At 35.3% G+C, this 144,179-nt stretch overlaps 2 protein-coding genes across 3 annotated transcripts; both read right to left on the bottom strand.

The window, feature by feature from the left end:
* Positions 1–33,755: 33,755 nt before the first annotated feature.
* Positions 33,756–105,555, bottom strand: LOC139893886 (uncharacterized). The gene is made up of 4 exons (XM_071877089.1): positions 105,194–105,555; positions 83,940–84,585; positions 43,084–43,618; positions 33,756–36,844 (listed from the first exon to the last, which is right to left on the bottom strand). The coding sequence occupies exons 1-4, from the start codon at positions 105,548–105,550 to the stop codon at positions 33,904–33,906; spliced, it is 4,479 nt and encodes a 1,492-aa protein (XP_071733190.1). The 5' UTR covers positions 105,551–105,555; the 3' UTR covers positions 33,756–33,903.
* A 1,171-nt stretch (positions 105,556–106,726) lies between these two features.
* LOC139867930 (protein NRT1/ PTR FAMILY 7.1-like) lies at positions 106,727–111,857 on the bottom strand. Of its 2 annotated transcripts, XM_071856272.1 has the most exons (6): positions 111,718–111,857; positions 111,260–111,319; positions 110,294–110,369; positions 109,948–110,165; positions 108,616–109,181; positions 106,727–107,690 (listed from the first exon to the last, which is right to left on the bottom strand). In XM_071856272.1, exons 2-6 carry the CDS (start codon positions 111,296–111,298, stop codon positions 106,856–106,858), a joined length of 1,734 nt encoding a protein of 577 aa, XP_071712373.1. In that variant the 5' UTR covers positions 111,299–111,319; positions 111,718–111,857; the 3' UTR covers positions 106,727–106,855. The 2 variants fall into 2 exon arrangements, with proteins under 2 accessions (XP_071712373.1, XP_071712377.1); XM_071856276.1 differs by lacking the exon at positions 111,718–111,857 and having other exon boundaries at positions 111,260–111,421.
* Between the last annotated feature and the right edge of the window lie 32,322 nt (positions 111,858–144,179).

Genomic DNA, 144,179 nt, shown 5'->3' with positions numbered 1-144,179 from the left:
ATGTGACCACAATGGTCGTTACAAGTCATAGTTCAAAAGTACGAATGTTTGAATGCAAAGTAAAGTAGTTCATGCGTGGACAACTCTAAGCAGCGGGTGTCTACAGCACAACAAGTAAGACAGCGGAAGCAACCTCAAACACCTGAGAAATACATGCTTAAAAACGTCAACACAAAGGTTGGTGAGCTATAGTTTAAGTATAACAGTATGTAAGGTAGGCCACGAGATTTCAGTGCTACAAAGAGCGTTTCAAAACAGTATGATAAAGTATATGTTAACCGTGGGCACTTGGTAACTAACTTAACGTTTATACCCCCTGAAAGTACATTTGGCAAGTGCGTATGTCTACGAAGTATTAAACACTCGTTAAATGCTAGCGCGACTAGCCCGAGTGGGGATGTCAAACCCTATGGATCCATATCTAAGATTCGCGTTCACGGTTCAAAAACCAATGATTAAACGTTACCGAACTAAAGGGAATGTTTATGCCGTTGTATAACCCACACATATATAAGTTTAAGTACTCGTGCCTAGTATGTAAAACATAAAATCCGCATGTATTCTCAGTTCCCAAAATAAGTTAAAGTAAAAAGGGAATGCTATAACTCACAATGATATGTAGCGGTAAAGTAGTAGTCGGGAAAGGTGTGCAAGTAAATGGTCTGAAGTCCTCAACCTAAGTCAAATAGTACTAAGTCAGTAAATCATCTTAATAGGTATAAAAGTATGTAATTAAGGTCTTAAGGGTCATCATCATTCATCATCAAACAAAAGGCGTAAAGTAAGTTTCGTTTATGAAAGTAGTTCTCAACAAAGTCTGACTTCAGTCAGTCACCACGGCCTCTACCCTTACTGAATTAAAGTGAGACCAGTGGCCATGGCTCCGTCTATGAGTCTCTTAAGTGTGGTAAAATGTTTAGAAGCAAACTCATCTTGGTTTGACCGTGGCGATGGTCTAAGTGCGAGTAGGTCAGAAATTTCTGCACAACGTTAAAGGACATAGTAACGATCGGAGGGCCATAAATCCTAAACCGTAACTCAGATTAAGACGAGTCCTATATGAAAAGTTATCTACTCGAAAAGTTCTATCTAAAAATCAAGGTTAGAACAGCCCAGGTCTACTGGTATGTTCCAGAAGCATCAGGTCAGTAGGTTTTGGACAGAAGCAGTGAGTTTAAAAGGGTTCCGGTGGTCTTGGTGCTTGATGTTCATCATGGTTCTCATCCTTGATGCATATAGCTTCAAGTGTACAACTCATTGATGTATCTACATCATCTTAGCTAAGTCTTGACCATCATAACCCTAGTGAAAGTCTAAGACATGAAGCACAACTCACTTAAGAGTTGCATGTAGTTTGATGAACCAAAGTTACATCAAAGTCTTAGATCTAACACATACATGAACTTTAGAAGAAATATTGAACTATAAACTTGAAAGTTAACTAACTAATCGAGATCATAAGTAGTAGAACATAGTTCTTAGTTTGATCTTGAACATCCAAGACTCAAAAGTCTAGATCCAAAGTTATATTTAAAGAAAACTTATTTGTGTGTTCTTGAACTTCCAAGGTTAACTTAATTTGTTCAAGAGATATGAGATCAAGACTAACTTGTAGTACTTGACCATATAAACTAACTACATGAAATTAAAGTGCATAAATTGAAGAAGTAAACTTAAATAAACAAGAAAAGGTTCATGGTTGTTCATACTTTAAAGATTCAAACCAAAGTTTGATCTTTAGAAAGTAAACTTTAAAGTTTACTTCATGAACTTCAAGTATGAATTTAATCAACACATGAACTTGCAATCTTTTAAGAAAGTATATGTAGAATCATAACTAGTAAGTTATGTTCTTGAGTGTTCTTGATAAATACAAGAAATAAGAAGAATCAAACTAGAAAGTTTATTCTTGTAACAAGTAAAGAACAACTAACAATTACATGTAACAAACTAACAACAACAAGTAACAAAAGATGATGATGATTATGTGATGTTTGAATTCAGTTTTGGTTAAAGAAAAAGAAGAGAAATTAAAGCTTGTTACTTACTACAACTTAGAGAGAAAAGAGAGAAAACTTGGAAGTATTCTTGTGTGTGTGTTTGAGAGTGTAACAAGTGAAGTAGTATTACATAAAATGAAACAAAAAAAGGCACTCCCAAGGCCTAAAATATTTGGCCAGCAGCAGCTCACAAGGGGGGGAGGGGAGGGCTTTGTTTGGTGGTCTCTAGCATGTAAAGCTTCAAAAGTTGGTTACTTGGTGTGTTTACATGGGAATGGCAAGTTAACTAGATTCCTAAACAAGTTAACTAACTAGTTACCAACAAATTTGATACTTACATGCAAGAGTGGGCTAACTAAGTCCACTTAAAAGGTAGGGTGGGCTTACAAGCCCAAAGTCATAAGTCCATTAGCTTTAAACAAGCCCAAGTCCAATAATTTACAAGTTAATCCAATTAAAGCCCAAGTAACTAACTAATAGTCTTAGTTAATTAAAATGATTAATAAATTTAATCATGAATGTAAATAATATCTAAAAATATTATTCGTGAAAGTTCCGGGTGTCACAAAGACGTTTCGGGCACTTAAAAGTCAAGTTCGGGCAATCATGGCAACATGTAAATGTAATAACGTACATTCGTTTAAACACGCGTATTAATAATAATAATTATTAATAAAATAACGTTGGAAATTCCAGGGTCGTTACATTACCCACCTGTTAAAGAAAATTTCGTCCCGAAATTTAAGCTGAGGTAGATGGAGGAGTCGGGAAAAGGTGAGGATACTTCCGCATCATTTGGTCCTCTCGCTCCCAAGTAAACTTAGGTCCTCGTTTGGCATTCCATCGTACTCGGACGATCGAAATCTTGTTGTGTTTCAAAGTTTTGATCTCACGATCCATAATTTCAATAGGTTCCTCCACAAAGTGGAGTTTGTCATCAATCGTAAGTTCCTCAAGTGGTATGATAAGTTCCGGTGCAGCAAGACACCTCTTCAAGTTCGACACGTGGAAGGTAGGATGAACTGAGCTCAATTGTGCTGGTAGATCCAAACGGTATGCAACGGGTACAACACGTTCCAAGATTTCGAAAGGACCAATGTATCATGGGTTTAACTTTCCACGTTTTCCAAAACGGATCACACCTTTCCAAGGTGCAACCTTCAATATTACACGATCACCAACGTTGAATTCAAAGTCCTTACGTTTAAGATCGGCATAACTCTTTTGGCGATCACGGGCAGTCTTAAGTCTAGCTTGAATCTGAGCAATCTTCTCCGTCGTTTCATGGACTATCTCGGGTCCGGTGATTTGCTTTTCGCCTACTTCGGCCCAACAAATAGGAGATTGGCACTTACGGCCATACAATGCTTCAAAAGGTGCAGCATTAATGCTAGAGTGATAACTGTTGTTGTACGAGAATTCGGCGAGTGGCAAATGTCTTTCCCAGGCCTTTCCAAAATCAATGACACATGCACGCAACATGTCTTCCAAGGTCTGAATCGTTCGCTCACTTTGCCCGTCAGTCTGAGGATGATAAGCAGTGCTCATATTGAGACGAGTTCCCATGGCTTCTTGCAAAGAACGCCAAAATCTAGAAGCAAAACGGGGATCGCGATCTGAGATGATCGATAAAGGTACACCATGACGAGATACAACCTCTTTGATGTATAACTGAGCAAGTCTCTCCATTGTATCAGTTTCCTTCATCGCTAGAAAGTGTGCAGATTTGGTAAGGCGGTCAACAATAACCCAAATAGTATCGTATCCGTCCACCGTCTTCGGCAGCTTAGTAATGAAGTCCATTGTTATCCTTTCCCACTTCCATTGTGGAATTTCCGGTTGTTGAAGTAAACCAGAAGGTCTCTGATGCTCGGCTTTAACCTTCGAGCAAGTCAAACACTTACCAACATAAGTCGCAACGTCCTTCTTAAGATTCAGCCACCAATACTGTTCTTTAAGGTCGTGGTACATATTCCCCGCTCCAGGATGAATCGAATATCTCGACTTGTGTGCTTCAAGTATCAGGTTCCGTAGATCTCCATAAAGAGGTACCCAAATTCTTCCGGCATAACATCGGAGTCCAGACTCCCTAACCTCGAATCGAGAGACAAGTATGTTCAAATGTTCGTGAGATATGTTCTCCTCTTTGAGAGCCTCATCTTGGGCTACTCTGATCTGGCTGTTGAGGTTCGAATGGATGGTGATGTTCAGGGCCCTAACACAAAGAGGTTTCATCCTCTCCTTTCGGCTTAAAGCGTCAGCTACAACATTGGCCTTGCCAGGGTGATAACGGAGTTCACAATCGTAGTCGTTGAGCGTCTCGATCCATCAACGCTGTCTCATATTCAGTTGCTTCTGATCAAAGATGTGCTGGAGACTCTTGTGATCGGTGAAAATAGTGCTCTTAGTTCCATACAAATAATGTCTCCACAATTTAAGTGCAAAGACAACGGCTCCAAGCTCAAGATCATGTGTAGTGTAGTTCCGCTCGTGAATCTTCAATTGTCGGGAGGCATAGGCAATAACTTTTGATCGTTGCATCAGTACACAACCAAAACCACTCTTCGATGCATCACAATAAACAACAAAGTCGTCACTGCCTTCAGGAAGTGATAGGATAGGTGCGGTGGTCAACTTCTTCTTCAAGGTTTGGAATGCTGATTCGTGTGCGGGTTCCCAAGTGAACTTCTTGCCCTTGTGAGTCAGCGCGGTCAAAGGACGCGCAATCAGAGAAAATCCTTCGATGAATCTTCTGTAATAACCGGCGAGACCTAGGAATTGGCGAATATGCGTCGGAGTAGTGGGGGTCTCCCATTTGCTGATGGCTTCAATCTTGGCGGGATCAACTTTGATACCCTGGTCGCTTACAACATGACCCAAAAATTGTACTTCCTTCAACCAAAATTCACAATTGGAGAATTTGGCGTAAAGTTGCTCTTGTCTTAAGAGTTCAAGCACTAATCGAAGGTGTTGCTCATGTTCTTCTTTGCTCTTAGAGTAGATGAGGATATCATCTATGAAGACGATAACAAACTTGTCCAAGTAAGGCTTGCAGACACGATTCATGAGGCCCATGAACATGGCAGGTGCATTTGTCAAACCGAATGGCATTACGAGAAACTCATAATGGCCATAACGAGTTCTGAATGCAGTCTTCATCACGTCACTTTCCTTCACCCTCAACTGGTGATAGCCGAATCGCAAATCGATCTTTGAATAAACGCTCGATCCTTGTAGTTGATCAAAAAGATCGTCAATTCGTGGAAGAGGATACCAATTCTTGATTGTCAATTTGTTGAGTTCACCGTAGTCGATACACATATGGAAAGATCCATCCTTCTTCTTTACAAACAACATAGGTGCGCCCCAAGGCGAGAAGCTTGGTTGAATAAATCCTCGATCAAGTAGTTCTTGTAGTTGACTCTGTAATTCTTGCATCTCGGAAGGTGCGAGTCTATAAGGTGCGCGAGCTACAGGTGCAGCTCCTGGCACTAAGTCAATCTGAAACTCTATGGCTCTCTGCGGCGGCAATCTAGGCAATTCCTCTGGGAAGACATCAGAAAATTCGTGCATAATTCGAACGTCGTTTACGCTCTTCACCTCAGTTTCTACCACTTTCACATGTGCTAGGACAGCAAAATGCCCCTTCTTCATAATCTTTTGGGCTTTCACGCAACTAAAGAGGTTCAACTTTGAAAGGACCCGTTCATATACATTATAAACGATTCACAATAGTTGATTACATCGCGAGGTATTTGACCTCTATATGATACGTTTTACAAACATTGCATTCGTTTTTAAAAGACAAACTTTCTTTACATCAAAAATTGACGGCATGCATACCATTTCATATTACATCCAACTATAATTGACTTAATATTAATCTTGATGAACTCAACAACTCGAATGCAACGTCTTTCAAAGTATGTCTTGAATGACTCCAAGTAATATCCTTAAAATGAGCTAATGCACAGCGAAAGAATTCTTTAATACCTGAGAATAAACATGCTTTAAAGTGTCAACCAAAAGGTTGGTGAGTTCATTAGTTTATCATAATCCATCATTTCTGTAATAGTAATAGACCACAAGATTTCAGTTTCTATAAATATTCGTACACTCGCAAGTGTATAAAAGTATTCTATAAGTTGTAGGCACCCGGTAACAAGCTTTAACGTTCATGTTTTACCCTCTGAAGTACACCAGATCAGGTGTGTTTAAAATAACCTCGAAGTACTAAAGCATCTCATAGTCAGGATGGGGTTTGTCAGACCCAATAGATCTATCTTTAGGATTCGCGCCTACCGTACATAGACAAGTAGTTTAATGTTACCAAGCTAAGGGTATATTTCTGGTTTAAACCCACATAGAATTAGTTTTAGTACTTGTGCCTATTTTGTAAAACATTTATAAATCAGCGCATGTATTCTCAGCCCAAAAATATATATAAAAAGGGAGCAAATGAAACTCACAATACTGTATTTCGTAGCAATTATGTATATGACGGAACTGAACAAGTGCAGGGTTTGTCTCGGATTCACGAACCTATATTAAGTATATATATTTATATGTTGGTCAATATCTGTCTAACAATTTAGGTTAAGTCGTAGTGTATCACAATCCTAATGCTCGAGACCGACATGCAAAAGTCAACAAAAGTCAACTTGACCCAAAATGACTTCCAAAATCTATACATGTTTATTATATAACTTATATATAGTCGTTTTATATATTTAAATATATTTATCAGATCTTATTATACTAAATAATACAAGTCATTTATTAATAAATAAAAATTTATATTTAAATTCATATATGATAAAAATATACTTTTATATATCTCAAGTAATAAAATTTATAAAATTTACTTGATATCATAAAAATATAGTGGTATGTATTATTAATGTAATTATATTACGTGTGGTAAAAATATCTTTGTACGCATATTTATTTGATTAAATAATATTGATAATAATAATAATGATACAAATAATAAAATGATAGTTTCAATAAAAATATTAATTTTTAGTAATAAAGATAATTTTAGTAATAACATCAACTGATAACAATTATAATAATAGTTTTAATAATAATATTAAAATTAATAATAATTCAGTTGGCCATATCTTTTAATCCGTTCATCGAACCCACACGATTTCTAAATGAAAAGTTATTAATTTTTCTTTAGCTTTTTAACGACATGCATATCATATACCTTATCTCAGTAGCATATGTATCAAATTCGTGATTTATCATAAACTATTTAACGACGAAACTAAGCATACAAACATGCATAATCATATATACTCGAGCACTAGTCAGGGATACACTATGAATAAAAAAAATAAGATATGAATGCTCACGTATCAATATTGTGATTCAATATTGCAGGAAAGTATGTAGACGCAACGAAAATGATAAACGTTAGGTTGACCTCACGAGCAATACCCTCGAACAATACCCATAACCTCCTTAGCTATAACCCATAATTTCCTTAGCTCTATCCCGTTTGAAAACTTATTTTGAAATCGTCTGAATATAACTCCGTCGTAGTATTTTATGTATACTAATAATATCTTGAAATAATACTAAGTAAATATATATATGTAATTCGATTGAGAGAGTTTAGAGAGATATATTTTCAAGTTTCTATGAAATAATGAAACCTATTGAATTCTATTTATAATAGATTTTTGAATTATTAAAGTGAATTATTAAAGTATGAATTATTAAAGTGAATTATTAAAGTATGAATTATTAAAGTGAATTATTAAAGTATGAATTATTAAAGTGAATTATTAAAGTATGAATTATTAAAGTGAATTATTAAAGTATGAATTATTAAAGTTAAAGTAAAGTAAAAGTAAAGTAAAGGTAAAGTTAAAGTATAGTATAAGTATAAAACTATGTACGTATAATACGCATATAAAATATATATATATAATACTAATTTAAATCGTTATATATATATATATATATATATATATATATATATATATATATATATATATATATATATTTAATAAAATAAAATATAAATATCGTTATCTTTATCATACTGGTTAAGTAATGAGTTGTCAAAAAAAATAAATTTCTTAAATCACAGTGGACCTCATAACATAGGCCCGTAATCATATCATAATGTATCTGATAATTCAATCATTTGATATTATCTCTTAATTCTGTCGATAAATATATCGAAACAAATATGTTTATGTAAAGTATCATATATCTAATACTTTGTTAATGTTTTCAGTTAATATTATATATTATATATACATATCTATATACACATAATTGTTCGTGAATCGTCGAACACGGTCAAAGGGTAATTGATTACATGAATGTAGTTCCAAACTTTTTGAGATTCAACATTACAAATTCTGCTTATCGTGTCAGAAACATATAAAGGTTAAGTTTAAATTTCGTCGGAAATTTCCGGGTCGTCGCAGTACCTACCCGTTAAAGAAATTTCGTCCCGAAATTTGATCGAGGTCGTCATGGCTAACTATAAAAATGTTTTCATGACGAATATGAGTTGATAAATAGAGTTTTATCATCATCGAGTAATATAGATAAAACAATTTGATTACGCGAAGAGTATAAGTGAAGCTATCGCAAGAGAGTGAAATGAGTAAACGTATGTTCGTTTTAACCGATGACGTAGTTATGATTGATTTCCGGAATTCATGGGATTTAAAGAAAATCTTTGCAATAAGATTTGGTTCTTCGATGATTAAGGAAATCAGGATCTTCTTTGATTAAATGCGATAATTTGTCTCGATTTCTCTGTCTGATATTTTACTATAATTCCACCCCCTTCGTTTCTTTATTTCCACAGCTCACACCTTCTAGTCTTTCTCCCCAATTCATACTTTAAAGCATTCGTTAATATGCTTCATCCAGTATTGATTCTTGATATACTTTTAACTTTCATATCTGTCATTCTTCTTTTTCATCTACCACCGAAGGAAGTTATTTTCTTCTACCATTACCTTGGGGTTATTGTGTTTTTCATTCTCCTGTGTCTTTATATTGCTATACGCATTTATATACACGGTTTGTAATTTCGGGGTTGTTATCGGGCTTTATATTCTCCATTATATTTCGGAGCTTCATGCTTTCGTTTTCTCTTCCCGATCTTAAGTCAAGCGGATAATAGTCCAGAATTCGTAGATATGAATTTTTGGATGAACATAGTTAATGTTCCAAGAAGAAAATCGTAATGGCACGATCTTGATTTGGAAAATTACCAGAATATCCGAAAATATAGAGCTATCAAGATGATATGTTCTTAATATGTTTGAAAATTGGGTAGAATGTAAGAGTCGTGTAAACAGTACATGATGACGGTATGTTCTGTGAATCATCACGTTCCATTAGAAACTCAGCATGACTTACTGTAATATAATCACGTTAATCAAGTGTCATTATATTATACTAACTCATGCTTCAGTTCCCAACACTACTTCAAAAACATTCCTATTTTAAATTCATAATTTTTTTTTTTTAAATTTAGAAACTAACACAGTTTCTTTTTATGTTGTAACGCAGATATTGCGAAGAGATAAAAGATATCGGATAAGAATAGTTGTGAAAATATCTTCAGGAATATCGATGATATTATAATAAAAGATAAGATAATATGGATGATGAAGAAGATTTGTCTGTGAAGGTTTAGAATAAGAAGTAAGGTGTTTGCTAACGATTTCAGTAGACACTGAATCATTTGGATCCTTTGAAGGCAAGTTTAGTCTTTGTGATTTGTCCACAGCCTCCTTCATGGTCTGCTCAATCCGTTTTCCAGTTTCAAACCTTCTCTTTTTCTCAGCTTTACCACCATACTATTCTTTATCATCAAACTTTTGACTGTTAAAGTCGTTTACAGTTTTTGCTGCTTCATCAGCAATTTTCCAATTTCGGAGAACTAGTTCATAGTTTGGGATGTTTTTCAGAAAATTCAAATTCGAAGTATGTAAGTCTAGGAGATAGACGTTATATGTATAACTTTTGACGTAAAATTGTCGCGAAATTCAAAATACTGATTGCTAATTCCCAGTAGTTGGTGTGTCAATTATTGTTACAGGATGTAGGTGAGTACATGATGGGGTTTTAATGAATAAGTATAGTGGCTTTTCGGAGAGGCTTAAGTCGAAGGTTAATGAAGTTGTTGATAAGTTTACTGCTAATGTGGCGAGATATGAAAGGTTCCCCGGTAACAATGATGAAGGGGTAATTGTTATAATAAGGTTTATTTGTATAAACAAATGAAGGTGATTTGCTGGAGCTGTGACAAAACTGTCTATTTTGGAAAGAGATTGAAAAATTATATTTGGTAATAAATATCAAAGGACCTGACACGGATACGTGTTAAACTATAACTTTGGTTTCGAGAGCTTTTCAGATGCATGACAGTGGGTAATATGTGGTTGGATCATCATCTCGCATGTCTTTAGGAATTTCGAAGTGTTTGAACACATATTGTAATTGTTAATATACATATGATGTTCTAAGATTTTGAATGATACAAATATTTTTGTGAGTTCCATGAATAGAAATGAGGTTCTAGGACAGTTTTGAAGTCAAAGTATAGTTTTGAAAGATGTAGGAATCTAAGAGTGATGATTTCGGTTATATCTTGAATCGAATTCTGAGATTTCAAAATCAGAATATGTAATTAGATTTTGAATGAGTATGGTTGTTTTGATTTCTATAAAAGAATGTATATTGTTGTGAAAGTAGGGAGTATAATGGATGGTTTGCTAAATCAGATTCGAAGAATGTAACATATTAATTGTGAATTTATATATCTCTCGGGTATTACCTACCCGTTAAAAAAAATTTCACAATTAATATTTTGTACAAAAGAATTTTATTACAGTCTTTATGGAAATATATATGTGTATATTTCTTCAGATGTAATATTGATTTAATGAGTTAATATTAAATTAAACTCATTTGATTTATGGTTAAGGCTAGGATAGATAATTTCTAAACTTTAGAAATTACATAATCGCCGTAGAATGTTTCCCCAATGAAGTTATGAATCAATACTTCATCGTTGTGGTATTCCTTGGTATCTACATGGCGTATGACGTCGATGCTCGTGGGACAGATTGTGAAGTTGAGGTTTGTGATGCGGTTGTTGTTGGTGGTGGTAATGGTACTGTTGATGTTGTTGATGGTGGTACTAGTTATGCTGCTGGTGCTACTGCTGGTGTTTGTAACCTTTGCACCATATTCTCCAAAGCCACTACCCGAGCGCGAAGCTCGTTGACTTCTTCTATTACACCGGGGTGATTGTCAGTTCGGACGAGTGGATAAATAAGATCTAGAATTTGGTGTAGTATATAATCATGACGAGATACTCTAGAAATGAGAGAGAAAATGGTGTTTCGGACAGGTTCGCCGGTAAGTGCTTCAGGTTCATTGCCAAGAGGGCAATGTGGTGGATGAAAGGGATCGCCTTCTTCTTGTCTCCAATGGTTAAGTAGATTACGAACCCATCCCCAATTCATCCAGAATAGATGATGGCTAATTGGTTGATCCATTCCGGTCACGCTGCTTTCGGAGCTCATGTGGAAATCCATATCGGCATAGCTGTCGGAATTCGAGGAACTCAAACTGGTTGAGGGATCCATCTTGTATGATCAGGGAAAGAATTTTTTTGATATGAAATAGATTGTAGAATTTAGATTTGGTATTCTTCAATATATAATTTACATATGTATATATAATACCAAAATCCCATAAATTACGGAGGAATCTTTGAAAGACGTCAGTCAAAGTTCACAGTAATAGATATGCTAAGATAAGAATTCGTCTATACACTATTATGCAATAAATGTAGGAAAACGCGTCTAGACTTAAGAATGATAAGCAGGTAATTTCCTAAGGATGGTAAGTAGATGATTTCCGACTAAAAATGATAAGCAAAACTTTTGACATGCAGACACGGTCGAAGTCCAGACTCACTAATGCATCTTAACAACTATCAGTTAGACACACTAATGCAAGACCTGGTTCGCTAAAACCACCGCTCTGATACCAACTGAAAGGACCCGTTCATATACATTATAAACGATTCACAATAGTTGATTACATCGCGAGGTATTTGACCTCTATATGATACGTTTTACAAACATTGCATTCGTTTTTAAAAGACAAACTTTCTTTACATCAAAAATTGACGGCATGCATACCATTTCATATTACATCCAACTATAATTGACTTAATATTAATCTTGATGAACTCAACGACTCGAATGCAACGTCTTTCAAAGTATGTCTTGAATGACTCCAAGTAATGTCCTTAAAATGAGCTAATGCACAGCGGAAGAATTCTTTAATACCTGAGAATAAACATGCTTTAAAGTGTCAACCAAAAGGTTGGTGAGTTCATTAGTTTATCATAATCCATCATTTCTGTAATAGTAATAGACCACAAGATTTCAGTTTCTATAAATATTCGTACACTCGCAAGTGTATAAAAGTATTCTATAAGTTGTAGGCACCCGGTAACAAGCTTTAACGTTCATGTTTTACCCTCTGAAGTACACCAGATCAGGTGTGTTTAAAATAACCTCGAAGTACTAAAGCATCCCATAGTCAGGATGGGGTTTGTCAGACCCAATAGATCTATCTTTAGGATTCGCGCCTACCGTACATAGACAAGTAGTTTAATGTTACCAAGCTAAGGGTATATTTCTGGTTTAAACCCACATAGAATTAGTTTTAGTACTTGTGCCTATTTTGTAAAACATTTATAAATCAGCGCATGTATTCTCAGCCCAAAAATATATATAAAAAGGGAGCAAATGAAACTCACAATACTGTATTTCGTAGCAATTATGTATATGACGGAACTGAACAAGTGCAGGGTTTGTCTCGGATTCACGAACCTATATTAAGTATATATATTTATATGTTGGTCAATATCTGTCTAACAATTTAGGTCAAGTCGTAGTGTATCACAATCCTAATGCTCGAGATCGACATGCAAAAGTCAACAAAAGTCAACTTGACCCAAAATGACTTCCAAAATCTATACATGTTTATTATATAACTTATATATAGTCGTTTTATATATTTAAATATATTTATCAGATCTTATTATACTAAATAATACAAGTCATTTATTAATAAATAAAAATTTATATTTAAATTCATATATGATAAAAATATACTTTTATATATCTCAAGTAATAAAATTTATAAAATTTACTTGATATCATAAAAATATAGTGGTATGTATTATTAATGTAATTATATTACGTGTGGTAAAAATATCTTTGTACGCATATTTATTTGATTAAATAATATTGATAATAATAATAATGATACAAATATTAAAATGATAGTTTCAATAAAAATATTAATTTTTAGTAATAAAGATAATTTTAGTAATAACATCAACTGATAACAATTATAATAATAGTTTTAATAATAATATTAAAATTAATAATAATTCAGTTGGCCATATCTTTTAATCCGTTCATCGAACCCACACGATTTCTAAATGAAAAGTTATTAATTTTTCTTTAGCTTTTTAACGACATGCATATCATATACCTTATCTCAGTAGCATATGTATCAAATTCGTGATTTATCATAAACTATTTAACGACGAAACTAAGCATACAAACATGCATAATCATATATACTCGAGCACTAGTCAGGGATACACTATGAATAAAAAAAATAATATATGAATGCTCACGTATCAATATTGTGATTCAATATTGCAGGAAAGTATGTAGACGCAACGAAAATGATAAACGTTAGGTTGACCTCACGAGCAATACCCTCGAACAATACCCATAACCTCCTTAGCTATAACCCATAATTTCCTTAGCTCTATCCCGTTTGAAAACTTATTTTGAAATCGTCTGAATATAACTCCGTCGTAGTATTTTATGTATACTAATAATATCTTGAAATAATACTAAGTAAATATATATATGTAATTCGATTGAGAGAGTTTAGAGAAATATATTTTTAAGTTTCTATGAAATAATGAAACCTATTGAATTCTATTTATAATAGATTTTTGAATTATTAAAGTGAATTATTAAAGTATGAATTATTAAAGTGAATTATTAAAGTATGAATTATTAAAGTGAATTATTAAAGTATGAATTATTAAAGTGAATTATTAAAGTATGAATTATTAAAGTGAATTATTAAAGTATGAATTATTAAAGTGAATTATTAAAGTATGAATTATTAAAGTATGAATTATTAAAGTAAATTATTAAAGTATGAATTATTAAAGTTAAAGTAAAGTAAAAGTAAAGTAAAGGTAAAGTTAAAGTATAGTATAAGTATAAAACTATGTACGTATAATACGCGTATAATATATATATATATATAATATTAATTTAAATCGTTATATATATATATATATATATATATATAATAAAATAAAATATAAATATCGTTATCTTTATCATACTGGTTAAGTAATGAGTTGTCAAAAAAAATAAATTTCTTAAATCACAGTGGACCTCATAACATAGGCCCGTAATCATATCATAATGTATCTGATAATTCAATCATTTGATATTATCTCTTAATTCTGTCGATAAATATATCGAAACAAATATGTTTATGTAAAGTATCATATATCTAATACTTTGTTAATGTTTTCAGTTAATATTATATATTATATATACATATCTATATACACATAATTGTTCGTGAATCGTCGAACACGGTCAAAGGGTAATTGATTACATGAATGTAGTTCCAAACTTTTTGAGATTCAACATTACAAATTCTGCTTATCGTGTCAGAAACATATAAAGGTTAAGTTTAAATTTGGTCGGAAATTTCCGGGTCGTCACAAACTTTGAGGTACATCTCTCTCCATAGATAACCAGTGGTTCGTCATCTCCTTGTGGTATGCGAAGTGCTTTATCTCCACAGATAATATCGGCATTTATCTTGCTCAACCAATCCATACCAACGATCACGTCAAAGCTTCCCAGTTTGATAGGTATCAAATTAATTTCGAAATCTGCACCAACTATGTTGATAATAGCTCCACGACTAATATGGTCAACCTTTTCAAGTTTTCCATTGGCGACCTCGACAAGCATACTTTCTTTTAACGGGACTAATGACCAATTAATCTTATCGCAAAAATGTCTACATACATAACTTCTATCCGCACCAGTATCAAACAAGACAGAAGCTAAAATATTGTTGATTGTGAATATACCTGTCACCAAGTCGAGGTTATCGCGTGCATCCCTTGCATTAACATTAAAAGCTCTACCACGGGGTGGCCCGCCATCTTTTCGCTTGTTTGGGCACGCATTTCTGAAATGGCCCGTCTGCCCGCATTCATAACACTTCTTCGGCCCTGCGGGGTTCGGCTTCCCATTCAAAGTGGTGACCTTGCAGTCTTTTTCGATATGCCCAGCCCGTTGGCATTTCTCACAAACAACATTGCAATACCCAGTGTGGTGTTTGTAGCACCGTTTGCATTGTGGTAAGGTTCCTTTGTAGTTCGGGTTGGTGTTGTTGTTGGGATTAGGGTTTCCACCGTTGTTGTGCCTCTTGGCCAGGGTTTGATCGTAGTTTCTCTCCCTGTTGTTGTTGTTGTTGTTGTTGTTGTTGTTGTTGTTGTTGTTGTTGTTGTTGTTGTTGTTGTTGTTGTTGTGGTTGTTGTGGTTGTTGTCCCATTTCCTCTTTTCACTACTACAGGCTTCAAACTTAGCCTTCTCCGGCTCGTCAAGGATGATTTGATTCAGGAGACTATGCGCCATGCGCATTGCTTCGGGGACATTCGGTGGCTTGGATGAGGTGACATTACCCTTGATGGACTTAGGGAGTCCCGAGAAGTATTTCTTCATGCGCTTGAATTCGGGGGTGACCATGGTCGGACACATTAATGCTAACTCCAAAAACCTACGATTGTAACTGTTAAGATCGTTTCCCACGGCTTTCAACTGCATAAATTCGATCTCCATCTTCTGAATTTCGGTTCTCGGACAATACTCATCAATCATAGCCGCCTTGAATTCCTCCCATGGTGTAGCATACGCCTCATCGATACCTTTCGCTTGAGCTAACGTGTTCCACCACGTTAGCGCACCGTCAGATAGCGTGCAAGATGCAAACTTGGTCTTATTGTCCTCCGAACAGTTGCTAACTCAGAATACTGATTCAAGTTTCTCGAACCATCTGGTGAGACCAACTGGTCCCTCGGTGCCGCTGAAGTTATGCGATTTGCAGCTCTGGAATTCCTTGTATGTACACCCATTTCGAACGGGTGGAATAATCGGTGGTGGTGGCGGTGGAGCTTCGAGATTTCTTTCTGCTAGGGCTGCAGCGACCCGTTCGTTGATCATGTCCTCAATCTGGGCGGCGGTAGGTGTGGATCTTCCGTTAGCCATGGTATTATAAACAAAAATTTTGACCCAAGTCAAAATCCAGCATGCAAGTAGTAATAATACAGTATATAGTGACCAACATGGAATCAAAACATCACATGTTATTAAATAATGCATCTAGGTACAAATACCACAGAATCATCATACAGCAATGTAAATAGAACATCGTGCAAGAATTAAATAACGCAAAGTTCCATTCATTAATAATAATAAGTTTCATACATCTGAATAAGTTCGTACAATACATATGAAATACATGAAACTATATCTAGATTACATCATGAAATCTAAATACAAGGTCCTACGGTGAAGGCGGGTGAACTGCTCCTCGAGCCAACTGCTCTTCGAGCTCAGTGACTCGAGCTCGGAGAGTCTCAATCTCCCTCATCAGTTCCTCGTTAGAGGGAGCTGGTGGGGCAGGCGGTGCAGGTGGGGCGAGTGGTGCGGGTGGTGCCGGTGGTGCTGATGTAGATGGTCCGGCTCCGGATGTAGACGGTACGTCCCTAGATGTAAGTGGTCCGTATCTAAATCTAGGTGGTACGGTTCCCGAAATAGTCAATACGTAAAGGGGAACCTTACGTATCTGTGGGTCGGCAGGGTATGGCACAACTCGTTTACGAGCAGTAACCCTACGACGATGGCCAAATGCGTCAGTAAAAGCACGACCTCCATTCACCCCTGGAATGACGGTGCCGTCAAAACGGTACCGCTTCTTCGGCGGGGTGGAGGGTGCCTGAATAGGTCTATCAGCAGGATCCTCATCATCGCTGGAGTCGTCTGATGATGAAGAATCGGCGGATGATGAGTCATCCGAATCATGTGGTGGTGACACTGGTGACTGAGCTGGTAATCCGAAGCGTCCGAAGGCAGCCAACATCTGTCTGTGTCTGCTTGGTGGAATCACGACTAAACGTCCATCGGGAGTGCGTCGGAAAGGTGTGCGCATGTGATTACGAAACGGCCCTTCCCTGAACTCCGCGGGGATCTCAATACCACCAATGCGGGGCTGTGACCTCGAGGGTCCGGGAGCAGACACTGGGGCAGGTGCACTAGTACCATCTCCGGAAGTGGAAGCGCCGGGATCACTAGTGGGTGTCGGGGCCGGTGTATCGGCAGTAGCAGCAGCAGGTGTAGCAGTAGGTAGGGCGACGGGGTCTGAGTCTGTACTGCCTGAAATGCCAGCAGGTGGAACATCCGACATCTGAACAAGGAAAAATAAATTTTCCATGTCAGTATGTCATAAAGCAAGCAAATAATAGGCCAACAGTTTAAATCATGTATAACGGTAACTAGCATGGCAATAACAGTAATTCGTATGAAAGTAGCATGCAATCGAAAGCAAGTAGCATCATGCAGTAGTGAAATCATGTAGTAGCATACGGCATATAGCGGAAAAAGTAAGCAGCAGCATGCAGTAAGTTCAGCGGAAACAAGTAAACTAGCAAGTTGTAGATTAGTCCTATTAGTGAATCCTACTCGGGTCGGTCTTAGACTCACTAATGCAACCTAATTCCCTACAACCAATGCTCTGATACCAAATGTGATGCCCCGTACAAAACTATCGTGTACGAATCATCAACAACAGGATCATTACAAGGGTAAGTACTATATGCTGTAATTAAAGAAGTTGCATTCACGATAAAAAGGTGATGTCATAACCGACATCAAATGTTTTACATTTCAAAAGCATGCTTCACTAAGTAGAAGCAAATAATAAGTGTATGTGACCACAATGGTCGTTACAAGTCATAGTTCAAAAGTACGAATGTTTGAATGCAAAGTAAAGTAGTTCATGCGTGGACAACTCTAAGCAGCGGGTGTCTACAGCACAACAAGTAAGACAGCGGAAGCAACCTCAAGCACCTGAGAAATACATGCTTAAAAACGTCAACACAAAGGTTGGTGAGCTATAGTTTAAGTATAACATTATGTAAGGTAGGCCACGAGATTTCAGTGCTACAAAGAGCGTTTCAAAACAGTATGATAAAGTATATGTTAACCGTGGGCACTTGGTAACTAACTTAACGTTTATACCCCCTGAAAGTACACTTGGAAAGTGCGTATGTCTACGAAGTATTAAACACTCGTTAAATGCTAGCGCGACTAGCCCGAGTGGGGATGTCAAACCCTATGGATCCATATCTAAGATTCGCGTTCACGGTTCAAAAACCAATGATTAAACGTTACCGAGCTAAAGGGAATGTTTATGCCGATGTATAACCCACACATATATAAGTTTAAGTACTCATGCCTAGTATGTAAAACATAAATTCCGCATGTATTCTCAGTTCCCAAAATAAGTTAAAGTAAAAAGGGAATGCTATAACTCACAATGATATGTAGCGGTAAAGTAGTAGTCGGGAAAGGTGTGCAAGTAAATGGTCCGAAGTCCTCAACCTAAGTCAAATAGTACTAAGTCAGTAAATCATCTTAATAGGTTTAAAAGTATGTAATTAAGGTCTTAAGGGTCATCATCATTCATCATCAAACAAAAGGCGTAAAGTAAGTTTCGTTTATGAAAGTAGTTTTCAACAAAGTCTGACTTCAGTCAGTCACCACGGCCTCTACCCTTACTGAATTAAGGTGAGACCAGTGGCCACGGCTCCGTCTATGAGTCCCTTAAGTGTGGTAAAATTTACAGAAGCAAACTCGTCTTGGTTTGACCGTGGCGACGGTCTAAGTGCGAGTAGGTCAGAAATTTCTGCACAACGTTAAAGGACATAGTAACGATCAGAGGGCCATAAATCCTAAACCGTAACTCGGATTAAGACGAGTCCTATATGAAAAGTTATCTACTCGAAAAGTTCTATCTAAAAATCAAGTTTAGAATAGCCCAGGTCTACTGGTCTGTTCCAAAAGCATCAGGTCAGTAGGTTTTGGACAGAAGCAGTGAGTTTAAAAGGGTTCCGGTGGTCTTGGTGCTTGATGTTCATCATGGTTCTCATCCTTGATGCATATAGCTTCAAGTGTACAACTCATTGATGTATCTAAATCATCTTAGCTAAGTCTTGACCATCATAACCCTAGTGAAAGTCTAAGACATGAAGCACAACTCACTTAAGAGTTGCATGTAGTTTGATGAACCAAAGTTACATCAAAGTCTTAGATCTAACACATACATGAACTTTAGAAGAAATATTGAACTATAAACTTGAAAGTTAACTAACTAATCGAGATCATAAGTAGTAGAACATAGTTCTTAGTTTGATCTTGAACATCCAAGACTCAAAAGTCTAGATCCAAAGTTATATTTAAAGAAAACTTATTTGTGTGTTCTTGAACTTCCAAGGTTAACTTAATTTGTTCAAGAGATATGAGATCAAGACTAACTTGTAGTACTTGACCATATAAACTAACTACATGAAATTAAAGTGCATAAATTGAAGAAGTAAACTTAAATAAACAAGAAAAGGTTCATGGTTGTTCATACTTTAAAGATTCAAACCAAAGTTTGATCTTTAGAAAGTAAACTTTAAAGTTTACTTCATGAACTTCAAGTATGAATTTAATCAACACATGAACTTGCAATCTTTTAAGAAAGTATATGTAGAATCATAACTAGTAAGTTATGTTCTTGAGTGTTCTTGATAAATACAAGAAATAAGAAGAATCAAACTAGAAAGTTTATTCTTGTAACAAGTAAAGAACAACTAACAATTACATGTAACAAACTAACAACAACAAGTAACAAAAGATGATGATGATTATGTGATGTTTGAATTCAGTTTTGGTTAAAGAAAAAGAAGAGAAATTAAAGCTTGTTACTTACTACAACTTAGAGAGAAAAGAGAGAAAACTTGGAAGTATTCTTGTGTGTGTGTTTGAGAGTGTAACAAGTGAAGTAGTATTACATAAAATGAAACAAAAAAAGGCACTCCCAAGGCCTAAAACATTCGGCCAGCAGCAGCTCACAAGGGGGGGGGGGGAGGGCTTTGCTTGGTGGTCTCTAGCATGTAAAGCTTCAAAAGTTGGTTACTTGGTGTATTTACATGGGAATGGCAAGTTAACTAGATTCCTAAACAAGTTAACTAACTAGTTACCAACAAATTTGATACTTACATGCAAGAGTGGGCTAACTAAGTCCACTTAAAAGGTAGGGTGGGCTTACAAGCCCAAAGTCATAAGTCCATTAGCTTTAAACAAGCCCAAGTCCAATAATTCACAAGTTAATCCAATTAAAGCCCAAGTAACTAACTAATAGTCTTAGTTAATTAAAATGATTAATAAATTTAATCATGAATGTAAATAATATCTAAAAATATTATTCTTGAAAGTTTCGGGTGTCACAAAGACGTTTCGGGCACTTAAAAGTCAAGTTCGGGCAATCATGGCAACATGTAAATGTAATAACGTACATTCGTTTAAATACGTGTATTAATAATAATAATTATTAATAAAATAACGTTGGAAATTCCAGGGTCGTTACAAGTAAGTTGTAGATTAGTCCTATTAGTGAATCCTACTCGGGTCGGTCTTAGACTCACTAATGCAACCTAATTCCCTACAACCAATGCTCTGATACCAAATGTGATGCCCCGTACAAAACCATCGTGTACGAATCATCAACAACAGGATCATTACAAGGTCAAACACTATATGCTTTTCAAAATGCGTTTGCATTCATGGTAAAAGGTGACGTCATAACTAACGTCGAATATTTTACATCAAAAGTATGCTTCTATGAATGGAAGCAATTAATAATTGTACGTGACCCTAATGGTCGTTACAGATCATAGTTTCAAAAGTAATAATGTTATGAATGCAAGATAAACAGTTCATGCGGTGATAACTCTAGAGCAGCGAGTGTCTACAGCAAGACTAGTACACAGCGGAAGCAACCTTAAGTACCTGAGAAAAACATGCTTAAAAACGTCAACACAAAGGTTGGTGAGTTATAGTTTAAGTATAACAGTAATGTAAGGTAGGCCATGAGATTTTAGTGCTACAAAGAGCGTTTCAAAATAGTATGATAAAGTATATGTTTAACCGTGGGCACTTGGTAACTAACTTAACGTTTATACCCCCTGAAAGTACACTTGGCAAGTGCGTATGTATACGAAGTATTAAACACTCGTTAAATGCTAGCGCGACTAGCCCGAGTGGGGATGTCAAACCCTATGGATCCATATCTAAGATTCGCGTTCACCGGTTCAAAAACCAATGACTAAACGTTACCGAGCTAAAGGGAATGTTTATGCCATTGTATAACCCACACATATATAAAGTTTAAGTACTCGTGCCTAGTATGTAAAATGTAAAATGCGCATGTATTCTCAGTTCCCAAAATAGTTAAAGTAAAAAGGGATGCTATAACTCACAGTGTAAAGTAGTAGTAAAGTCGAGTCGGGAAATTAGCAAGTACGTAGGTTCGGAAAGTCCTCAACCTAAGTCAAATAGTACTAAGTCAGTAAATCGTCCGAATAGGTTTAAATGTATGTAAATTAGGTCTTAAGGGTCATCATCAATCATCATCAAACAAAAGGTGTAAAGTAAGTTTCATTCTAGAAAAGAGTTTAAAACAAAGGCTGAATTCGATCAGTCACCAAGGCCTATATACCTACTGAAATAAGGTGAGACCAGTGGCCATGGCTCCGTATATGAGTCCTTTAGTTGTGGTAAAAATTCCAGAAGGAAACTCATCTTCGTTTGACCGTGGCGACGGTCTAAGTGCGAGTAGGTCAGAATTTTCAGCACAACGTTAAAAGACATAGTGACACTCGGAGGGCCATAAATCCTAAACCGTAACTCGGATTAAGATGAGTCCTAATGAAAAGTTATCTAATCGAACAGAGCTATCTGAAAATCATCTTTACAGTAGCCAAGGTCGTACTGATCAGACCCAAAAACAGTAAAACAGTAGGTTCCGGTGGTTCTTGGTGCTCGATGCTTATCACGGTTCTCATCCTTGATGCATATAGCTTCAAGTGTACAACTCGTTGATGTGTTTGCATCATCTTAACCAAGTTTTGACCATCATAACACAAGTGCAAGTCTAAGATATGTAGCACAACTCAATTAAGTGTTGTATGTAGTTTGATGAACCAAAGTTACATCAAAGTCTTAGATTTAACACATACATGAACTATAAAAGTAATATTGAACTACAAACTTGAAAGTAAACTAACTAATCAAGATCTTAAGTTGTAGAACATAGTTCTTAGTTAGATCTTGAAAATCCAAGACCCAAAAGTCTAGATCTAAAGTTATTAAGTTAAATCTAACACGAGTGTATGAAGTTATAACTAAAAAGTTATACTTCCATGTTCTTGAACTTTTAAAGTTAACTTTAGTTCAAGAAAAATGAGATCAAAGTTAACTAGTAACACTTGACCAAGAACAACATAAAGTACATGAAATGAAGAAATAATCTAAATAAACAAGTAACTAGTTCATGGTTATTCATACTTTAAAGATTCAAGCCAAAGTCTTGATCTTTAAGAAAAGTAAACTTTAAGTTTACAACATGAATTACAAGTATGACTTACAACACATGAACTTACAATCTTTTAAAATATTAGATGTAGAACATAAACTAGAGAGTTTAGTTCTTGTGTGTTCTTGTAAATACAAGATAAAATGAAGAATCAAACTAAAGAGTTTGGTTCTTAATAACATGTAAGTAATTAACAACAACTAGCAAAGTAAGTGATTAAGTAACAACAAGTAATTAAATAAGTGAAAAGATGATGATGATATGAGATGTTTGGTTCGGTTTTTCAAAGAAAAGAAGAGAAGAAAAAAGCTTCAAGTTACTTACAAGAAAGGAGAGAAAATAAGAGAAAAGTGTGAAGTGAGATGAAGTGTGTGTAGAGTGAAAGAGTAAAATGAGGTTACTAGTAGATAAGTCACAAAAAAAAAGTTTGAACACCCCTTTGGCCAAGAGTTGCCGACGGTTTGCTCAAGGGGGAGGGGGGGAAGGAGTTTGTCCACAAGGTTATTGCATGTTAAAGGTTCAAAAGGTGGTTATTTGATGTATTTGCATGGTAAGAACAAGTAACTAGATTCCTTAAGTATTTAATCAATTTAGTTAAGTTTGAAGGTAATACTTGCATGTGTGTTGGGCTAATTAATCCATTTAGTTAAGTAGAGTGGGCTAACAAGTCCATAAAAGAAGTAGGATGGGCTCTCTAGTCCATTAATCACTAATAAAAGCCCAAGTTCCATTAATTAACAAATTAATCCAATAAGAGTCCAAGTAATTAACTAATAACCTAAGTTAATTAAAATGATTAATAAAACTTAATCATAAATGTAAATAATACTCTAAAAATATTATTCGTGTAATGTACGTATGTCACAAAGACGTGTCGGGCATTCAATGTTAATCGCGGTAACAATTAAATGTATATAAACAATACATTCATAAATCACAAGTATTAATTATAATTATTAATAAATAAACGTTGGAAAATCCAGGGTCGTTACAACTAACATACACCACTAAGAGATTAACCAAAATGCGACAAACAAAAATACTAAATTACAAACAAACTAAAGCAATAAACTAACGGAACAAAGGAAGGTCCGCCTTACGAAACAGACATCTTCAACTTCCCATCGATCGTCTCTCGATCAATTCTTTTCTAGACTCGATTGAGTATCTTGTATATCAAAATATTAGAGGATCTGTCACCAACCAAAATTGACTCGGATGGAGAAATTATATCACGATCCTCGAGATCTTGAATGAAACCTTTTTTAACAATTTCTGGACCAGCACCCGAAGAGCAACCTACGTTACCATCGACAAGACCTTCTAACCTTCTTTGAATAAATTTTGGATCGCTCCGCCTATAACCGAATCATCTTCTTTGTCAAATAAATTGTGTGATTTTGAGACGGCTTTCTTTTTCTCTCGTCTAAGTAAGCCTTGTGTTCGACACCAACATAAAAATCTTTATGTTTCCTAATCAAAAGAAACCAAGCTTTGCAAAAACTTTCGCGCTTAGGATATGTACAATCACAATATCTTCATCCATCTCGACCAAATTCAACCGGGGAAAACCTATCTTCATTCCGAAAAGATGAGACATTCTCCGACTTCGTACCCGGCCCAATATCAGGCCCAACTATAGCTGAAGGCCTGCCAGCGACAACAATAGTTTGAGCATCAGTTTCAGCAACAGTTTCTGGACTTAAGCATGGTTTGTAGTGACCCGAACTTTTCCATGTTTATGTATATTAATTGAGATTGATATTTACATGATTAAATGTTTCCAACATGTTAAGCAATCAAACTTGTTAAGACTTGATTAATTGAAATATGTTTCATATAGACAATTGACCACCCAAGTTGACCGGTGATTCACGAACGTTAACACTTGTAAAAACTATATGATGACATATATATGGATATATATATATATATATATATATATATATATATATATATATATATATATATATATATATATATATAGTTAACATGATACTATGATAAGTAAACAAATCATTAAGTATATTAACAATGAACTACATATATAAAAACAAGACTACTAACTTAGTGATTTTTAAACGAGACATATATGTAACGATTATCGTTGTAAAGACATTTAATGTATATATATCATATTAAGAGATATTCATACATGATAATATCATGATAATATAATAATTTAAAATCTCATTTGATATTATAAACATTGGGTTAACAACATTTAACAAGATCGTTAACCTAAAGGTTTCAAAACAACACTTACATGTAACGACTAACGATGACTTAACGACTCAGTTAAAATGTATATACATGTAGTGTTTTAATATGTATTTATACACTTTTGAAAGACTTAAATACACTTATCAAAATACTTCTACTTAACAAAAATGCTTACAATTACATCCTCGTTCAGTTTCATCAACAATTCTACTCGTATGCACCCGTATTCGTACTCGTACAATACACAGCTTTTAGATGTATGTACTATTGGTATATACACTTCAATGATCAGCTCTTAGCAGCCCATGTGAGTCACCTAACACATGTGGAAACCATCATTTGGCAACTAGCATGAAATATCTCATAAAATTACAAAAATATGAGTAATCATTCATGACTTATTTACATGAAAACAAAATTACATATCCTTTATATCTAATCCATACACCAACGACCAAAAACACCTACAAACACTTTCATTCTTCAATTTTCTTCATCTAATTGATCTCTCTCAAGTTCTATCTTCAAGTTCTAAGTGTTCTTCATAAATTCTACAAGTTCTAGTTACATAAAATCAAGAATACTTTCAAGTTTGCTAGCTCACTTCCAATCTTGTAAGGTGATCATCCAACCTCAAGAAATCTTTGTTTCTTACAGTAGGTTATCATTCTAATACAAGGTAATAATCATATTCAAACTTTGGTTCAATTTCTATAACTATAACAATCTTATTTCAAGTGATGATCTTACTTGAACTTGTTTTCGTGTCATGATTCTGCTTCAAGAACTTCGAGCCATCCAAGGATCTGTTGAAGCTAGATCCATTTTTCTATTTTCCAGTAGGTTTATCCAAGGAACTTAAGGTAGTAATGATGTTCATAACATCATTCGATTCATACATATAAAGCTATCTTATTCGAAGGTTTAAACTTGTAATCACTAGAACATAGTTTAGTTAATTCTAAACTTGTTCGCAAACAAAAGTTAATCCTTCTAACTTGACTTTTAAAATCAACTAAACACATTTTCTATATCTATATGATATTCTAACTTAATGATTTAAAACCTGGAAACACGAAGAACACTGTAAAACCGGACATACGCCGTCGTAGTAACACCGCGGGCTGTTTTGGGTTAGTTAATTAAAAACTATGATAAACTTTGATTTAAAAGTTGTTATTCTGAGAAAATGATTTTTATTATGAACATGAAACTATATCCAAAAATTATGGTTAAACTCAAAGTGGAAGTATGTTTTCTAAAATGGTCATCTAGACGTCGTTCTTTCGACTGAAATGACTACCTTTACAAAAATGACTTGTAACTTATTTTTCCGACTATAAACCTATAATTTTTCTGTTTAGATTCATAAAATAGAGTTCAATATGAAACCATATCAATTTGATTCACTCAAAACGGATTTAAAATGAAGAAGTTATGGGTAAAACAAGATTGGATAATTTTTCTCATTTTAGCTACGTGAAAATTGGTAACAAATCTATTCCAACCATAACTTAATCAACTTGTATTGTATATTATGTAATCTTGAGATACCATAGACACGTATACAATGTTTCGACCTATCATGTCGACACATCTATATATATTTCGGAACAACCATAGACACTCTATATGTGAATGTTGGAGTTAGCTATACAGGGTTGAGGTTGATTCCAAAATATATATAGTTTGAGTTGTGATCAATACTGAGATACGTATACACTGGGTCGTGGATTGATTCAAGATAATATTTATCGATTTATTTCTGTACATCTAACTGTGGACAACTAGTTGTAGGTTACTAACGAAGACAGCTGACTTAATAAACTTAAAACATCAAAATATATTAAAAGTGTTGTAAATATATTTTGAACATACTTTGATATATATGTATATATTGTTATAGGTTCGTGAATCAACCAGTGGCCAAGTCTTACTTCCCGACGAAGTAAAAATCTGTGAAAGTGAGTTATAGTCCCACTTTTAAAATCTAATATTTTTTTGGGATGAGAATACATGCAGGTTTTATAAATGATTTACAAAATAGACACAAGTACGTGAAACTACATTCTATGGTTGAATTATCGAAATCGAATATGCCCCTTTTTATTAAGTCTGGTAATCTAAGAATTAGGGAACAGACACCCTAATTGACGCGAATCCTAAAGATAGATCTATTGGGCCTAACAAACCCCATCCAAAGTACCGGATGCTTTAGTACTTCGAAATTTATATCATATCCGAAGGGTGTCCCGGAATGATGGGGATATTCTTATATATGCATCTTGTTAATGTCGGTTACCAGGTGTTCACCATATGAATGATTTTTATCTCTATGTATGGGATGTGTATTGAAATATGAAATCTTGTGGTCTATTGTTACGATTTGATATATATAGGTTAAACCTATAACTCACCAACATTTTTGTTGACGTTTAAAGCATGTTTATTCTCAGGTGAATATTAAGAGCTTCCGCTGTTGCATACTAAAATAAGGACAAGATTTGGAGTCCATGTTTGTATGATATTGTGTAAAAACTGCATTCAAGAAACTGATTTCGATGTAACATATTTGTATTGTAAACCATTATGTAATGGTCGTGTGTAAACAGGATATTTTAGATTATCATTATTTGATAATCTACGTAAAGCTTTTTAAACCTTTATTTATGAAATAAAGGTTATGGTTTGTTTTAAAAATGAATGCAGTCTTTGAAAAACGTCTCATATAGAGGTCAAAACCTCGCAACGAAATCAATTAATATGGAACGTTTTTAATCAATAAGAACGGGACATTTCATGGTTCTGGCCCAACATATGCATGCCTCAATGAGCATAGGGCTCCCAATATAAGAGGTCTGCCTCGATAACAAGCCCTACAAAAACACTACTCGGCCCGTTAACAAAAGGCGGTCCATAATCATTACCTAATTTCTCATCAATTGACCCAAACTTAATTCCAGATCCAGTCCTAACATCTGCATATGAACGTTTACTAGCAAATTTAAACAACTCTCAAGTAGCTGCAGAAAACGTATGTTTTTGAGGAGTAACCGTATGAATCGATGTTGAAACAACACCATCAATAGAATAGCTTTTGATTATGTTAATGGTGATTCTGTTAATGGTGTTGTTTCACCATAGGTTTATATGGTTACTCCTCAAAACATACGTTTTCTGCAGCTACTGGAGAGTTGTTTGAATTTGCTATTATTCATTCACTGGTAGCTACAAGTGAAATACGCGGCGTAGTGGAAATTTTGTAAACTTTTAACTTGTGATATCACTTGATCGTGTAAAAATTTTTGGTGACACCATTGGATAGTGTTAAATTTTTTGAGCTTTTAACTAGTAACACTCGTGGCTACGATTTCTATATCCTCTCTCTAACAGTAGACAGTAGCGGAGACAGGGATGAGACATAGGGGTGCTGAGCCTCCCATAATAGGTCCAATTCCAATGAAATATTAATAACCCATATTTGATTATTTTGAGTAAGCCTCCCTCAATTATTCATTTAACTCAATTGTTTGAGTTAACTATCTTGTAAACCTGTATACGGAATAATATTAACTAAAACATATTGTGCAAGTTTACCTATCAAGCATTTAGATGGGCCATGTTAGCAACGACGCATCGGCCATAATTAGAAAATGACGCGTCGGCCGACTTTTGCAACACTGCCCATTGTAGGCTTTTGTTCTTTTTCCAGATATGTTAGTTTTACCTTCAAAATATGGTACATTTTTACAACGTATTTTGCAAACCATTGACATATAATTCGTGTAAATTTTAAAATTTTGATTGAAAAGGTAGACGGCAGAATGAAAAATATGTACCGTCTGATTTCAATAATAGAGTATTGAACGTGGTTTTAAAAACTTTCTTGATTTTCTTCATGGAAAAAGGTCATATTCGATTTACTTCATACTTCATTTATACTACATTAATTAGTTTTATTTTATACATTCAATTACTATTATTTTTATAAACTTCATTAAATATTTTATACTGCATAGTGTTACTGTTTATATACCCTCTTAAGTAAATAACTATACACTTAATTCGTCTCAAAACATATGTTCTATTGGTGTAACTTTAATTAAGTACAAAAATTTCTCTTCTAAGAGGATAAGAGGTAATGTCATTTCTAGTATTATAAACTTTTAATTATAAATATATATATAAGAGTAAAAAAATAAAGTTGATTGTCTATTCTGGAAAAAAACAAAATTAGAAATACAAATGTATCTAGAGATGGATGAAGTAATACTATATACTACGGACTATTAATTTAGCAAATTTTTACATTATAGGAGTAAAAAGTTACGGTAGTTTTTTTGGTTCGAAACATCTTTATAAGATAAAATAGGGGCATTATTTGGCCGTTTTGCACCGAGCATCAAAATACTTACCGGCCCTGATAAACCTCCCCTATCGTCGAATCCCGGCTCCGCCTCTGTCCGCCTCTGACAGAAGACACCAAGTCCATTGAACATGAACTGAACCATTACCCTTCATTACATTCTCCACGTTACGGCTAGCAACCACCACATCCACAAAGGTTCACTTGAAACGATGAACCGATTAGTAGATTTAAGTAGCTGTTGATCGAAGGTTTAGAAAGAATTTGGTCAAAATTAGCATGATCCGATGATTTGGACACCCAAACTTCTGTTCTCGAGACTTTTTGTCCCCTAAATCCACAACGACCAAGTCATGGATATGCTTGACTTTACTTGACTTAACAAACACGAAAAACGAATTAATATTTTTCAAAGTCGAAGAAGAAGACCCAACATCGATAACGTCGCCAAACCATTCGGCCACTTCCATGATACTTTCTTTTATACCGGAATCTCCCTTATTTCTGAGCAAAGCAAACTCTCAATGAACCAATTAGTAGATTCAAGTAGTGTTTTGTTTTCTTCTTAATCGTTAGTTTTAATCCCATTTATTTATTTATTTATTTATTTATTTTCTAATCAGATTGGCATCGTCATTACATCACATTGCGTGATTATATTATGTCAGGTGTTCCGCAGGCCATATGCTGCTGGCCATTCTTTGAATACGCTGTAAAAAGGTCAGTAATAACACTATTTCTAACCGATAGTTGTATTAGATTGAGTTTTACATATGCTGGCAATTGTTAATAAGCAGTTACAGGGTTTTGATAACATAAGTGAATATTACCTGTTTGATAAAATGCCTCAATGGTTAATTTTGTTTTTTAACATTTATTTTACTTCCTTTTGGTTTGGTGCTAACCAGTAGTACTAGATGAACACTTACTTCTCTTCTCTTCTGGCTAATCTTGTATGAATTTAAGAATCCATCTTAATCTTAAAGTACAAGTCTTGTAGTTTTTCCCTCATCACTAGAACTCCATTAAGGTTATTACAACTCTGTTTAGAGTATGTTTGAAATAGAGAATCATGGTCTTGCAACACTTCCTACTAACAAGAATAAGTACTTATAACCAATGTTGTAAACGGCGTCCGTTGCGGCGTTTTGATGACTAGCCTGTCCCGACCCCGTCCCGTCTTCTTATAAGCCGGTCAACAGTCAAAAGTTGGGTCAAATGAAGGAAAGGTCGGATCAACGCCGGTCAAAAGTCAAAAATTCGGTTAAAGTGGGTCAAAATTCGGTCAAATAAATCAAAATTGACGTAGTTTACAGTTACTTTTTTGTATTATATTAATGATAATAGCGATTATCGGTACAAACTTGTCAACGAAGTTTTTTTGGCTTTAAAATATGTGTATATATATAAAAAACAATGTCAGTCAACGTCCGTCTCGACCCCGTCTCCACGTTTTAAGGTCCCGACCATCTCGACCCCGTCTTGCGTCTTTTTCAACCTTGCTTATAACATCAAAATATACTTAAAACTTCAACTGAATGAGAAAAACTATCCAAATTTTGTATAACCTGCCTCTAAAACTTTGAAAGTGAACATCCTCATCCTTACATAAATCTAATTTTTAAAGCTATTCGGAAAATGAAAAAAAAAAAAATGTCTCCCATGACTGTTGACTAATAAAAACCTCTACATACCATCCAAAGTCCAATTGCAAAACAAGTAGTACCGCCAATACAGAACGACCTCTGAAGTTCTAATTCATCTTGCTTATCCCCCTCACATTCCTGCTTTTTCTAGTGTAACTTGAAGGATTGAAGTTGAGTACTAGATGAAATTCTACTAGACAAGCTATTATAAGACACATCTTGATAACTTAATGAAGTCATGTTTGATGGTAACTCTGTTAAAAAAATGTTTCCTAGATGAATTCGATCATAGAAGCTTCTTCATTTTGCCTATGTTTTCTTGAATCTTCCCAACTAGCGTATTCTTTGACGAGTTATAAAGTGCAATCAATCCACAAAGATCGTAAGTTCATTATGAGATTTTCCGGTTAGATTGCTGTTCGATAGATGGATGCTCTTCAACTCTTCTAGATTACTCCTAAATTCATGTTTATTTCTTCGCCATATGATCATCACATAATCAAAAAAAATTAATGTGCGGAACATGCCGAACAATATTCGTATGTATGTTTTGTGTCAATAACAATCCTACTTGAACCATAATAGTTGCATTATTGACAGATTAGAGGATGGTTCCATGGAAATTGTTCACTAACAAGTCTAGGATATTAAGATTTTCACAAACTGGCATACTTGTAAGATTTTGTAAAGGAATGGGTTCGGATAAGTTATTTGATGTTATGCTAAGAACATACAATCCCAAATAGGCATGTTACCAGAATACTTGTTATTTCCTAAATCTAGAAAGGTTTACTTGCTTCAATTCCTTAATAACCAACGTTCTCCAGAGAAGTTTTTATATAAGACAACACCTCAAGTACACTAATTTATACATCAAAAAGCATGAATCCTTTTCCAAGGTTGGAGAACTAGGATCTCGGGGATATCTCATTTGAACAATTTTTGGGAGATCTCGGCATCTCGGGGGCTCGGATGTTGACGTGCGTTAAATTTTTAGCTTTTTTAATACACACACACACATTTTTTTACGAGAAAAGCCAAGAAATGAGCGAGAAATAACGAGATTTTGATGAGAAAATCCGAGAAATTACGAGATTCTACGAGATCCGAAAAATCGTGGCGTTGACCGAGATCTCCCCCGTTGATGGAGAAATAGTGGCGAGATGGACAAATAGTCTCGACTGCCTTCCAAAAAACGAGATCTCGGCGAGATAAGAACATGAAGATATTTGAATTCCTGCAAACAGTCAGGAATTTGTCCCGTTAATGAATTATATATGTCAATATGTGAGAGGTTAAGATATGCTAGAACCCCATTCACCAATGTAGCATAGAAAGGAGATTCCCCAATAAGTTTTGTTAATAGAAAGATTTGATAAATACAAACCGGAACCAAAAAACTGGGAACTGGACTATAAAAGATGTTGGAACTAAAATCTTTAACTGCATGACTATTGGTTTTTTCAAGAAAATATACTTTTCAAAGATATGCTCTCCGTACCTTTATTCCTTTTTGAACTTCATCGGTGTCTGTAACGGCTATGTTACTTTCAAAACTTTGGTGCAAATTCTTCCCTAAGCTTCGGTAACGAGTTATTTACAATATGCGATTCTTCTAATTGATGTTGTTCCTTTGGAGGATACAAAAGTATCTAGTTTTTTGATTTCGAGCAATGCTCACGTTTCTAAGATTTCCAAGTTTGGTCCATATGGTTGTATTTGCTTTTGTGCTGATTCCGTTAGTTTCAATAACGTCATCACAGCTAGCTCCAGCGTTTTTACTTTGATACCCCCCCGCTTGTGGATTTTGGCTCGGGTTTCTTTCAGTTTGTGTGGATCGAGAGAACGGGTATCCCAGTTAATTGTGCGTCGAAGGAGAGTGTAATGGGGGTGGCTGACTTATTCGGTGAGGTTATCAACGTAGCCTAGATGGTCCTCGGTGTTGTATAACGTTGGTTCGTTTTATGCCTTCATCAAAACGACTAGTGTTAAACATGTACACGATTTAGTATTGGTCGATGTGGATGACTCGCGGTGTTCTAGATGTGAAGTTTGGGTCTTCGAGATTTCCGACCCATCCATTGTGAGTCGTTTCATTTATAATTCGTTCGATCATAATTTGGTGGTTTCTACAAATCGTTTCGTGGTTTCTAGTAGTGAGGTTGCTTATTCGAATAGCAAGAAAAACAGGACGGTTTATGACTCTCATTTTGAGGAGGTGTGCAATGGTTTGGTTAAACCTTCTTCAAATTCGGGTATTATATTCGGTACTTTGGATGACGTAGTGCTGAATGTGGAGGAGAGGTTAATTTTGATGTTATTAAAATGAAAATGGTGGTTAGATCCTCTTTGGAGTGAAGACAAGAGACTGTTGCTTTTGTAGGTTTTGATGGAGCACCAACTCAGTTGATAATTGCAGCCGAGAACAAAGTTAAACCATGCTTGGTTTGGCTCCTAATTTTTCGGGTAAGACCATAGACGATGGTCCACTTACGTGTCCGTGCTGTAATACGATTTGCGAGAGGAGATGCCTCAAGGCTTGAAAGTCAGCCTGTTCTCTGCTATCTATCAAGTATCTGGGTTACTCAAGAATATTTTAATAATAAAGGCACTATCTTAAATCTAAGAAGAAAGATAGCTTATACAAAATTAAAAGTTTCTTCTTGAAAAATAAGATCCTCTCAGGATGTGTAATATGTGAAATGAAAATTTTATTTTATTATTGATGACTTACAAATCTAAATAGACGAGAAGCATCTCTTATAGTACATAAACAAATACACAATCTACTAAATGAGATGTCAGGAAGAAAAAGAAAAAATAGACATTTACGTGTTGATTACGAAACTTTGCTCACCTTTACATGAACCCAATCTTCCAATCTCTCAAGAAAGTGACAGAAAGTATGTCTACCACGTCGGTTAACTAGTAAAGCGCTACAAACAATCCAAAATCCGATAGCAAAACCGGTTGTTCCGCCAATATAGAACAATCTCCAAAGTTCAATATTATCTTTATGTTCACCCTCACTTTCACCAATTGGCGGTGTCGGTTGTAACTCTATATCTCCGGGACAATGATTTGTATTAGGAGGTCCACATAGTCCTAAATTTCCAACGTACCATGTAGGTTTGGAGGTTTGGAATTGAGTGCCAGATGGAATTCTTCCAGACAAGCTATTGTATGACACGTCTATGTAGTTTAAAAGATTCATCTCAGACATGATTAACGGTAACCCTCCTGAAAGATTGTTTCTAGATAAATCTAAAGTTAGAAGCTCTTTCATTTCATTGATTTTACGTGGAATCTCCCCAACAAGAGCATTTGTTGATAAGTTTAGTGCAACTAATCCATGAAGATCACATAGTTCATCTGGGATTTTTCCAGTTAAATTGTTGCTTGATAGATCGATGCTTTTCAAGAATCTCAAATTGCCGCTGAATTCACGTTTATATCCTAGCCACTGTATCATCGCATGGTCAACATAATTAATTGTTTCACTTATCGTACGGCTTTGATAAGAATAGTTATGCTCATATTGAGGTATGTCGTGTGTTGTCAACGATCTCGTTCGAACCATAGCACTAAGATTGTTGATACACGAGGGAATAGTTTCATTGAGATTATTCATTGACAAGTCTAGGATTTGAAGATTTACAAGTTGACATAATTGTGGAGGGGTTGGTCCGAAGAAGTCGTTTGAACTTAGGCTAAGAATATACAAACCTGATAATTTCCCGATCCAAGTAGGAACATAACCAGAAAAGTGGTTATTTCCTAAATCCAAAAAGGTTAACTTGGTGAAATTCCCTAATGACAAAGGCAACTCTCCAGAGAAATTATTGTTGTTAAAAAAAAACACCTCAAGTGCACTCAAAACACCTCCATTGGTAGAAAGAAGCCTTCCAGATAATTTGTTGTTCCTTAGATTTAAAACCTTAAGATTTTGAAAATTCCACAAACAATCCGGCAGTGGTCCAGAAAATGAGTTATTTGAAAGGTCGAGATGTGTTAGACTCAAATTGGAAATTTGACACAGAAAGGAAATTCCTCCATGGAATTTGTTACTAGAAAGATCTAACCATCCCAAAGCGGAAGCAACATTTGTAACTAGACCGTTAAAACTGTTGGAACTCAAATCCATTACTCGAAGAGTACTATATGAATTATTTGTAAATAAATCTGGAATACTCCCGGTAATGTTGTTAGAAGAAAGATTTAAGTGATCAAAGCTATAAAGCAACATTGTTGGAAGTGAGTTGTTTGAAGAATCCATATCCAACAATTTTTTTGACTTTTCGGATTTTGTATACAAAGCACCTCCAAGAGAATTAGAAGAAAGATCTAAGTTTGAAAGGCCGATTAGTTCCCATACCTTTTCACTTATATTTCCCGTTAACTGATTTTGATGAAGGTCCAAAGTTGTTAGGGATGAAAATAAATGGATTTCATCGGACAATGGCCCGGTAAATTGGCTACCATAAGCTTCTAGAGTACTTAAATACATTGGGGTGCATCCAGACAAGTTCTTAAGAAAATCTGAAAAGGGGACCATTGCAGAGTTTCCATTAATATATAAAGCATCAAGATTGCAAATGTTACCAAGGAATTTGGGTATCCCATCTAACACGTTGTTAGAAAGATCAAGTACAACAAGGCTATTGCTAATTAATGGGAACAACCAATGAGAAATGGATGAGTAATTGAGATTGTTGTCTCTGAGTATGAGGTAAATAATAGTAGATGATGAAGTAGAGTTATCAAAAGATGAAGAAGAAGAAGAATATGGATGCATGACTCGTGAAAGATTGCATCCCCCCAAATTTAAAGAGGTTAAATTATGGAGACTAGTAACTATATTCACCCAATAATTTGCTTTAGCTAGTGAAACTCCACTCATTTCCAAAATATCTAGATGTGTAAGATTAGACAACCAATCTAGGTTTTCTACTCTACATCTTCCCATTTCTCCAAGAGAAAGTTGTTCCAAACTTATGAGGTTTCCGAATTCTGAAGGAATGGTTCCGGTAAAAGAGTTATTTGAAAGGTCAAGGTACGCTAATTCGGTCAAAGCACCAATCGACGTTGGGATGGTTCCATGAAAATAATTAGAAGAAAGTTTAAGGTGACTTAATTGAGTCAAGAAACCAATGGACGTTGGAATTGTTCCATTAAAAGAATTATAAGAAAGGTCAACATAGCTTAATTCAATCAACGAACCAATGGAGGTCGGAATGGTTCCACTAAAAGAGTTATAAGAAAGGTCAACGAACCAAAGGACAAGATGCCTCAACGAACCAATAAACGTGGAAATGGTTCCATGAAATTGATTATAAGAAAGGTCGAGGTAACTCAATTCACTCAAAGAACCGATAGAAGATGGAATGGTTCCATGTAAAGAATTAGCACCAAGGTCAAGATGAGTCAAATAGGTTAAGTTAAATAAAGAAGGGCTAATCTCACCTTCAAGATCATAACCATTCAATTGAAGCTCTGTCACATGAAATGTTTGATTGTTACATGTGACTCCACTCCATTCACAACAATCATCATCTTCTTCTTTAGTTCCCCATGTAGAGAGAGCATCATAAGGGTCTTTAAGAATCAGAGCTTTGAAATCAAGTAGTGCATGTCTTTCTTTCTCAATACACTTCTTGTTCATCACAACTGCAGCTTCAACTTGGCTGCCAAGGGAAGCCACAATAGTATAATTAAGCCATACCCACAAAAGTGCCCAATGAATGCACAAAAGATTTTTAGTATTTGTCATTATATTGTATCACAATCACAAGCTAGTATGTTTATAGATTTTTTATTTGCTGTAAGAACTACATGTCCCAATGAAGGTTTATATACACTGAGTTTGAAGATACAAATTCTGAAGTAAACGGCCAGTCAACCCAATGTATTGCTTAGTCTAATTATATTCCTTTTTTTCAACTTTGTTAATTATGTAATAGATATCTGTGTGTATAATTTGGGTGCATTTACAAAACCAAATATCAATAATTGTAATAATGTGGTCCCACACTAGACCTTCGAAGACTTTTCAGTCTTTACAATTTGTATTTTATCTGAAGTACACCCACCCATACCTAAATGTTTATAACTAGAAAAAGTGACCGGCGGGACCTTTCGAGTTGAATATTCATATTTAATGTAGCGTTATGTATTTATAGAATTAAAAACGCGTTATTACGGATGTATTTGAATACACGTGGTTAGTACCTAGTGTGCATAATGGTCTGCGCATTTTTGACGACTGGAAGATTGCCTAAAAAAACGAAACGTCGATATGATGCAGTTGGTTTGGGTTGTTTATTATAAGTGTATGTATATTTATGAAAGGTATCTCGAAGTATTTAGCGTTTTTTAAAATACGTCTGTTTCGCGTATAGCTAGTTGCATTGTGTTCGTAAAATGATTTCGAGTTGAACGGTGATGTCGAAAAAATTTAACGTATGACGATCGAGAAGATAGGTCCCTTTGAAAATTTAGGTGAAGTTTATTTAAAATTTTTTATTTAAATTGTGAAGTTGTCATTTGGCCCCTGTTTGGGGGTTAGAAATGTAAGATGGTGTAAGTTTGAGGTTTTTTTGTTTGTTTTTTGATGTCGTTTTAACTTAACCAAACGACCAATAACGCGGTGGGTAATGTAAGATGGTGTAAGTTTGAGGTTTTTTTGTTTGTTTTTTGATGTCGTTTTAACTTAACCAAACGACCAATAACGCGGTGGGTTTTAATATGTAGTGTAAGTTTGAGGTTTTTTTGTTTGTTTTTTGATGTCGTTTTAACTTAACCAAACGACCAATAACGCGGTGGGTTTTAATATGTAGATAAAAAATTTGAGTGGAGCATATAAACTGAAAATAAATCATAATAATTGTGATAAAATGGCCACTAGACGTTTGAAGACTTTAAAGTTAGGGAAATTCTTAATCGACCCCCTCCCCTACTACTGACATCCATCGACTATTTACTTTTCTTTTTCTAATTATTGTCGTCTTCTTTTTCTTTTTAAGTATTTTTATTTAGCAAATAATAATATTAAGATTTTCATTAACCTTAGCCTTAAAGCTATTTTTAGTATTTTTCGAGATGTAATTTTAAATTGTACTATACTCATAAACATTCACTAACCACCTCATCCACTACTTTATTGTACGATTAATAACTAGTGAAGAAACCCGTAGAATCACGGGTTTATAAAAGAAATCTTATCTTATCTTATAAATATATGAAAATGCAGGAAAAAGTAATAAAAGAAAGATTAAATAACACATACAATATCAACATTATTATTTAAAAAGAAAGATTAGTGATATGTTATAGTTATGAAATAACATAATTCATCATGTTCGTCAAATATAGTAAACAACAATGTTTTAATGAAAACAACAACCATCAAAAACTTCTTACACGGAACATAATAAACAACAATGTTTTAATCAAAACAACAACATCAAAAACTTCTTACACAGAACAACAACCAACATACCACACAACAAACTTAGTCAACCCCATTGAAGATATGTTGTTGACTTACAAACATATAAAAAATAAACAACTTTCAATAATAACTTAAATTTTTTTGCAAACACATGGTGTGAATTAAACATAAAATCCTTCGAACAACTAATCATGGATGTCAGTTGTCTTAACCTATCATGGACTTACTTTTTACAGTTTAGAATCAATAATTCTATTAGCTTGTCATAACAGAACACTGAACATCAAATAATTATAATTAGCATTTTAAGGGTGAAAAGTGAACCTCTTCAGCATATAGTATATATTTTATGCAAACACGTGTTGAATCGTACTCTCATAGTAGTTCGGAAATCTAATTCAGTAACCTTGAGATGCTCTCATATTGCAGAAACAAATTTAACAATTTGAAGAACCATAATCAATTTCACTTATCAAAACCATATTTAAATAATGTAATCCCTAACCGCACCTGCTGGCCGAACATATCTAAACACTCAAAGACATTAAAAATAATATTTCATTTCATCGTAAATGGAGATTAATTCTAGTTCTCTAGTAACAAAGATTTACCCTTCATTTGTATTCTCTTGGTACTGTCATACCACTATGTGTTGGTTTATTTTGGCTAGTAGAAGATATGTTTATCCCACATTGGTGGGAGGAAGATGTGAGGGGTGAGTGACTTGGTTATATAAGAGGGGTTAAGTCTTCATTCCAAATTGCACCAATCAATACACTTTAAGTATTTGATTATTTCTTTCTTTCTTACCCTTGTTTGAGAGTTGTACTAGTTAAATATTTTGGAGAGTGTAGTTGGCTTAAGAGAGTCGTCTATATCATTATAACAATTTGTGATATAGTGTATTTCTCTCTTTGGGGGCCGGTGGTTTTTCTCCTGTTTTGGAGTTTCCACGTTAAATCTTGTGTTGTGTATTGTTCTTATTTCTTTACTATTATTGTTGGGCTGGGTGGTGGGAATTAGTGAGACCGTAATTTCTCAACAACTGGTATCAGAGCGTCAGGTTTGACGGGGGTCTCGGTTATAGGAGTCGGAGTATGCTCTGTGGTTGCCACGGGAGTGGATCGTCCACATCAGAAACGAGTTCTATTGATCGTATAGAGTATCTGGTTAGACAATATTTTTTCTGATTCGTAGTAATAGTTGGATTTGTTAGTGGCGAGTTGTGGATTTCCGATTTAAAGGGTCCTGGCTACCTGCTACATCTTTTGGCTATTCGAAACGTGAGCAAAATCAGAGAAAGTGTTGTTTATAGGATACGTATACGATGTCGAAGTTCAGTCCAATGAGGTTTGATGTAGAGAAATTTGATGGGAGGATCAATTTTGGCTTATGGCAGGTTCAAGTCAAGGATGTGTTGATTCAGTCCGGGTTACACAAGGCATTGAAAGGTAAACCCATCTTTGTTTCCGGCAGTGATTCTAGCAGTAAGTTCGATGAAGAAGAATGGGATGATATGGATTTGAGGGCAGCAAGTGCGATTCGTTTGTGTCTTGCAAAGAACGTGCTTGCAAATGTGCACGGGTTATCAACGGCAAAGGAGCTTTGGGTTAAACTAGAGCAGTTGTACCAGGGCAAGGGCATCTCAAATCGGTTGTGTCTTAAAGAACAATTTCATACTCTGCGTATGGATGGGGGTTCAAAGATTTCAGATCATCTAAGTATTCTTAACGGTATTGTTTCGGAACTGGAGGCTATTGGAGTTAAAACGGATGATGAAGATAAAGCTTTGAGGTTGATATTATCTTTATCATCGTCCTATGAGCACATGAAACCTATTCTAATGTACGGGAAAGAAACGTTGAAGTTTGAAGATGTTACTAGCAAGCTCCTATCCGAGGAGAAAAGATTGGAAGGTAACGGGGTCTCGTCATCAGAAGCTACGGTACTGTTGTGTTCGGATAGGCAGAAGAGAAACTCTAGAAAGAATCTGACATGCTGGAAGTGCGGGAAGACTGGGCATGTAAGGGTTAATTGTCCCGGTGGAGCTAATCCGGCAAATGGCTCCAAAGATGCTAACATTGTCTCCGTTGTTACGGAGAGTGACGAATTCCTCTGAAGTCACGTCATCCTCATGGTGTGTCCGCGCCACCGTGGAAAGGGATGTTCGTTAGCGGTTCCACAATTACACATGGGCATTGGTTTGGCGTTGATGCAGGTTGTGTGGTGGAAACTGATGTTGTAGCTGATGGGACTTTCGGGAAAGCCAAACAGGGAAGTTGCACCATAAAGTTTCAGCTGGTTGTTCAACAACATGTGCCGAGGTGAAATGCTTGGAATGCGATATTCTAAGTGATATACTCTTTATGGTGGAGTATGATAATTCTTGTTAAGAGTTATGATTGTCTGTGATGACAATGATTGTCGGTTTAGACAATGTTCGATGAAGATGCAAGTTTTGTCTCTTGGGAGATAATGTCAACGGCATGAAGATGAGGATCTTGAAGTTGTCGTCGAGGAAGCGTCTACATCGGTTATCCTTGCAATGTGGAAGCATGGTTATCTTCTTCTATCCAAAAGGTGGAGATTTGTTGGTTTATTTTGGCTAGTAGAAGATATGTTTATCCCACATTGGTGGGAGGAAGATGTGAGGGGTGAGTGACTTGGTTATATAAGAGGGGTTAAGTCTTCATTTCAAATTGCACCAATCAATACACTTTAAGTATTTGATTATTTCTTTCTTTCTTACCCTTGTTTGAGAGTTGTACTAGTTAAATATTTTGGAGAGTGTAGTTGGCTTAAGAGAGTCGTCTATATCATTGTAACAATTTGTGATATAGTGTATTTCTCTCTTTGGGGGCCGGTGGTTTTTCTCCTGTTTTGGAGTTTCCACGTTAAATCTTGTGTTGTGTATTGTTCTTATTTCTTTACTATTATTGTTGGGCTGGGTGGTGGGAATTAGTGAGACCGTAATTTCCCAACACTATGAAATTAGCAAAAAACCTAAATATGTTCTACATGACTTATAACAACATATAATTACAATCGGGTTGATACAACCAAACTACCATAAATGTAGTAACCTTGTTTTACCTTCAATGCAAGTACTCTGTGCTTTATGATTCAACATATATTAAAATCACAACAATTATAACCTTTTCACAAAATGCTGTGAAAATTACATTCTACTAAAAAGTTTTTATCGTAAACTTGTGTTATTAAACATTAATAAACACATACACAAGAAAGCTTATTATGTAAGCCCATAACCACCCCAAAACCCACTAACTTTCTGCAAAATCCATCAACATAATCATTCTTATTCTTACTATTGCAAGTTGTATCATTATACACCCACTACAAAGTAAAAAAGTACATATCTGAACCATGGTGAACTGAAATGTTTCTTCTTCCTCATGTTTAAACAAAAAATTATCAGCATAAATAACAATAAAAAATATATCAACATTATGACAGGCCTAATCTTCTTCTTGATACACCTACATTTTATCCAACACAAAAGAAATTAAATAGTATATGATGGAACTTAAATCCAAACTTGCAAAATTAGACATCTAAATTTAATCCACTTAATGAAAAATCAACTACTGAATTATTGCTATACGGTATAAAATTTAATATTGTAATATACTTACAATCCATCACATGAACAATCTTGTGTTGTTGAACATCTGGGCTGATCTGGAAATCATCATATCATTTATCATAATGAAACCCTTTCACGGGTTTATTTAAGAATTTTGTTAGTCTTAGTAAAATAATCTAAAATGGTTCAAGTCTTGTAGCAATTACTTGACATACGATTATCAACAAAAAAGATGCCTTTGACGAAACAATAAAATGAAGTTGATTGAACATGTTTTATGTTCAATAGATCCTAACTAATTCTTACAAATCCCAACATGACCCGCCCATTTTGTCATGTCTTGTAAAATCATCACTAAACCCAAAAAAACCCAACATTGTTTTTAACTCAAAGCCTAATTGCATACATCATTAAACAGAAACCAAGCTCTTAAGAATGAAAAGTGCAATAATCCACTGTACTTTGTAATTTGAGCTTAAATTTTGCTTAAATTCATAACTCTTTAATTAATTTGAGCTAAAATTAAGCTTAAATTCATAACTTTTAACACTTAAAACATTTGCACATTAATCTTCAATTCTACAATACTATTTTTTTATTTTATCTTTACCAACATTATATAAGAATATAAAACAATAATATAGATGAAAACAGAAAGTACCTGGTATATTTTACGGAGTAGTATGCAACAACTTTGAACAATCAAGTAGGAGTGTGGCAGCTGCAAACTCGTATAAATTGATAAATTATTATACCTATTTTACAAAAGTGTTCGTAATATGTTCCACAACTCAATTAGTATTGCATCTTGCTTCCCTTCTGCAACAGTCATAAAACAAAATTTCGTCAGCAAAAAAGTACAGGTACATCTATAAAAAAAAAGCACAATCGCGTGATACATATAGATATAAAAATTCCACAAATAATCCGTAGAAAGAAGGCTTCTAGATAAATTGTTGTACCTTAGATTTAAAACTTTAAGATCTTGAAAATTCCACAAACAATCCGTCAATGGTCCAGAAAATGAGTTATTTGAGAGGTCGAGATGTGTTAGACTCCAATTATAAATTTGGCATACAAAGGAAATTCCTCCATGAAATTTATTACTCGAAAGATCTAACCATCCCAAACTTGAAGAAACATTTGTAACTAGACCATTAAAACTATTGGAACTCAAATCCATTACTCGAAGACGACTATATGAATTTGTAAAAAAATCTGGAATACTCCCGGTAATGTTGTTGGAAGAGAGATTAAGGTGATCAAATCTAGAAAGCAACATTGTTGGAGGTGAGTTGTTTGCAGAATCTGTATACGAAATCTTTGACTTTTCGTAATTTGTATACAAAGCACCTCCAAGAGAATTGGAAGAAAGATCTAAGCTAGATAGGTTGATTAGTTCCCATAGTTTATCACTTATATTTCCCGTTAACTTGTTATGATGAAGGTCCAAAGTTGATAGGGATGAAAATAAATGGATTTCGTCGGTGTTAGTGCATATTTTGTAATCCCTAGTTCCATGAACTTTAACGTTTTATTCGATCATGTTGTAACCTGTAATATTGTTAAACGTTGATTGTCGATGTGTTATTTTATATTTGTAAACGTTTAAATATAATTCGTAATATTACTCGACAGTCGGCCGACTGACATGGTCAGTCGACCGACTGTCATCCACTGTCGACCGACATAGGAACTGAGGTATTTAAGCCTAATTAATCTTCATTAATTTGGTTAACAACTCTGCAGATTACACACACACGAAAACTGTTCTAGCTCGAGTCTCTCTCAATCTTCATGTCCAAATACCACAGAATGTCAGTCTAGGCTTCGTGTTTATCAAGATCTAATCTTGGTTTGACTTGTACGAACCCGAAAACCCATAGATATTCGTTTAAGCTCTTTCTAGTGTTATTCCGCCTCTAGATCGTGTTAGGTTGATTCTAAGATCCTCTCTCAGCGTCTACAAAGTGGTATCAGAGCCTTGGCTTGCTGAATCAATTGTTTTAAACGAGTTCTTGGCATATTTTTGGGTCAAAAATTGGTTTTGGATTGAATTTTGTATACTTTTACGTTAAACCTTTGGTTTTAATTGCTTTAGAGTGTTTACAGAAGTCATTCTTAGTTGCTTAAGGTGTTGGTCAGTAGTTTTAGTTCAAAAATTGAGCTTGAAATCGTTTAGAAGTCAAAAACCTGGTTTTTTTTTTTTGGATTCTAGCTCTGAAAGAAAGTACAGTCGACCGACTTACGAGACAATCGACCGATTTTCGTGTATTTCGACCGATTGTCATTAGTTCGACCGATTGTCTTTAAACCGACCGACATATGCTAAACCGACCGACTTAAGTTGTAAACCGACCGACTTAAGTACTAAACCGACCGATTGAAGGAACATCGACCGATTGAAAAAAGTACTACCATTTGCCTAAATGTAAACAGAACTTCGACCAATTAATCATTGACAGTCGACCGACTGTAGCTGTTCATCGACCGACAGTCACCAGCAGTCAACCGATTTAGGATCAGATTCAACCTTAATTAAATTTTAAAATGTCTGATCAGGCAATGGTAATTACTTCCGGCGTTCAAAACATTTTACTATCTGATAGTGAATCAGGCAGTGCCAATAGTGCTCCTAGACTTGATAATACAAATGATTACATTAGATGGAGGGCTAGGTTCATGAATTACATTAGAGGCCTTGATCCTAGAATGTGGGATTTGATACAACATGAATATAAAGAGCCTTTAGGTACTGATGGTAATAGTAAAAAGTATGAAGATTATAGCGTGACAGAAAAAGAAACATATGCCTTATAATGTAGATGTTATGCTCAATTGACCCAGGGTTTAGACGGTGATATTTATCATCAATATCAAATGCACTTAACTTCATATTCTCTTTGGAATGCTATTAAGATAGGTGTCGAAGGAAATAAGGCGTATCGTGAAAAGAAAGCTAAAGTAATCAAAAGTGAATGGAAAAGGTTTGCTGCTCTAAGTCATGAAACGTTAGAAGATACAATCATTCTTTATCGTCATCATGTCTCTGAATTGGGTAACTTAGGTGTAGAAGTTACAGAACAGAAAGCTATCAAACAATTAACAGATGGTTTACCACACAAGTGGGATGCGTTTATTGAACAGATAGAAGACAGAGCTTCGTCTGCTGGTGAATCACTGACCCTAGATAAATTCACATCAAAATTGATGGTAAAGGACTTGGATATGAAAACCAAGAAGAAACGTCTTGAGGGTCAGCAGAGTCCTATAATTTACAAAGCTGGTACTTCTGGATTGAGCAATGTTCATGCTCCCTTACAAACAACGTTTGTTTCTAATGATAGTGCTGTAAATAGATCACAACCTGCTCAAAATGTGATGTTTCCTGTAGTGACCCGAACTTTTCCATGTTTATATATATTAAAAGATTGATATTTACATGATTAAATGTTTCCAACATGTTAAGCAATCAAACTTGTTAAGACTTGATTAATTGAAATATGTTTCATATAGACAATTGACCACCCAAGTTGACCGGTGATTCACGAACGTTAAAACTTGTAAAAACTATACGATGACATATATATGGTTATATATATAGTTAACATGTTTTTATTATAAGTATGTATCTCATTAGGTATTTTAACAATGAGTTATATACATAAAAATGAGACTATTAATTTAAGAAACTCGAAAACGATATATATAACGATTATCGTTATAACAACGTCTTACTAGGTACATATGAATCATATTAAGATATTGATACACTTGGTTAATTATGTTAAATGATAAGTAAATATATTATTAAGCTTATTAACAATGAAATACATATGTAAAAATAAGACTACTAACTTAATGATTTCGAAACGAGACATATATGTAACGATTATCGTTGTAACGACATTTAACTGTATATACATCATACTAAGATATATTATATATCATAATATCATGATAATATAATAATTTAAAATCTCTTTTGATATTATAAACATTGGGTTAACAACATTTAACAAGATCGTTAACCTAAAGGTTTCAAAACAACATTTACATGTAACGACTAACGATGACTTAACGACTCAGTTAAAATGTATATACATGTAGTGTTTTAATATGTATTTATACACTTTTTGAAAGACTTCAATACACTTATCAAAATACTTCTACTTAACAAAAATGCTTACAATTACATCCTCGTTCAGTTTCATCAACAATTCTACTCGTATGCACCCGTATTCGTACTCGTACAATACACAGCTTTTAGATGTATGTACTATTGGTATATACACTCCAATGATCAGCTCTTTGCAGCCCATGTGAGTCACCTAACACATGTGGGAACCATCATTTGGAAACTAGCATGAAATATCTCATAAAATTACAAAAATATGAGTAATCATTCATGACTTATTTACATGAAAACAAAATTACATATCCTTTATATCTAATCCATACACCAACGACCAAAAACACCTACAAACACTTTCATTCTTCAATTTTCTTCATCTAATTGATCTCTCTCAAGTTCTATCTTCAAGTTCTAAGTGTTCTTCATAAATTCTACAAGTTCTAGTTACATAAAATCAAGAATACTTTCAAGTTTGCTAGCTCACTTCCAATCTTGTAAGGTGATCATCCAACCTCAAGAAATCTTTGTTTCTTACAGTAGGTTATCATTCTAATACAAGGTAATAATCATATTCAAACTTTGGTTCAATTTCTATAACTATAACAATCTTATTTCAAGTGATGATCTTACTTGAACTTGTTTTCGTGTCATGATTCTGCTTCAAGAACTTCGAGCCATCCAAGGATCCGTTGAAGCTAGATCCATTTTTCTCTTTTCCAGTAGGTTTATCCAAGGAACTTAAGGTAGTAATGATGTTCATAACATCATTCGATTCATACATATAAAGCTATCTTATTCGAAGGTTTAAACTTGTAATCACTAGAACATAGTTTAGTTAATTCTAAACTTGTTCGCAAACAAAAGTTAATCCTTCTAACTTGACTTTTAAAATCAGCTAAACACATGTTCTATATCTATATGATATGCTAACTTAATGATTTAAAACCTGGAGACACGAAAAACACCGTAAAACCGGATTTACGCCGTCGTAGTAACACCGCGGGCTGTTTTGGGTTAGTTAATTAAAAACTATGATAAACTTTGATTTAAAAGTTGTTATTCTGAGAAAATGATTTTTATTATGAACATGAAACTATATCCAAAAATTATAGTTAAACTCAAAGTGGAAGTATGTTTTTTCTAAAATGGTCATCTAGACGTCGTTCTTTCGACTGAAATGACTACCTTTACAAAAACGACTTGTAACTTATTTTTCTGACTATAAACCTATACTTTTTCTGTTTATATTCATAAAATAGAGTTCAATATGAAACCATAGCAATTTGATTCACTCAAAACGGATTTAAAATGAAGAAGTTATGGGTAAAACAAGATTGGATAATTTTTCTCATTTTAGCTACGTGAAAATTGGTAACAAATCTATTCCAACCATAACTTAATCAACTTGTATTGTATATTATGTAATCTTGAGATACCATAGACACGTATACAATGTTTCGACCTATCATGTCGACACATCTATATATATTTCGGAACAACCATAGACACTCTATATGTGAATGTTGGAGTTAGCTATACAGGGTTGAGGTTGATTCCAAAATATATATAGTTTGAGTTGTGATCAATACTGAGATACGTATACACTGAGTCGTGGATTGATTCAAGATAATATTTATCGATTTATTTCTGTACATCTAACTGTGGACAACTAGTTGTAGGTTATTAACGAGGACAGCTGACTCAATAAACTTAAAACATCAAAATATATTAAAAGTGTTGTAAATATATTTTGAACATACTTTGATATACATGTATATATTGTTATAGGTTCGTGAATCAACCAGTGGCCAAGTCTTACTTCCCGACGAAGTAAAAATCTGTGAAAGTGAGTTATAGTCCCACTTTTAAAATCTAATATTTTTGGGATGAGAATACATGCAGGTTTTATAAATGATTTACAAAATAGACACAAGTACGTGAAACTACATTCTATGGTTGAATTATCGAAATCGAATATGCCCCTTTTTATTAAGTCTGGTAATCTAAGAATTAGGGAACAGACACCCTAATTGACGCGAATCCTAAAGATAGATCTATCGGGCCCAACAAGCCCCATCCAAAGTACCGGATGCTTTAGTACTTCGAAATTTATATCATATCCGAAGGGTGTCCCGGAATGATGGGGATATTCTTATATATGCATCTTGTTAATGTCGGTTACCAGGTGTTCACCATATGAATGATTTTTATCTCTATGTATGGGATGTGTATTAAAATATGAAATCTTGTGGTCTATTATTATGATTTGATATATATAGGTTAAACCTATAACTCACCAACATTTTTGTTGACGTTTTAAGCATGTTTATTCTCAGGTGATTATTAAGAACTTCCGCTGTTGCATACTTAAATAAGGACGAGATTTGGAGTCCATGCTTGTATGATATTGTGTAAAAACTGCATTCAAGAAACTTATTTTGTTGTAACATATTTGTATTGTAAACCATTATGTAATGGTTGTGTGTAAACAGGATATTTTAGATTATCATTATTTGATAATCTACGTAAAGCTTTTTAAACCTTTATTGATGAAATAAAGGTTATGGTTTGTTTTAAAATGAATGCAGTCTTTGAAAAACGTCTCATATAGAGGTCAAAACCTCGCAACGAAATCAATTAATATGGAACGTTTTTAATCAATAAGAACGGGACATTTCAGTTGGTATCAGAGAGTTGGTCTTAGAGAACCAGAATTTTGCATTAGTGTGTCTTATCGAGTTTGTTAGGATGCATTAGTGAGTCTGGACTTCGACCGTGTTTACTTGAAAAATGATTGCTTAACAAATTTTGTTGAAAACTATATATTTTTAACATGTAAATATTATGTGATATATTAATCTCTTAACGCGTTTGATATTATGTGATAGATGTCTACCTCTAGAACAAGTCCCATTGACTCACTTAATAATAATGAAGAGTCAAATATAAATTGGAATAATTCGTGGACTGATTCACAAGTTCCCGAAGAGGAACCGGAAGAAGAGTCGGAACCGGAAGAAGAATCGGAACCGGAAGAAGAATCGGAACCGGATGAAGAAATAGAACCGGTGGGGGAAATAATAAAACGGTTAAGTAAAAGAAAATCCTCAACCAACCGACCAAGGTTAATTATGGTCAATGGTGTTTCCGCCAAGGAAGCAAAATATTGGGAGGATTACCAATTCTCCGATGAATCGGATTCCGACGAGAATTCCGATGATGTTATAGAAATTACCCCAACTGAATTTAAAAAGGCAAAAGAAAATAATAAGGGAAAGGGCATAAAAATAGAGAAATCTAATTCCAACCCCGATGAACTTTATATGTATCGTCAACCCCCGAAGTCCTTAAGTTGTAACAATGACCCGGGAACCTCTAAACCACCTGGTTTTTCTAAACCAATGTGGATAACGACGGCTCGTATTAGGGGAACATCATATATCCCTAGAAACTTGGCAAAACGAACCAAAACCGAAGAAGAAGAAACGAGCGAGTCGGAATAAGATAGTTGTATTCGTGTGGTGTAATATATGTAATATAGTGTGCTTATGCTTTATGATATATGTAAAAATTGCTTGTATTAATAAGTATTTTTTATGAATCTAACTCTTGTCTATTTTACAGTTTAAAAACACAAAATGGATAGACAACCCAATATTTTAAGAGACCTACCCGGAGACATGATTGATGAAATCTTGTCTAGAGTCGGTCAGAATTCCTCGGCACAACTATTTAAGGCGAGATCAGTTTGTAAGACATTCGAAGAATGTTCCAAGAATGTCTTGGTTTATAAGAGACTTTCGTTTGAAAGATGGGGGATATCACATTGGGAAACCCATAAGTTACGATGTGTTTACTTTGACGCATATATTGCGGGGAACCCAAATGCTATTTTACGCAACGGGTTAAGAAATTATTTTGACTCAATATATCCGAATATTGGACTTCGTGATTTAGAAAAAGCGGCTAACATGCAACATAAAGAAGCATGTTATGCTTACGGATTAGTAATGTTCGCTACTCACCAAAGTGAGAACAAGAACATCGGGCTACAACTATTAAACAAAACGTTTCCACAAGTGACGGAGTCGGTAATTGGGGTAAGAAATGAGGTTTTTAGATTGTTACGGGACTGTTGGACATTACGTAACCCTCGTCCCTTTGACGACGTTACAACACGCTGTCTTATCAACGGCCATAACGGTTATGTTCCACAAGACCAAGGATGGGAAGTAATCCTAGTAAAACCAGAATGCATGACTTGTTTCTGGACGTATGAATTACGTGTCTTTATTGCCTTTGCTGAACGACTTGTGTACTAGCTAGAATTATCTTCACAACCATCTTGTATCAAATTTATTGTGTGCTATATTTCATGCTATATGTAAAATAAGCGGTATTGTAAGTTTGTAAAATATTGTGTAAAAGTTTGAACGCGAAATATTATTATAATCAGTTTTTCATATAGAATTGTAGTAGTTGAATTGTATATTAGCTACTAAGTATGAACTTAACGGGTAGGTACTACCCGAATTTAAACTTATAAAACGCTAATATGAAGAAAAAGCTTTTATAAATGAGTTCATATTATGCTACGAAATACTATTAACTACTCTTAATATTCTGTATGATTAACTTGTTCCATTTAACTATTTTGAAGGAAATGGCACCGACTACTCGACACACCGTGAATATGAATGAAGAGGAATTCCGTACTTTTCTAGCTTCAAACATAGCCGCAGTACAGGCTGCGCTACATACCAACAATAACCTTGGATCTAGCAGTACAGGGAATCGTGTAGGATGCACCTACAAAGAATTCACTGCCTGCAAACCTTTGGAATTTGATGGAACCGAAGGACCGATCGGATTGAAACGGTGGACCGAGAAGGTCGAATCGGTGTTTGCCATAAGTAAGCGTACTGAAGAGGACAAAGTGAAGTACGCTACGCATACCTTCACAGGTTCTGCGTTAACATGGTGGAATACCTATCTAGAGCAAGTGGGACAAGACGATGCGTACACACTACCGTGGTCAGCATTCAAGCACTTGATGAACGAGAAGTACCGTCCCAGAACCGAGGTCAATAAGCTCAAGACAGAACTTAGAGGGTTACGAACCCAAGGATTTGATATTACCACGTACGAAAGACGATTCACAGAATTGTGCCTATTGTGTCCGGGAGCATTCGAAGATGAGGAAGAGAAGATCGACGCGTTTGTGAAAGGATTACCGGAAAGAATCCAAGAAGATATAAGTTCACACGAGCCTGCCTCCATACAACAGGCATGTAGAATGGCTCACAAACTAGTGAACCAGATTGAAGAAAGAATTAAAGAACAGACTGCTGAAGAGGCCAATGTGAAGCAAGTCAAAAGAAAGTGGGAGGAAAACGGTGATAAGAATCACCAATACAACAACAACAGCAATTACAACAATAATCGCAACAATTATCCCAACAATCGCAACATCAATCGCAACTACAACAAACGGCCCAACAACAACAACAACAACAACAATAGCAACTACAACAATCATCCCAACAACAATAATAACCGCAACAACAACAACAATCAGAAGCAGCTATGCCAAAGGTGTGAAAAGTATCACTCGGGGTTCTGCACTAAATTTTGCAACAAGTGTAAAAGAAATGGTCATAGCGTGGCGAAGTGTGAGGTCTACGGACCAGGGGTTAATAGAACGAAAGGAAAAAATGGTGTCGGAACGAGTAATGGCGGAGCAAGTAGTGTCGGAGCAAGTTATGCCAATGTAGTTTGTTATAAATGTGGAAAACCGGGCCACATTATTAGAAATTGCCCGAACCAGGAGAACACGAATTTACAAGGCCGCGGAAGAGTTTTCAATATTAATGCGGCAGAGGCACAGGAAGACCCGGAGCTTGTTACGGGTACGTTTCTTATTGACAATAAATCTGCTTACGTTTTATTTGATTCGGGTGCGGATAGAAGCTATATGAGTAGAGATTTTTGTGCTAAATTAAGTTGTCCATTGACGCCTTTGGATAGTAAATTTTTACTCGAATTAGCAAATGGTAAATTAATTTCAGCAGATAATATATGTCGGAATCGAGAAATTAAACTGGTTAGCGAAACATTTAAGATTGATTTGATACCAGTAGAGTTAGGGAGTTTTGATGTGATAATCGGTATGGACTGGTTGAAAGAAGTGAAAGCAGAGATCGTTTGTTACAAAAATGCAATTCGCATTATACGAGAAAAAGGAAAACCCTTAATGGTGTACGGAGAAAAGGGCAACACGAAGTTACATCTTATTAGTAATTTGAAGGCAAAAAAACTAATAAGAAAAGGTTGCTATGCTGTTTTAGCACACGTCGAGAAAGTACAAAATGAAGAAAAGAGCATCAATGATGTTCCCATTGCAAAAGAATTTCCCGATGTATTTCCGAAAGAATTACCGGGATTACCCCCACATCGATCCGTTGAATTTCAAATAGATCTTATACCAGGAGCTGCACCAATAGCTCGTGCTCCTTACAGACTCGCACCCAGCGAGATGAAAGAACTGCAAAGCCAATTAAAAGAACTTTTAGAGCGTGGTTTAATTCGACCAAGCACATCACCGTGGGGAGCTCCTGTTTTGTTTGTCAAGAAGAAAGATGGTACATTCAGGTTGTGTATCGACTACCGAGAGTTGAACAAACTTACCATCAAGAACCGCTACCCACTACCGAGAATCGACGACTTATTTGATCAACTACAAGGCTCGTCTGTTTATTCAAAGATTGACTTACGTTCCGGGTATCATCAAATGCGGGTGAAAGAAGATGATATTCCAAAGACTGCTTTCAGAACACGTTACGGTCATTACGAGTTTATGGTCATGCCGTTTGGTTTAACTAATGCACCAGCTGTGTTCATGGACCTTATGAACCGAGTGTGTGGACCATACCTTGACAAGTTTGTTATTGTTTTCATTGATGACATACTTATTTACTCAAAGAATGACCAAGAACACGGTGAACATTTGAGAAAGGTGTTAGAAGTATTGAGGAAGAAAAAATTGTACGCTAAGTTTTCAAAGTGTGCATTTTGGTTGGAAGAAGTTCAATTCCTCGGTCACATAGTGAACAAAGAAGGTATTAAGGTGTATCCGGCAAAGATAGAAACTGTTGAAAAGTGGGAAACCCCAAAAACTTCGAAACACATACGCCAGTTTTTAGGACTAGCTGGTTACTACAGAAGGTTCATCCAAGACTTTTCCAGAATAGCAAAACCCTTGACTGCATTAACGCATAAAGGGAAGAAATTTGAATGGAAGGATGAACAAGAGAAAGCGTTTCAGTTGTTGAAGAAAAAGCTAACTACGGCACCTATATTGTCATTGCCTGAAGGGAATGATGATTTTGTGATTTATTGTGACGCATCAAAGCAAGGTCTCGGTTGTGTATTAATGCAACGAACGAAGGTGATTGCTTATGCGTCTAGACAATTGAAGATTCACGAGCAAAATTATACGACGCATGATTTGGAATTAGGCGCGGTTGTTTTTGCATTAAAGACTTGGAGGCACTACTTATATGGGGTCAAAAGTATTATATATACCGACCACAAAAGTCTTCAACACATATTTAATCAGAAACAACTGAATATGAGGCAGCGTAGGTGGATTGAATTGTTGAATGATTACGACTTTGAGATTCGTTACCACCCGGGGAAGGCAAATGTGGTAGCCGATGCCTTGAGCAGGAAGGACAGAGAACCCATTCGAGTAAAATCTATGAATATAATGATTCATAATAACCTTACTACTCAAATAAAGGAGGCGCAACAAGGAGTTTTAAAAGAAGGAAATTTAAAGGATGAAATACCCAAAGGATCGGAGAAGCATCTTAATATTCGGGAAGACGGAACCCGGTATAGGGCTGAAAGGATTTGGGTACCAAAATTTGGAGATATGAGAGAAATGGTACTTAGAGAAGCTCATAAAACCATATACTCAATACATTCTGGAACGGGGAAGATGTACAAGGATCTCAAGAAACATTTTTGGTGGCCGGGTATGAAAGCCGATGTTGCTAAATACGTAGGAGAATGTTTGACATGTTCTAAGGTCAAAGCTGAGCATCAGAAACCATCAGGTCTACTTCAACAACCCGAAATCCCGGAATGGAAATGGGAAAACATTACCATGGATTTCATCACTAAATTGCCAAGGACTGCAAGTGGTTTTGATACTATTTGGGTAATAGTTGATCGTCTCACCAAATCAGCACACTTCCTGCCAATAAGAGAAGATGACAAAATGGAGAAGTTAGTGAAATGTCCCGTTCTTATTGATTAAAAACGTTCCATATTAATTGATTTCGTTGCGAGGTTTTGACCTCTATATGAGACGTTTTTCAAAGACTGCATTCATTTTTAAAACAAACCATAACCTTTATTTCATAAATAAAGGTTTAAAAAGCTTTACGTAGATTATCAAATAATGATAATCTAAAATATCCTGTTTACACACGACCATTACATAATGGTTTACAATACAAATATGTTACATCGAAATCAGTTTCTTGAATGCAGTTTTTACACAATATCATACAAACATGGACTCCAAATCTTGTCCTTATTTTAGTATGCAACAGCGGAAGCTCTTAATATTCACCTGAGAATAAACATGCTTTAAATGTCAACAAAAATGTTGGTGAGTTATAGGTTTAACCTATATATATCAAATCGTAACAATAGACCACAAGATTTCATATTTCAATACACATCCCATACATAGAGATAAAAATCATTCATATGGTGAACACCTGGTAACCGACAATAACAAGATGCATATATAAGAATATCCCCATCATTCCGGGACACCCTTCGGATATGATATAAATTTCGAAGTACTAAAGCATCCGGTACTTTGGATGGGGTTTGTTAGGCCCAATAGATCTATCTTTAGGATTCGCGTCAATTAGGGTGTCTGTTCCCTAATTCTTAGATTACCAGACTTAATAAAAAGGGGCATATTCAATTTCGATAATTCAACCATAGAATGTAGTTTCACGTACTTGTGTCTATTTTGTAAATCATTTATAAAACCTGCATGTATTCTCATCCCAAAAATATTAGATTTTAAAAGTGGGACTATAACTCACTTTCACAGATTTTTACTTCGTCGGGAAGTAAGACTTGGCCACTGTTGATTCACGAACCTATAACAATATATACATATATATTAAAGTATGTTCAAAATATATTTACAACACTTTTAATATATTTTGATGTTTTAAGTTTATTAAGTCAGCTGTCCTCGTTAGTAACCTATAACTAGTTGTCCACAGTTAGATGTACAAAAAATAAATCGATAAATATTATCTTGAATCAATCCACGACCCAGTGTATACGTATCTCAGTATTGATCACAACTCAAACTATATATATTTTGGAATCAACCTCAACCCTGTATAGCTAACTCCAACATTCACATATAGAGTGTCTATGGTTGTTCCGAAATATATATAGATGTGTCGATATGATAGGTCGAAACATTGTATACGTGTCTATGGTATCTCAAGATTACATAATATACAATACAAGTTGATTAAGTTATGGTTGGAATAGATTTGTTACCAATTTTCACGTAGCTAAAATGAGAAAAATTATCCAATCTTGTTTTACCCATAACTTCTTCATTTTAAATCCGTTTTGAGTGAATCAAATTGCTATGGTTTCATATTGAACTCTATTTTATGAATCTAAACAGAAAAAGTATAGGTTTATAGTCGGAAAAATAAGTTACAAGTCGTTTTTGTAAAGGTAGTCATTTCAGTCGAAAGAACGACGTCTAGATGACCATTTTAGAAAACATACTTCCACTTTGAGTTTAACCATAATTTTTGGATATAGTTTCATGTTCATAATAAAAATCATTTTCTCAGAATAACAACTTTTAAATCAAAGTTTATCATAGTTTTTAATTAACTAACCCAAAACAGCCCGCGGTGTTACTACGACGGCGTAAATCCGGTTTTACGGTGTTTTTCGTGTTTCCAGGTTTTAAATCATTAAGTTAGCATATCATATAGATATAGAACATGTGTTTAGTTGATTTTAAAAGTCAAGTTAGAAGGATTAACTTTTGTTTGCGAACAAGTTTAGAATTAACTAAACTATGTTCTAGTGATTACAAGTTTAAGCCTTCGAATAAGATAGCTTTATATGTATGAATTGAATGATGTTATGAACATCATTACTACCTTAATTTCCTTGGATAAACCTACTGGAAAAGAGAAAAATGGATCTAGCTTCAATGGATCCTTGGATGGCTCGAAGTTCTTGAAGCAGAATCATGACACGAAAACAAGTTCAAGTAAGATCATCACTTGAAATAAGATTGTTATAGTTATAGAAATTGAACCAAAGTTTGAATATGATTATTACCTTGTATTAGAATGATAACCTACTGTAAGAAACAAAGATTTCTTGAGGTTGGATGATCACCTTACAAGATTGGAAGTGAGCTAGCAAACTTGAAAGTATTCTTGATTTTATGAAACTAGAACTTTTGGAATTTATGAAGAACACTTAGAACTTGAAGATAGAACTTGAGAGAGATCAATTAGATGAAGAAAATTGAAGAATGAAAGTGTTTGTAGGTGTTTTTGGTCGTTGGTGTATGGATTAGATATAAAGGATATGTTATTTTGTTTTCATGTAAATAAGTCATGAATGATTACTCATATTTTTGTAATTATATGAGATATTTCATGCTAGTTGCCAAATGATGGTTCCCACATGTGTTAGGTGACTCACATGGGCTGCTAAGAGCTGATCATTGGAGTGTATATACCAATAGTACATACATCTAAAAGCTGTGTATTGTACGAGTACGAATACGGGTGCATACGAGTAGAATTGTTGATGAAACTGAACGAGGATGTAATTGTAAGTATTTTTGTTAAGTAGAAGTATTTTGATAAGTGTCTTGAAGTCTTTCAAAAGTGTATGAATACATATTAAAACACTACATGTATATACATTTTAACTGAGTCGTTAAGTCATCGTTAGTCGTTACATGTAAATGTTGTTTTGAAACCTTTAGGTTAACGATCTTGTTAAATGTTGTTAACCCAATGTTTATAATATCAAAATAGATTTTAAATTATTATATTATCATGATATTATGATGTACGAATATCTCTTAATATGATATATATACATTAAATGTCGTTACAACGATAATCGTTACATATATGTCTCGTTTCAAAATCATTAAGTTAGTAGTCTTGTTTTTACATATGTAGTTCATTGTTAATATACTTAATGATATGTTTACTTATCATAATATCATGTTAACTATATATATAACCATATATATGTCATCATATAGTTTTTACAAGTTTTAACGTTCGTGAATCACCGGTCAACTTGGGTGGTCAATTGTCTATATGAAACCTATTTCAATTAATCAAGTCTTAACAAGTTTGATTGCTTAACATGTTGGAAACATTTAATCATGTAAATATCAATCTCAATTAATATATATAAACATGGAAAAGTTCGGGTCACTACAGTACCTACCCGTTAAATAAATTTCGTCCCGAAATTTTAAGCTGTTGAAGGTGTTGACGAATCTTCTGGAAATAGATGCGGGTATTTCTTCTTCATCTGATCTTCACGCTCCCAGGTGAACTCGGGTCCTCTACGAGCATTCCATCGAACCTTAACAATTGGTATCTTGTTTTGCTTAAGTCTTTTAACCTCACGATCCATTATTTCGACGGGTTCTTCGATGAATTGAAGTTTTTCGTTGATTTGGATTTCATCTAACGGAATAGTGAGATCTTCTTTAGCAAAACATTTCTTTAAATTCGAGACGTGGAAAGTGTTATGTACAGCCGCGAGTTGTTGAGGTAACTCTAGTCGGTAAGCTACTGGTCCGACACGATCAATAATCTTGAATGGTCCAATATACCTTGGATTTAATTTCCCTCGTTTACCAAATCGAACAACGCCTTTCCAAGGTGCAACTTTAAGCATGACCATCTCTCCAATTTCAAATTCTATATCTTTTCTTTTAATGTCAGCGTAGCTCTTTTGTCGACTTTGGGCGGTTTTCAACCGTTGTTGAATTTGGATGATCTTCTCGGTAGTTTCTTGTATAATCTCTGGACCCGTAATCTGTCTATCCCCCACTTCACTCCAACAAATCGGAGACCTGCACTTTCTACCATAAAGTGCTTCAAACGGTGCCATCTCAATGCTTGAATGGTAGCTGTTGTTGTAGGAAAATTCTGCTAATGGTAGATGTCGATCCCAACTGTTTCCGAAATCAATAACACATGCTCGTAGCATGTCTTCAAGCGTTTGTATCGTCCTTTCGCTCTGCCCATCAGTTTGTGGATGATAGGCAGTACTCATGTCTAGACGAGTTCCTAATGCTTGCTGTAATGTCTGCCAGAATCTTGAAATAAATCTGCCATCCCTATCAGAGATAATAGAGATTGGTATTCCATGTCTGGAGACGACTTCCTTCAAATACAGTCGTGCTAACTTCTCCATCTTGTCATCTTCTCTTATTGGTAGGAAGTGTGCTGATTTGGTGAGACGATCAACTATTACCCAAATAGTATCAAAACCACTTGCAGTCCTTGGCAATTTAGTGATGAAATCCATTGTAATGTTTTCCCATTTCCATTCCGGGATTTCGGGTTGTTGAAGTAGACCTGATGGTTTCTGATGCTCAGCTTTGACCTTAGAACACGTCAAACATTCTCCTACGTATTTAGCAACATCGGCTTTCATACCCGGCCACCAAAAATGTTTCTTGAGATCCTTGTACATCTTCCCCGTTCCAGGATGTATTGAGTATCTGGTTTTATGAGCTTCTCTAAGTACCATTTCTCTCATATCTCCAAATTTTGGTACCCAAATCCTTTCAGCCCTATACCGGGTTCCGTCTTCCCGAATATTAAGATGCTTCTCCGATCCTTTGGGTATTTCATCCTTTAAATTTCCCTCTTTTAAAACTCCTTGTTGCGCCTCCTTTATTTGAGTAGTAAGGTTATTATGAATCATTATATTCATAGATTTTACTCGAATGGGTTCTCTGTCCTTCCTGCTCAAGGCATCGGCTACCACATTTGCCTTCCCCGGGTGGTAACGAATCTCAAAGTCGTAATCATTCAATAATTCAATCCACCTACGCTGCCTCATATTCAGTTGTTTCTGATTAAATATGTGTTGAAGACTTTTGTGGTCGGTATATATAATACTTTTGACCCCGTATAAGTAGTGCCTCCAAGTCTTTAATGCAAAAACAACCGCGCCTAATTCCAAATCATGCGTCGTATAATTTTGTTCGTGAATCTTCAATTGTCTAGACGCATAAGCAATCACCTTCGTTCGTTGCATTAATACACAACCGAGACCTTGCTTTGATGCGTCACAATAAATCACAAAATCATCATTCCCTTCAGGCAATGACAATATAGGTGCCGTAGTTAGCTTTTTCTTCAATAACTGAAACGCCTTCTCTTGTTCATCATTCCATTCAAATTTCTTCCCTTTATGCGTTAATGCAGTCAAGGGTTTTGCTATTCTGGAAAAGTCTTGGATGAACCTTCTGTAGTAACCAGCTAGTCCTAAAAACTGGCGTACGTGTTTCGGAGTTTTCGGGGTTTCCCACTTTTCAACAGTTTCTATCTTTGCTGGATCCACCTTAATACCTTCTTTGTTCACTATGTGACCGAGGAATTGAACTTCTTCCAACCAAAATGCACACTTTGAAAACTTAGCGTACAATTCTTCCTTCCTCAATACTTCTAACACCTTTCTCAAATGTTCACCGTGTTCTTGGTCATTCTTTGAGTAAATAAGTATGTCATCAATGAAAACAATGACAAACTTGTCAAGGTATGGTCCACACACTCGGTTCATAAGGTCCATGAACACAGCTGGTGCATTAGTTAAACCAAATGGCATGACCATAAACTCGTAATGACCGTAACGTGTTCTGAAAGCAGTCTTTGGAATATCATCTTCTTTCACCCGCATTTGATGATACCCGGAACGTAAGTCAATCTTTGAATAAACAGACGAGCCTTTTAGTTGATCAAATAAGTCGTCGATTCTCGGAAGTGGGTAGCGGTTCTTGATGGTAAGTTTGTTCAACTCTCGGTAGTCGATACACAACCTGAATGTACCATCTTTCTTCTTGACAAACAAAACAGGAGCTCCCCACGGTGATGTGCTTGGTCGAATGAAACCACGCTCTAAAAGTTCTTGTAATTGGCTTTGCAGTTCTTTCATCTCGCTGGGTGCAAGTCTGTAAGGAGCACGAGCTATTGGTGCAGCACCTGGTACAAGATCTATTTGAAATTCAACGGATCGATGTGGGGGTAATCCCGGTAATTCTTTCGGAAATACATCAGGAAATTCTTTTGCAATGGGAACATCATTGATGCTCTTTTCTTCAGTTTGTACTTTCTCGACGTGTGCTAGAACAGCATAGCAACCTTTTCTTATTAGTTTTTGTGCCTTCAAATTACTAATAAGATGTAGCTTCGTGTTGCCCTTTTCTCCGTACACCATTAAGGGTTTTCCTTTTTCTCGTATAATGCGAATTGCATTTTTGTAACAAACGATCTCCGCTTTCACTTCTTTCAACCAGTCCATACCGATTATCACATCAAAACTCCCTAACTCTACTGGTATCAAATCAATCTTAAATGTTTCGCTAACCAGTTTAATTTCTCGATTCCGACATATATTATCTGCTGAAATTAATTTACCATTTGCTAATTCGAGTAAAAATTTACTATCCAAAGGCGTCAATGGACAACTTAATTTAGCACAAAAATCTCTACTCATATAGCTTCTATCCGCACCCGAATCAAATAAAACGTAAGCAGATTTATTGTCAATAAGAAACGTACCCGTAACAAGCTCCGGGTCTTCCTGTGCCTCTACCGCATTAATATTGAAAACTCTTCCACGGCCTTGTCCATTCGTGTTCTCCTGGTTCGGGCAATTTCTAATAATGTGGCCTGGTTTTCCACATTTATAACAAACTACATTGGCATAACTTGCTCCGACACTACTTGCTCCGCCATTACTCGTTCCGACACCATTTGTTCCTTTCGTTCTATTAACCCCTGGTCCGTAGACCTCACACTTCGCCGCGCTATGACCATTTCTTTTACACTTGTTGCAAAATTTGGTGCAGAACCCCGAGTGATTCTTTTCACACCTTTGGCATAGCTACTTCTGATTGTTGTTGTTGTTGCAGTTATTATTGTTGTTGGGATGATTGTTGTAGTTGCTGTTGTTGTTGTTGTTGTTGTTGGGCCGTTTGTTGTAGTTGCGATTGATGTTGCGATTGTTGGGATAATTGTTGCGATTATTGTTGTAATTGCTGTTGTTGTTGTATTGGTGATTCTTATCACCGTTTTCCTCCCACTTTCTTTTGACTTGCTTCACATTGACCTCTTCAGCAGTCTGTTCTTTAATTCTTTCTTCAATCTGGTTCACTAGTTTGTGAGCCATTCTACATGCCTGTTGTATGGAGGCGGGCTCGTGTGAACTTATATCTTCTTGGATTCTTTCCGGTAATCCTTTCACAAACGCGTCGATCTTCTCTTCCTCATCTTCGAATGCTCCCGGACACAATAGGCACAATTCTGTGAATCGCCTTTCGTACGTGGTAATATCAAATCCTTGGGTTCGTAACCCTCTAAGTTCTGTCTTGAGCTTATTGACCTCGGTTCTGGGATGGTACTTCTCGTTCATCAAGTGCTTGAATGCTGACCACGGTAGTGCGTACGCATCATCTTGTCCCACTTGCTCTAGATAGGTATTCCACCATGTTAACGCAGAACCTGTGAAGGTATGCGTAGCGTACTTCACTTTGTCCTCTTCAGTACACTTACTTATGGCAAACACCGATTCAACCTTCTCGGTCCACCGTTTCAATCCGATCGATCCTTAGGTTCCATCAAATTCCAAAGGTTTGCAGGCAGTGAATTCTTTGTAGGTGCATCCTACACGATTTCCTGTACTGCTAGATCCAAGGTTATTGTTGGTATGTAGCGCAACCTGTACTGCGGCTATGTTTGAAGCTAGAAAAGTACGGAATTCCTCTTCATTCATATTCACGGTGTGTCGAGTAGTCGGTGCCATTTCCTTCAAAATAGTTAAATGGAACAAGTTAATCATACAGAATATTAAGAGTAGTTAATAGTATTTCGTAGCATAATATGAACTTATTTATAAAAGCTTTTTCTTCATATTAGCGTTTTATAAGTTTAAATTCGGGTAGTACCTACCCGTTAAGTTCATACTTAGTAGCTAATATACAATTCAACTACTACAATTCTATATGAAAAACTGATTATAATAATATTTCGCGTCCAAACTTTTATACAATATTTTACAAACTTACAATACCGCTTATTTTACATAAAGCATGAAATATAGCACACAATAACTTTGATACAATATAGTTGTGAAGACAATTCTAGCTAGTACACAAGTCGTTCAGCAAAGGCAATAAAGACACGTAATTCATACGTCCAGAAACAAGTCATGCATTCTGGTTTTACTAGGACTACTTCCCATCCTTGGTCTTGTGCAACATAACCGTTATGGCCGTTGATAAGACAGCGTGTTGTAACGTCATCAAAGGGACGAGGGTTACGTAATGTCCAACAGTCCCGTAATAATCTAAAAACCTCATTTCTTACCCCAATTACCGACTCCGTCACTTGTGGAAACGTTTTGTTTAATAGTTGTAGCCCGATGTTCTTGTTCTCACTTTGGTGAGAAGCGAACATTACTAATCCGTAAGCATAACATGCTTCTTTATGTTGCATGTTAGCCGCTTTTTCTAAATCACGAAGTCCAATATTCGGATATATTGAGTCAAAATAATTTCTTAACCCGTTGCGTAAAATAGCATTTGGGTTCCCCGCAATATATGCGTCAAAGTAAACACATCGTAACTTATGGGTTTCCCAATGTGATATCCCCCATCTTTCAAACGAAAGTCTCTTATAAACCAAGACATTCTTGGAACGTTCTTCGAATGTCTTACAAACTGATCTCGCCTTAAATAGTTGTGCCGAAGAATTCTGGCCGACTCTAGACAAGATTTCATCAATCATGTCTCCGGGTAGGTCTCTTAAAATATTGGGTTGTCTATCCATTTTGTGTTTTTAAACTGTAAAATAGACAAGAGTTAGATTCATAAAAAAAAATACTTATTAATACAAGCAATTTTTACATATATCATAAAGCATAAGAACACTATATTACATATATTACACCACACGAATACAACTATCTTATTCCGACTCGCTCGTTTCTTCTTCTTCGGTTTTGGTTCGTTTTGCCAAGTTTCTAGGGATATATGATGTTCCCCTAATACGAGCCGTCGTTGTCCACATTGGTTTAGAAAAACCTGGTGGTTTAGAGGTTCCCGGGTCATTGTTACAACTTAAGGACTTCGGGGGTTGACGATACATATAAAGTTCATCGGGGTTGGAATTAGATTTCTCTATTTTTATGCCCTTTCCCTTATTATTTTCTTTTGCCTTTTTAAATTCAGTTGGGGTAATTTCTATAACATCATCGGAATTCTCGTCGGAATCCGATTCATCGGAGAATTGGTAATCCTCCCAATATTTTGCTTCCTTGGCGGAAACACCATTGACCATAATTAACTTTGGTCGGTTGGTTGAGGATTTTCTTTTACTTAACCGTTTTATTATTTCCCCCACCGGTTCTATTTCTTCATCCGGTTCCGATTCTTCTTCCGGTTCCGATTCTTCTTCCGGTTCCGACTCTTCTTCCGGTTCCTCTTCGGGAACTTGTGAATCAGTCCACAAATCATTCCAATTTACATTTGACTCTTCATTATTATTAGGTGAGTCAATGGGACTTGTTCTAGAGGTAGACATCTATCACATAATATCAAACACGTTAAGAGATTAATATATCACATAATATTCATATGTTAAAAATATATAGTTTCCAACAAAAATGTTAAGCAATCATTTTTAAAGAAAACACGGTCGAAGTCCAGACTCACTAATGCATCCTAACAAACTCGATAAGACACACTAATGCAAATTTTCTGGTTCTCTAAGACCAACGCTCTGATACCAACTGAAATGTCCCGTTCTTATTGATTAAAAACGTTCCATATTAATTGATTTCGTTGCGAGGTTTTGACCTCTATATGAGACTTTTTTCAAAGACTGCATTCATTTTTAAAACAAACCATAACCTTTATTTCATAAATAAAGGTTTAAAAAGCTTTACGTAGATTATCAAATAATGATAATCTAAAATATCCTGTTTACACACGACCATTACATAATGGTTTACAATACAAATATGTTACATCGAAATCAGTTTCTTGAATGCAGTTTTTACACAATATCATACAAACATGGACTCCAAATCTTGTCCTTATTTTAGTATGCAACAGCGGAAGCTCTTAATATTCACCTGAGAATAAACATGCTTTAAATGTCAACAAAAATGTTGGTGAGTTATAGGTTTAACCTATATATATCAAATCGTAACAATAGACCACAAGATTTCATATTTCAATACACATCCCATACATAGAGATAAAAATCATTCATATGGTGAACACCTGGTAACCGACAATAACAAGATGCATATATAAGAATATCCCCATCATTCCGGGACACCCTTCGGATATGATATAAATTTCGAAGTACTAAAGCATCCGGTACTTTGGATGGGGTTTGTTAGGCCCAATAGATCTATCTTTAGGATTCGCGTCAATTAGGGTGTCTGTTCCCTAATTCTTAGATTACCAGACTTAATAAAAAGGGGCATATTCGATTTCGATAATTCAACCATAGAATGTAGTTTCACGTACTTGTGTCTATTTTGTAAATCATTTATAAAACCTGCATGTATTCTCATCCCAAAAATATTAGATTTTAAAAGTGGGACTATAACTCACTTTCACAGATTTTTACTTCGTCGGGAAGTAAGACTTGGCCACTGTTGATTCACGAACCTATAACAATATATACATATATATTAAAGTATGTTCAAAATATATTTACAACACTTTTAATATATTTTGATGTTTTAAGTTTATTAAGTCAGCTGTCCTCGTTAGTAACCTATAACTAGTTGTCCACAGTTAGATGTACAAAAAATAAATCGATAAATATTATCTTGAATCAATCCACGACCCAGTGTATACGTATCTCAGTATTGATCACAACTCAAACTATATATATTTTGGAATCAACCTCAACCCTGTATAGCTAACTCCAACATTCACATATAGAGTGTCTATGGTTGTTCCGAAATATATATAGATGTGTCGATATGATAGGTCGAAACATTGTATACGTGTCTATGGTATCTCAAGATTACATAATATACAATACAAGTTGATTAAGTTATGGTTGGAATAGATTTGTTACCAATTTTCACGTAGCTAAAATGAGAAAAATTATCCAATCTTGTTTTACCCATAACTTCTTCATTTTAAATCCGTTTTGAGTGAATCAAATTGCTATGGTTTCATATTGAACTCTATTTTATGAATCTAAACAGAAAAAGTATAGGTTTATAGTCGGAAAAATAAGTTACAAGTCGTTTTTGTAAAGGTAGTCATTTCAGTCGAAAGAACGACGTCTAGATGACCATTTTAGAAAACATACTTCCACTTTGAGTTTAACCATAATTTTTGGATATAGTTTCATGTTCATAATAAAAATCATTTTCTCAGAATAACAACTTTTAAATCAAATTTTATCATAGTTTTTAATTAACTAACCCAAAACAGCCCGCGGTGTTACTACGACGGCGTAAATCCGGTTTTACGGTGTTTTTCGTGTTTCCAGGTTTTAAATCATTAAGTTAGCATATCATATAGATATAGAACATGTGTTTAGTTGATTTTAAAAGTCAAGTTAGAAGGATTAACTTTTGTTTGCGAACAAGTTTAGAATTAACTAAACTATGTTCTAGTGATTACAAGTTTAAGCCTTCGAATAAGATAGCTTTATATGTATGAATTGAATGATGTTATGAACATCATTACTACCTTAATTTCCTTGGATAAACCTACTGGAAAAGAGAAAAATGGATCTAGCTTCAATGGATCCTTGGATGGCTCGAAGTTCTTGAAGCAGAATCATGACACGAAAACAAGTTCAAGTAAGATCATCACTTGAAATAAGATTGTTATAGTTATAGAAATTGAACCAAAGTTTGAATATGATTATTACCTTGTATTAGAATGATAACCTACTGTAAGAAACAAAGATTTCTTGAGGTTGGATGATCACCTTACAAGATTGGAAGTGAGCTAGCAAACTTGAAAGTATTCTTGATTTTATGAAACTAGAACTTTTGGAATTTATGAAGAACACTTAGAACTTGAAGATAGAACTTGAGAGAGATCAATTAGATGAAGAAAATTGAAGAATGAAAGTGTTTGTAGGTGTTTTTGGTCGTTGGTGTATGGATTAGATATAAAGGATATGTTATTTTGTTTTCATGTAAATAAGTCATGAATGATTACTCATATTTTTGTAATTTTATGAGATATTTCATGCTAGTTGCCAAATGATGGTTCCCACATGTGTTAGGTGACTCACATGGGCTGCTAAGAGCTGATCATTGGAGTGTATATACCAATAGTACATACATCTAAAAGCTGTGTATTGTACGAGTACGAATACGGGTGCATACGAGTAGAATTGTTGATGAAACTGAACGAGGATGTAATTGTAAGTATTTTTGTTAAGTAGAAGTATTTTGATAAGTGTCTTGAAGTCTTTCAAAAGTGTATGAATACATATTAAAACACTACATGTATATACATTTTAACTGAGTCGTTAAGTCATCGTTAGTCGTTACATGTAAATGTTGTTTTGAAACCTTTAGGTTAACGATCTTGTTAAATGTTGTTAACCCAATGTTTATAATATCAAAATAGATTTTAAATTATTATATTATCATGATATTATGATGTACGAATATCTCTTAATATAATATATATACATTAAATGTCGTTACAACGATAATCGTTACATATATGTCTCGTTTCAAAATCATTAAGTTAGTAGTCTTGTTTTTACATATGTAGTTCATTGTTAATATACTTAATGATATGTTTACTTATCATAAAATCATGTTAACTATATATATAACCATATATATGTCATCATATAGTTTTTACAAGTTTTAACGTTCGTGAATCACCGGTCAACTTGGGTGGTCAATTGTCTATATGAAACCTATTTCAATTAATCAAGTCTTAACAAGTTTGATTGCTTAACATGTTGGAAACATTTAATCATGTAAATATCAATCTCAATTAATATATATAAACATGGAAAAGTTCGGGTCACTACAGTTAGCACGACTGTATTTGAAGGAAGTCGTCTCCAGACATGGAATACCAATCTCTATTATCTCTGATAGGGATGGCAGATTTATTTCAAGATTCTGGCAGACATTATAGCAAGCATTAGGAACTCGTCTAGACATAAATACTGCCTATCATCCACAAACTGATGGGCAGAGCGAAAGGACGATACAAACGCTTGAAGACATGCTACGAGCATGTGTTATTGATTTCGGAAACAGTTGGGATCGACATCTACCGTTAGCAGAATTTTCCTACAACAATAGCTACCATTCAAGCATTGAGATGGCGCCGTTTGAAGCACTTTATGGTAGAAAGTGCAGGTCTCCGATTTGTTGGAGTGAAGTGGGGGATAGACAGATTACGGGTCCGGAGATTATACAAGAAACTACCGAGAAGATCATCCAAATTCAACAACGGTTGAAAACCGCCCAAAGTCGACAAAAAAGCTACGCTGACATTAAAAGAAAAGATATAGAATTTGAAATTGGAGAGATGGTCATGCTTAAAGTTGCACCTTGGAAAGGCGTTGTTCGATTTGGTAAACGAGGGAAATTAAATCCAAGGTATATTGGACCATTCAAGATTATTGATCGTGTCGGACCAGTAGCTTACCGACTTGAGTTACCTCAACAACTCGCGGCTGTACATAACACTTTCCACGTCTTGAATTTGAAGAAATGTTTTGCTAAAGAAGATCTCACTATTCCGTTAGATGAAATCCAAATCAACGAAAAACTTCAATTCATCGAAGAACCCGTCGAATTAATGGATCGTGAGGTTAAAAGACTTAAGCAAAACAAGATACCAATTGTTAAGGTTCGATGGAATGCTCGTAGAGGACCCGAGTTCACCTGGGAGCGCGAAGATCAGATGAAGAAGAAATACCCGCATCTATTTCTAGAAGATTCGTCAACACTTTCAACAGCTTAAAATTTCGGGACGAAATTTAATTAACGGGTAGGTACTGTAGTGACCCGAACTTTTCCATGTTTATATATATTAATTGAGATTGATATTTACATGATTAAATTTTTCCAACATGTTAAGCAATCAAACTTGTTAAGACTTGATTAATTGAAATATGTTTCATATAGACAATTGACCACCCAAGTTGACCGGTGATTCACGAACGTTAAAACTTGTAAAAACTATACGATGACATATATATGGTTATATATATAGTTAACATGTTTTTATTATAAGTATGTATCTCATTAGGTATTTTAACAATGAGTTATATACATAAAAATGAGACTATTAATTTAAGAAACTCGAAAACGATATATATAACGATTATCGTTATAACAACGTCTTACTAGGTACATATGAATCATATTAAGATATTGATACACTTGGTTAATTATGTTAAATGATAAGTAAATATATTATTAAGTGTATTAACAATGAAATACATATATAAAAATAAGACTACTAACTTAATGATTTCGAAACGAGACATATATGTAACGATTATCGTTGTAACGACATTTAACTGTATATACATCATACTAAGATATATTATATATCATAATATCATGATAATATAATAATTTAAAATCTGTTTTGATATTATAAACATTGGGTTAACAACATTTAACAAGATCGTTAACCTAAAGGTTTCAAAACAACATTTACATGTAACGACTAACGATGACTTAACGACTCAGTTAAAATGTATATACATGTAGTGTTTTAATATGTATTTATACACTTTTGAAAGACTTCAATACACTTATCAAAATACTTCTACTTAACAAAAATGCTTACAATTACATCATCGTTCAGTTTCATCAACAATTCTACTCGTATGCACCCGTATTCGTACTCGTACAATACACAGCTTTTAGATGTATGTACTATTGGTATATACACTCCAATGATCAGCTCTTTGCAGCCCATGTGAGTCACCTAACACATGTGGGAACCATCATTTGGCAACTAGCATGAAATATCTCATAAAATTACAAAAATATGAGTAATCATTCATGACTTATTTACATGAAAACAAAATTACATATCCTTTATATCTAATCCATACACCAATGACCAAAAAAACCTACAAACACTTTCATTCTTCAATTTTCTTCATCTAATTGATCTCTCTCAAGTTCTATCTTCAAGTTCTAAGTGTTCTTCATAAATTCTACAAGTTCTAGTTACATAAAATCAAGAATACTTTCAAGTTTGCTAGCTCACTTCCAATCTTGTAAGGTGATCATCCAACCTCAAGAAATCTTTGTTTCTTACAGTAGGTTATCATTCTAATACAAGGTAATAATCATATTCAAACTTTGGTTCAATTTCTATAACTATAACAATCTTATTTCAAGTGATGATCTTACTTGAACTTGTTTTCGTGTCATGATTCTGCTTCAAGAACTTCGAGCCATCCAAGGATCCGTTGAAGCTAGATCCATTTTTCTCTTTTCCAGTAGGTTTATCCAAGGAACTTAAGGTAGTAATGATGTTCATAACATCATTCGATTCATACATATAAAGCTATCTTATTCGAAGGTTTAAACTTGTAATCACTATAACATAGTTTAGTTAATTCTAAACTTGTTCGCAAACAAAAGTTAATCCTTCTAACTTGACTTTTAAAATCAGCTAAACACATGTTCTATATCTATATGATATGCTAACTTAATGATTTAAAACCTGGAGACACGAAAAATACCGTAAAACCGGATTTACGCCGTCGTAGTAACACCGCGGGCTGTTTTGGGTTAGTTAATTAAAAACTATGATAAACTTTGATTTAAAAGTTGTTATTCTGAGAAAATGATTTTTATTATGAACATGAAACTATATCCAAAAATTATAGTTAAACTCAAAGTGGAAGTATGTTTTTTCTAAAATGGTCATCTAGACGTCGTTCTTTCGACTGAAATGACTACCTTTACAAAAATGACTTGTAACTTATTTTTCTGACTATAAACCTATACTTTTTCTGTTTAGATTCATAAAATAGAGTTCAATATGAAACCATAGCAATTTGATTCACTCAAAACGGATTTAAAATGAAGAAGTTATGGGTAAAACAAGATTGGATAATTTTTCTCATTTTAGCTACGTGAAAATTAGTAACAAATCTATTCCAACCATAACTTAATCAACTTGTATTGTATATTATGTAATCTTGAGATACCATAGACACGTATACAATGTTTCGACCTATCATGTCGACACATCTATATATATTTCGGAACAACCATAGACACTCTATATGTGAATGTTGGAGTTAGCTATACAGGGTTGAGGTTGATTCCAAAATATATATAGTTTGAGTTGTGATCAATACTGAGATACGTATACACTGGGTCGTGGATTGATTCAAGATAATATTTATCGATTTATTTCTGTACATCTAACTGTGGACAACTAGTTGTAGGTTATTAACGAGGACAGCTGACTCAATAAACTTAAAACATCAAAATATATTAAAAGTGTTGTAAATATATTTTGAACATACTTTGATATACATGTATATATTGTTATAGGTTCGTGAATCAACCAGTGGCCAAGTCTTACTTCCCGACGAAGTAAAAATCTGTGAAAGTGAGTTATAGTCCCACTTTTAAAATCTAATATTTTTGGGATGAGAATACATGCAGGTTTTATAAATGATTTACAAAATAGACACAAGTACGTGAAACTACATTCTATGGTTGAATTATCGAAATCGAATATGCCCCTTTTTATTAAGTCTGGTAATCTAAGAATTAGGGAACAGACACCCTAATTGACGCGAATCCTAAAGATAGATCTATCGGGCCCAACAAGCCCCATCCAAAGTACCGGATGCTTTAGTACTTCGAAATTTATATCATATCCGAAGGGTGTCCCGGAATGATGGGGATATTCTTATATATGCATCTTGTTAATGTCGGTTACCAGGTGTTCACCATATGAATGATTTTTATCTCTATGTATGGGATGTGTATTAAAATATGAAATCTTGTGGTCTATTATTATGATTTGATATATATAGGTTAAACCTATAACTCACCAACATTTTTGTTGACGTTTTAAGCATGTTTATTCTCAGGTGATTATTAAGAGCTTCCGCTGTTGCATACTTAAATAAGGACGAGATTTGGAGTCCATGCTTGTATGATATTGTGTAAAAACTGCATTCAAGAAACTTATTTTGTTGTAACATATTTGTATTGTAAACCATTATGTAATGGTTGTGTGTAAACAGGATATTTTAGATTATCATTATTTGATAATCTACGTAAAGCTTTTTAAACCTTTATTGATGAAATAAAGGTTATGGTTTGTTTTAAAATGAATGCAGTCTTTGAAAAACGTCTCATATAGAGGTCAAAACCTCGCAACGAAATCAATTAATATGGAACGTTTTTAATCAATAAGAACGAGACATTTCATTTCCAACCCATGTAAATAAGCCTAGTAGTACAAATCAGTCCACCATTAGACAGGAGCCAAAAACTGTAGTTCTCAACACTGAGAATTTAAGAACTAGGCCCCTTTCAGTTGTAGAGGAAGATATGGCTTTAGTTTCTTTGGTAGTTAATTCTTATAATGAAATGGTTGGTGGTCAAATTGGTAATGCTCATTTAGAAGCAGAAGATTATGAGCAGATTGATGAGGATGAACTTGAAAAGATGGATATCCTCTGGGCTATGGGTAGTGTGATTAGACGAGCGAAGAAATTTCTGAAAAGGACAGGTCAACAGAACTTAGGTGTTACTAGAGATACTAAGTTAGGTTTTGATATGTCAAAAGTGAGATGTTTTAATTGCAATGAGTTAGGACACTTCAAAAGAACATGTACCAGGCCACAGAAAACTGATTTTCACAACCCATTTCACAATCAGTATAATAAGACAAAGGTTAATGTGCCAGTTGAAACAACGAGCAGTGATACTATCAGAAATGATAAAGCAAAAGGCTTAATTACAACATATTCAGATGAAGGTTGTGATTGGACAGTATTTGCTGATGATGAAAATCATGCTAACGTTGTTAGAATGCCTAAGACCGAAGAAGAAACTGAAAGTGAGAAACAAGAGAGAGAGAAAGCTGGTTGTGTTGGTACTGCGAATGAATGCATGTGTTACATCTGCAAGATGGAAGCAAGAATTGAGCGAACTTATGCAATGATCAGATATGTTAGAAGAGGTGTTCTTAACAAGAGAGTGTATAAGAAGTTCAAGTACGCAATGCACAATGATGGCGATGTATGGACTGATTACAGTAGTTCGTCTTCATCAGATGGAGAAACTATTGTAGTAGATGATGTCAAGACTTCAGTTGAGTTGAATAATTCTGACTGTTCCAGTTCTAATTCAGAATCTGAACCTGAATCAGAGACTGAAGAAAAGGAATATGCGTTCATGGCAAACACATCAAGTGACTCTAAGGTACAAACTGAATTTCCTTTGGTATGTAACGATTGTGCTGATCATAAGTTAGAAATTGCTAAACTTGAATCCATAGTTTCTAAACTGAATGATATCCCCTTAGGATGTATCTACTGTCCTGAAGTAAAACAGGAACTTAGGATTGTTAAAGCAGCTTACCTTGAGGTAAAAGGCCTATACGAGACTAATTTAACTCAGTTTAACAATAAAAAGGAATTCAGGGAGACAATCAAAACTCTAGAAAATCAAGTTCATGATTTAAGAGCTACAATTTCAGGTGACCAAAAGGCCATAATGATGTACTTAAATCAACTTGAATATGCTAAGAGAGAAAAGGAAGAGTTTAAGATTAAGTATGAGTCAGAAAAGGCTAGAAATGACACTTGGCAGCGAATGTCATATGTCATTGACTATACTGTCTATAACAAGAATGATGGTAAAAAGGGTTTAGGTTATAAAGAGTGTCCTCCTCCTCTTAGGAATGAGTACATTAATAAACCTTCTGATTCTTGCCTTAGTGAAATCCTAAGTGTTAAGCCTGTAGAGAATGAAAAATCAGACAGCACTAAGCCGGTTGCTGAAGGCTTAGCTGAGGACAGTAAATCTGGTTCAGAGTATGAAAAAGTTTCAGAGTTTGTGACACCAAAATCCAAACCAATTACTATCCTGAAAAATCCATTGAATGCTAGTAAGGCTAGTGAAAGTGGACAACCCACACCTAGAAAACAAGTAAACTCTAGGAACACTAATGGAAAGAAAATATTTCAGACACCTGTCAAGTATCAGCAGGGACTCAACCTAGATAAAGAATATGTTCTTACACAAGCACCTGAAGAACTATTTAATAAAAGGAGCCTAATACTAACAATGTGCCTAAATATGTGCATCCTAACCGTCGACCAGGCTTGAAACATCATGTTGAGAAGCCTATGTCACCTATGAAACAGTCTTTTCCCAATAAGCATCTGAGTTCAAAGACACGTACAAAAGAAACTCAAAACTGTAATAAATGTGGGAAAAAGGGTCATTGTGCTGTTAACTGTCAACAGCGTTGGAAAACACCAAAAAGAAAATCTGACACTGAAACAAAAACTACACACTATGCTTCTAGTTCCAGTTCCATAGGTACTTCAAGTAATAGTTCAAAAGGTTTTTATAAACCAAAGTCAAATTCTATTGCTAATTCATCCACAAGGGTACAGTCAGGTGTGAATAAAATTTTTCAAACGAATGACTATTATGAGAAATCTGTTGGTAAACGTACCGTTTGGAAGCCTAAAACCGAGACAATGGTTGTTGACAAGTCCAATGATCCATCGGGATCAAAGGGTCAATGGATGGATGTGCAAGTTATTGGTGTCGATGGGAAACCCACTGCCATTCGGGCATGGGTGTCCATCTCAAACTAACTTCTTTTCTTGTTGTGCAGGTCGCCTACGATCCGAGTAGAAATACCTGGATTGTTGATAGTGGGGCGTCCCGGCACATGACAGGAAACATGTCCTTACTTTCTAATGTCAAATCAGTAAATGGAGGATCTGTTTCTTTTGCAGGAGATGAAGGAGGTTTTATTACAGCTCAGGGTGTGATTGCTAATGCTAATGTTAGTTTTGATAAAGTGAATTTTGTGAAGCAGATGTCAAATAATCTGCTGTCAGTTTCGCAAGTAGCAGATAAAAAGCATAAGGTTGCTTTTGATGATCAAAGATGCTAGATTTTGAAGAAAGAGTATGTAATACCGGAAGAGATGATTCTTATGACAGCTCCCAGAAATAAAGATTTGTATATTTTGGTTATGTCAACAGCCCATGTTAAAGCTGCAACAGGTCATCAAGCTTTCATATCCAAAGCTACAGAACAAGAATCAATTTCATGGCACAAGTGTATGGGTCATTTGAGCTTGAGAAAGATGAACAATCTTGTTCATAATAATCTGATTGAGGGAGTAAATGTTAAGAGTTTTCAAATTCCTGAAGGATGTCTTCCGTGTAAGAAAGGCAAACAGACTAAAAAGTCACATGCAACAAAGAAACATCATTCAATTGTTGTTCCTCTAGAGTTGTTACATATGGATCTTTTTGGTCCGATTAATCGAACAAGCATCTCTGGAGATTCATATTGTTTAGTAGTGACTGATGAATACTCACGATACTCTTGGGTAGTGATGTTAAAGAAGAAGTCTGACGCATTTGAAAATATAAAGTTGTTGTTTTTGAAGCTGGAATCTTTGTACAAGTTAAAGGTTAGGAAGACTCGAACAGATAATGGTACTGAATTCAAGAATCAGCAGATGGAGAGTTTCTGCAACGAGAAAGGCATTATACAACAGTTCAGTCCAGCTTATACTCCGCAATCAAATGGTGTTGCTGAAAGACGTAACAGAACGTTAATTGAAACTGCGAGAACTATGTTAGCTGATTCAAGTTTACCGGTTAACTTCTGGAGTGAAGCTGTGGCTACAACATGTTATACAATGAACCAATTGTTAGTAGTCAAGAGACATGGAAAGACTTGCTATGAATTGCTACATAAAAGGAAGCCTAACATTAAACATTTCAAACCCTTTGGTGCACCGTGTTCAATCATGATACGAGATACTGGAGGAAAATTTAATCCTAAGGCTGTTCCTGGTATATTTCTTGGTTATGGGAATCCAAACAAAAGAGTTTTCAACACTGTATCTAAACGTGTTGAAGAACATTTCGAAGTAGATGTTCAAAGAAATGCTGCTATTCCTACAGGGAAAGGTTTTTCATGGCAGTTTGATCATGAAGATTTGTTTGATTCTTTTGGTCTTCCGTCTGTTGCTACTGATGATGAAGTTATTGCAAGATTACTGAATGAAATGCAGACGTATCCATCACAAATGGTTCCGAAATCTCAAACGGCACCACAACATCACCCAGTGCCGCAACAACAACTTGTTCAAGATGATGAAGAATCAGGTGATTATCAAGATGATCCATCTTATGATGGATCTGATTCTGAAGAGGAGTCACAACCTATAGACAGTGGCGAAAGTTTTCATAATCTGCCACAAATTGTAGAAGTTCAGGAAGAACAACCAGAACCTGAAGGTGTTCGTAGATCATCACGAACAGTTGTCCTACCTCGACACTTAGATGATTTTATTGTTGATTCGAAAGGAGTTTCTGGAGCACCATCAAATGATGCCTCAACGTCTGAAAATCAGAAAGCTTCAACTGAGAATGTTATGCAAGCTTTCTATTCTTCACTAAATAGGTCAGGCAAACTCTTCTTACATGCATATTCATGCTTTGTGTGTCAAATTGAACCAAATTCTGTTGAGGAAGCTCTTCTTTATGATGATTGGGTAAATGCCATGCAAGAAGAGCTTTTGCAATTCAAGCATTTAGGAGTATGGAAACTAGTGACTCCGCCTCATGGTTGCAAACCTTATGGGCTTCGATGGGTATGGAAGAATAAAAAAGACGAGCAAGGTATTGTAATTCGAAATAAAGATAGACTGGTTGTGAAGGGATATCAACAGATCCCTGATATAGATTATGATGAAGTATTTGCACCAGTGGCTAGACTTGAGGCAATTCGAATATTTTTGGCATTCGCATCTTTTAAAGGCTTCAAGGTCTATCAAATGGATGTCAAAAGCGCCTTTTTGTACGGGACTCTCAATGAGACCGTGTTTGTTAAGCAACCACCGGGTTTTACAGATCCACACTCTCCAGAAAATTTATATCGTCTAGAAAAAGCACTGTATGGGCTTCATCAAGCTCCAAGAGCGTGGTATGGTACGTTGTCCAACTATATGATTGATAATGGTTTCAGAAGAAGTGTCATCGATCAGACACTTTTCATCAAAGAAAAGGGCAAGCATATAATGCTAGTACAGGTGTACGTGGATGATATTATCTTTGGATCTACAGATAAGACGATGGTAGATGATTTTGAGGAGGTAATGCAGAAACGGTTCAAGATGAGTTCAATGGGAACTATCAAATTCTTCCTTGGTATTCAGGTTGTACAAACAAATCAGGGTATCTTTTTACATCAGACAAAATATGTATCAGATATTCTGAAAAGATTCAAAATGGAAGATGAACGTCCTGCAAGGACGCCGCTATCGGTGAATCACGGGATTACACCGGATAAGGAAGGTGATAAGGTTGATGAAACCTTATATAGAGCCATCATTGGTTCGTTGATGTATCTAACAGCGTCTCGCCCTGATATCATGTTCGTAGTTTGTTTATGTGCTCACTATCAAGCAAATCCGAATGTACATCATTTGCTTGTGGTGAAAAAGATTATGCGTTATTTAAAGCAAACTTCGAATTTGGGCCTATGGTATCCCTGTGATAATGATTTTGTATTGACAGCTTATAGTGATTCCGACTATGGTGGATGCAAGAAAGATTTTAAGTCAACATCAGGAGGTTGTCAATTCCTTGGAATCAGACTAGTTACATGGCAGTGCAAGAAGCAGACATCAGTGGCCTTGTCCACTTGTGAAGCTGAATACATTGCTGCAGCAAGCTGTGCATCTCAGGTTGTGTGGATACAACAGCAGCTTCGTGACTACGGTTTGAATATCTCTAACACTTCTATTTTTGTTGATAATTCTGCTGCCATAGCTATTATGAAAAATCCTGTGAATCATTCTAAGACCAAACACATAGGGATTAAATATCATTTTATTCGAGACTGTTATGAGAAAAGGCTAATTGATGTTATCCAAATTGGCACAACTACGCAAAGGGCTGATCTTTTCACAAAAGCTTTTGATAAACCACGTTTTGATTTCTTGTTAACTGAGTTAAGTGTCAAAATATTGTCAGATGTCGTTCCTGACGAAGAGACCAACGAGTAACTTCATTTTATGTGTTCTGCTTGCATAGCTGTATATACTGTGTGGTTATATTTCTTTTCTTTCTGATTGCTTCTGTGTGTTTAAAATCTAAAAACCAAAAAGATTTTAGATTTTTAGTATTTTAGGGGGAGTAATGAATGCAACATCAACATCAGATATTCAGAAAATAAAAAATAAAACGAGTTTGATCTATATAAAAATGGGATACGGACTTAATCATAGAATGAGATGATCATAATCACAATCATGTAAATATCTTGATAAGGAACTCATGGAAAGGTTTACAGCGGTTGAGGGTAGTCACTTAATTACCACAGGTGCATACTTTAAAGAAAATTGTTGAGGAAATCAACAAAAGGTGAGGGTATCCCCTATCATGACGTATAATCTAGAAACACATGATGTAGAATATCCCCAAGCAAATTCCAAATTGCTGCACCATTGAGTCTCACGACTAATTGGGATATTTAAGCGATCAATAAGCGTTGAAAATGTTCTAATTGACTATGCATACCGACTTCTATCAAACTTTAATTCTTGAATCGTACCTAAACTCCAAAATAGTAAGTTTATCTCAATAAGAGTGTCTTTCCTGTGAACGGGTTGAAAAGTGTGGTTCTATATTACAGACAGTCCATGAATGAATGATTTAAGTTAATTGATACACAAATGAAGAAAAGAGATCTTCATCGCAAGGAAGTCAATTTGAGAACTAAATCAAAGTCAAGACTGCAATGTGTTGTTTAAAAAAAAAAAATGGCACATTGCATATCAAGTTATTATATCATGAAAACAGAAGTGAAATCATGGAAGACGAAAATATCAAGGTCAAGATAATGATGAAATCGAGAAGAGAAGTCTTTGCAAGAATACAAATGAGTGTGAAGATTACCAAGAAGAACTTAAATCATTCATACTTCAACAAAACCATTCTATTGGACTTATTATCATTGTCTGTGATATGGGACTGTACCCATTAAGGCCTAGACAGCGAAAGATGTTTTCAGAGAGATATTCTGAATACTCACTTATTAAGAAAGCTACGTCTTTCATTCCGTTTCCTCCAATAACTTTAATAATAAAGAAGGAATGAGATTGATAGCAGTTGGTTGATTGCATGATTGATAGAATATTGGATATACTATGAGATCCATCAGAATCATATGAATTGAAAAGTATACTTTACGATAGAAGCTAATGGCTGACATGGATATTCCAAAATTACTATGAGAATCTTCCTGTTCAATTGGATCTAACGTATGTGTTTGTGGTAACGGAAAGCGTCAATAGACTTGTGCTCAATTGACTACCTAAAAAATCGTGCGATCTCACATTGATGACCGAGTCTGTGATTGAATCTAACATAGCAATATGTTAATGTAATTAATTAACTTGATCATCAAAATGTCTAAGAGGAAAGTCTGTAAAAGGTTGATGAAAATAGAAACCATGTTAAAATCATTTCTCTGTTATTGTTTGCTTTTACTTGTGAAATTTTGTGTACATACTGTTGTCTGAATGTTAATTGAACATGTATACATTTTGATAATTTAGCTTCCTTAGGTTTATGACTTACAGAAACTGCTTCCTGTAAATAACATGTTTTATGCCATACAATCTTGGATCTTTCTTAACCTTGATCATTGACTTTCTGACATGAATTGTACTTCATTTGCATTGTTATTGTGAAAAGTTTTAAAATCCTAAAAACTACAAAAAGATTTTTCAGTGTGTTGATATTTATTTTGAAAAATACAAAAACATTTTATTTGTTTGCTTATGTGAATATGTGTATATTTCCTTGAAGTTACAAATTGTGTCTCGACGTCAAAAAGAAACGAACTACACATCTCAAATCATAAACCTGTTAAAGTCTTCAAAATGAATATATTTTGCGTGTAAAATCAGCCAGTGGAAGTGAATAGAAGGAATTATTGGGGTTTCTAAAACGCAAAACTATTTTATAAAGGGAAGAGACAGTCGACCGATTTATAACATAAGTCGGTCGATGTTGAAGAAAGTCGACCGACTTACTCGTTTGTTATAATGTCGACTGTTTATCAAGTATGTCAACCGATTGTCACATATGTCGACCGACATAACACCAAAGTCGACCGATTGTCGAGCTGAGTATAAAAAGGCCTCAGACGGCCGATTTTCTTTATCTCGTGCGATTGTGTTGATTTACCAAAAATTCGAATTTTGCAAGGAAGAGTTTTTGATCGTGTTTTTCGTATACATCTTTGAATTGTGATTCCAGCGCCGTTAACCAATCTAGGTAATTCTTTTTAAATCGAAAGTTATTGAAGTTTTCGTGTTTACTTTTCTGTTTCGATTCAATGTGTGGTGTTTAGGACCTGTAATTGATAATTGTTGAATAGATAATGTTAATCGGCCTCCTCTGTACATGTATTAGACATTGATTGAGTCAAAACACCATAAAATCGAAGAATTTATGTTTAGATCTGTGTTTTGCTTCGTTTAATCAGTCGGCCGATTGTCCTTGAAAATCGACCGACTTAGCGTATGTTGGCCGACTTTATAAGTCAATCGATTTACCTGTATGTCGATCGACTGTCCTTGAAAATCGACCGACTTACATTGTATGTCGACCGACTGTTGTTTCCTGTATTTTTTTTAAGTTTTTCGATTTAACGCTTTTCGATTATTGTATATATGTTTGTATAGCAGAATAAATGGCTCAACTAGGTAGTCCAGTGAACGAAGACGTACATGAGGAAGAGGTGATTCTGTCCAAGAATCTTCCAGGGCTGACGGCAAGCGAAAATGCCAATCTGGAGGCATGTCTAAACGAGGAAGGACCTGAAGCAAAGGAAGGCTTCGTTGATATTATCAAGTTCTTGAAAAGGTCCAGGATTTATACTGCAATCACCCTAGAATGCAAGGCATACTACTCGCACCAACGATAATTCTGGAACAATGCTTCTATTGTCACTGAACAAGGAAGAAAGGTGATATGAAGCAGTGTTGGTGGTACAATTGTAAAGATCTCGGCACAGACAGTTCGTGAAGACTTAGGTTTTCCAGATAATGATTCTATGCCAGTCACACTGAATAGAACTAAGGTCCGAAGGTGTCTAGTAAGATGTGGATACTCTGGTGATCCAATGAAAGGTGCTGTTAAGAGAACTCGATTCTGTCATCAATACAAATACCTAACTTTGGTGTTGTTAAGATGCATGAGTCCAATGGTAGGCGGTTTTGATGAGCTGAATGAGACTTATAGCTCAATGTTTGCAGCACTAGTTCTTCATGCGGACTTCAATTTCTCCGAAGTAATTTTCAGAAGCATGTTGGTGAACGTGAAAAAGAAGAGCCACTTAATGTTTCCTAGGTTCTTGCAGGTGATGATTGAAAAGCAAGTTCAAGGATTGAATAAGGTTTGGGAGGATGAGATTAAGCTGAATCATCTGAACGATTTGACTTTCAATCGAGTCAAGCAAAAGAGAGGTCCGGATGAACCATTCAAGAGATTGGTTGGCCACCTCGCAAATGAAAACTATGTATGTCCACCAGGTGCTGCCTGTCATCATGAGAACAGTACATCTGGTAATGAAGATGATATCGTCGCAGTTGGTGAAGACGATCAAGAGGTTAATCAGCCACCGCCAGTTGTTACAATTGAACAGACACTGGTTGATGAAGACGATGAAGGAGATGACTTTGACCCTGATCAATTCGAGCTGAGAAAGCGAAAACAATCTGAGGGTCCTTCGGTTACGACAAAGCCGAAGCAGAGGCGCATAAGATTCATTAAGAAGGCAAAAAGGACTGAGTCGTCCTCAACTACTGAACAGCGACAATCACAGCAATCACAACCACAACGATAACCTTCAGCTGCTGTTACTCAAGAAACACGTGCTGAAACTGATACAGGAGGTCATGCTGCTGCATCCACGACTGCTATTACACAAGATGCTGCAGTTTCTATATTAAGTGAGAAGGTTGTCAATATGGCTTCTGAATTTGAAAAGTTTAAAGAAAAAGCTGATGAACGAGAGAGAAGAAAGGATGCTGAGATTGCCAAACTGACCAAGCAGGTTGAAGATCAACAGGTTGAATTGAAGAAGTTACAAACTAAGTTTGATGCTCAGAATTTGCTGATTGTAAAGGCTGAGACTACAGCGAACAAGGCACTGTCGAAGATGCTTGAGTGGGAAAATAATTTCGATATTGAGGCTGTTGATCTCGAGGAGGATATAGACTTTGGTAATTTTAACGATCAAGGCGAGGATGAGCTAGGTTTGGATGTTGCTAAAGGCACAAGCGAGAACCCACTGTCAGTAATTCCTCTAAATATTGATTATTCTTTACGTGATTTTTTGGCAAAGCAGGATCGTCTGAATCACTCAGTTGTATTTGATGATTTAGAAGAAGGGGAGATCCCGCCGGATCTAAGCGCTGAGGAGCAGGCCGAGCTAGTGCGTCAAGAGCAACAAGCAAGTACTTCAGCTGACGCAACTGCTAGCTCATCTTTTGAGAATCGTTACGATTCTAGTGATGATTTTGAGGAAATTGTCGTAAGTAATGAAAACGACAAAGATTTTGATGAAGTAATTATTGAAGATGAACCAATAGGTGATTTTCCGGAGTACGAATGTAATAACGATAAAGATCTACCTACATTTCAAGACTACTTCAAAATGAATGAAGAGCTTCTAAACCGTAAATGCGAAGAAAAAGAAAAGACCGAAGATTTGCCTCCAGGGTTTTTACCGGTCAAGATAAATAAAGAAAAGATAGAAGTTCTAGAAGCTGAGTGGAAGATCCTGTTGAGGATCAGAAAATATTGTGAGAAGCCAGCGCCGGAACCTGAATGGATGAATTACATTAATAGACCGGCGAATCTTTTGGCTAAAGGAAAAATAATTGCGTGGGCCTACATTAAAGAGTTGAATATATACGCAATAAATAAGGAGTACGGAGTGGATTACATCAAACATGGATACGAGTTCACGTCTCTACCGTACTTTGAATTTATGCAGGTGGCTAGGCTCAAAATGTTATATAGGGATTATGACGGAATTCCTAATATTGTCTGCAAGACGATAAGACACTCGTACTTGTCAAAGAACTTTGAGGGATTCAGCCCTCAATTTCCCACGATCACTTATCAAACAAACAAGAAAACGGGCGAACGAAGAAAGATTGTCAAATACAAGCCAGTAAATTATATGAGAAAGGTTCCTGTGATGAAAATGCCGCAGAACTTTAGCCCACGTTTTCGCTGGTGGTACTACGATGAACGCTCAGAGGAGGCAGTCATCGTTTTGGACAAATTGAAGGAAGATGAGACAGACTCGATACGGGTTTTAGATCCCGTTTGGTTGAGAAATTGCTGTGAAGCTGACATCTTCACATTGTACTACAATCGGATGCTGTACAGGCCAGAAAATAGAGTTCAAGCACAACAGTACATTCGTGTTGCAAAGGTTTGCTATTTGAATAATATGGTTACAGATCCGTACAGAGATTGAAGCAGATCGAAGACTTATGAGGAACTAGGTCTTAGGGGGAGTTTGTTAGTGCATATTTTGTAATCCCTAGTTCCATGAACTTTAACGTTTTATTCGATCATGTTGTAACCTGTAATATTGTTAAACGTTGATTGTCGATGTGTTATTTTATATTTGTAAACGTCTAAATATAATTCGTAATATTACTCGACAGTCGGCCGACTGACATGGTCAGTCGACCGACTGTCATCCACTGTCGACCGACATAGGAACTGAGGTATTTAAGCCTAATTAATCTTCATTAATTTGGTTAACAACTCTGTAGATTACACACACACGAAAACTGTTCTAGCTCGAGTCTCTCTCAATCTTCATGTCTAAATACCACAGAATGTCAGTCTAGGCTTCGTGTTTATCAAGATCTAATCTTGGTTTGACTTGTACGAACCCGAAAACCCATAGATATTCGTTTAAGCTCTTTCTAGTGTTATTCCGCCTCTAGATCGTGTTAGGTTGATTCTAAGATCCTCTCTCAGCGTCTACAGTCGGACAATGGCACGGTAAATTGGCTACCATAAGCTTCTAGAGTACCTAAATACGTTGGGGTGCATCCAGACAAGTTCTTAAGAAAATCTGAAAAAGGGACCATTGCAGAGTTTCCACTAATATATAAAGCATCAAGATTGCAAATGTTACCAAGAAATTTGGGTATCCCATCTAACGCGTTGCCGGAGAGATCAAGTACACGGAGGCTATCGCTAATTAGTGGGAACAACCAATGAGAAATGGATGAGTAATTGAGATTGTTGTCTCTAAGTTTGAGGGCATAAATAGATGATGAAGTAGAGTTATCAAAAGATGAAGAAGAATATGGATGCATGACTTGCGAGAGGTTGCATCCCCTAAAATTTAAAGAGGTTAAATTTTGGAGACTTGCAACTATATTCACCCAATAATTTGCTTTAGCTAGTGAAACTCCATTCATTTCCAATATATCTAGATGTGTAAGATTAGACAACCAATCTAGGTTTTCTACTCTACATCTTCCAATTTCTCCAAGAGAAAGTTGTTCCAAACTTATGAGGTTTCCAAATACTGAAGGAATGATTCCAATAAAAGAGTTATTTGAAAGGTCAAGGTACGTTAATTCGGTCAAGGAACCAATGGACTTTGGGATGGTTCCATGAAAAAGATTAGAAGAAAGCTTAAGGTAACTTAATTGAGTCAAGAAACCAATAGACGTTGGAATTGTTCCATTAAAAGAATTATAAGAAAGGTCGGCGTAGCTTAATTCAATCAACGAACCAATGGACGTCGGAATGGTTCCACTAAAAGAGTTATTTGAAAGGGCAAGATGTCTTAACTCAATCAACGAACCAATAAACGTGGAAATGGTTCCATGAAATTGATTATAAGAAAGATCAAGGTAACTTAATTCACTCAAAGAACCGATAGAAGATGGAATGGTTCCATGTAAAGAATTAGCAGCAAGGTCAATGTTGGTGCATATAAATCTCCAGTTCTTATCAACCGAGGCAAACATGACTGTCGACCGACTGTCATATCAATCGACCGATGTTGGAGACAGTCGACCGACTGTCTCCCTGAGAATATAAATACGTGTTGCCTTGTTCATTTGAGCAGTTGACGGTTCCAACACTATTCACTGCCGCCGCTCGTTTTCTCTCGTCCCAAAAACCCACACAAGTTGAATCTAGACTCTAGGCATCGATCTAATCCGGTCCAAAAGGATCCGGTTCGACCCATTCGATCCCGAACGTCAACGATTCACGAAAACCTTTGATCCCAAGATCCATCGAGCTCCAACAAAGTGGTATCAGAGCTACGGCTTGTAGGATCGATCGTTCATAGCGTGAATTCGTTTTTGAGTCATAAAGAAATTCGATTTTTAAAGTTTTTTCCGGTTCAAACATTGGTTTGTAAAGTCAAATCGAGTATTTTTTTTTTTGAAAATCTAAAATTGCAAAAGTGTTCTAAATAGTGTCACGTACCTTTCTGCAAGTTTACAACTTCTAATTCGTTCATTTGAATCTCCTCCACCGTGAACCACCACCTCCCGTCGCTGCCATTTTCTGCAAATAAAATTGTTCTAAGTCGACCGATTGTCAACCTACTTCGACCGATTGTCCTTACTCCTCGACCGACTTGTGTAGTAAACCGACCGACTTTGATAAACCGGCCGATTGAATAAAGTAATACCAAAGTGACATAATACACCCAGACTATCGACCGATTGTTCTTAGACAGTCGACCGACTGTCTAATCCTCGACCGATTGTCTATTTTCATCGACCGACGTTGGTTCTAAAAAAAAAAAAAACGAGTTGCAGGTTTATGTTTCTGTTCGTCAAACACAAAGAAGCAAGCAAGAAGTAGATTAAATAGATTGTTTTTGCTGATCACAAGGAAAGAAAATGTAAATACGGGCTTTTGGTTCTTTTTGATCGAGCAAGATAAACAAAGAACAAGAGAGGAGTTTTGGTGTTTTGATTTCAATTGAATTAATAAGGTGATTGAAATTTAATTAAAAAATTGATTGATTGATTTTAGTGATTTTTGAGGCGTGAGAGCTTCATACGAGAAGCAAACTCAAAAGAAAGAAAAGAGCAACTTAATTAATTTTTGTGGAGTTGGTTGGTCACGTGAAAGAATAAGGAAAGTGTGATTGAATGATATAGCTGTGGGACCCTCTTGATGCTTGTTTTCCTTGTGTAGAACGATAGCATAAGTCAAAGAATGGATGCTACCACATGAGGAAATTAAATGAAATTGTGGAATTATAAAGAAAATGAGTGGATACTTTATTGATGTATTTTTTGGTGGAAATTTGGCAGACCCCACTTCCATTTCTTTCTTTTAATTTCGATGAGCCCACAAGGTTTACTAGAAATTAGAAAATTTTGACTAAGACAGATAAGCAAGTGTTATTTGACTTGAGCTCCTTGGTCCAACACACATATTCTTAGTGATAATTTTTTGTATTTGGACCAAATTTCAATATTTTGCGAGATTTTTGTGAGATTTTAAGGATTTAAACGGTTTTATTCATCACAATGTTTTATTCAATTTACTCGTGTGACGAAATGAAGGAAAATAAGGGACAAACGTTGAAACGGGAATGGAAAAGATTTGCAGCACGGAGTACTGAGACTTTAGAGGACACGATAACGAGATATTGTCATTTAATATCCAAGATGAAAAATTGTAGAATCGAGGTGACACAAGATAAGGCTGTAAAAGTTCTAAAAGAGGGATTGCCAAGGAAATGGAATGCATGCATTGAGCAACTTGAAGAGAGAGCTTGGGTTAGAGATACTGTTCTCACTCTCAATTCAGTTATTTCCATGTTGAGAGAGAAGATATTAGAACAATATGCTATAAGAAATATGCTTCAAGATCTTAAGATAAATGATAAGTCTTCATCCGGGTCTAAGAATGAAGTTAATTCTAGTGATTGCTATACGGTTAAATCTTCCAGTGATCATGTTGATGCTGATACTGAGATTGAAAATCTGGCTAGAGTTGAAGAGCCGGTTGTGAATGCTGTTGCTGATGAGTCAGATAATGTTGAGCAGGATGCGGTCATCACTAAATCAGTATTGAATTCATAATCTGAAGAAGACAGTTGCGCTAAGGAGAATAGTACGTTCATGAAAGATGCATCTAGCAGCTCTAAGGTACATGTTGAACCTTCCTTTGTATGTAATAATTGTGTTAGTCATAAACGTGAGATTGCTAAACTGGAATGCATAGTTTCTAAACTGAATGGAATCCCCTTAGATTGTGTTTACTGTCCCGAGTTAAAACGGGAGCTTCAGATTTTTAAGGCGAGTTATCTAGAGATGAAATCCCTGTACGAGACTAATTTAATTCAGTTTAACAATAAAAAGGAATTCTGGGAGACAATCAAAACTCTAGAAAATCAAGTTCATGATTTAAGAGCTACAATTTCAGGGGACCAAAAGTCCATAATGATGTACTTAAATCAACTTGAATGTGCTAAGAGAGAAAAGGAAGAGTTTAAGATTAAGTATGAGCCAGAAAAGGCTAGAAATGACACTTGGCAGCGAATGTCATATGTCATTGACTATACTGTCTGCAACAAGAATGATGGTAAAAAGGGTTTAGGTTATAATGAATGTCCTCCTCCTCTTAAGAATGAGTACATTAATAAGCCTTCTGACTCTTGTCTTAGTGAAATCCTAAGTGCTAAATCTATAGAGACTGAGAAGGTTGAGACTCCTAAGCTTGTTAAGAAAGATCTAGGTAAGTCCCATGAGTTAGTTGATGGAATTGTTGAAGATTCGATTTCTGAGGATGAGTCTGGTACTCTAGGTTTAGCAACATCGGATCCCACCCCTGTGCAAAAACCTGTTGAAAAACCTGAGTCAGAATTTAGAAAAACTTCCAAACCCAAATCCTCTAGGTCTAAATCGAAATCAAAGGTTAAGCCTGATTACAGTTATGTGACCAATCCTGTTAAATTTATTAATGAAGGAGAATTACCAAAGGTACCTCTCCAGAGTCAAAATGTGAAAACTGGATACGTACCGCCGCATAGGAGAAATGTTAATCAGGAACCTATTTTGAAAGAGAAAGTGACTCATCGTCTTAGAAAGTTTGTAGACCGTAGGACATGTTTTGATTGTGGAGAATATGGACACGTTGCTTGGAAATGTCCAAACTACGTGCGTACACCACTTAGGAAGGTTGACCTAAACCAAACGTTTATTGAAAATTCTTCTAGGCCAAAATGGAAGAATAATAAATTTTTCAAAAATCGTTCAACCTCACATATTAAAAACCGTGTTTTTACTTCAATTGCTAAGATTTCCACGCCCATTAATGTTAATGAAACACCGGTTTATCATAAACAGTCGCCATCTAAGCGTCGTGTCTGGAAATCTAAGTCTGAGGGATGAGGTAGTTCAAGTGGTGATAATGGTATTGTGACACCTTTGGGATCCACGGGAAAATGGGTGGATTTACAGGTTGTTGGTGTCGACGGGAAACCCACTGCCATTCGGGCTTGGGTTCCCATTTTGAACTAATTTTATTTTTGAGATTTTTGCAGGTCGCCATGTTTGTTTGACCTTGTTGATATGAAATGTCCCGTTCTTATTGACTAAAAACGTTCCATATTAATTGATTTCGTTGCGAGGTTTTGACCTCTATATGAGACGTTTTTCAAAGACTGCATTCATTTTTAAAACAAACCATAACCTTTATTTCATAGATAAAGGTTTTAAAAAGCTTTACGTAGATTATCAAATAATGATATTCTAAAATATCCTGTTTACACACGACCATTACATAATGGTTTACAATACAAATATGTTACAACAAAATAAGTTTCTTGAATGCAGTTTTTACACAATATCATACAAGCATGGACTCCAAATATCGTCCTTATTTAAGTATGCGACAGCGGAAGCTCTTAATAATCACCTGAGAATAAACATGCTTAAAACGTCAACAAAAATGTTGGTGAGTTATAGGTTTAACCTATATATATCAAATCATAATAATAGACCACAAGATTTCATATTTCAATACACATCCCATACATAGAGATAAAAATCATTCATATGGTGAACACCTGGTAACCGACAATAACAAGATGCATATATAAGAATATCCCCATCATTCCGGGACACCCTTCGGATATGATATAAATTTCGAAGTACTAAAGCATCCGGTACTTTGGATGGGGTTTGTTAGGCCCAATAGATCTATCTTTAGGATTCGCGTCAATTAGGGTGTCTGTTCCCTAATTCTTAGATTACCAGACTTAATAAAAAGGGGCATATTCGATTTCGATAATTCAACCATAGAATGTAGTTTCACGTACTTGTGTCTATTTTGTAAATCATTTATAAAACCTGCATGTATTCTCATCCCAAAAATATTAGATTTTAAAAGTGGGACTATAACTCACTTTCACAGATTTTTACTTCGTCGGGAAGTAAGACTTGGCCACTGGTTGATTCACGAACCTATAACAATATATACATATATATCAAAGTATGTTCAAAATATATTTACAACACTTTTAATATATTTTGATGTTTTAAGTTTATTAAGTCAGCTGTCCTCGTTAGTAACCTACAACTAGTTGTCCACAGTTAGATGTACAAAAATAAATCGATAAATATTATCTTGAATCAATCCACGACCCAGTGTATACGTATCTCAGTATTGATCACAACTCAAACTATATATATTTTGGAATCAACCTCAACCCTGTATAGCTAACTCCAACATTCACATATAGAGTGTCTATGGTTGTTCCGAAATATATATAGATGTGTCGACATGATAGGTCAAAACATTGTATACGTGTCTATGGTATCTCAAGATTACATAATATATAATACAAGTTGATTAAGTTATGGTTGGAATAGATTTGTTACCAATTTTCACGTAGCTAAAATGAGAAAAATTATCCAATCTTGTTTTACCCATAACTTCTTCATTTTAAATCCGTTTTGAGTGAATCAAATTGCTATGGTTTCATATTGAACTCTATTTTATGAATCTAAACAAAAAAGTATAGGTTTCTAGTCGGAAAAATAAGTTACAAGTCGTTTTTGTAAAGGTAGTCATTTCAGTCGAAAGAACGACGTCTAGATGACCATTTTAGAAAACATACTTTCACTTTGAGTTTAACCATAATTTTTGGATATAGAGTCATGTTCATAATAAAAATCATTTTCTCAGAATAACAACTTTTAAATCAAAGTTTATCATAGTTTTTAATTAACTAACCCAAAACAGCCCGCGGTGTTACTACGACGGCGTAAATCCGGTTTTACGGTGTTTTTCGTGTTTCCAGGTTTTAAATCATTAAGTTAGCATATCATATAGATATAGAACATGTGTTTAGTTGATTTTAAAAGTCAAGTTAGAAGGATTAACTTTTGTTTGCGAACGAGTTTAGAATTAACTAAACTATGTTCTAGTGATTACAAGTTTAAACCTTCGAATAAGATAGCTTTATATGTATGAATCGAATGATGTTATGAACATCATTACTACCTTAAGTTCCTTGGATGAACCTACTGGAAAAGAGAAAAATGGATCTAGCTTCAATGGGTCCTTGGATGGCTCAAAGTTCTTGAAGCAAAATCATGACACGAAAACAAGTTCAAGTAAGATCATCACTTGAAATAAGATTGTTATAGTTATAGAAATTGAACCAAAGTTTGAATATGATTATTACCTTGTATTAGAATGATAACCTACTGTAAGAAACAAAGATTTCTTGAGGTTGGATGATCACCTTACAAGATTGGAAGTGAGCTAGCAAACTTGAAAGTATTCTTGATTTTATGAAACTAGAACTTTTGGAATTTATGAAGAACACTTAGAACTTGAAGATAGAACTTGAGAGAGTTCAATTAGATGAAGAAAATTGAAGAATTAAAGTGTTTTTAGGTGTTTTTGGTCGTTGGTGTATGGATTAGATATAAAGGATATGTAATTTTGTTTTCATGTAAATAAGTCATGAATGATTACTCATATTTTTGTAATCTTATGAGATATTTCATGCTAGTTGCCAAATGATGGTTCCCACATGTATTAGGTGACTCACATGGGCTGCTAAGAGCTGATCATTGGAGTGTATATACCAATAGTACATACATCTAAAAGCTGTGTATTGTACGAGTACGAATACGGGTGCATACGAGTAGAATTGTTGATGAAACTGAACGAGAATGTAATTGTAAGCATTTTTGTTAAGTAGAAGTATTTTGATAAGTGTATTGAAGTCTTTCAAAAGTGTATAAATACATATTAAAACACTACATGTATATACATTTTAACTGAGTCGTTAAGTCATCGTTAGTCGTTACATGTAAGTGTTGTTTTGAAACCTTTAGGTTAACGATCTTGTTAAATGTTGTTAACCCAATGTTTATAATATCAAAAGAGATTTTAAATTATTATATTATCATGATATTATGATGTACGAATATCTCTTAATATGATATATATACATTAAATGTCGTTACAACGATAAACGTTACATATATGTCTCGTTTCAAAATCATTAAGTTAGTAGTCTTGTTTTTACATATGTAGTTCATTGTTAATATAATTAATGATATGTTTACTTATCATAATATCATGTTAACTATATATATAACCATATATATGTCATCATATAGTTTTTTTTTACAAGTTTTAACGTTCGTGAATCACCGGTCAACTTGGGTGGTCAATTGTCTATATGAAACCTATTTCAATTAATCAAGTCTTAACAAGTTTGATTGCTTAACATGTTGGAAACATTTAATCATGTAAACATCAATCTCAATTAATATATATAAACATGGAAAAGTTCGGGTCACTACAGTACCTACCCGTTAAATAAATTTCGTCCCGAAATTTTAAGCTGTTGAAGGTGTTGACGAATCTTCTGGAAATAGATGCGGGTATTTCTTCTTCATCTGATCTTCACGCTCCCAGGTGAACTCGGGTCCTCTACGAGCATTCCATCGAACCTTAACAATTGGTATCTTGTTTTGCTTAAGTCTTTTAACCTCACGATCCATTATTTCGACGGGTTCTTCGATGAATTGGAGTTTTTCGTTGATTTGGATTTCATCTAACGGAATAGTGAGATCTTCTTTAGCAAAACATTTCTTCAAATTCGAGACGTGGAAAGTGTTATGTACAGCCGCGAGTTGTTGAGGTAACTCAAGTCGGTAAGCTACTGGTCCGACACGATCAATAATCTTGAATGGTCCAATATACCTTGGATTTAATTTCCCTCGTTTACCAAATCGAACAACGCCTTTCCAAGGTGAAACTTTAAGCATGACCATCTCTCCAATTTCAAATTCTATATCTTTTCTTTTAATGTCAGCGTAGCTCTTTTGTCGACTTTGGGCGGTTTTCAACCGTTGTTGAATTTGGATGATCTTCTCGGTAGTTTCTTGTATAATCTCCGGACCCGTAATCTGTCTATCCCCCACCTCACTCCAACAAATCGGAGACCTGCACTTTCTACCATAAAGTGCTTCAAACGGCGCCATCTCAATGCTTGAATGGTAGCTGTTGTTGTAGGAAAATTCTGCTAACGGTAGATGTCGATCCCAACTGTTTCCGAAATCAATAACACATGCTCGTAGCATGTCTTCAAGCGTTTGTATCGTCCTTTCGCTCTGCCCATCAGTTTGTGGATGATAGGCAGTACTCATGTCTAGACGAGTTCCTAATGCTTGCTGTAATGTCTGCCAGAATCTTGAAATAAATCTGCCATCCCTATCAGAGATAATAGAGATTGGTATTCCATGCCTGGAGACGACTTCCTTCAAATACAGTCGTGCTAACTTCTCCATCTTGTCATCTTCTCTTATTGGTAGGAAGTGTGCTGATTTGGTGAGACGATCAACTATTACCCAAATAGTATCAAAACCACTTGCAGTCCTTGGCAATTTAGTGATGAAATCCATGGTAATGTTTTCCCATTTCCATTCCGGGATTTCGGGTTGTTGAAGTAGACCTGATGGTTTCTGATGCTCAGCTTTGACCTTAGAACACGTCAAACATTCTCCTACGTATTTAGCAACATCGGCTTTCATACCCGGCCACCAAAAATGTTTCTTGAGATCCTTGTACATCTTCCCCGTTCCAGGATGTATTGAGTATCTGGTTTTATGAGCTTCTCTAAGTACCATTTCTCTCATATCTCCAAATTTTGGTACCCAAATCCTTTCAGCCCTATACCGGGTTCCGTCTTCCCGAATATTAAGATGCTTCTCCGATCCTTTGGGTATTTCATCCTTTAAATTTCCCTCTTTTAAAACTCCTTGTTGCGCCTCCTTTATTTGAGTAGTAATGTTATTATGAATCATTATATTCATAGATTTTACTCGAATGGGTTCTCTATCCTTCCTGCTCAAGGCATCGGCTACCACATTTGCCTTCCCCGGGTGGTAACGAATCTCAAAATCGTAATCATTCAATAATTCAATCCACCTACGCTGCCTCATATTCAGTTGTTTCTGATTAAATATGTGTTGAAGACTTTTGTGGTCGGTATATATAATACTTTTGACCCCATATAAGTAGTGCCTCCAAGTCTTTAATGCAAAAACAACCGCGCCTAATTCCAAATCATGCGTCGTATAATTTTGTTCGTGAATCTTCAATTGTCTAGACGCATAAGCAATCACCTTCGTTCGTTGCATTAATACACAACCGAGACCTTGCTTTGATGCGTCACAATAAATCACAAAATCATCATTCCCTTCAGGCAATGACAATATAGGTGCCGTAGTTAGCTTTTTCTTCAATAACTGAAACGCTTTCTCTTGTTCATCATTCCATTCAAATTTCTTCCCTTTATGCGTTAATGCAGTCAAGGGTTTTGCTATTCTGGAAAAGTCTTGGATGAACCTTCTGTAGTAACCAGCTAGTCCTAAAAACTGGCGTATGTGTTTCGGAGTTTTCGGGGTTTCCCACTTTTCAACAGTTTCTATCTTTGCCGGATCCACCTTAATACCTTCTTTGTTCACTATGTGACCAAGGAATTGAACTTCTTCCAACCAAAATGCACACTTTGAAAACTTAGCGTACAATTCGTCCTTCCTCAATACCTCTAACACCTTTCTCAAATGTTCACCGTGTTCTTGGTCATTCTTTGAGTAAATAAGTATGTCATCAATGAAAACAATGACAAACTTGTCAAGGTATGGTCCACACACTCGGTTTATAAGGTCCATGAACACAGCTGGTGCATTAGTTAAACCAAACGGCATGACCATAAACTCGTAATGACCGTAACGTGTTCTGAAAGCAGTCTTTGGAATATCATCTTCTTTCACCCGCATTTGATGATACCCGGAACGTAAGTCAATCTTTGAATAAACAGACGAGCCTTGTAGTTGATCAAATAAGTCGTCGATTCTCGGTAGTGGGTAGCGGTTCTTGATGGTAAGTTTGTTCAACTCTCGGTAGTCGATACACAACCTGAATGTACCATCTTTCTTCTTGACAAACAAAACAGGAGCTCCCCACGGTGATGTGCTTGGTCGAATGAAACCACGCTCTAAAAGTTCTTGTAATTGGCTTTGCAGTTCTTTCATCTCGCTGGGTGCGAGTCTGTAAGGAGCACGAGCTATTGGTGCAGCTCCTGGTACAAGATCTATTTGAAATTCAACGGATCGATGTGGGGGTAATCCCGGTAATTCTTTCGGAAATACATCGGGAAATTCTTTTGCAATGGGAACATCATTGATGCTCTTTTCTTCAGTTTGTACTTTCTCGACGTGTGCTAGAACAGCATAGCAACCTTTTCTTATTAGTTTTTGTGCCTTCAAATTACTAATAAGATGTAGCTTCGTGTTGCCCTTTTCTCCGTACACCATTAAGGGTTTTCCTTTTTCTCGTATAATGCGAATTGCATTTTTGTAACAAACGATCTCCGCTTTCACTTCTTTCAACCAGTCCATACCGATTATCACATCAAAACTCCCTAACTCTACTGGTATCAAATCAATCTTAAATGTTTCGCTAACCAGTTTAATTTCTCGATTCCGACATATATTATCTGCTGAAATTAATTTACCATTTGCTAATTCGAGTAAAAATTTACTATCCAAAGGCGTCAATGGACAACTTAATTTAGCACAAAAATCTCTACTCATATAGCTTCTATCCGCACCCGAATCAAATAAAACGTAAGCAGATTTATTGTCAATAAGAAACGTACCCGTAACAAGCTCCGGGTCTTCCTGTGCCTCTACCGCATTAATATTGAAAACTCTTCCACGGCCTTGTCCATTCGTGTTCTCCTGGTTCGGGCAATTTCTAATAATGTGGCCTGGTTTTCCACATTTATAACAAACTACATTGGCATAACTTGCTCCGACACTACTTGCTCCGCCATTACTCGTTCCGACACCATTTGTTCCTTTCGTTCTATTAACCCCTGGTCCGTAGACCTCACACTTCGCCGCGCTATGACCATTTCTTTTACATTTGTTGCAAAATTTGGTGCAGAACCCCGAGTGATTCTTTTCACACCTTTGGCATAGTTGCTTCTGATTGTTGTTGTTGTTGCGGTTATTATTGTTGTTGGAATGATTGTTGTAGTTGCTGTTGTTGTTGTTGTTGTTGTTGTTGTTGGGCCGTTTGTTGTAGTTGCGATTGATGTTGCGATTGTTGGGATAATTGTTGCGATTATTGTTGTAATTGCTGTTGTTGTTGTATTGGTGATTCTTATCACCGTTTTCCTCCCACTTTCTTTTGACTTGCTTCACATTGGCCTCTTCAGCAGTCTGTTCTTTAATTCTTTCTTCAATCTGGTTCACTAGTTTGTGAGCCATTCTACATGCCTGTTGTATGGAGGCGGGCTCGTGTGAACTTATATCTTCTTGGATTCTTTCCGGTAATCCTTTCACAAACGCGTCGATCTTCTCTTCCTCATCTTCGAATGCTCCCGGACACAATAGGCACAATTCTGTGAATCGTCTTTCGTACGTGGTAATATCAAATCCTTGGGTTCGTAACCCTCTAAGTTCTGTCTTGAGCTTATTGACCTCGGTTCTGGGACGGTACTTCTCGTTCATCAAGTGCTTGAATGCTGACCACGGTAGTGCGTACGCATCATCTTGTCCCACTTGCTCTAGATAGGTATTCCACCATGTTAACGCAGAACCTGTGAAGGTATGCGTAGCGTACTTCACTTTGTCCTCTTCAGTACACTTACTTATGGCAAACACCGATTCAACCTTCTCGGTCCACCGTTTCAATCCGATCGGTCCTTCGGTTCCATCAAATTCCAAAGGTTTGCAGGCAGTGAATTCTTTGTAGGTGCATCCTACACGATTTCCTGTACTGCTAGATCCAAGGTTATTGTTGGTATGTAGCGCAGCCTGTACTGCGGCTATGTTTGAAGCTAGAAAAGTACGGAATTCCTCTTCATTCATATTCACGGTGTGTCGAGTAGTCGGTGCCATTTCCTTCAAAATAGTTAAATGGAACAAGTTAATCATACAGAATATTAAGAGTAGTTAATAGTATTTCGTAGCATAATATGAACTCATTTATAAAAGCTTTTTCTTCATATTAGCGTTTTATAAGTTTAAATTCGGGTAGTACCTACCCGTTAAGTTCATACTTAGTAGCTAATATACAATTCAACTACTACAATTCTATATGAAAAACTGATTATAATAATATTTCGCGTTCAAACTTTTATACAATATTTTACAAACTTACAGTACCGCTTATTTTACATAAAGCATGAAATATAGCACACAATAACTTTGATACAAGATAGTTGTGAAGACAATTCTAGCTAGTACACAAGTCGTTCAGCAAAGGCAATAAAGACACGTAATTCATACGTCCAGAAACAAGTCATGCATTCTGGTTTTACTAGGACTACTTCCCATCCTTGGTCTTGTGCAACATAACCGTTATGGCCGTTGATAAGACAGCGTGTTGTAACGTCATCAAAGGGACGAGGGTTACGTAATGTCCAACAGTCCCGTAATAATCTAAAAACCTCATTTCTTACCCCAATTACCGACTCCGTCACTTGTGGAAACGTTTTGTTTAATAGTTGTAGCCCGATGTTCTTGTTCTCACTTTGGTGAGAAGCGAACATTACTAATCCGTAAGCATAACATGCTTCTTTATGTTGCATGTTAGCCGCTTTTTCTAAATCACGAAGTCCAATATTCGGATATATTGAGTCAAAATAATTTCTTAACCCGTTGCGTAAAATAGCATTTGAGTTCCCCGCAATATATGCGTCAAAGTAAACACATCGTAACTTATGGGTTTCCCAATGTGATATCCCCCATCTTTCAAACGAAAGTCTCTTATAAACCAAGACATTCTTGGAACGTTCTTCGAATGTCTTACAAACTGATCTCGCCTTAAATAGTTGTGCCGAGGAATTCTGGCCGACTCTAGACAAGATTTCATCAATCATGTCTCCGGGTAGGTCTCTTAAAATATTGGGTTGTCTATCCATTTTGTGTTTTTAAACTGTAAAATAGACAAGAGTTAGATTCATAAAAAAATACTTATTAATACAAGCAATTTTTACATATATCATAAAGCATACGAACACTATATTACATATATTACACCACACGAATACAACTATCTTATTCCGACTCGCTCGTTTCTTCTTCTTCGGTTTTGGTTCGTTTTGCCAAGTTTCTAGGGATATATGATGTTCCCCTAATACGAGCCGTCGTTGTCCACATTGGTTTAGAAAAACCTGGTGGTTTAGAGGTTCCCGGGTCATTGTTACAACTTAAGGACTTCGGGGGTTGACGATACATATAAAGTTCATCGGGGTTGGAATTAGATTTCTCTATTTTTATACCCTTTCCCTTATTATTTTCTTTTGCCTTTTTAAATTCAGTTGGGGTAATTTCTATAACATCATCGGAATTCTCGTCGGAATCCGATTCATCGGAGAATTGGTAATCCTCCCAATATTTTGCTTCCTTGGCGGAAACACCATTGACCATAATTAACTTTGGTCGGTTGGTTGAGGATTTTCTTTTACTTAACCATTTTATTATTTCCCCCACCGGTTCTATTTCTTCATCCGGTTCCGATTCTTCTTCCGGTTCCGATTCTTCTTCCGGTTCCGACTCTTCTTCCGGTTCCTCTTCGGGAACTTGTGAATCAGTCCACAAATCATTCCAATTTACATTTGACTCTTCATTATTATTAGGTGAGTCAATGGGACTTGTTCTAGAGGTAGACATCTATCACATAATATCAAACACGTTAAGAGATTAATATATCACATAATATTCATATGTTAAAAATATATAGTTTCCAACAAAAATGTTAAGCAATCATTTTTAAAGAAAACACGGTCGAAGTCCAGACTCACTAATGCATCCTAACAAACTCGATAAGACACACTAATGCAAATTTTCTGGTTCTCTAAGACCAACGCTCGGATACCAACTGAAATGTCCCGTTCTTATTGACTAAAAACGTTCCATATTAATTGATTTCGTTGCGAGGTTTTGACCTCTATATGAGACGTTTTTCAAAGACTGCATTCATTTTTAAAACAAACCATAACCTTTATTTCATAGATAAAGGTTTTAAAAAGCTTTACGTAGATTATCAAATAATGATAATCTAAAATATCCTGTTTACACACGACCATTACATAATGGTTTACAATACAAATATGTTACAACAAAATAAGTTTCTTGAATGCAGTTTTTACACAATATCATACAAGCATGGACTCCAAATATCGTCCTTATTTAAGTATGCGACAGCGGAAGCTCTTAATAATCACCTGAGAATAAACATGCTTAAAACGTCAACAAAAATGTTGGTGAGTTATAGGTTTAACCTATATATATCAAATCATAATAATAGACCACAAGATTTCATATTTCAATACACATCCCATACATAGAGATAAAAATCATTCATATGGTGAACACCTGGTAACCGACAATAACAAGATGCATATATAAGAATATCCCCATCATTCCGGGACACCCTTCGGATATGATATAAATTTCGAAGTACTAAAGCATCCGGTACTTTGGATGGGGTTTGTTAGGCCCAATAGATCTATCTTTAGGATTCGCGTCAATTAGGGTGTCTGTTCCCTAATTCTTAGATTACCAGACTTAATAAAAAGGGGCATATTCGATTTCGATAATTCAACCATAGAATGTAGTTTCACGTACTTGTGTCTATTTTGTAAATCATTTATAAAACCTGCATGTATTCTCATCCCAAAAATATTAGATTTTAAAAGTGGGACTATAACTCACTTTCACAGATTTTTACTTCGTCGGGAAGTAAGACTTGGCCACTGGTTGATTCACGAACCTATAACAATATATACATATATATCAAAGTATGTTCAAAATATATTTACAACACTTTTAATATATTTTGATGTTTTAAGTTTATTAAGTCAGCTGTCCTCGTTAGTAACCTACAACTAGTTGTCCACAGTTAGATGTACAAAAATAAATCGATAAATATTATCTTGAATCAATCCACGACCCAGTGTATACGTATCTCAGTATTGATCACAACTCAAACTATATATATTTTGGAATCAACCTCAACCCTGTATAGCTAACTCCAACATTCACATATAGAGTGTCTATGGTTGTTCCGAAATATATATAGATGTGTCGACATGATAGGTCGAAACATTGTATACGTGTCTATGGTATCTCAAGATTACATAATATATAATACAAGTTGATTAAGTTATGGTTGGAATAGATTTGTTACCAATTTTCACGTAGCTAAAATGAGAAAAATTATCCAATCTTGTTTTACCCATAACTTCTTCATTTTAAATCCGTTTTGAGTGAATCAAATTGCTATGGTTTCATATTGAACTCTATTTTATGAATCTAAACAAAAAAGTATAGGTTTCTAGTCGGAAAAATAAGTTACAAGTCGTTTTTGTAAAGGTAGTCATTTCAGTCGAAAGAACGACGTCTAGATGACCATTTTAGAAAACATACTTTCACTTTGAGTTTAACCATAATTTTTGGATATAGAGTCATGTTCATAATAAAAATCATTTTCTCAGAATAACAACTTTTAAATCAAAGTTTATCATAGTTTTTAATTAACTAACCCAAAACAGCCCGCGGTGTTACTACGACGGCGTAAATCCGGTTTTACGGTGTTTTTCGTGTTTCCAGGTTTTAAATCATTAAGTTAGCATATCATATAGATATAGAACATGTGTTTAGTTGATTTTAAAAGTCAAGTTAGAAGGATTAACTTTTGTTTGCGAACGAGTTTAGAATTAACTAAACTATGTTCTAGTGATTACAAGTTTAAACCTTCGAATAAGATAGCTTTATATGTATGAATCGAATGATGTTATGAACATCATTACTACCTTAAGTTCCTTGGATGAACCTACTGGAAAAGAGAAAAATGGATCTAGCTTCAATGGGTCCTTGGATGGCTCAAAGTTCTTGAAGCAAAATCATGACACGAAAACAAGTTCAAGTAAGATCATCACTTGAAATAAGATTGTTATAGTTATAGAAATTGAACCAAAGTTTGAATATGATTATTACCTTGTATTAGAATGATAACCTACTGTAAGAAACAAAGATTTCTTGAGGTTGGATGATCACCTTACAAGATTGGAAGTGAGCTAGCAAACTTGAAAGTATTCTTGATTTTATGAAACTAGAACTTTTGGAATTTATGAAGAACACTTAGAACTTGAAGATAGAACTTGAGAGAGTTCAATTAGATGAAGAAAATTGAAGAATGAAAGTGTTTTTAGGTGTTTTTGGTCGTTGGTGTATGGATTAGATATAAAGGATATGTAATTTTGTTTTCATGTAAATAAGTCATGAATGATTACTCATATTTTTGTAATCTTATGAGATATTTCATGCTAGTTGCCAAATGATGGTTCCCACATGTATTAGGTGACTCACATGGGCTGCTAAGAGCTGATCATTGGAGTGTATATACCAATAGTACATACATCTAAAAGCTGTGTATTGTACGAGTACGAATACGGGTGCATACGAGTAGAATTGTTGATGAAACTGAACGAGAATGTAATTGTAAGCATTTTTGTTAAGTAGAAGTATTTTGATAAGTGTATTGAAGTCTTTCAAAAGTGTATAAATACATATTAAAACACTACATGTATATACATTTTAACTGAGTCGTTAAGTCATCGTTAGTCGTTACATGTAAGTGTTGTTTTGAAACCTTTAGGTTAACGATCTTGTTAAATGTTGTTAACCCAATGTTTATAATATCAAAAGAGATTTTAAATTATTATATTATCATGATATTATGATGTACGAATATCTCTTAATATGATATATATACATTAAATGTCGTTACAACGATAAACGTTACATATATGTCTCGTTTCAAAATCATTAAGTTAGTAGTCTTGTTTTTACATATGTAGTTCATTGTTAATATAATTAATGATATGTTTACTTATCATAATATCATGTTAACTATATATATAACCATATATATGTCATCATATAGTTTTTTTTTACAAGTTTTAACGTTCGTGAATCACCGGTCAACTTGGGTGGTCAATTGTCTATATGAAACCTATTTCAATTAATCAAGTCTTAACAAGTTTGATTGCTTAACATGTTGGAAACATTTAATCATGTAAACATCAATCTCAATTAATATATATAAACATGGAAAAGTTCGGGTCACTACATGATAGTACCTGGATTATCGACAATGGAGCGGTCTAGCGCGTATGTGACCAGGACTGATGGTTTGCATATATTTCAGTATGTAACCCGAAATGAAACGTATTTTATTGACTTCTACATAATTCAGTGTAGAACTTGTTTAATAACGTCATTTGGTGTCAAAAAAAAAAAAAAAATTTAGTCTGATATCGTCCGAGAAACGAAACGTCAAATGAGTAACCAACTCTTTTTATGTTTTCTTTACTGTATTTTTTGCATCTACATGTTAGATTATTTATGATTTGCATGCTATTTTTATTTTCTGTTTTGCATATTTTCTTATGTTTTTGCAAATCCAAAAAGCCAAAAAGATTTTAGGTTTTTAGTATTTTAGGGGGAGAAATGATGCAAACATCAACATCAGAAATTCAGAAAATTAAAAATTAATGCTACATCATAATTAGAAAACCATAAAAATGAGTTGTATGATCTAAATGTGGAAAATGAGATACAGACTTAATCATAGAATGAGATGATCTTAATCACAATCATGTAAATATCTTGATAAGGATTTCATGGAAAGGTTTATAGCGATTGAGGGTAGTCACTTAACTACCACAGGTGCATACTTTAAAGAAAATTGTTGAGAAAATCAACAAAAGGTGAGGGTATCCCCTATCATGACGTATAATCTAGAAACACTTGATGTAGAATATCCCCAAGTAAATTCCAAATTGCTGCACCATTAAGTCTCACGACTAATTGGGATATTCAAGCGATCAATAATTATTGAGAATGTTCTGATTGACTGTGCATACCGACTTCTATCAATCTTTAATTCCTGAATCGTACATAAACTCCAAAATAGTAGGTTTATCTCAATGAGAATGTCTTTCCTGTGAACGGAAACAGACAGTCCATGAATGAATGATTTAACTTACGGGTTACACAAATGAAGAAAAGAGATATTCATCGCAAAGAAGTCTATTCGAGAAATAAATCAAAGTCAAGACTGTAGTGTGTTGCCAAGTTCATAAAAAAAAAAAAAAAATTGGTGGCACATTGCATATCAAGTTATTTCGTGAAAACAAGAGTGAAACCATAAAGACAAAAATATCAAGGTCAAGATAATGATGGAATCGAGAAGAGAAGTCTTTCCAAGAATTCTATTGAATGTGAAGATTACCATAAAGAACTTAAATCAGTCATACTTCATCAAAATCATTCTTTTGGACTTATTATCATTGTCTGTGATATGGGTCTGTGCCCATTAAGGCCTAGATAGCGAAAGATGTTTTCAAAGGGATATTCTGAATTCTCACTCATTAAGAAAGCTACGTCTTTCATTCCGTTTCCTCCAATAACTTTAATAATAAAGAAGGAATGAGATTGATAGCAGCTGGTTACATAAAAGGTTGCACGATTGACAGAATATTCAATATACTATGAGATCCATCAGAATCATATGAATTGAAAAGTATACGTTATGATAGAAGCTAATGGTTGACAGGGATATTCCAAAATTACTATGAGAATCTTCCTGTTCAATTAGACCTATCGTATGTGCTTGTGGTAACGGAAAGCGTCAATAGACTTGTGCTCAATTGACTACCTAATAAATCGTGCGATCTCAAATGATGTCTAAGTCAATGATTGAATCTAACATAGCAATATGTTAATGTAATTAATTAACTTGATCATCAAAATGTCTAAGAGGAAAGTCTGTAAAAGTTTAATGAATCTAGATACCATGTTAAGATCAATTTCTCACAAAATATTATGTTGCTCTTACGTTTGAACTTTATTGTACGTATTGTTGTCTGAGTGTTGATTGATCATGTATATATATATATATATATATATATATATATATATATATATATATATATATATATATATATATATATATATATATATATATATATATGTAAGTATTGTGATATGTTGCACGTGGATCAATACATACTATTTGCACATCTTCTGTGATTAGACATGCAGGTATATATTTTGATAATTTAGCTTCCTTAGGTTTATGACTTACAGAAACTGCTTCCTGTAAATAACATGTTTTTGTGCCATACAATCTTGGATCTTTCTTAACATTGATCATTGACTTTCTGACATGAATTGTACTTCATTTGCATTTTTATTGTGATAAGTTTTAAAATCCTAAAAACTACAAAAAGATTTTTCAGTGTGTTGATATTTATTTTGAAAAATACAAAAACATTTTAATTGATTGTATGATTATGTGTGCATTTGCATGATAGTTGTAGTTTTTTGCGTGTTTTATTGTATCTGCATATAGATTACTTTATGTATCTTAGTTGTTGCATGCATGCATTCATATTATGCAAAACAAAAAGATTTTTGGTATGTTTTTGCATAAATTTTAGAAAATTCAAAAATATTTTCGGTCTTATTTATTTTCTGGTTACTCATGTGAGATGAAACTGACGTGTCAGACTGAAGTTAAGTTTTGTTGAAAAGCAATAAGTGTTTTTGCTGTTTGAAAATTCAAGAGTTTTGAACGTTTACAACAATGTGATTTGAATTTTGAATGTATGTGAAAAATGTTGAGTCAAAATGGTTAAACCTGTGTTTGTTTGAACTGTATGTTTGTATGACCAACATTTTGTCAAAGTTGATATACGTACGAGCCATGTTAACTGAAAGAAGAAGTTAAAGTTGGAGCTTCGGGAGTTCTGATGAACATGAAGGAATGGCGTACGTGATAGAAAGGAATAAAGCTGCTTAATTAATAGTCTCGATGATTATAATGTTAAGAAGCTTTTGAAGAAAATAGAAGTTATTGTGGGATAATCAGAAGCGTCTGATTATTTATGGGCCAAACATTGTCAAATCTTAAGACTCCGCTGCTTCTAAGAAGATTTGAAGAGATTGAAGAACCTGAAGTCACAACAGTCATAAGTTAGGGTTAATCTAATGACTGTCGAGCTTTGAAGATTGCTGAGTATAAGTCTCCGAGTATCAAAAGAGATTTTACTTAAAGGTTCAACAAATTGTATTTCTTGATAATTGTATCGACTTGCAATTGTCACTGGAATATGATAAGGATAAAGATGAAGAGAGAAGACGAGTAGAGAAAATATGTGCCATATAAGGGAGTTTATTGGTGCATAAGGGAATTCAAGTAAATCAGAATGTAATGCCACATCCTAGGGGGAGTATGTTGATCCTCAATGGAGTTTGGTGGTGTTTATGTCCGAGTTAAGAAGAAATGTTGATAGAACTAGGTCTTAGGGGGAGTTTGTTGGTGCATATAAATCCCCAGTTCTTATCAACCGAGGCAAATATGACTGTCGACCGACTGTCATATCAATCGACCGATGTTGGAGACAGTCGACCGACTGTCTCCCTGAGAATATAAATACGTGTTGCCTTGTTCATTTGAGCAGTTGACGGTTCCAACACTATTCACTGCCGCCGCTCGTTTTCTCTCGTCCCAAAAACCCACACAAGTCGAATCTAGACTCTAGGCATCGATCTAATCCGGTCCAAAAGGATCCGGTTCGACCCATTCGGTCCCGAACGTCAACGATTCACGAAAACCTTCGATCCCAAGATCCATCGAGCTCCAACAGTCAAGATGAGTCAAATAGGTTAAGTTAAATAAAGAAGGGCTAATCTCACCTTCAAGATTATAACCATTCAATTGAAGCTCTGTCACGTGATATGTTTGATTGTTACATGTGACTCCACTCCATTCACAACAATTATCATCTTCTTCTTTAGTTCCCCATGTAGAGAGAAGATCATGGGGGTCTTTAAGGATCAGAGCTTTAAAATCAAGGAGAGCATATCTTTCTTTGTCAATGCACTTCTTGTTCATCACAACTGGAGCTTCAACTTGGCTGCCAAGGGAAGCCACAATAGTATAATTAAGCCATGCCCACAAAAGTGCCCACTGAATGCACAAAAGATTTTTAGTATTTGTCATTAAATTATATCACAATCACAAGCTAGTATGTGTTGTAGTTTTCTTTATTTGCTATGAGAATACATTTCCCAAATGAAGGTTTATATACGCTGAGATTGTCTGCCCATTGTATTGCTTAGTCTAATGATATTCCTTTTTTCAACTTTGTTAATTATGTAATAGATAGATATCTGTATCTGTATATAAATTGGGTGGAGCATTTAAAATACCAAATATAAATAATCAGTAATTGTAATAATGTGGTCCCAGACTAGACCTTGGAAGACTTTTTAGTCTTTACAATTTGTATTTTATCTGAAGTACACCCACCCATACATAAATGTTTATAATTTGAGTGGAGCATATAAACTGAAAATAATTCTGAATAATTGTGATAAAACGGCCACTAGACGCATTTTATCATATATCCTTATCATGATGTGAATGCACGAGTTGCAATATAGACGTCAATTTTGAAACATAGCATTTTTAAGAAGAAAAAATGAGTTGATAATGTTTTAACATGGCAAAACAAGTTGGCGAGTGGGTCTGGGCTGTCGGGTCAAAATGAGTTTGGTTCACAACAGCTCGAGTTAAAATGGGCTCTGGTCAAAACGGGTAGACTTTGAAAGATAAAAATTATGCCTAAAAGAGTAATGATGGGCTTATCATACTCTGGTTTTGCCCAAACTAGTGTCTTTTGATACCTGATTTGACAATAATTTTAATATTATTTATTATCACTGTTATCATATTGTTATCTTTCTCAGTACATTTACTTTTTTTCCTCAACACCTTATAGTAGGTTTGTGCCTATCGATCTAAGTATCATTATCATTATGACATTATCTATATCAATTATTATTATATCCCTGATCGAATTGAAGGATAGAATCTGAGTCTAGTTCCATGTTTAAATCCAATTCAATCATATAAATTTCATCAAATGTGCAAATAAAAAATGCTGTAAAAAAAAATGTGCAAATAAAAATATTTAAATATTAAATTAAATGTTAAATATAAAGTTAATATTAACAAGAAAAACTTTTAAAATAAAGTTTAAACCCATATTGTGAGACGAACACATTCCATAAAGGAATGTAAGATAATTCTGGATGAAGATAAACTACAATCAAACAGATACAATAATTCAAAGACTTATCCATATATTCAAATCAAACGTTTTATTATCATCATTATCGTTATCATTATCATTATTAGTCTCAAAATGCACTAGAAAAATCCAAACAAAACCCATACGCAATTATATTTAGTTAAACATAGATTTACTAATAAGTCTAAAACGAGTTCCAAATGCTTCACAAATTAAACTTCTTCCTTCTTAGGGTCAATACCAATATCATCCACACTAATGCACTTATAATTCTTAGCACAATAAACATAAAGCACGAGATCGAAAACCGTCAACACCGCAATAAGAAAATAAAACCGATCCATATGACCATCGTTTAAATTTTCCGGTATCCACCCAAGTTCATCCCCTTTCGCCGTTATACTCATAACCATATGAACCAAAAGACTACTCACATAATTCCCTAACGAAATCGACGCCATACATAACGAACTCCCAAAACTCTTAATCCCATCGGGTGCTTGACTATTAAAAAACTCGAGTTGACCCACATACATAAAAACCTCGCTAGCACCAACCAACATATATTGTGGCACTTGCCAAAATATGCTGGTGGTGCTCGCGTGTTTATTAGGTATTGCGTGTTTTAGTCTCTCGATTTCCGTTACCCCCGCAGCAATCATTGCAAATAGTCCGATTACTAAACCTACCCCCATTCGTTGAAGCTCGGTTATACCTTTAGGGTTTCCGCTTAATCTACCGGCTAACGGAACTAATAATTTTTGGTAGAGTAATGTGCACATGAGAACACTAACAATGTCGAAAACTGACATGCTGGCGGCTGGTAAACGGAAAGTTCCGATGTAGCGATTCATGACAGAACCTTGTTCGACGAATAATGATGCCATTTGAGTGAAAATGACTGAGTAGACTATTGTACATAGCCATATTGGTAACATTCTTATCACACATTTGGCTTCTTCTACTTGTGTTACTGTGCATAGTCTCCAATCGTTTCGTGGGCCCGATATATCACGTTCTGTAACCACTGCTGCTTTATCTAAACACCTGAAATATCATGATTAATTAATTATTACAGATAGACAGTTTTGACCCATTTACTTGATAATGGGTCAATTTGGGTGCGTGATATCATATACTGTATGTCATACGTAACAGATAAATAAAAGTTCTATACTAAGAAGTGTTCTGCTAACATCTGCTCTATGAGTATGTGATAACTGCAATCAATACTATTAGCTACAAAATGAAAATAAACATACATGATCACAATTAAAAGGGTAAATATAAATTTAGATTGATTTGTATTAAATGCACATTTTTATCTTTTAGGAAATACAAGTGTTAAGCGTATGAACAAACAATTTAAGCATCACTAGTAGTGTATTTTCGGATGGTCCGGAAAAGGGGACTAAACCACCTACACGTTCATCTCCCCCCGTATTTGCATATCCCGCTGCCCCCGCACTAAGCGAAAGGTGGCCTGGGTAGATACTTCAGGATAACATTGAGTGCAATGTTGCAGCCCAGTGGAGTCGAACTCCTGACATCACGCTAAGAGAGGCAGAGGTCGCTATCAGTTGAGCTACAACTCAATTGCTTATTACTAACTAGTTAGTAAAAGATGATCATACATAGAATCAATGCAAATCGACATGTTTTAGCCTGAATTAAAAGCTGATATGTTTAAACTCAATCATGTAATTAAAATGGTTTAACACACACGGAGCTAATCAGAGTTGCAGAACATGGATTTACACTGCGAGTATTCGGTCAAACTTGGGATTACTTAGAAAATCAATCAAAACTCAGGATTACTCGATAAATTGGACAAAACTCGGTGAAAATTGGTCAAAGAGAACTTAGTCAACACATCTTAGTACTTCCCTTAATAGTCCTGACCGAGTACTCTCGAGTAGCGATTTTTGCAACCATGGAGCACATTCAAAAAAATAATGTTGTTAGTACTTACTTGAACTCTTCACTATGAAGAATCTTTCGACTTCCTTTAATAGCAGATTCGACGCCTTCAACTTCATACAATTGCTTCTCATCATCAATCTTCACCTTACATTTTCGAGTTGCCGCAACAAACACTTGAGCAACACGTGGCAAAGGGTTCCCAGACGCCTTAACGTACCTATAATGAAACGAACCACATAAATACGACAAAAGTCCCACAACTGCAGCCACCATAGACACCCAGAATCCAGTTGTCCAATGACCAATATCTTCATAGTACACAAGAATGGTGTTTGAAAACAAAGATCCAATATTGAGTGCTGCATAAAAGTATGCAAAGAAAGCCCCTTTTGAACCTTTCCCTTTATATTTTTCCTCTGATTCGTCAAATTGATCAGCACCAAGAGTGGCTAAAGTTGGTTGATGCCCACCGTATCCTAATGCAACCATGTAAATCGATAAATAAAACATCAATGTTCCCTTTGTTGACGCTGTTACACAATGTTTTATTCCATCCCCACATCCAACAGGTTTTACTAGGAATAACCAAGATGTTATTGACAATAGAACCAACCCCTACAAAACACAATAAACATTATTACAAGTTAGATAACACAAACTTAGCAATATGAAGGATTATGTTATAAGGTTTTCTCTGTTCGGGTTACTAGGGACGACGAGTATTGTCCCGAGTATTTAAAACTCTGATGATGTACACAGTTTATCCGGAATAGTCCGTGATCGTTTCCCAAATCTTCCCTGACCACCCCAAGATTTAAATCTGCGACCTCTTGTAAAGAGCTGAGGGCCCAACCTCTCGCAATAGGAAGGATGTATTTGGGTAATCATTTTTGTCTTGTTTATGGGCTTATAAGTACAAAGGGGTGAACAATATGTATATATATGAGGGAAAAATTCATTATAGGATATAATGTGTGAGGTGACCTTTTAGAAGAAAATAAAAACTAGACATGGGTTAAACAAGTAATCACCATTATCTTAACCAATAAACTCGGTTCCCCTAATTATCTTGTGTAGATCGGTAGGGACACGCAAACGTTGTTTTGCCTTTGGCAATCCACCACCCCGACCCCATAAGGTGGGATGCCAGTAAAATACCTCGCCCTAGTAGCCCATATGTTCCAACATCCAGATTCGAACATGTGCCTGCTATCTTGTTCAAGTAACACACACATGGAGCCCAGGGATCATAAGCAATGGATACTTGGACCAAAGTCCAATAGTACGTTTCCCCGTAACTATGTAACTAAAATGTACCTTAGATGGCTTGAAGTCCAGCGGGCATGTGAGTTTGTCGTTCAAAAACAAAGTAATTACGTACCATGACTAAGATAACTTGAAATAAGGCGCAAGTGAGATAACGACCCCAATAAGAATCGCTAAGAAAAGCTCCAAGAAGTGAACACAAATAAACCGTGCCGGTCCATTTGCTGACAGTATTAGCAGCATCTGCGTTGCCTTGATCCATGACTCGTGTCAAGAACAACACCATGTTCACTCCAACACCGAAGAAAGCAAACGTTGCGAGGGCTTGATTAGCTACAAATAGCAAGCAAATTAATTTAAATGAGAATAATGTCAAGTTTATTGTTAGTAATTAAGAATTATGAATATATTAATTAATTAATTAATAATAATAATTAAAGTTTAAAAGAGATAATATGTACCTAGAAGCAGAAATGCTGGAGCCCATCCTCCAACTTTTCGGTTTGGCTTGAGTTTATTCTGTACTGGTTCTTCTGGCTATTATACAAGTACAAGATATATAAATTTCAATATTAACTGAATTATTTATATACTTGTTATTATACATTTAAGTTTAGTTTGAACTTGTGTATATAGTAAATATATTGAATATTGACTACACATTTAACTTTTCCATTTCACCATTTCAATTAATTATATTATTAAAGAATCTAAAATTGTTTGTCGTGTACTTGTTGTCTCTATACATCAAATGCAAATGTAACCGATCAAATTATAAATAACAAAGTTATCTATCCAAATTGAAATATATCAAAAGTAATATTATTTTGAAAATATAATTACTGTAATTGTATTTTTACACCAGATTAACTAACGGAGAATTTTTTTTTTTTAACAACAGTTAGTTGATGATTACTCAGGGGACTTTATCATCTCCCGCAGTTGCTATATCCGTTTACGTGTCCAGGAGAAAACTCGCACCAATCTCATACGGGGCATGGACGGTAAAACCCCCTCCCCTTTACCCCCTCAACGCAATGTGAGAAAGGTGCCATGAGTGGTACTTCATGACAGAGATGAAATTGTAGGTTAATATGTAGCCAACGGAAGTCGAACTCCTGACCTCTCCTAATGGTGCTAGACCACCAACGCAGAATATACAAATTAATTATTTTATTTTACCTTCTAGTTCTAATTCGAGAAATTACATAGTAATTTATTTAGAAAGACGCTAACAACTCTCAGTTTTAAAACTACATGATTTCACCAGAAGAAGCATTTCTGTGTTGGGGAAAAAGGAATTGAGGTGATGATTTTAACAATTTACTTCTCTTATGTTAAGGTACCTAATCTAAATTTAAATACAAAAAAAAAGTAGAGTAGAATTAAAACTAGAAATATAAAAAATAAAAAAATAAAAATCTTACAATTACGGAAATCTCCAAGGGGACATTGTTTGAAGCCATTGTAACTTTTCAAGAATTTCTCTGCAAAAATTAAGTTGCAAAATCTTGTCAGCATACCAAAAGAACACCAATTGCATAACAATTTCAGACCTTTCTTTTCTATAGAAAAATAAAAAATAAAATAGGCGTTCAATCTTAGTTATCTAGTATCAACTTTTGATCAAATTTGTTGGTACAAACTGCTTAAATAGTAACCAAGGATAAGATTTTATTTGGATTTCAATGAATTGTTGTTCTGTTTGACAAGTAAACATAGACAAGTAAACATAGACATTTATTGAAGCATTTAATTAAACTTCCATCCATCTAACAAATTGTTAAAACATGCATGCATCATATATTATATAGGGAGTATTAATATCATTAAATAAAAATATAACCAACAGAACAACAATGCAATTAATATTAATAAAAATAACCTAACAAATTCACTAGCTAATTCCGGTGACGGTGATGAGGTTGTGTCGGTGAAACCCGGTGGAGCTTCGGGAGCCGGCGAGATTATTACTTGACGTCGACTTGCAGAAATTTTATAAAAACTTATTGTCATTTACGTTAAAAAAACAATCAGTATAACAGATCGTACTAAACACGCACAATCTTTTTTTCTTTTCTTTTAAAATTGATAGCTCAAGAAACCTAATTTTGAAAACAAACACAAACCCAATAATATTGACATAAGAAAGATTGTAAATTTAGCTGCTTTTTTTGAAAAAGATTAATTTGAAAATATGGGAATTTTTGCATGAAAGATATATAAAAACCCTATTTGGATCAAAAGAATGAAAGAACAGATTATGAGTATAAGTAGTAGTATTGTAGTTGTTTAAAGAGGGGATTATTATAAGTCTTTAAACACGAAGGATTGCGTAACAGACTCCTACTAGGACTCCATAATTATCTCTTAGTTTTAGTAACTAATCTATTTTTGTGGGTGTTGTTTTAGTAAATATTTCAAACTACTTAAATTAGTTAGTTACACTTTGAACTCTTCTCATACGACTAATAAGTTGGATTTTAGCCTATATAAAGTTATTCACTTAAAATCGGCCTATATGCACTAAATTATAGTACGAGTGTCTTTGGTGCATCACTAACTTATGAGAGATTATAGGAACTTGAGATTATAATTTTAATAATTTTCAAGTCATAAGCTTCGTTTACTAGACATAAAAAGTAAAACTTATGAAAAATCATAAGCTCTTACAAAAAGCTCTAGGGTATGTTTGGGTGAAACTAACTTGTAGTTGGAGTTGAAGTTTATTTTTAAGTTAGAAGCTGAAGCTTATGTTTTATAAGTGTTTGTTAAGTAGCTGGATCGTATGTATGTAAAATGACATAAAAGGACAAAAATAAATGATAAATAATGATTTAAAGGGCTAATAATGTAATTTAACTTCCATAAGCTTCTTACCTTATTTTCAAAAACTACTTCAACTAGTTTATTTTTTCAGAGCTTATTTTTTTCATAAGTTCTGGAATATTTGTAGACCAAACAAGGCTAGAAGCTGGAGCTTATGAAAAAATATAAGCTTAAACTTTCATAAGCTCCTAGAAGCTGTGTCGCCAAACACACCCCTAGTAGCTTTTGGAAAGAAAGAAAAAAAATAGAGCTTATGAATTGAAAAAATAAGCTTTAACTATTTTATCAAATACTTACAAAAAATAATAAGCTCCAGCTATCAGATTTATAAATAAGCTAGTAGCTTGTTCCTCCTTCCATCTAAAGAAAATATTCATGTTTTAATTTGTCGTGAAAATATTATCAGTTACTTTAAATAACAACAAAAACTGATAAAGCTCCGGTTATATCATTTTTTGTAATTGAAAGTAGATATATATAATTCAATTTAACAACTAATTTATTAATCACTCTTTTAAACTTCTTTTTATTAAAATAGCTAAAACTAATTAGCCAATAAGGAACATAATAGACGATAATTATATTTAAAATTCAATAAAAAGTCACACCAGTTAATAATTATGTGATGCATAGAGTAATGGAGTACTTTGCTTACAAGCAGCGGGAATGAAGTTCGAAATTAATCTTGATAGGACCCTTGACACATGAATATCAATAAATGTAAAGATTAACCATTAAGATTGAGAGAGAAAGTCAATCGGTCAAGATTGACTTCCACGACTCTCTTGAAATCTCTACATAACAGTGACTAAACTTACTGTTTTTAGGGAGCCTTGGATCCTTTATATAGCTCTTATCTGAAGGATCCTCGATAAGGCTAAGGAAACACATTTTACTCCTTCTCGGGGTTCTAACAAACCTCATCCAAACACCTTAATTTCGATTTATATATCTAAAATCAAGTTATATCCTATCTAGGGAAAACGTTAAAAAATACTTGTTAATGTAAAATATACTATAAATAAATAAGTTTGTAATTTTTATATATGAAAATTATAGAGTTTATTAGATGAATTTTTTTGATGTAGTATAGGAAAGTTTGATTGAAATTAATGTTATCTTATGTCGTTACATGACTACATCTTTAGGGTAAAAGTTAGTTATTTTTTTATTTTATTTTATATATATATATTTTATTATACGAGTTTGAGTACATATATCTTGAAATTGTAGGTTAATTAAGAATCATTATACACACTTCAAGTTTTTTTTTTTTTTTTTTTTTTTTTTTTTAACGGTCTTTTCTAGCGAATAGTTAGAAAAACTAAAACGAAAACAATAACAAAGGATTCGTGAACCAAGAATAACATAAATTACAATTACTTCTAGTACGAATCCAATTAAAAGAAACAATACAAATGGAATAAAAAGGTAGCTCTTTCTTCATCGTTTGGTTGGCGAACATGGTGTCATCACGAAACACCCATATATGCCAGAAAGTAGCCGCACGAATGACGAATAAATGGTTCTCAGCATCAGAAGGATAATGTTAATATTCGAACCAATCTATCCATTCAGTCCACGTCTCAAAGATATTAACATACAATTGGACCCATACTCGAATTTATTCCATAAAGCAACCGCAATCGAGCAATTAAACATTTAATTATTAATTGACACAATCCTTCCATAACATAGCGCACATCTGAGATCTTCTATATCCATACCTCGTTTTGAAAAGTTGAGTCTCGGTCGAAGGCTATCGGAAGCTAGCCTCCATGAAAACACATTCACCATCCGTGGCACAATTTTTAACCATATCATTTTGAAGTCTGATATAGGTTAGGTTGAATCGTCAATATGAACTTATGAGTTAAGTGAACCTGAAAATTACAGTATTCAAATACAGCTCATTCCTATGAATCATCACCACCCCGCCTACTCAATGCTCCAATGTGAATGACCATCTACTGTAAGCCCACAACATTTCTTGGCGCAATGTTTGCTCGTGACTAAGCTTAACAACATGTATTCAATAAAAACATCGGCCAATGAACACTCGTTGTTATTCGCAAGATGATAAAGTCGAGGAAATTTCTGTTTCAAATACGGCCAAAGTTATATTTAGGGACATATTTGTTGAGTCCCCAAAATAATTAAGGATTTAATTATGACAAAACTATAATTTATTAGCACTAAAATATTATGTGCAGCCATTACAAGTTTGTTTGTGTATAGACAGCAAATATTGCTATGTCAAGTGTTCAGTATGCTGCCTAGTCTACCAGCACAAGGTAGAGTGTATTCTTCGAATCAGCACAGGATGAGTACTCAGCAATTCAAGAATATCAAGTGACTCAGCATAAGAAGAACCAGTAAACCTGGTAAGCAGCATACAACACAAGAAAGCCATGCTCCATTACAAGCATGGTGATTTCTCGAGTGGTCTACATCAAGTGTACTATTCAACAGAAGTCAAAGACAAAGTTGAACAAGAAAGGACACGCGTCGACGACTGACAAGTGACCTTACAAGACCACGTGGGAATGCAGAAGTTTAATGCATGTGCAGACATGTGCTATACTTTGTCAATGCCTAGGGAACACAACATTCTATTTGTTTAAACGAATAGAGGTGCCAAACCTAATTAGGGTGTTCCTGCAAATAGCTACCAAAGAGGAAAGAGGAGAGCACGCTCTCTGATGCAGTTGTCCCCAGAAGTACAGACATTCTATGTACCAGTGGACAATAGAACCATTACACGGTTAATAGGACTACTATAAATTGTTGTATCCACTATTGTAACAACTAGTGGTGTGGGTTTATTTATTTAGAGTCCAAAACGTGTAATAGCTTTAAGTTTATCCTCATAGCTATACTTAGGTAAATATGTATCAACCATCATTCCACCAAGGATAGTTGTAATTCTTTGTGATTTAATCAATAAAGAATAACCGTTGAAAATTTACCTTTGACTCTATTTAAGTTACATGCTTGAATACTAAACTGTGTTTAATTGGTTAGTTAATTAAAAGAAATTGTATTCACCCCCCTCTACAATACTCCTGTTGTTAATCAAGGAACCAACAACTGGTATCAGAGCTTCAGTCTTGATAACTTAATATCTTGGATCTGAATTCTCTCATGGTTGCATACTCAAATACAGCTTACCTTGAAAATGGCTCATCCAATAGACCACCCAAATTCGATGAAGATGAGTATGAAACTTGGAAGGTAAGGTTCATACTTCACTTGGAGTCTATTGACCCACTTATGCCTGGAATTGCCATAGATGGTCCATTTGTCCCAACTGAAACTATTGATAGCATTCCAGCTACTGCTGACACTCCTGGTATAGAGGTTGTTCTCACTCCAGCCAAATGGGATGCTGAGGACAAACGTCGTGTTGGACTTGACCCTAAGATCAAAACTCGGTTAGCTATAACTTTACCTAACCACCTGTTCAAACTGATTAAGGGAAAGCTGAATGCTAAGCTTATGTTAGACTATCTAGATGTTACTTATGAAGGCATGGATGAGGTTAGGCAGAACAAAATTATTGCTTTGAAAAGAGAGTATGAAATGTTCTTTGCCTATAAGAATGAGACCCTTAAGCAAACCTTCATTAGGTTTAACTCCTTAGTTTCTGACTTGCTTACTTTAAAAATCACATATATTGATTTTGAACAAGTAAACAAATTCATTGACTCACTGCCTACTAAATGGAAACCTGTTACTGACCCCTTAAGAACCACTCAGACCTTAAAGAACTTTAACATGTCCTCTCTTTATGGTACTCTTTGGAACCATGAGAAGGCAGAAGCTAAACTTGAACTGAATTTAAAAGAAAACTTTAAGTCTGCCCCCACCACCTCAAAATCCTCAAAAACTGATGATATTGCTCTTATTGCTGCTGCTAAAAAGAAAGCCCAAAAAGCTTTACTGGTTCAAAAGTTGATGGCAGAAGATGAGTCAGCTGAAGATGAGGTGGATAGTGGTACTGGGTCTGAAGAAAGCAGTGATGATGAAGATGATGTGGAAGGGTTTGCTGAAGGTATGGCTTTGCTGGCTAGGCAGTTCAAAAGGTTCAATCGTAATAGAACCAACAAGCCATACAAAGGGAGTAAGAAACCAAGTGCTAGGTATATTAGCAAGTCAGTCAAGGGTCCTAAATCTGAGTGTTACAATTGTGGGAAGGTTGGACATTTTGCTGCTAAATGCATGTCCAGGAAACCTTCAACATCACATGCTAACTCTTTCTCAAAAGCTGATAAGTACAAGAACAAGTACAAAGCTATGAAGGCTCAAATGAAGGAAAGTGCAAAGGCTGATAAGAAGGGAAAGAAGTCAGAAAAGGTTCTAGTTGTTGAGCATCATGATTGGGATGAAATGTAACATCCCGCGTTTTTCCGTTAAATTTATTTTTAACACTGTCTTTTTTTTTAAATAATATCTTTCGTTATTTAAATTCGTGGTTTCCATTGACTAACGTTCATAATATTCCCGTTATTTAATTATAACATCACTCGTTTACTCGAGCGTTTTTAATATATTCATTTGGTTAATTCCCGCACCCGCTTTGAAACTTGAGGGACCAAAGTTGGCTAGTGGGCAAACTAGTTGACACTACCACCACTCATTCAATCCCACCTCTCTTTCTCTTTTTCTCTCTACTTCCATTATTGGAACTCAAACACCAAATTCACAAATTCATCATCCAAATTCGATCTAGGAAGCTTACAACAAAACAAATTACATATTTGGAATCCTCTCTTCATCCTCTACAATTTGATACCAACTTCATCTCGTTTGGGTAACATTTCTAAAACTCTAGATTTCTCTAAATTCGTGTTTTTGATTTGAAATGGTGTTAGTTAGTGTCTATGGCTCGTGTCTAGCATGAATATATGATTTAATTGCTCGATCTTGTTGTTTTGCATAAACTAGCATGAACTTGAAATGGGTTTGTTTAATCTTGAGTTTTGAGTGATTAAATGTTGTTTAAATGATAACGTTCATGTATTAAATGTGTTACTAGCATCATTAGCTTCAATTTGATGTGTTGGTTGATTTAGAAAAGCTTCATTTGCAAAATGGTTGAATTAATGATTTTGGTTAGGGTTTGATGAACTTTAAAATGAACTTTTGACTCATTGAATGCTATGAAATGTTGTTAGTAAGTGTTTAGTTGTATTGTATGTTTCATTACCTTCAAAACGGCATATCGTATGTGTAAATTGGATTCTCGAGTCTAGAAATGCGTTTTATGAACTTGAAACTTCGATTTTTAACATTTAACGATCATTTATTGAGGTTTTCATTGTTGTTAATGATGGATTTGATTCATGAAATGTGTTTAGTTGTATTTCTTGTTAAATTACCTTTCCAACGATATAAGATACGTGTTTTGAATGTTTACGGTTCATAAGTTACGTTTGTTTGAAGTTTGGTTCGAGCATATACATTAAACTGCCCAGGTATTCTGTCCAGTGTTAAGCCGCGGCGCGGCTCCTCTAGCCACGGCGCGGCTTAAAGCGTGGAAATGTGGCTGTCCAAAATTTCCAATTTTCGTAAAAATCTAACTATGCTACGCAACTCCGATTGACATGAAACTTGGCCAACATGCTTATATATGGATTTTAAGCTTAGAAAAATTTTCCGAGACCCGACCCGAACACGTTGACTTTTTCGTTGACTTTGACCAAAGTTTGACTTTTAGTCAAACTTAACCAAACACTTATGCAATCCTTCTAATCTTCTTTTATACTTGTTTCTTGCATGAAACTTGATAACGTGATTCACATGCTATATAATCGAGTCGTAACGAGCCATAGGACTAATTGAACACATTTCTCCCGACCTTGTGTCATAACCGGTTAATTAATACAACTTACTTGTTTAGGTCAAGGCTAAGCAACAATCATGCATACGTTTACTTTGTGAAGTACTTTTATACTCGTGCACTCGAGGTGAGATCATAGTCCCACTTTTACTCTTTTGAACTTATATTTGGGATGAGAAAACATAAACGTTTCTTTTAACTAAGTGAACACAAGTACATGAAAACAAACATTCTACATACGAGTTTAGAACAAAATCCTCAATTCGATTATCATTAGTTACACTTGCAGGGTGTAAGTGTAGGCGTGAACTTATGTTGTATGGCAATATGGGTTTGACAAACCCTCACTTCGGACGGTTCGCTACTGTCTACGGGTGAAATATATTTTCGAGAAACAGTGTATGTTCTAACACTATTGTGATGGGGTTCTATGGAAGGAAACGTTAAGCCTTGATAATTGGGTGCTCGTGAATATTAACTTTTAGAATGTATTACTATTTTATCAATGTTGCAAATCTTGTGGTTCGACTTACTTTTACTCACTTACTTACTTAAACCTATGATTTCACCAATGTTTTGGTTGACAGTTTTCTATATGTTTTCTCAGGTTCATACTTGGTTACTTGTTACATGCTTCCGCTCTCTTTGATTACTTGATTGGAGTCAACCATGCATGCATACGCTAGGGATAGCACTTTTGGATTCAAACTTTTGTCTACATACTTACGCTATTTATAGCAACTGGGATTTTAAACTAATTATGTCGTGAGTTATTTCATTCATACTTTATAACTTTTGTAAACTTAAACATATTCTCGATCCGTTTGGTAAACTAAACTTTGCAAGTTTTGTACATTTCAAATGAATGCGACATAATTTTGTCAAACGAGTCTCTTATAGGGACTACGACCACGTAACGGGACCTCAGTTAGCGACGCCGTCAATGAAATTTTTGGTCGGGTCGTTACATGAAACCAGCTCTTCTTCATCCTCTGACAGTGATACTGATGATGATGATGCTGGTTATGCTTCTGGTAAAAAGCTGTGTTTGATGGCCAAGGAGGTCGAGGAGTCTGATGAGGATGATAATGGTAGTATGTTTTTGGCTGATATGAGGGAAGCTGATCGAAAAAAGGATTCACCTCAATGGAAATCTGTAATGCTGTATAAGGGCATTCAAAACAAGCAAATCTGGTATCTCGATAGTGGATGTTCGAGACATATGACCGGATGTAAGTCCCTGCTGATGGACTATCAAGAAAAAGATGGTCCAGTTGCATCATATGGAGATAATTCTGTAAGACCCAAATATTTATTGTACATATTGTATTTATGGTGTACGATGCGTATATGAAGTGTACGAAGCATGTACGTGCTGCTTGCTCGAATGTCGAAGAAAACTGGACGTTGCTGGAGGTACAAGGGGTGTGCGTATCTTTTCAACCCCAAATAAAGTTTGAGTTGATGTTTCAAAGCCTTACCATTGGAAAGGAAATCTTATTACGTTTCCAACGATATTTGGTTCATCGAAAACGGAGCTACGGTCAAAAAGTTATGGCCAAAACAAGTTTCTGGAATCTGACCTGCAGTGTGGAGCGGCGCGCGACCTTTTGGCGCGGCGCGCCGAATGGGTCTGATGCGTTTTTTTTCAGCATTTTAAGTGCCTAAATGAAGGGTATTATGGTCCTTTCACTTGTGGACGGATTTGTGGCTTTTAGATCAGTTTTGGATCTAGTTTTGGATCATATTTCAAGTCCATAAACACTCTCATTTCATTCTTAGAGAGGGAGAGATTTCTAGTGAGAGATTAGGCAATTTGAAGAAGAAGGAGCACGAATCGATTTAAAGTCCAAGTGTTAAAGTTGTGCACATCGTTCTTAGCCACATTTTGGTTGTTTTGGTAAGTCCTAACTCCAAGTTTTCATATTATGATTAGTGTTTATAATTGGGGTTTTGATTAGGGTGTTCTTGAGTAAACCCACTAGTTGATAATTGGATGATTGAATTAGTAAGTGGTGTTAGTAACCATTGTTGGTGGGTTTGTAAAACTAAATTAGTTGATGAAATCACTAGCTACTTGGATTGTTGGTGATTAGAGGTGTAAACTTACAATTTGGTGTTTTGACTAGTTTTAGGTCAAAATGGGTTTTTGAGTAAACGACCCTATAAATGGCGTTTAAGGGCTAAAAGAGTTAAGATTAGCTATTTCGGGAGCGCGGGATGTGATTTCATAAGTTTTGGACTTGTGAGTATCGTTTTATGCATATTAGGGTGTAAAACACACTTTAGGACCAAATGGGCGGGTCGTGTGTTTAAATGAGTGATCGAATGACCAAACCATGTTTAAATGATGTTGTTGAGGCATAATCACAAGTCATTTGTGATTATGAAGGTTTTCGAGCGAAAAATGGTCTTTGGTCAAAGTTGGTCAATAGGATGTTCTAGAAGAACATAAGTGTTGTTCGAGTCGAATAAGCATTTTGTGTAGCTTATTTGCATTGATACTTTGCGTAGGTGATTTGCGTGAAGTCGGTGGAAGAAGTAAGATCGCGGATACGTTCTTCAAGTGTTCAAGGTGAGTGGAATATTTATACATGTATGTATGTGGTTTATTTACTCGTACGCGATGTGGGCCTTTGGCGCCACTTCGTGAGTATTGGATGTTATGTCACAAGTTGGTGACTTATTTGGGATTTGGGTGAAGAGAACTACGGGTCGGTAGTATCTCGCTAGGTGCCTCACAAGTCGGTGACACCTCATGGTGGTTCACAAGGCGGTGACCCTTATTAGATGTTCGTTAGGTGATTACAAGTCGGTAATACCTATTAGTGTTCACAAGTCGGTGACACTTTGTGGTGGATCACAAGTCGGTGATGCCTTAGGTCGGGGAAGTGATTCACAAGTCGGTGACACTTCATAGTGCTCACAAGTCGGTGGCACTTAGTGGTGCTTCACAAGTCGGTGACACCTCTTGGAGGTTCACAAGTCGGTGGCCTCATATGTAATGGCGGGTGGTGCACAAGTCGGTGACACCCTATAGTGTTCACAAGTCGGTGACACTTGGTGGTACTTCACAAGTCGGTGATGCCACACGGCGTTCACAAGTCGGTGACGCCTTATGATGAGTCACAAGTCGGTGACATTACTTAGTGTTCACAAGTCGGTGACACTAGGTGGGGCTTCACAAGTCGGTGATGCTACATGGTGATTCACAAGTCGGTGACACCATATGACGAGTCACAAGTCGGTGACATGATACGAGTGAGACTCGATGAACTTGGTCGGCTACAAGTCGGTAGTAGCAAGCGGTGAACGGTTAGCGTGTTTATGCCTTTTATGTTTAGTATATTATTGTGTTGATTATTATACTAACGTTATTGCTAGTCGTGTGTTTGTTGATGCTAGCTCGTTTATCATTGTATATATGGTTTGTAAGTGGATGCGTGTAGGTAAATTACATATGTATATGTATAAGTATTGCATTCACTAAGCATTAGCTTACCCTCTCGTTGTTTACATTTTTAGGTTCGAAGGCGGACGTGGCAAGGGTATGCTCGGGATTAGATGATTATCCCTTTTGATGCTTGATTGGCTTACTTTTGGATTCGACCTAGGATTTGGGTAGTTTATCCCCAACATCATGCTCGTAGTTTTGTTGGAACGTAAACTTTTGTGGTCGAACTTGTATTTTTGTACTCAAAGGGTAATTTGGGCGTATGTGGGCCCGGGTTTGTAAAACATCATTTTATGTTTGATTCGTGTTAGTTTTCATATATTGAACATGTGGTTAAAAGCGTTTTGCCTAAATATGTCGGGAACTAGTCAAACATTTTCGCATTAAAAAGTCCCGGGGACAGCCCGTTTTGGCGCGGCGCGCCAGGAAGGGGGCGCGGCGCGCGAGTTGCAGCAACAGGAAATTTTTTTTTTACTCCGTATTTTCACGTGGTTTAGTCGTGGGTTGGTTTGGGTTGTTACAAATTCATTGGGTTACTCAAAGGGTTTTGGTACTTTAACAAATGGGAATGTTACATTTTCAAATGTAGCATATGTCGTTGGGCTTAAACATAATCTACTCAGCATAAGCCAACTGACGAGCAAACGTAAGATAGTTCAGTTCAGAAGGAAGATTGGCACTATTTTTGATAAGACAGGGAAGCCACTGCTGACAGCCAAAATACATGAAAACATGTATCAAATTGACATGAACACAGCAGTCACAACAACTGATACTTATTTTTATTCAAAGGAAGCAGACAACCTGAAGTGGTTATGGCACAAGAGACTCTCACATCTCAACTTCAAAGATATTCATAAGTTATCTAGTAAAAGTTTGGTATCTGGGCTACCCACAATGTCTTATGTAAAGGACAGATTGTGTCCTGGTTGTGAAAAAGGGAAGCATCACCATGCCTCATTCAAATCAAAGCAGATTTCATCTGTTGAGAAACCATTTCACCTTCTTCATATGGATCTTTTTGGTCCTGTTAATATAGTCAGCTGTAGTGGGAAGAGGTATACACTGGTGATTGTTAATGAATATTCCAGATACACTTGGGTGTTCTTTTTGAAGCAAAAGAGTGAAGCTGCTGATGAAATTATCAATTTTATCAAAAGAATGGAACTACTGAATGGTCAACTGGTGAAGCAGCTTAGAAGTGATCATGGTACAGAATTCAGAAATGCAACGTTGGAAGAATTTTGTGCTGACAAAGGTATTTTACAAAACTTTTCTGCTGTGAGAACACCTCAACAGAATGGTGTTGCAGAAAGAAGAAATAGAACTCTCATTGAAGCAGCAAGATCTATGTTGGCTGAGTCTGGGCTGAAAAATTCATATTGGGCAGAAGCTGTGAACACTGCATGTTTTACCCAGAATAGATCTTTAATTGTGAAAAGACATCAGAAAACTGCTTATGAATTTCTCAAAGGCAGAAGGCCCTCAATTTCATTTCTTCATGTATTTGGCACTCCCTGTTTCATTCTAAACAATAGGGATCAGCTAGGCAAGTTTGATGCTAAGGCTGATGAAGGTATATTCTTGGGACATTCTAACATGTCAAAGGCATACAGGGTTTTCAATAAAAGAAAGGGCTGCTTTGAAGAATCCATTAATGTTACATTTGATGAAACTGCCCCTACTTCATCTTCTAGTCAAGAAGATGAGGAGTTACTGTTTGAAGAGCCAACTCAGCAAGCTCTTGATGATGATGATGAAGAACCAGCAGCAAATCCCTCACCAATCTATGTTGCTGGGTTCTCTGATAATGAGATGGAATACTCTGTTCCATCTGTGTATAAACCATGTGGACCTACTGGCTCTACTGAAGTTTTATAATTGGAGCATAGGTCTACTGGTTCTGAAGGATCTCAAGCTGGTACTGGTTACACTCATAATGAACAGCTGTCTCCCACTGCTGCTCATTCATCTGAGCTAGCTGATGATCAAGATGATGTGTGTTCCACAACAAGCTCACCTGTTCATAACACTAGATGGACAAAGGAGTATCTAATTGCACAAGTTATTGGTAATCTGGCTAGTGGTGTTAAAACAAGAAGACATGCAACCATCAATTTTTGTATGCATGTAAAGATCTAAGCTGGGCAGGAGCTATGCAAGAAGAGATCTCCTATTTTGATAGGAATAAGGTTTGGACATTGGTACCTAAACCTGATGATGAATCTAAAAAGATCATTGGTACCAAGTGGGTTTTCAAGAACAAGATGGATGAAGATGGGATTGTAATCAGAAACAAAGCTAGATTGGTAGCTCAGGGTTTCAAACAGGAAGAAGGATTGGATTATGGAGAGACATATGCTCCAGTGGCTAGGATGGAAGCTATCAGATTGTTCTTGGCATATGTTGCTAAGATGAACTTTAGGGTATTCCAGATGGATGTTAAATCTGCATTTCTAAATGGAAAGCTGCAAGAAGAAGTTTATGTCAAACAGCCTCCTGGTTTTGTAAGCAGTAAATATCCAGACCATGTATACAAGCTAGACAAAGCTCTTTATGGCCTAAAATAGGCACCAAGAGCATGGTATGAGACACTTCATGTGTATCTCACTGGTATAAGTGAAAGGACCCGTTCATATACATTATAAACGATTCACAATAGTTGATTTCATCGCGAGGTACTTGACCTCTATATGATACATTTTACAAACATTGCATTCATTTTTAAAAGACATACTTTCATTACATCGGAAGTTTGACGGCATGTATACCATTTCATAATATATCCAACTATAATTGACTTAATAATAATCTTGATGAACTCAATGACTCGAATGCAACGTCTTTTGAAATATGTCATGATTGACTCCAAGTAATATCTCTAAAATGAGCAAATGCACAGCGGAAGATTTCTTTACTACCTGAGAATAAACATGCTTAAAAGTGTCAACCAAAAGGTTGGTGAGTTCATAGGTTTATCATAAACAATAAAATTCATCATTTTAATAGACCACAAGATTTAATATTCCCGTTACCCATAAACATCATGCATAAAATTCATTCATATGAATTGAACACCTGGTAATCGACCTTAACAAGTTACATATAGAATATCCTCATCATTCCGGGACAACTTCGGACATAATAAATTTACCATCATTTCGGGAAAACTTCAGACATGATAAATCCAACATCATTCCGGGAAAACTTCGGACATGATAAATTCAACATCATTCCGGGAAAACTTCGGACATGATAAATTCAATATCATTCCGGGAAAACTTCGGACATGATAAATTCGCCATCATTCCGGGAAAACTTCGGACATGATAAAAAGGGCATATTCGATTTCGATAATTCATCCATAGAATGTAGTTTTGATTAATTGTGTCTATTTCGTAAAACAGTTATAAAAGTAGCTCATGTATTCTCAGTTCAAAAATATATCTCTAAAGCATTTAATAAAGCAGTTGTAAAAATAGCGCATGTATTCTCAGTCCCAAAAATATAAAGAGCAAAAGGGAATCAAATGAACTCACTATACTGTATTTTGTAGTAAAAATACATATGACGACTTTGAACAATGCAGGGTTGGCCTCGGATTCACGAACCTATATCATTTGTGTATATATTAAGACTTATAATAACAATCAAGTATATATATTATTATTAATATACTTAATAATTTGTATGTGATATTAATAAATAAATTAGTTATAACTATTTTATATACTTTAGATAACTAATTAATATATATATATATATATATATATATATATATATATATATATATATATATATATATATATATATATATATATATATATATATATATATATATATATATATATGATTATATTAAAATATGTTTATCTATCATATGTAATTTAATTAATATTTTATAATAATAACATTTCATTTAAAAACAATATGTAATATCAATATAGTTATGATACATGTAAAAATATATTTTTATATAAATATCATTTGTTTGTTAAAATTATAATAATACTAAAATAATGATAATAATAATTGTATCTTTATTCTTTATGTTTGTAATCATAATAATAACAATAATGTTAATAATTATAATAATGATAATAATATTATTAATAATAATATGTTAATGATAATAATAAAAATAATAATACTTAATATTTATAATAATAATAATAATAATAATAATAATAATAATAATAATAATAATAATAATAATAATAATAATAATAATAATAATAACAATAGTAAAAGAGTACAACCTTTGAAGGAAGGAGCTTTATAAAAATAAAACGCCACTGCCCGGGCTTGAACCCGAGACCTCACGCTAACTCAACACCACACCAAACCATTGAGCTTTTTTGATTTTTCTGATAATATTTAGATCGTCATTATATTTAATCCATTACTATTGTCGTTCACTATAAGCCCAAGGAACAAATAGCCCATTTATATAATAAAGGGAGCCCAAGTTAACAAGTGTATCTATTTGGTTAAAAGGATTCAAAAGTCTGATAGAATGTTTTAATTATTTTCACGGATGGATTGTGGGGTGTCGATTAAGCAAACAATAACTCGTATCAGTTTCAGCCTATCACCAGTCCATGAGTAGCAGTATCACAATAGTCATCGAATACTAATGATGACGAGTTGTACCTCCGGCTAATTACAAAAGAAATCGAACATAAGATGATGAGGGTGATGATTTTGTTGTGGTTTTATTCTTCTCTAACCAACATGAACGGTTTCATATAGCAACATAACAAGATGGTGGGTGATCTTGTTCTTCATCGATGGTCCAAGTTCATTGAATAAAATAGCAGTTTCATCATCAATCATCATCATTCGTTTTTGTTACCGTATCATCATATCAGCATATTATCTTTGCTGAACAGAAATAGTAACAGTAACACGAGCAATTTTAGTTGGAACTTATCCATAGTTGAAACACAAGTCATGAATCCGGTTCTTGTGTTAAGAAAAAGTTGATTTGTGGGACCATGATTTCTTCAGCATCCCAAACTTAAAGCACATTCAAAGTGCTGCCCAAAAGTAAGATAAAGCAGCCCAAAAAATAAAATAAAAGAATAAGGGTTCGGTAATATGAATCATGAATGTCAAACAGCTGGAAAGTTTAAACTTTATGTGGGGTTGTTGATTTGGTGAGTGTCGGCCATAAGGTTCTCTCATGTTCCACTTGTTTAACCTTTCATCATGAATTGTATAGAAAGATCCTATATATCCTTGTTTACAAACTCTAACTGAATCTACACCTTTCATCGTGATAATTTGCTTGACTGAAAATAAATATGGATCAACTGTAGCAGGTACAACAATAATGATATATAATGGGGCTTGGGTTTGCTTGGTTCGACAAAAAATGGAATGGCAGTGTGATGTAAGACCCTAATATTTATTATACGGAAGTGTAATTATGCTACATAAAGTGCAGGAAGCATTGTGTAATTAAACAAAGCTCAGATTCTGTCCAGACATGGGTGCGCGCCGCGCACTAGCCCAGCGACAGAATCCTGCTTTTTCTATTTTGAGTTTAATGAGGGGCTTTTTGGTCTTTTCACTTGATGCCGGATGTGAGGCCATATCAGCTGGTTGGATTCAGTTTTAGATCACATTTCACATCCATAAACACTCTCAAACTATTCTAGAGAGAGAGGGAGAAATCTAGAGAGAGATTTGGGGTTTTGGTGAAGAAGGAGCTTGAATTGATCAAAGTCTCGAGTGTTAAAGTTGTTCACCTCGTTCCTAGCTTCGTTTTGGTTGTTGTGGTAAGTTCTAACTCCGAATTTCATTGTTTGATTTGGTATTCAAAGTTAGGGTTTGAACTTAAATTGTTAAGAAACCCATTTAAACTCATGAAGTGGGTTTAGTGATACTAGTAATCGGGTTTATCGTTGTTGTTGGTGGATTTTGGGTTGGTGAACAAATTGGTTATGTTTAGGACTTGTAATTGGGTTTAATCACTAGGTTTAGTGATTATGGAAGTATTGGAACCCTTTTTGTGTGTTTGAAAGACTAATTTTGGAATTGAGTCAAAATTTGGGTTTTTGGGTGATTTTGAGATTGATAAGTGTTTAACACTTAAGATTGGGTTCATTGGCATATTAGAACCATGTTCACTTGTGATTAGTGATTTTTGATTAGTTTGGACGCGTTTTGTGTTTATGAGTGCAATTGGTCGAATTTGCACTAAGTGTCGAATTGAGTTGGTTGTAAATCCACTCTAAGTGTGTTGTTGTATTTGTGATGAATTGATTAGGTATTTTCCATTGATGTGTTGCGGATTACTTAGAAACATTCATCAAGGCGACAAGGTGAGTGTTAATATCCTATGTGCATATGTATGTGTAGGATGGGTGCGGGTCGGGTGAAGTGGTTCTCGGTTATAGAGCTCACTTCACATATAGGTGGATTTGATGGACTTGTGTATAGGTCCAATTGGCACGGTTGTGCGTTTTGGTTGATTACCTTTGGCGAGGTACACGTTTGTGTGTACGTTATCACACGTGGTTGTGATTTGGATGTTATAACCCCAAAGGCGAAGGGTTGATATTGTTGTGATGTGGATAACCCCGATGTGGTGGATTTTATAATCCCGTGACCGTGGGTTTGATGTTGAGAAGTGAATCTCGGGTAGTGCGGATTCATGATGACTCGGGTTGTTCGGTCATCTTGTTGATGAGGTAGTGAATCTCGGGTTGTGCGAATTCACTAAGGCTCGGATAGTTCGGCCAACCTCGATTGTTGAATTGGTGAAGAAGTGAATATCTGGTTGTGCGAATTCACTAAGGCTCGGGTTGTTCGGCCAATCTTCATTGTGGTGTTTGGTATTCGGTAATGGGTTAAGGGGTTAACCTTATTCGTTTATATATTGTTATACATATATATTGTTTTATTGTCGTGATGTAGCTAACCCTCCGGGTGTAGCTTCTTGGCGTTGTTCACATCGTCGTTGGTGAACTTATGTTTGTTGATGCACATTTTACTTGTTGCTTAGTGATCGTACGGTATGCTTAGATTAGCTTGCCTTTATGCTTGGATGCTCCGGTATGCGGTATTTGATTATTTGTGTGGCGTGTCCATTTTATGCATATATATGTATGTAGTATATTTTCACTCACTAAGCGTTAGCTTACCCTCTCGTTATTTATATTTTTATAGATTTGCTTGGAGACGGTGACTCGGGTAAGCGTGTGGACTAGTGGACTCGCATAGTTGCTTTAGAAGATCTTGCTTTTGGATTGATTAGGATTGGGTAGCATATCCCCAATCGCCATGCTCTGTCTTATTTTGTGTTAAGAATCATGTGGTTGAAAACGTGTATTTGGTACGAAAGTCGTAAAACGACCGATGTGGGCCCGGTCTCGTAAAACTCATCTTATTATTGGAACGTGTTAGTTTTAACTAATATAAAATGTTGTGAAAAGCGTTTGGTCTAAAAGTGTCGAGAAGCAAGAGATCTTTTCGCGTAAAATGGAAAAAGTGGACAGCGGGCTGCCAGGCCCTGTGCGCGCCGCGCACAGGTGTGGGTGCGCGCCGCGCACCCCATCTGGACAGTTCAGTTTAATTTTTTTTTATTTCCGCGTTTTTGGTTGGTTAACGGGTTGGGTTGTTACAAGTGGTATCAGAGCATGGTCTAAGGGATTTAGGTGACTTGAGATAGGTGCCTAGACTTAGACTTTTGTGTGTGCTTAATTTGTTGCGGGACTTGTAGGATTACGGGTCGGAATGGGTTATAGTTAGTGCCTTGTTTGTAGGTGGACTAACGTTTATATTAGTAATGCGGATATTATTAATATATTATTGTGTTGTTGTGTAATTCTCGCGTGTGTTTATATCGCGTTGAATTTTATTTGTGTTTGTTTATATCATCGAGCGAAGCGGTCGTTGTACTAACGAGTTGATACGGCGTGTGTGCCTAATAAGGACTTGCAAACCTTATTACGGGTGCAAATCGTGTCTAACAAGTGATGTACGACGAGTGTTTAGCAAGATGGGGCGGTGTGGTGCGTATGGTTTTATACGTTCATGGACTAATCGTTTTGCATTCTTTAGAATGGCGACGCGAAACGAGATCGAGACGAATGACGAGGAGTTTAATACTAGAGTTGCGGCCGCCGTTGCGGAGCAAATGGGTGCGTTGGAAGAAAGAATGGATAGGAGGTATTCCGAATTTTGGAGTAGCGGCGAAATGGAGCGTTGTCTTAAGAGCTTCATGAGGACTAAACCTCCGATGTACGATGGGAAACCGGATCCCTTGGTAAGCACCACTTGGATCTCGGATGTCGAAGGGTGTTTTCGCACGATTGAATGTCCTCCCGAGAAGAGGACAAGGCTCGCTACTAGTTTGTTGCGGGGTAGAGCAAAGGATTGGTTGGATGGTAAGATTGATCTTGTCGGTGGTGAACTGTTTATGGTGTTATCATGGGACGAGTTTAAGAGGGAATTCTTCAAGGAGTTCCGGACTTCAGCCGATTTGACGGAAATGCGGAATGAGTTGCGAAATTTGCAACAAGGGTCGATGGACTTGAATACTCTAAAGACGACCTTTATGTCGAAGGCTCGTTTTTGCCTGGAGTATATTGGGAATGATCGGATGTTGATGGAAGATTTCTATCGGACTTTGAATGATGATTTGCAGGGCAAAATCAGCATTGGCCAAGTGAACTCGTTTGTGGAGTTATTTAACATGGCTAGGGGTTTCGAATCACATTCACGATCGAAAGCTAGGGAGCTCTCAAGTAAAAGAAGGGTTGATTCGTATGGTGCTCCAAGTAAGAAAACTAAGGGCGCAGGTGCGAGTATGGGTAATGTGGAGAAAGGTTCGACGAGTTCCCGTGCGCCCAGATGTTTCAATTGTGGTGTTAGGGGCCACAAGTTGTGGGAATGCACAATGCCGAAGAGTGATGACGGAATGTGCTACTATTGTCATAAAGAGGGACATCGAAAGCCGGATTGTCCCGAGTTGGCGGCGGCGAATGCCGCAAGGAGACATTAAGGTACGTTTCGTTTTAATAAATATGCCCTTTGAATATTTATTTATGTGTCGATGCGTTCGGGTTTGTGGGTTGCATAGTGTTTTGCATGTTATTGTTATGGGTGACGTTCCTAATGGAAGTACCCTATGGTGACGTTTTGATTAATGGGCGAAGGGCGTAAGACTTGGTGTAACCAAGCATTCCTTAGTATTGAGAAATGTTCTACCAAGCCTTGGGAATGGGCTTTGGTGTTCGGATGTTAGAGCGTGTTCGCTCTCGTGTTGAAATTGATGAACTGTGAGGTTCGTCGGGTGGTTGGAACCTTTGAGATCGAGTGTTTTGGATCTCGATGTATGTTGGTAATGGAGTCTACATGATGCGACGTTAGGTGCCTCTTTCATACCTACTAGCGTGGTGTTCGACTCCGATTATGTTGTGGTTACATTGTACTTAGGGTACCGAAGTGAAACCCTTAGGTACAATGGGTGACTAGGTGAAAGTTGACAAACTATAACAATTGGATGATTGCGAGAGTAAAGTTTGTGTAGTTTGTGATGAACTTTTCGTTCGAAGTGTTTAAGGATTGGTTAAAATCCTCTGTGTGCTCAAGATTGGAGCAAGAAGTAGTGATGCGTCTTGCGAACCCAATTGTTGGTAAAGTCTACCTTTGGTAGCACTGTACGGTAGTACGAGTTGTGATTATGGAACGTAGTTCCAAGTGGGGGAGTTATACTCCCGCACGAGGAGGTTTTAGTGTGAGAATTCGGATAATGCTTATGGTAGATCCGAAACTTGTGTTGGGACCTAGTTTTGGTTGATTTGTGGTAGAGTACAATTTTGGTGAATTGTACTTCTGATTTTAGATTTGAAATTATCACCGAGGTGATAATGTGGAAATCTCGTTGAGAGATAATAGACGTGTTTGGCGAGCAAGGTGAAGTCCCTCGGTTAGGGGATGTGCGTGGTGGATTCTCTTGTAGAGAATTATTGTTTTCTGCCTATGTTAGATATAGGTGGTTCTCGCTCGATTGTGTGGATGGTTAGTGGTATCTGTTTGGGTTCACTATAGTGTAGCAGAGCGCGATGTTGCACTACTCGTTATTTGAGGCCAAAATTGCGTATGAGATTGGTGAAGCATGAACTTCGGGGTCCGCTGACTTCATCATGGTATTGTTGATTGGTGGAGCATGACCTTCGGGGTCCGCTGACTTCATCATGGGAGTAGTGTTATATAGGCATGGTATAACATTATTGGGAAATGCGAGTACCGGTGGGAAATACGAGTACCATTCCTTATGTGTTGTGTTGTGGGACGTGAATATCGGGTTGTTCGTATTCACAATATTTCGGGTAGTACGATTGTCCCTGTTGGTTTGACTCATAGTTTGAGGTAGTGAACGTCGGGTAGTTCGGATCCACTAAGGCTCGGGTTGTACGGCCATCCTCGGTTATACTATGTGGCGGAGGTAGTGAATATTAGTTTGCGCATATTCACGATGACTCGGGTTGTGCGGTCATTTCGTTGTGGGATATTTGGATTGGGTTGGTGAATTTCGGGTTGTGCGAATTCACAAAGGTTCGGGTTGTTTCGACCATCCTCCATATGTGTTTAGGCTCGGGTTGTTTCGGCCATGTTGTGTTGTGAACTATTGGTTGTTTATACACCAATGGTGGGGTCACGAGGACCATGTCGTGTGATTAGTGATGCGATAGCCGTGTTTCGCTCACATGTTATTACGGGTGTGACAATAGTCGATTTTGTATACCTTGGGATTTGCGTTGCCATAGTCGTTTGGGGCGCTATCGGTTTTAGCCGTTTGTTTATGATGTTACAATAGTTGCGTATTGGTCGTACTGCGCACTACAAGGGATGTTATGTGGTAAGGGTATCCGTAAGGATTCATTTAGTTCGGTATTCTTCATTTCGGGTTGTTGACCTTAGGTTGAGACTTGGTTGCTTTTAGTATTGTACTCGGTAAGGGTACGCTAAGGGATTGATATCTCGGTAAGAGATTGATTGAGTTTTTCCTGATGTGAGGGATTGAGCAAGTTTTAATGCTCGGATTTGCGGATTTGTTAAATCACGGATGACGATTTAGTATTAAGGGCGGCCCATTGGGGAGGATTGCCTAGAGAAATTGGAAGGAAACATGATGTTTCCACGAATGTTAAGCGATTGTAGTAGTTTTCGGATGTCGTGTGCATTGCATGTCTCGAAATGCGTACACGTGTGTAATTGGTAAGTGGTTTAATCTCTGAGTTTATGATAATTGTGGTAGAGGTCGGTTTGGAACGTATGTTTGAGGACCGTGGAATGTGGTCCGTTTGGTTAAGTGACGAGGATCACGAGGACGTGATCGATTCTAAGTGGGGGAGAGTTGTAAGACCCTAATATTTATTATACGGAAGTGTAATTATGCTACATAAAGTGCAGGAAGCATTGTGTAATTAAACAAAGCTCAGATTCTGTCCAGACATGGGTGCGCGTCGCGCACACCCATGGGTGCACGCCGCGCACACCCATGGGTGCACGCCGAGCACTAGCCCAGCGACAGAATCCTGCTTTTTCTATTTTGAGCTTAATGAGGAGCTTTTTGGTCTTTCCACTTGAGGCCGGATGTGAGGCCATATCAGCTGGTTGGATTCAGTTTTGGATCACATTTCACATCCATAAACACTCTCAAACTATTCTAGAGAGAGAGGGAGAAATCTAGAGAGAGATTTGGGGTTTTGGTGAAGAAGGAGCTTGAATTGATCAAAGTCTCGAGTGTTAAAGTTGTTCACCTCGTTCCTAGCTTCGTTTTGGTTGTTGTGGTAAGTTCTAACTCCGAATTTCATTGTTTGATTTGGTATTCAAAGTTAGGGTTTGAACTTAAATTGTTAAGAAACCCATTTAAACTCATGAAGTGGGTTTAGTGATACTAGTAATCGGGTTTATCGTTGTTGTTGGTGGATTTTGGGTTGGTGAACAAATTGGTTATGTTTAGGACTTGTAATTGGGTTTAATCACTAGGTTTAGTGATTATGGAAGTATTGGAACCCTTTTTGTGTGTTTGAAAGACTAATTTTGGAATTGTGTCAAAATTTGGGTTTTTGGGTGATTTTGAGATTGATAAGTGTTTAACATTTAAGATTGGGTTCATTGGCATATTAGAACCATGTTCACTTGTGATTAGTGATTTTTGATTAGTTTGGACGCGTTTTGTGTTTATGAGTGCAATTGGTCGAATTTGCACTAAGTGTCGAATTGAGTTGGTTGTAAATCCACTCTAAGTGTGTTGTTGTATTTGTGATGAATTGATTAGGTATTTTCCATTGACGTGTTGCGGATTACTTGGAAACATTCATCAAGGCGACAAGGTAAGTGTTAATATCCTATGTGCATATGTATGTGTAGGATGGGTGCGGGTCGGGTGAAGCGGTTCTCGGTTATAGAGCTCACTTCACATATAGGTGGATTTGATGGACTTGTGTATAGGTCTAATTGGCACGGTTGTGCGTTTTGGTTGATTACCTTTGGCGAGGTACACGTTTGTGTGTACGTTATCACACGTGGTTGTGATTTGGATGTTATAACCCCAAAGGCGAAGGGTTGATATTGTTGTGATGTGGATAACCCCGATGTGGTGGATTTTATAATCCCGTGACCGTGGGTTTGATGTTGAGAAGTGAATCTCGGGTAGTGCGGATTCATGATGACTCGGGTTGTTCGGTCATCTTGTTGATGAGGTAGTGAATCTCGGGTTGTGCGAATTCACTAAGGCTCGGGTAGTTCGGCCAACCTCGGTTGTTGAATTGGTGAAGAAGTGAATATCGGGTTGTGCGAATTCACTAAGGCTCGGGTTGTTCGGCCAATCTTCATTGTGGTGTTTGGTATTCGGTAATGGGTTAAGGGGTTAACCTTATTCGTTTATATATTGTTATAAATATATATTGTTTTATTGTCGTGATGTAGCTAACCCTCCGGGTGTAGCTTCTTGGCGTTGTTCACATCGTCGTTGGTGAACTTATGTTTGTTGATGCATATTTTACTTGTTGCTTAGTGATCGTACGGTATGCTTAGATTAGCTTGCCTTTATGCTTGGATGCTCCGGTATGCGGTATTTGATTATTTGTGTGGCGTGTCCATTTTATGCATATATATGTATGTAGTATATTTTCACTCACTAAGCGTTAGCTTACCCTCTCGTTGTTTACATTTTTATAGATTTGCTTGGAGACGGTGACTCGGGTAAGCGTGTGGACTAGTGGACTCGCATAGTTGCTTTAGAAGATCTTGCTTTTCGATTGATTAGGATTGGGTAGCATATCCCCAATCGCCATGCTCGGTCTTATTTTGTGTTAAGAATCATGTGGTTGAAAACGTGTATTTGGTACGAAAGTCGTAAAACGGCCGATGTGGGCCCGGTCTCCTAAAACTCATCTTATTATTGGAACGTGTTAGTTTTAACTAATATAAAATGTTGTGAAAAGCGTTTGGTCTAAAAGTGTCGAGAAGCAAGAGATCTTTTCGCGTAAAATGGAAAAAGTGGACAGCGGGCTGCCAGGCCCTGTGCGCGCCGCGCACAGGTGTGAGTGCGCGCCGCGCACCCCATCTGGACAGTTCAGTTTAATTTTTTTTTATTTCCGCGTTTTTGGTTGGTTAACGGATTGGGTTGTTACATCTGAGTAAAAGGGCTGTCAAGCAACGGGTAGAAGCAACAAATTTGTATCAGTTGGTGTTGATTAAAAATTCGAAACAGAAGTAGAAAACCATTGTAATAGCAGTTGTATATAATAGTGTTTAATGGTTAAAAGGGGTTTCGTTGTTTAGTTATAGAAATTACAAGTTGGTTATCAATGGTTAGGTGTTGATCAAAATAAGCAGGAGTAATAATAGGAGTGGTGAGTTTGTGATAAAGTTTGAACACGAAAGAAGAGAAAAGAAGAAGAGAAAAAAATAATAGCAGTGATATATGTGAAGGTGGCGGGTTGGGTTGTGAACAAAACTGAAAGGTTTCGAGTAGCAGAATCTAAGGAGGATCGAATAGTAGAAGCACTCATATGGGTTTCGGTTATGGGTTTGATTGGGAACAGATGAAAAGAGACAGAAACGATGGAAAAATAAATAAATAAAGATGATGACCGTGGTTCTCAAAAATTGCAGGTGAGGGTGATCGAACTAGACGATGAACAGTAGTAGACCTATGTAGTTGCAGGTGGTTGTGAGTTGATCGATGGAGTGGGTCATGAAAAAGAGGTAGCAACAACAGACTCAAAGTGGGGTTTATGATCAAAGTGAGGTTTATGATCAAAGTGAGGTGGTGGCGTATGGTGTCTATGGTGGTGAAGATTTATGGTTGCTCGAGCATGTGTAAATGTATACATATCTATCTTCTATGAATATTGTAGGTATATATTTATATAAAGTTAAGATAGATAGGAAAAGCACACAGTAATATAATACAATCATTTGCACAGTTATATTTCACATGATTTCAATATATAATAGTTAAGCAGCCATACTCCTTAACATTTTATGCCGACACTTTTGTACGGGTGATGTTTTGCGCTCCGTTGCTAAATCAGTGGCGGATATAAAGTACTCAGATAAATTTCATATTTTTAAATTAACTATATTTATTTATTTTGGTCATTATGGTATAAAATTCGATTATTAATTATTAAATAAATTTTACATTAATTATTCACTCCCAATCCCAAGTAAAATATAAAAAGTTTTAAAATTAAATAAATAGCTCCTAAATACATTTTTACTAAGCCTATAATTTATAAATCCCATTTTCAAATCACCGTTTATTTTAAAATAACATAAGTTCCTTTTTAACTCGTTTAATATCTATCAAATGACAATTGAGCGTTACCGTCGTTTATTAAATAACTTCGAAATCACAAAATATATATTCTATATACTTTATATATATATATATATATATATATATATATATATATATATATATATATATATATATATATATATATATATATGTATATATATATATATATACTCATTAAATATTAAATATTATATATTATTTTTATTTTTCAACATTGATTATAACAATTACAATATATAATATTTCTTTTTATAATATACATATATATTTGTATATATATATTTAATTATATGTATATCTATATATTATATATTAATTATATATTAAATTAATAATATTAACTATTCTAATATTATTTTATATATTTATTTTCAAAAATTAAATCATATATTATTTCAAATAATATTTCAAATAAAATTATATATATCTATTTACAAATTAGTTGTTCGTGAATCGTCGGGAGTAGTCAAATGTAAAATCTATACATGAGCACAGTTCACAGTTTTTGAGACTTCAACATTACAGACTTTACTTATCTTATCGAAATCATATAAAGATTAATTTTAAATTTTGGTCAGAAATTCCCGGGTCGTCACAATAGGTTTTAAAGTTGGAATAATTGATACCACTCTATTCTCGAAAGAGATAGATGGTGATCTCTTGCTGGTACAGATTTATGTGGATGATATTATTTATGGATCTAAAAATGAGAAACATTGTCAAGATTTTTCAAAACTTATGTCAAAGACATATGAAATGAGCTTACAAAGAGATTTGCAATACTTTTTAGGATTGCAAATTAAACAACTTGATGATGGAATTTTTATAAGTCAAGATAAATATATCAAAGATATGTTAAATAAATTTGGTCTGACCTGTTTAAAAGATATACGGACCCCAATGGCAGCATTTATTAAAATAGATGCTGATCCCAATGGTGAACCAGTCAATATCACTGAATATAGAGGTATGATTGGATCCCTACTTTATCTTACAGCCAGCAGATCATATATTATGTTTGCTACATGTCTCTGTGCCAGATATCAAGCTGATCCTAAAGAGTCACACTAGTTAGCAGTAAAAAGGATATTTAGGTATCTGAAAGGTACTGCTAAACGTGGTCTTTGGTATTCCAAAGACTAGGATTTTGAGCTAATTAGGTATTCAGATGCTGACTTTGCAGGGTGTAAAATAGACAGGAAAAGTACTACTGGTGGTTGCTGTGACGACCCGGAAAATTCCGACCAAATTTAAACTTAATCCTTATATAATTTCGACATGATGAGCAAAGTCTGTATTGTTGAAATCTCAAAAACTTTGAACTGTGTTCATATAATCATTTACCTTCGACTGCTCTCGATGATTCACGAACCTTAATTGTAAATAGAAATATATATATATATATATATATATATATATATATATATATATATATATATATATATATATATATATATATATATATATATATATATATATATATATATATATATATATATATATATATATATATATATTTATATTTATATATATAAATAAGAATATATGTAAATAAATATATATTATAAATTAAACCATTATGCGATTTAATTGTTATGAAATATAACTTAAGATAATCTAAAAACTGTTATTTAAAAATGTTTAATTAATGAATATATAATATCTGGATAAAGTATACTTTAAAAATATGAAAAAATAACAATTAGAATGATTAAGTGCTATTAATAGATAGGTATATGTTATTATGAGTTCCATTAATATATATATATATATATATATATATATATATATATATATATATATATATATATATATATATATATATATACACACACACAGAATTATTAAGATTATCATTTTCCTTATTATCATTATCATTAAAAATATAATCAATTTTATAAATACTATTATAAAGATAATACAAATTATTATTATTATCATTAATAATATCATATTTAAGAGTATTATTAATAATTACTTGTATTATCAATATTGTTAGGATTATTGTTAACTATTATTATAAGTATGTATATATTATTCTTATTTGTATTAATATTATTATTTAGTATTATTATTAATAATATTAATTGTAATATTATTTTAGTTATAATTATTTACAATTAAATAGCTGTAAACAGATTGGGATCTTTTGACATCACAATCGACTTTAGCAGTCTTGTCTTTTCTTCCTCAAAATAAGTAACAATCTGTTTTCAATTGCTTTCATTCTGTAGTTGATTATATCAATTCGTACGAATTCGTATTAAGTCACAAGGGTGATTCCAAAATCAGTTAGATGTTGTTTTCTTCTTTTATATTTTTATATCTATATTTCTGTACTGGGTTTACCAACCTTGTCGACCGAATTGACTATAACAAAAAGATCCAGTAAATCATTGTGATGCTAAAAAGTATTCATCATCTATCACCATTCATTTCTGTTTTCATGTTTCAAACTCAAACACCACTTAAGAACACTAACATTATTATTATATCACAGTAATTGTTGCTGCTACGCTACAAGCTTCTGTTTTCAATAATAATACAAACCATCGACACCATTACCAAGCGTCAACTTATTCATACTATCAAACCCTACACGCTACTGTATATTCCTTTCGTTTCTGTTTAAAGATTATCAAGAACAACAACATCACAAACCCACTTACTCCTACTTCTTTTAATCGTTACAGCCATCCACTTCTGTTTTTCTGTTTTGATCGTCAACACTCAAAAGCAATCCTCCACCACTGTTTCGTTTCAGTTTATGACCGTGATCCACCATCACCCTCTCCATCTTCTACAACCACTTCTTTTCTTCTCCTTTCTTTCATCATGAGCCACGACTACCATCGATAAAACATTCGATGGTACTTGTTTTCTGTTTACGGTTTCATCAACAACAACCATGTAAACACCACGGTCGCCATGACTATCAAGAACACTATCTTGCTGCTACTACTAGAAAACCATCACTGTAAAGCACCCACGGACATCTCCTTTAACTGTTAACCACATCACCACAATCAAATGACTGCTACTATTGTACTTTTGCTGCTGTTATACTTCAGCCCGATCACAACCATGCATAACCACCATCACTGCTACTCGATAACCACTATACACCACCACAGTCACCATACATCAACCCTCACCTCGCCATCTCTCCATCTCTTCTTAAATCGAGACCATCACCAATTTTTTTTAATTTTTTTTTCTTTCTTTCAGTCGCATATCTGTTCGAATACCACTCACAACCCATAACTATCTTCACTTTGTTCTGCAATAGCTAGTTCCTTTTTTTTTTTCTGTTTCTGTCCACGTTCAACCGTGAACCACCACCAAATAATAACAAAATGATACAGCTACTATACGCGTTCTTTTCTCTTCTTATAGGCAACAACCATTAAACTATTAAATCCACTTGCTTATTAAAAGAAAAAGAGATTTATGCAAGTGGCACTAATTGCTACAAAATGGTCGACAAGTGCTTATGGATTCCACACGGTTTATTTTTTTTTAAAGAGATGAGTGGGGCAAGATAAGAGAATCCAATATACATATGTACACCTGCTACTTGTGTGACTCAGTTTGGTCGAAGTCCAAGAGGGAATCAAGAGACCACCGATTTTTTTGTTGCCAGGATTATTATTTTACGAATGGGCCACGAATTCAGTGAATTGGGCCAAGTGTTGTTGGGCCATATTTGTTTGTTGTTAGACCGAAGAAAAGCTGGGCCAAGGAACCACTATTGTTTGCTGTTGGTGAACGAAGTGTTAAGGATAGTTGTAAGGATGATTGCACAGTTTAGAATGTATAAATATATAAAAATGCGAAGTATTAACCAAACAAGATGATGGCTCATTGGTTTAGAAGTGGGTGGTGAAGCGAGAGGTCGTGGGTTCAAGTCCCCGCTCGGACTCTTTATTTGTTCTTTTTCAAGCCTTTTTAAGGTAGTCTTAACATTATTATTATTATTATTATTATTATTATTATTATTATTATTATTATTATTATTATTATTATTATTATTATTATTATTATTATTATTATTATTACTTTTACCATTAGAATTATTATTACAACTAAACTAGTATCATAAATATTATTAGCAGAAAGATTATTAGTTTTATAGTTATTATAATTATCAGTATTATTATTATTATCAAATATTGTTTTTAAGTATTATTATCACTATTATTGTTTTTATTGTAAAAATAATACAACTTTTTATTTAGTATTATTATTATTATTATTATTATTATTATTATTATTATTATTATTATTATTATTATTATTATTATTGCTACCCAACAGATATTAAGTTAGATGTACTATATTTATTATATATATCAATTATTAATAAATTAGTTAATTAAAATAGTTTAATAATTATATGATATATTAATATTAAGAACTTACTTAAGTTAAAAATAGATATTAATTATTTATTAACAATGTAGAAAATGAAAATATAAATATATTACTAATATTAATATATAAACTTTTTCGATTGCAAATATGTGTATTAATAAATATACAAATGATATAGGTTCGTGAATCCGAGGCCAACCCTGCATTGTTAAAAGTTGTTACATGTATTTTTACTACAAAATATAGTATGGTGAGTTTCATTACTCCCTTTTTAAATGCTTTTGCAATATATATTTTTGGGACTGAGAATACATGCGCTTTTATAACTGTTTTACGAAATAGACACAAGTACTTAAAACTACATTCTATGGTTGGATTATTAAACCGAATATGCCCCTTTTTAGTCTGGTAATCTAAGAATTAGGGAATAGACACCCTAATTGACGCGAATCCTAAAGATAGATCTATCGGGCCCAACAAGCCCCATCCAAAGTACCGGATGCTTTAGTACTTCGAAATTTATATCATGTCCGAAGGAGGATCCCCGAATGATGGGGATATTCTTATATACATATTGTGAATGTCGGTTACCAGGTGTTAAATTCATATGAATGATATTTTTGTCTCTATGTATGGGACGTGTGTTTATGAGAACTGGAAATATGAAATCTTGTGGTCTATTAAAATTATGAAATGATTATTTATGTTAAACTAATAAACTCACCAACCTTTTGGTTGACACTTTAAAGCATGTTTATTCTCAGGTACGAAAGAAATCTTTCACTGTGTATTTGCTCATCTTAGAGTTATTACTTGGAGTCATTCATGACATATTTCAAAAGACGTTGCATTCGAGTCGTTGCGTTCTTCAAGATTATTATTAAGTCAATTATAGTTAGATATATTATGAAATGGTATGCCTGCCGTCAACTTTTGATGTAATGAAAGATTGTCTTTTCAAAAATGAATGCAATGTTTGTAAAATGTATCATATAGAGGTCAAGTATCTCGCGATGTAATCAACTGTTGTGAATCGTTTATAATCGATATGGACTTTATCCGAATGGATTAGGACGGGTCTCTACAGTTGGTATCAGAGCAGTGGTCTTAGTGAACTAGGTCTGCATTAGTGTGTCTGACTGAGAAGTCATTAGAATGCATTAGTGAGTCTGGACTTTGACCGTGTCTGCATGTCAAAAGTTTTGCTTATCATTTCGTGTCGAAAATTACCTGCTTATCATTCTTAGAGAATCACTTGCTTATCATCCTTAGTCTAAACACATCTTATTGCATTGATTGCATGATTAGTGTATAGACAAAATTTATATCTTAGCATATCTGCTAATTCATACTTAGCGTATCTGATATTGTAAACTTTGCCTGTCATTTTCCGTAGATTCCTCCGTAACTTATGGGATTTTAGTATTATATATGCATATGTAAATTATGTATTGCAGGGTACTAATCTACATCCTATAATCTATTTCTTATCGAAAATACTTCATCTGATCGTACGAGATGAATCCCTCACCCAGTTCGAGTCCCTCAGATTTCGATAGCTATTCCGATAGTTATTCCGACAACTATTCCGATATGGATTTCCACTCAAGCTCTGAAAGCGGTGTCATCAGAATGAATCCATCAATCAGCCACCCCCAATTCATATGATGGGTTCGTGGTCGACTTAAGCAATGGAGACGCGAAGAAGGCGATCCTTTGCACCAACCGAATTTACCTCTTGACAAAGAACCCGAAGCATTTACCAGTGAACTAGTCCGAAACCCCATTTTCACCCTCATTTCCCGAATATCTCGCCATGATTATATTCTGTCTAAAATTCTAAACCTCATTCATCCACTCGTCCGAACCGATAATCATCCCGGCATAATAGAAGAAGTCAATGAGCTTTGTGCTCGAGTAGTGGCTTTGGAAAATATGGTGCAAAACGTACCAGCTTCAGCAACATCACCGGCACCAGCAGTATTACCAATATCAACACCAGTACCACCAACAACCCAAGTTTCAACATCACATGCCTCAACACCGCAATCTATACCCTAAGCATGATCTTCGTTCTACATATCGTTTTACATTGATTATCTTCGTTCTACTTATCGTTACACATCATTTATTTTTGTTCTACCTGGCAATTATGTAATCTTTAATATTTTAGAGATTATGTATTCTAGTTCTAACGGTAAACCATATGAGTTTAATATCACATTGATTCATTAAATCCATGATTACATCTGAAGAAAATATATATGTAAGTATATTTTCATAAAGTCTGTAATTAAAAAGTCTTTCGTACAAACTATTAACGATGAAAATATTTTAACGGGTAGGTAATACCCGAGGAATATTTAGATTTCACGTTAATAAGTTACAATGTACATTATTCGAATCTGATTCAACAGTCATTTACTATCCTACTTACTCCACAGGTATACGTATCTGTTCACCAAAGAATAACCATTTTCATTCCAATTAAATTTCACATACGAGTTTCTGCCGATCAAAACCCAAGTCAAGATTTGACAAGTGGCATAATGAAGAAAATAATGAACAAAATAAAATTTATTAGTAATCAATTAATTAACTACGTAAAACCTTAAAACTATGTTAACTGTTCCTAGCTAACTGTTACTATATGACTATTTCCTTAAAATATACTAGTTTTGGTGGAGCTATTGAACTATTGGAATATTGGACTACTATTATGGACAATTAAAAATTATTAAAAGAGTAGGAAATATTAAATACAACACTTTTCGACTTAAAAGATTGTAAATAAATTTCATCTTCTACAGTTAAATATTTCCTCAAGTTGCCACTTGATTTCATCTTAAACCTCATTTGTATCTTGACGATTTCAATCTGCGTTCAAACCTTTCATGATTCTTGAAAACACCTCAATCGATAGGATGAATCAACCGCACTTTATCTACGGAAGGAAAGATTTATGCCTATAGTTATGCACCTGAGAAATTCTCGGCAACTGAGTAAAAGTTTAACACG

The sequence above is a fragment of the Rutidosis leptorrhynchoides genome, chromosome 1 (genome assembly GCF_046630445.1).
Source record: "Rutidosis leptorrhynchoides isolate AG116_Rl617_1_P2 chromosome 1, CSIRO_AGI_Rlap_v1, whole genome shotgun sequence".
NCBI lineage: Eukaryota > Viridiplantae > Streptophyta > Magnoliopsida > Asterales > Asteraceae > Rutidosis > Rutidosis leptorrhynchoides.
This window is presented reverse-complemented; position numbering and strand designations above follow the sequence as displayed.

Coding starts and splice junctions, on each gene's coding strand:
- LOC139893886 (XM_071877089.1), bottom strand. CDS start 105,550: ATGACAAATACTAAAAATCTTTTGTGCATTCAGTGGGCACTTTTGTGG. Junction 43,619..83,939: donor TTATGGTAGCCAATTTACCG/TGCCATTGTCCG, acceptor ATTACAAAATAT/GCACTAACACCGACGAAATC. Junction 36,845..43,083: donor CTTAAAGTTTTAAATCTAAG/GTACAACAATTT, acceptor CTTGTGATTGTG/ATACAATATAATGACAAATA.
- LOC139867930 (XM_071856272.1), bottom strand. CDS start 111,298: ATGGCTTCAAACAATGTCCCCTTGGAGATTTCCGTAATT. Junction 110,370..111,259: donor CCTTGGAGATTTCCGTAATT/GTAAGATTTTTA, acceptor CTTGTATAATAG/CCAGAAGAACCAGTACAGAA. Junction 107,691..108,615: donor CTTCATAGTGAAGAGTTCAA/GTAAGTACTAAC, acceptor ATGATATTTCAG/GTGTTTAGATAAAGCAGCAG.